The 115,377-nt window shown below is 41.7% G+C and overlaps 1 protein-coding gene across 5 annotated transcripts; it reads right to left on the bottom strand.

Annotated features, from left to right (window-relative positions):
- Positions 1-22,675: 22,675 nt before the first annotated feature.
- Positions 22,676-112,687, bottom strand: MPPED1 (metallophosphoesterase domain containing 1). 5 transcript variants are annotated; one of them, XM_075899516.1, is made up of 8 exons: positions 112,414-112,687; positions 100,120-100,238; positions 92,030-92,056; positions 85,930-86,111; positions 67,188-67,413; positions 37,782-37,897; positions 30,731-30,844; positions 22,676-25,758 (listed from the first exon to the last, which is right to left on the bottom strand). In XM_075899516.1, the coding sequence occupies exons 2-8, from the start codon at positions 100,161-100,163 to the stop codon at positions 25,640-25,642; spliced, it is 828 nt and encodes a 275-aa protein (XP_075755631.1). In that variant the 5' UTR covers positions 100,164-100,238; positions 112,414-112,687; the 3' UTR covers positions 22,676-25,639. The 5 variants fall into 5 exon arrangements, with proteins under 5 accessions (XP_075755631.1, XP_075755636.1, XP_075755643.1 ...); XM_075899521.1 differs by lacking the exon at positions 92,030-92,056 and having other exon boundaries at positions 112,414-112,686; XM_075899528.1 differs by lacking the exon at positions 100,120-100,238 and having other exon boundaries at positions 112,414-112,686.
- Between the last annotated feature and the right edge of the window lie 2,690 nt (positions 112,688-115,377).

Genomic DNA, 115,377 nt, shown 5'->3' with positions numbered 1-115,377 from the left:
CTTTGAAGCTAAAAATAACTTTTCCAGGAGAATTGCTCCCCCCCCCCATTAACAAAAACATTACCTTCTTATTTTTGACTGTGTGTGGGCTGTGATTTCTCTGAACTGAGTCAGACAATTTTAGAGGCTAACACCACACAATTATAGCACACAACCACTGTTAATAATGTGGATGTGGTGACTATCAAGACAACCATGCACTTAAAAAAACCACTATTGTTTTTAGCTTAGAAGCAGAAATGGAACCAAGAAGCAAAAAAAATCCAACGTAACAGCCACTTTTATCAAATCGTTTGCATTATATACTTTTAGTCCTGAATTTGGGATTTTTAAAATTATTAATATTACAATGAAAGCTCTGTTGTTTGACATATTGGGGGAATGGGGATGCAAATTAATCAAAAACTGAGAGTTATACTTAGCAATGGAATACTAATAATTGGAATAGAATAAAATAAAGTATTAAATAGTAAACAGGTCATCATCAGTCCAGTAGTTGTACTTCACTGTGGAGCAGTTGCTTTCTTGAAGCACTGAGATGTAGATAGGTAAAGTTTTCTGTACAGTAGATTATCTGATGACACTACATTTCACTTTGTGCCACTCATGGCATGCACCCAGATTACTAAGAATACACTTAACACTAAATCAGATTAAATTATGTTCAATATAATCTTTGATTGAGAATACGTTCCAGGATCTTGCAGTGCTTTGGGGTCATCATTATCAACATCAATTGCTATTGCAAATGTAGAAGGCCTAGAGCTGGGGCTGAATCTGTAATGACGCTGACACATCCTGAGAGCTCTTTCTTGAATAAATCCTTGATACCAACTTGCTTAGTTGTCCTCTGCCTCTTTTCCATAAATGTAGAGTGTAGAAGGTGCAATTGCATAACTTTGGGGGCAGCATACTGTTTCCGATTACTAGACTGAAGATTTGTATTGGTAGATATCAGAAGTGCCAGCTGAGAGCGCTTTCTAGTGGGTAAAGTGAAAGATAGTACAGTAAAAACTGTGCTATCATATGAAACCCAAGTTTGGAAGAAAGTTTCTTTTGCTTATAACCAGTTTTAACAATTTTTTTGTTTAGCAAACGTTGACTTTGAGCAGGATTTAATATGGCTGCTTTGATGTCACAAAACTTTCTGTAGGCTTTAGCTCTAGCACAATCTGCTTGCTGTCATCACTGGAGCAGTGACTCACATCAGCGCTATGGTGGGAATAGAAACATTACCTTTTGCTGCTGGTCACACTTTTGAAAGCTGAGGTTCTCCCTGCCCCCATCTAAAACTATGAAACCAATTGCACAATCCCTGCAATCCCTTTCATTAAAAGTCTACCCAGCCTTCAGAGTCATAAGGAAATGTGACCTTCACTGTCTGAGTTAAGAAATGTTTGAGACACACTATGTCATTATTTAGAACTGAATCTAAACATTGTTTTACAAATTTACAATAGTTGTACAGAACACGGATTTGTTGTAATGCCAAATGGCCATGCTAGCCTGACCCGAAGTCTGTCAGAGGGCTGGATGACAGTGTTGCAGAAGGTCCAGAGTAGTTCTTGATAATATGACACTTCCTCTCCATTCTTATGTGCTGCTGAGCAGTGAAATCATTCACAATACTCATGTTTTTTTCACGGCAGCGACAATCTACTAGGTTTGTACAATGAATAATACAATGGCGTCTTGGAGCATGGTTAGTCCATCGGCCGATTGTTACACATAGGATGAATTGATAGCAGTGTCTGAGTTAGCATGAGTTGAAATGAACGGAACAGTTCACACCTTGGAGATACTGGTCCAGGCTTGTTGCAAACTCAGGTACACAGTGCTACATTGACTGCACTGATCTTGAGGGTTTAGTTTGCAACCACAACAATTTGTGATTTTAATTTTAAAAAAATGAAAAAAGCAAACCAAGATTCCGGAGGAAAATTGAAAGGTCTCATCCACGTCCCTTTGCTCCTGCCCTAGTCCTTTGCACTTTCCCCGAGTAGGCATACCTTATATATTGGGACAGCAGAAGGAGAACAAAAGGATAGTGACTAATAGTGGAGCGAGTACGTTTAATCTCATCCATAAAGACCCCCAAAGTGTCTTTTAAATAATTACGCATAAATTGTACTGAGCAAACATGGCTTAATAGAGACAGCCTTGTGCTGGCTCTGAAGAGGTATAAATTGCACTCCAAAGCAATCTTACATCCTGCTCCCTTGTTTAGGTTTACTTCTTAGCCAGGTTTTCACAGGATCATCCTTTTTTGAGGGAGTTTTCCCAGGAAATCTGTAGGGATATGCAGCACCCATTGCCAGCTGTCCAGTTTTATGGAGAGTAGCAGGCAGCCCTCTGACGCCAGGGGATCCCTGTGTGATAATGGAAGACGAGAATCTGTATCACTTTGTGCTACCTCCTTCCATTCCAGCGGTGGGAGATCTTTCTGGATGGGCTAGTGACATGACTAGGGGATGGAGGAGCGGAAGCACAGCTCTCCTGGGAACTCCAGTCTGTTTTTGCAGTCACTAGCAGTCAGTGTTTTACGGCCAGTACAACTCCCATGCCTTCTAGACACCCCACTCCCTATTTAAACATCCAGTAACCTTTGTAGAAGGCAGGTATTGTCAAATCTCTTTGGAACCATATGCGAGCATAGTATAGTAACAATGTTCCTGTTTTAGCTGAAGACCGAGAGGTTTTCAACTGGATTGCCGAAGAAGTAAATTGGAATTTTTAAACACTCAGTAACTTTAAGAATAAGCATGTGACATGAACTATTGTTATTCATCCCCACTGTGCCATTTTCACAAACCATTACCCCTGATCTTAGTCACAGCCCTCCGCTAGCTAGTGCTTTCGGTGTAATTTGATCCTAAACACATTTCACAGAACAGGGCACCTGTAGCTGTGCAGTCAGAAATAACCCACAACAAATCCCTGTTTCTTTTCATATGTGAAGCCTGAAGTAAATTCTGACATTTTGAAATGAATGAGATGTAGGAATACAATAGGGTTGAAATAATTACACTTAATATGTCCAGTGTCGTTAAAATAAGTATGTATTCTTCCAAGAAAGCCAGACAAGGGGAAATCACACAGGGGGGTAACCAGGCCAGTGGACCATCTCAGGTCAAAAGGTGATGTCATAGCAACAGGGATGACATGGGGGGGCCTCACTTGGTGCTGCTCCAGCTGTACTAAGGAGTTGGGAGCTGCCCTCATTGCTGTGCAAGCCGCAAATTCAGATGCCAGGTTGAGCAATGTGTTCAGGGTATGTTGGGGCTGCCTGACACATGGAGGAGGGAGGGGCTCCTGAGTAAGCTGGTTGTGAAACTTCATGAGACATGTGAGAGGTTTGGCAAGAGAAGCTTTGTCAGCATAAATGTAAGATTCTCTTTCCCAGTGTTGCTTTGGCCATGGGCCTCGAGCCAAAGTTCCCTTTAAATGTTTTCTATCCATGTGCAGAATAAATTTTATTGTGTGCACTGAGGTATGCAGATGTGCACCACCAACAAAAACATGCTGGCGGCTGTGAGTAGCTCTGGGAGCTCTGCCAATCAGCTGGGCAGTCTGAATCTCTCCTGGGTGGCCGCCCAAGTGCTGAGCTTGCAGGAAACACTGCCGAGGGTTTGTGTGGGGAGAGCCACTGGTGAACAAGCGGATGATCCTGCAGGTTGTGATTTCATTCATTCATCTTTGTGGCCTTTGCTTTGTAAATTGCCCATCGCCTCGAAGAGGTGCTTTGTGGTGCTAGCTCAATGAGAGATTTTAGGAAACCTGTAGCATGTGCTCCCTGCACTAACGGTACCATGCTCAGAAGCAAGGGGCTGAATTCCTGAGTGGTGTGACATCAGTGGGGATACACCAGGGCTGAGCGTGAGCCATGAGTTGTGAAGTAGTCCGGTTCTATTGCTCAAAGATGCTGACCGTCTGATACTGGGGAGGGCAGATCAGTGAATTATTGTGCTCTCTGCAAGCGTGTGGCAAGCAAGTGTGAGTCTCAGTGGTGGCTGCACAAGGGGATGGTGACGCAAAAGATGGGGATGAGCAGAGAAGTCTGTGACACAAGGAAAACAGGCAGCCTCTCACACAGCCTTTCAAAGTAGCTGCTCATTTGGTTTAAAAAATCAGGCAGCAGATGTCCGACACAGTGAAAACAAAACAATACATAAAAATACGGGGGTGATTCCCTCCTGCAGTTGAGCTGTGTTATGCTGGCTAACTTCACTGGTTCTAAGGTGTCAGGCCCAAAATGTTTTGGTGGGAGATTGTTTGCAAAGCTTACAAAACCCTGAGGTACAACAGCATCAACCTATGGTGGTGGCACATGACGTGCTGTACATTAGAATATTCTATTAAACTAACTTTTCACTTGGCACCTAACAGGCAGGACCTAAGTCTGTGTGTCTGGAAAGCAAAGCTGGAATGTAACCCATTGGCACACGTTCATTGCTTAGATCTGTGCGACCCTGGGCCATGCAGCTGAAGTGGAAAATGGAAGTGACGTAATAATTTATCTGCTTGGTCATACGCTGTTTATTACTGCAATCACTGGGCCCAACAGCATGCTCAGGTGCACAGCTATAAACCTAAGCCCAATGGCTTGATCCCACATTTACCTCCATGCATCTGAGCGCAAAATCTAACCTCCAGCATAGTCACACAGGCCTGCCTATGCATTCCCATTGGCACCTAAAAAGATATATTTACATTTCCTAATGGCTAGACCCTAATAACCACTGTGTCTCAACTACACTGCTTTAGCAGCTCTGTTACAGTGCTTCACTCTCTCCATTCACAGCTGTTGGTGTAGGAGGCATGTGGGGGGGAGGGGTGTGGCCACAAGCAAGAGGATTGCCAGACTGCTGTTGCTCTACGGCTGATCCCTACTTGGCCAGACATCTCTTTGAGCGTCATTACCAACCCATCAGAGCAGCCCTGAGCCATATTTGGTTCTCTCCACTTTGCTCCTGCACTGACTGGCACTTGGCGGTGCCTGAGAATCAGAGCTTTGCCATATGAACCCTTAAGTCACCAGCTTAATGTTAATATAAGTTTGATGCAGCATTTTTATATTATCCAGGGTTTTCCCATAAGTGAGCTCACCTTTCCTGAGCTTCATATTCATACCAACAAAGCAGAAAGCCTTCTGTAAGGCTAGTAAGTGAAATAGCCCTCATGACCTGCCAATGTCGTTATTTCCCATCATTGTGCTACATAAATACAATTAGCCTGGAAATAAAACCTGGAAATAAAAGCCATTGCATCACCATATGCAATAACTGACCCTCAGTTCTCTGTGAGCAAGAAATCTGTTATTTTCAGCTGACAGGAAGCAGCTTGTCAGTTAACGTTAAGCAGGCACGATTGTATTGGATCAGTGCAAAATGGCGTGGTGCATGGAAACAGCATTCCATTAGCTTAGCTGATTTTAAGTGGGGTTCACTACCATGTGCACAATTTTTAACCCTCCCAGGGCTGCAAGCTGACTATGGTTTCAGGAAAGGAGAATCCTGCCTTTTTAATCTACCCAAATTCTTTGAGCAGGTCAGCAAAGTAGTGGGTAAAGGAGGACTGGTTTGTATACTTTATGTGGACGTTTGCAAAGGTTTTGACTAGGGATGTGAATAAGTAACCAGTTAACTGGTTACCCAGGAAGCATTACTCTTACCAGGTGATGCTTATCGGGTACCAGTTAACTGGAACCCAGGAGCAGCCTCCTACCAGTGGAGGCAGCAGCCCAAGCCCTGTGACTGGGAGCTTCCTGCCTCCTGGGGCCAGGATCCTGCTTAGTTGGTTAACTGGTTAAACATTAGATTATCCTGAATTTTATATCCTTGTGTTGACAAGGGCAGTTCAGGAGGTGAGAGGCAAAATACCATCATCACTTAGGCTGTGTCTAGACTGCAGGTTTTTTTTGAAAAAAGTAGCCTTTTTTCTAAAAAACTTCACCTGTGTCTAGACTACAGCTGCGTTCTTTCGAAATTAAATCGAAAGAACGCGGCTTTTCTTTTGATGGCGGTACTCCTCATCTCACGAGGAAGAACACCTTTTTTCAAAAGTGCTCTTTCGAAAAAAGGCGTTCTTGAATGCAAACAGGACTTTTTCGAAAAAGAGCATCCAGGCTGCCTGGGTGCTAATAATAACTAAATTAATTAATGACTGGAGATTGCCTATCTCCTAGAACTGGAAGGGACCTTAAAAGGTCATCAAGTCTAGTCCCCTGCCTTTACAGAAGGACCAAATACCATCCCTGACAAATGTTTGCCCCAAATCCCTAAATGGCCTCTGCAAGGATTGAACTCACAACCCTGGGTTTAGCAGACTAATGCTCAAACCACTGAGCTATCCCTCCCCCTAAAAAAAAAAAAAAAAAAAAAAAAAAAAAAGCGGTTTGCTTTTTCGGAAGTACTGGTTGTAGTCTAGATGCTCTTTTTCGAAAGAGGCTTGCAGTCTAGATGTAGCCTTAGAAAATGGTTAAGATATAATAGGGTAGAAGTAAATGGTCAACTTGCAAGACAACAAAAAGGCTAAAGTTTGGTGCCTTCCAACTTTGTATACTGGACTCAGGAGTAATATAGGTATCAAAGGAGATGAATGGATGGGCGGCTACACCAGCAAGTGACATAAAATGTTTGAGGTTAGTGAAGACTCCAGAGAGTCCAAAGAAAACTAGCTGAATGAGCAGTGTGCCAACCACCGTGGAATTTGAAGGGAGGAGCACAGGCTGCAGGAGGGAAGAGATTGGAGGAGGCACTAGGAAGCCAGTGCACATGACTAGAGTGCTAACTTCAGATACAACATCTCTGAAAATAGATCGCTTAATAAAGCCCTGTTTTACAAACATGGAGTCACCCAGCATACAGCACCATGAAACATACTGGTGGCAGTCAATCTACTGAAATATACAGTAAGGCAGTATGGTAACAGGCAAACAATCTGCACCTAGAAACAGAACAAAAAGTGGCATACAGAGACTCAGTCACTGGGAATGATAGACAAAAAAAAAAACCTTGCACGTTCATGCAAGCAAGAACTGAGTCTACATACAGAGCTGACCAAGGGAGATAAGAGAAAATTAAGTTAAATCTATTTTTTTTACCATTTCATTGGCAAAAAGGGACAAATAAGTGAGACTTTTGCCAGGATTAAAGCCCAAAAAGCTAGCAGAGCTGATAAAAGTATTTCATGAGTTCTTTGTCCCCAGGCAGCAGGAGACTGTAAGCAGGAATTGCTATTTTAACCCAAAACAAAAAGCAGAAGGGTTACTTCAGTTACAGAGCTGAGGACTCTTCCAGCCACATGTAAGTTTGGGAACATACAATTTCCCTAATTAGAGAGAGGATTGTTTATGGGCTACATAATTTTTTTTCCTGCAGTTTGAGAGGAAAAGAACTTACCCTAGAGAAATGCTTCCAAATGGTAAGGTCAGCTTATCTGTATCAAAATCATAACAGCTGATAACGCAGAACAAGAACACAGGCTCAGGCTAAAAGAATCCAAGCAGTTGAGCTGAAACTGATTAAAAATAGAGGCATTATGGTACTGTGTATACACTGTGAAAAGCAACACAAAAGGCAGACAGAGAAATACCCATCTTATAGGTAGTAGTATTTTATGTTCCAATATTACAACTGCCCTCAAAGAAACAAGCAGAAGTTCATACAGTGACTGAGGATGTAAAGATTTCCTATGAAGACCAGGATATCTGCAGTGAGATGTGAGATCCAGAGAAGCTTAGTTTACATGAACTGCTAAAGGAGGCTGCCAGCCATTCAAATAGCATATTTACAACTATGCTATTAGATCAACAGCCAGTTCAGTCCCAGATGGATTGTGGCATCAGCTGCAGAGTACTCCCAGCAAACATTGAGAATTTGCAATATTAGACTAGAGAAATATGACCAGGTGCTGGTGATGTATAATAAAACCATTCTGAAGCTAGTGGGCAAATGCAAGCTGTCCATGAGAAACCTATGCAACAAGAGACATTATCAGCTGGAGACTGCGGCAGGGCAGGGCAAATTATGCATTTGCTAGCAGTACGGTACCACAATATCCCGAATGTGAGAGAAGAGAGAACAGTTACCGTGGGCCCTGTCTAGAACATAAGGACATATTTTGAAGTGATGGACACCTCCAGGGCAAGTGAAGTTAGAAACAGGTCCCCAAACGTACCAAAATGTAGAGTTCTATTAGCCCTGTTGAAGAAAGAACTGGCAAGTCTACAAAGAAGAGACATCATTACTGTGGGGGGTGGGTGAATCTGCTGGTTGGGGAGGCAAGCTACCCAGCCTGTGGCTCTACCCCTGCTCCATTGAAACCCTACTCTTTCCCCACTGTCTCTCCTCATCCCTCCCCCTCTGTGCTCACACATTCCAGCCAAATCCTGAACCCAAATATAGCAAATGACATTTCGGGGGAAACCCCCCGTTCTTATAAAATGTGTTTCTAAAGAAAGCAGAGCTTGTTTTCCACTGCATGTTAGATTGTGAAGGCTGGACATGCTGAAGGTACCTAATTAAAAGCATTACATTTGGGAAAATGTCAGTCACAGGTATTTTGATCTACCCTGAAGTTTGTCAGAGATTTATTTGCTAAAACGCTGTAATATGGGTAAGTCAGTTGTCCTGCCAAATACACCATTAAATATTATGGAATATGTGATGCAGGCCTGCTCTGTTTTACATTTTCTTCCTCAATATTTCTAATCTGATTTTATATTTTAAATATACTCTTAAGCCTTCGTAAAGTAATCATTCCAGATTGTTACGTATTTCACTGAAACAAAGACATTATTTTACATTAATCCGTCAGAGCGGTTTAGTGTGTTCATAACAAAGTTCATTGCTTTTAGAAAAATGGAACGTTAATTTATTTTGTGTGATCTCCATAACAATAGACCTGTTTATGAAATTTCACCATATGTTTATGTTAAAAATATGTTTCCAAAGATTTTAGACATAACAAAGGGTTTTATATCTGACTAAGGTACTGACTTAGAGGGAAAATAATTCATTTAATAGTCAGAAGTAATGAAAGCTGGACAAATGAGTTTCCCTATTTGGAAGAAAAGGGATGTTTGTCCCTTTAAGGGCCCTCTTCTACAGGGGGTTAAAGGAATGGACAGAAAGGACAGGAAGACTTTGGAAGCAAATATGTTTATTTTAGATAAGGCTGATCTTTGGAAGAATTTGTTTTAAAAACTATATGTCTGAGCCTGGTCTTCGCTAGGGCTTTAATTCAAAATAACCCCCCTTCGGCTGAATTTATAAGCAGAGTTTCCCCACTGCCTAGCCAGTTATTTCGAAATAAGGGGCTGCTTATTTCAAAATCCGTACTTCTACTTTTCTTGGAGAATAACACTATTTTTTAAATAGTTATTTCGAAATCGCGTTAGTGTGGACACTCCAGTGCTGCTATTTCGAAATGACTACTCCCCAGAGTAATTCAAACGAATTACTCCCCAGTGATTCCTGGGGCTCTATGTCGAGGTAGCACATCCACATTAACAGAGTCTACCTCGGACTAATTTTGAGGCTTCTCCATAGTGGGGACATGCAAATTTCAATGGTATAAACTCAGGAGTTTTTAAATTGAATTTAGTTATTTTGCAATAGTTTCCTACTGTAGACATGGCCTGAAGATCCAAGCATTTAAGGCTAAAGCTGAATACTCAGATTGTGCCTCTAAAAATCTATGCAAGGAGTTTTTAGAGATGTGATTTTATAATCTTCAGCAACAAACAAATGAAATGTTTAAATCACTTTAAACTAAGGCCCTGGAGACACATTACAGTTCACACAGCTTTTTCTGCCAGTAAATTCAGATTCTGACAGTAGATACATTCAGGTTGGCTCATGCCTGTTAAATGGTTTCATTACCACTCAATGGCTCTTTCACAGGTTCAATGTTATGCTAATAGGTGTCTCACAAGCTGGAAAGCTTTTCACTTTTAAAATAGATCCACTCCCTGAGAAGACTCACCCACTGTGAGAGCATGTGGGGTAAGAATAGGGATAGGAACTGGGGATTGGTTGAGCACTAAGACCCAGAGGAGGCATTGCCTCCTCTTGCTTCTTATATGCGTGGCCCATGATCGTTGCAACCATAGAAACAAGTGTAGAATGGGTCAAAAGTCTAATAGAGCTGGGAAAACCTTCAGGTGATCCTGAACAAGCCTCATAGACCAAAACCCATTGAACAGAGCATTGAAAGGAAGTCATTGCCCATTTCCAATAATTTAAGAACATAATACTCCGTTTATCCAGGACAATGACCACTGTGATGTGAAGAACGGACTCTGACATATTGAGCAAGATGAGCCATCCAGCCATTTGACAATTTTTGCCACATCTTTTGGCAGAACAAGTGTCTATGAATGCCTCTGAGCACCAGCCCAGCCCTGGAGGTGTTCCACGAGGCATAAGAGAGATTCCCAGGCATCAGGCAGCTGAGGACATACATATGGTAAGAAAAAGAGATGTCAAAAAGAAGCCATGGAGGGACCATGGTACCAAGCTTTGGCAACTCCTAAATGAGAGCTGTGAGTAGAATATTAGGCTGAATATAGACAAGCTGATACAGACGTGAACTGATGTCTCCCTACATTAGACTTCTGAACTGGACTTCAGCTGGACTCAGACAGCTTGAGAATCTGTAGGGAAATGCCGAGAACAAAGGATATGAAGGGAGTTCAGCAATTGATAACGATGGCCAACTCTCTTTGCAGATGCTGCACACTCTAATCAGATACCTGTGAACCCTTGACCCAGTTAGCACCCAGTAACACTGATTAGGAATAGTCAGACACCCAAGAAGAGGCATTTGAAGGAGTACAGAAGATTACAAGGGCCGCACTGGTCCTAAAGTTTTACAACCCTGGGGTGCAACTACAGAATGATGCCTCGGAAGGAGCAGCACTGATGCCAAGCCAGCAGTCCATACTATGTGCTACTAGATCCCTGACAGACACAGGAACGTGAGGGTTTAGATGGAAGCAGACTAGTAACGGCTGTGCTCTTCAGAAAGAAATAATTCTATCAGTTGACCCTTGGGCACAAGATGGACGTGACTATGTTGTTCTCATCATTACAAGCAAAAAAAGACCTTTTCTCAAGGGTTGGCTGGGGTTTCATGAGATTGTACAGTTTCTCTCTGTTGCTGGGCACTGCACTCTTGGCTCACCTCATGCTATATCGTATCTGCACTCAACTGGGCATTCATACCCGGCCAGAAGGTTCACTCCCTGGCTCATCTCAGCCATAATTCTAAACCCAGGCAGGAAGTGTGTATCCATCTCATGATGTCAGATCTGTAATCTGCTGGGATTGCAAGCTGGTCTCTCTTAAACATCCCATCTTGTGCACACAGGACATCCTCCCTAGACAGTAGAGCAAGGGAGGCCAACCCATGGCTCACAAGCCGCTTGTGGCTCTTCAAAGAAAAAATTGTGTCTCTTGCACCCGTGACTCGCAGCTCTGAAAGGGGAAGCATGTTTCTGTCTGACACACAGAGCCGGAGTTGCAGCATCCCGTGCACAGTTCAAAATGGCTGCCTTAAAAGGGCAATGCTTGCTCTGCTCTTAAAAGGATGTTTTGTTTTGTTTTATTTTGCTCAACTTTTTTCCCTCAGCTCTTTGCACTGTGTCCACCACTATTTTGACTCTTCCTCTGTAACAGGTTGGCCACCCCTGCAGTAGAATGTAACCTTCTGTGACTTGCTCCTTGTCATCTGGCCAAACCTGGAGGATGAACTGTTTTGAGATCTGCTCGGAGCTGGCTTCCCTAGAGCCTCTCGTAAGAGATTCAGAGCTATTACGAAAATGTTGATAGACTCCATTGCTTGGTCTACAGAGCCACCAGGGTTGTAGTCGGGAAGGAAGGCCCTGCTCTAGTGCACCTGCCAGCAGTAGTAATTATCTTTGGCAGGAGCTTATCCTTACACCTGAAGGCTCAATAACATGTTTTGTAGTGTCTTCATGTTGCTTCAAAATGGCTTGTGCTCAGCAGCATTCTCTTCCAGTTTCTGGGGAGCTGGGTCACCTGGATGGCACTCAAGCAAGAATTATGTTCAGGAAAGTGAAGAAAAATGTTGCTCCCTAAGACATATCCAACAGGCTATTCTTGGCCAATGGTCCACTACAGCAGGATGCAAATAATTCTGCACCAAATGGGAATCTGAGAACAAGGCCACTTCCTCTGAGTACCCACAAAGCAACAGGAAGGCGGAGTTGGCAGTAAAGACAGCCAAGAGACTAACACTGTATTCCTGTCTGTTTTATTTTTGCTGTATCTCGATGCATCCCAGCACAGGGAAAGACTGGCAAGAGACTTGAAACTCTGCTTCCATGGGAGGTACTGTCTTCTGCAGCCCAGGTAGAGGAATGATGGACAAACAACAGAGTTAAGAGAACACGATGTTAAAGGAGCCAAAGACCTAAATCCACTGCACAAGGGAGCAGGTCTGTGTCTCGCCATCAGGTAACCATACAAACCCATGGCAAAAGGCAACAATCTAAGCTGCAGTGGGCCACTGTCCATGTGAGGCAGTTAGACTCAGGCTGGTGCTAGAGATAAAACTGAAGAAAATCTCATTGTACTTGAAGACAGTTGACATACCCGGAGAGCCAGGCCAAAGGCCAACTCCAGAAAGCCATAGCAAAAGCCTCAGCCATCAGATGGCCTGGTGTAGGATAGTAAGAAGAAACAAGATATGTGACAGGTGGGCAAAATAAGGCTTATGGGCCAGATCTGGCCCATGCAACATTTTTGGCTGGCCCACCATGGCTCTCTGGGCTGTTAAAACTCCTGTGGCACAGTGGGGTGCTCAGGCAGGCTGCCTGCCTGCCATGGCCCCATGCTGTTACCCAAAGTAGGTGGCTGCTGTCAGTATGTCTCTGTACACCCCTTGTGGGGGAAAGGTGGCTTTCTGTGCTGCCCCTTCCCACAGCACCATATTCTCAGCTCCCATTGGCCAGAAACCAGCCAATGGGAGCTGAGGGGTGATTCTGGTGGGCATGGACAGTGTACAGAAGCTTGCTCTCCCTCTCCCCACATGGAGGCCTGCAGAGACATGTAAGCAGCAGCTGGCTGCTTCCGGGAACAACATGGGGCCACGGCAGGCAGGCAGCCTTTCTGAGTGTCCCACTGTCCTGCCAGCCAGGAATTGCTCATTCATAGATTCATAGACTTTAAGGTCAGAAGGGACCATTATGATCATCTAGTCCGACCCCCTGCACAGTGCAGGCCACAGAATCTCACCCACCCCTCTTAGAATAATCCTCTCACCTATATCTCCGATATTGAAGCCTTCAAATACTTTGAAGGTCCCAAGATGCAGAGAGTCCTCCAGCTGTGATCTGCGCCCCATGCTACAGAGGAAGGCGAAAAACCTCCAGGGTCTCTGCCAATCTACCCTGGAGGAAAATTCCTTCCCGACCCCAAATATGGCGATCAGCTAAACCCTGAGCATGTGGGCAAGACTCACCAGCCAGACACCCAGAAATTCTCTATAGTAACTCCTATCATCCCTCCATTGACATATTTCCCACTGAAAATGAATGGTCAATTAGTTACCAAGATCATGTTATCTCATCAAACCATCCCCTTATCATAGAATCATAGAACTGGAAGAGATCTCAGAAGGTCATCAAGTCCAGCCCCCTGCTCTAGGCAGGACCAATCCCAACTAAATCAACCCGGCCAGGGCTTTGTCAAGCCGAGACTTAAACACCTCTAGGGATGGAGACTCCACTACTTCCCTAGGTAACCCATTCCAGTGCTTCACCACCCTCCTAGTGAAATAGTTTTTCCTAATATCCAACCTGGACCTCTCCCACCACAACTTGAGACCATTGCTCCTTGTTCTACATCTGTCACTACTGAGAACAGCCTTTCTCCATCCTCTTTGGAACCTCCCTTCAGGAAGTTGAAGGTTGCTATCAAATCCCCCCTCACTCTTCGCTTCTGCAGACTAAACAGACCCAACTCCCTCAGCCTCTCCTCATAAGTCATACGCTCCAGCCCCCTAATCATTTTGGTTGCCCTCCGCTGGACCCTCTCCAATGCGTCCGCATCTTTTTTGTAGTGGGGGGCCCAGAACTGGACACAATACTCCAGATGTGGCCTTACCAACGCCGAATAAAGGGGAATAATGACATCTCTGGATCTGCTGGCAATGCTCATGCTTGCCAGAGACTACACTTCACACCCAGTGTTCCCTCTAAACTGCAGGGCAGCACAGTTTCATGGGTGATTAATCAGCCCCGCCCATTCTGAGCCATGACTGGGTAGGGATAATTCATTACCTGTGAAGATTTGCTGCCACACCTTAGAGGGAACACTGCAATCCACTCCACTGTAATCTTCTACACTCCGATCCCTACTCCAGAGCAGAACCCCCCCCATACCTCATTTCCAGACTCCTCACCCTTCACCCTCTCCTGTACCCCAACACTGCCCCAGCCTGGAGTTCCCTCCTTCATCCAAACTCCATCCCACAGCCCACACCCTTCATCTCCTTCTGCACCCCAATCTTCTGTATTGGGCCAGAGCCCCCTCCTTCATGCAAACACCCTGCCAGATCCCACACTCCCACCTTCAGTATAATAGAAATGTGCAGCCCATGATAACTTACCAACACTTATGCAGTGGGTCCCTGGAAAACATTAGTACTTAACCCTGGGCTATGAACCACAGATGCCACCCAGCAACAGGGTGGAGGTAAGTCCTGTGCCAACAGCACCACAAACAAGAAATAGGCAATTGTGTCAAAGACCAGCACACTTGAAGGCATATGAGGCCAACAGGCTGCAAGAGGCTGGTGTAAAGGCCATGTTCCTCTAGCAGGCGCTGCACCAGTAATCTTCAGTTTCACAACGACTGCAAGTGCTAGTACAAAAAACCCCATAACAGCTAAAAATGTTAGAAGGAAAGACAGAGTAAGCATGGAACTTGCAGGTGAGAAGGGTTTGGAGGCGGTGCTAGGAAGTCAGTATGTGTGCACATGGCTAGAATGCCACCTATAGTTGCAGCATCTCTGTCAATAGCTTTTTTTAATAAAAGAGCCAGATTAATAGTATAAGCATGGAATCCTTTCCGGTAGGGCTGCCTTATAGCAAATACTGCCCCCACTTTTTACATTTTTGGAGACCTTATTTATTGCATTTGTAGCCCATTTTATGACTTTGATTCCTGATTTGCATGCAGGATTTATCCCTGTCATATAAAATGGTATATTTGCATGCTAGTCTCCGTAATTCTGTAGTCATTCAATGCCATCGCCAAGCAAATAGAAATGTTAGTTTTTTTCTAAGCTTATAAGAATGTTAATTTGAAGAGTAACTGAAATGTACCAACATAAAGAAACTGTGCACCAACGTTGGGTGGACCATTATTAAATAGTGTTAAGGTAGGTGACAGCCTTTGTGAACTGAAGGCAGGGCTGAGGCCCTAAGCCAGGGGTGGGAAACCTAAGGCCTGGGGATCCGGACCCTGAGGCTCAAGGGCCCCTCCCAGCATAGAGGAGCTAATGCTGGCACTCTAGACCCTTTGCTGTCCTACCACAGGGCTGGAGCACACAAAATCGATGAGGTGGGCCCCCCTAGGCTCTGGTGTGATGTGGAAGGTGGGGAGTGTCTTTCTCCTCAGTTGGGGGCCACATCAGTGAGGGTTTTGTTGTTGTTGTTTTTTGCTTCTAACTTGTGTGCAGCCCCTGACTGATTTTTTTCTGTGCATCGGTGGCCTCCGACCCCCAAAAAGGGGTTTCCCACCTTTCCCCTAAGCCAGTGGTTCCCAACTGCTGGACCGGTGCCAACACAAATTTGTTCTCCTTGAGAGCCATGCAACCCAATAACAGGATCACCTGCAAACCCATATGACACATGGATAGTACATGAAGCAGAAAGTGGCGTATACGCTAAAATACCCAATGGTATGTACGTATAGCTCAAAATCTGAAAGAACATACTAATACTTAAGAAAATGAAGAAAAATAGGAGCAAAGGCACTATACAACTGAGCGTGATGGATCATAAACCAAAGATGGCAGCCTTCTGGCTATTTCCAGCCAAGGGGGATGCTGTACATGACATCACTCCTAAAAGAAGTCCAATATGACTATTAGCTTGGCAGGATTGCTTCACGACACTGCCGTCTCCAATCACACCTTTTCCCAGTTTTGTCAGCAATGGGATTATTTATGTATTTATTTATCTAGTTAAATAAGTTATGATGGCAGGGTTAGAATTTTACCAGTAAAATGTGGCCAGCAGCAGGTTGCCTTAAGAGACTGCTAGCAGACTTACTCATATAAATACTCATTTTACAAGTGCAATTATCATTTATTTCCTCAGTCCTGGCCTTGTGCCTGTCAATAATGAGCAATTGGTGAAGGTTAAGTGTAGGGTAAGGGTATTTGTGTAGCCGGATGTGAATATTTGTGTCATATTCAAATGGAAATGACTATATTCATAGTGAAACTTTTTTTCCCCCACATCTCCTTTATTTATCAACCAATTTTGATAACATTTGAAATGGAGCCAGTGTTTTCTTTTTTTAGAAGCCCCTCATATTGCAAGGCCCTAAATTGTTGCTTAGTTAGTTTATGCCTTAATTCAACACTTACTGAAGCACAGCATCAGTAATATCCAAAGACTGGCCAATGCCATCTTCAGGTGATAAAATAGCAAACAATGTCACTCTCTCGTTAGCCATTTTCAATCAAAGATTTTTTTCTAACAAGCCTGTGCTTTGAAAATCTGCGCTCACCAATCATGACTGTGACCAGCAGCGTGGGGAGGTGCATCAAAGTTATTTGCTCATTAGGCAAAAAGTCCTTCAGCTCTGCATCATGAATTAATTTCAGAATTTGATGCTGCCTATGTGACAAGATGTGACGGCTTTCGTTCAATTCACCGTAGAAGTCATTGTCCTTGATGTCTGAACATTCCCCATATGCCAGAGTGTTATGTAACTGTGAGGGCATGACTGAAAACATTTTAGGAGGTGAGAGGAAAATGTAGTTCTCAGAAAGTCAGGAAGGTACCGCAAGATTCTACCAAGTTCCAGAACATTCTAGGAGGTTGGTGAAAAATGAATCCGCATATGGAATACTTGAAATGTTGCATCATACAGTCTATTTTTCCTTTTACTGCTTAAAAAAACCCCCAGCACCCCAAATCCAGTGCCTCTCTAAGCCCAGCACACCACATCCCCTAAATCCAGCCCTTCTTTCAAGTGATCACCTACCACATGGTACAAGAAATAGGCAGCATGATGGCAAAGGGTGTTTCACGTTGACAAATGCTAAGGAATGCCCACTGAAAGAAATAATTTTAAATACTTGTGCACTTTGCTGGATTCTAGATTAAATGTCACCTCTCAAACAAAAAGACCTGGAAATCATTATAGACAGTTAAATTGAAACCCTCTGCTCAGTGAGCAGCAGCAGTTAAAAATATCAAACAAAATGTTAAAGTGCAGAAAAACAGGATAGAAAATAATATGGAAAATATTATAATGTCATGCTATAAATGAATGGTACACCCTCATCTGAAATACAGGAATCTGCCTACATACTTCACTCTCAGGAAATACCAGGAATAGAGGGGTTCAGAGAGAGACAACAAAAATGTTTACTTAGAGGGGGGGGAGGGGGCGGGAGAGAGAGAGAGAGAGAGAGAGACTCTTCCTTCCTTATGGGAAGGATTGAATAGATTGTAACTGTATCTATTTATACATTGATTGTGTCATCTCCTATTTATCTAGGCATATGAAATAATGAATACATAAAAAAGGTAAAGAAGTACTCTCCATTATCTTCACTTTTCATATAAGAACTTTAAGGCATCTGAGGGGCAGAAAATTTAAATGAACACAAGATAATACTCTTTTTTTAAGTGTATAACTGGCCTGTAGAAAGTGGGAATGTTCTTAATGTTTTCTCTGACTAATGTATGTGCCTCAGTTTCTCCTACGTGTTAATCAAGTATCTAGGTCAGGGATGGGCAATACTTTTTAATGGGGGGCCACTCTAAGATCTGGCACATGGTCAAGGGCCTCACTTCTATGGAGGGGGTGTGGGGTCGGATGGAGGTTGGGTGCAGAAGAAAGCTTGGGGTGGGGGAGTGGGGTGCAGGAAGGGGTGTGGGATCTGAGAGGGAGTTTGGATGGAGGAGGGAGCCTTGATCAGGAGCAGGGGTTTGGGGTGCATGGTCCAGGAGGGGGTAAGGATGCAGGAGAGGATTCTGGCCTGGGAGAGGGGCTTTAGGAAGGGGTACAAGGTCTGGGAGGGTGTTGTGACCTGGGTGAAGGGGGTGCAGAGGGTTTGGGTGGTAGCCTGGGGCAGGCAGTCAGAGGGGTGAGAGGGGATGGGATGTCAGAGGCAGACTCTGGCTGGGAGGCGCTTACATAGGTGGCTCCTAGCTAGCTGCCCTGCAAAAACCTGAGGCAGGCTGTCTGCTGCAGGCTGAGGCTGAGGCTGCTGGCTGCTCCATATGACTCCACTCTGGGCATGGTGGGGAGAAAGGGAAGGAAGCTTCCTACACACATTTCCCCTGTCCTCCAGCAAAATTTCTCATCTCCTATTGACCGGAAACTGGCCAATAGTCTGGGAGTTCAGTTTGGGGGTGGGGAGCAGCGTGCGGAGACTCCCTCCTCCCTCCCCATCTGTCCAGAGCATAGAGCAGCTGGCCGTTTACAGCATGAGCTGTTCTCTGCCTAAGGGTTCCCACTGGCAGCCTCTTGCCCTTGCCAATCTAGGTGGTGGGATGAGGATGTGTGATCATTACAGAAGACCCCTAACCAGCAGGTGTGACTGCTGACTGGATGCCCGGGCACAGAGCATGGCTGGCAACTGATGGGCAGAGCCCATCCTACACAAGGAGCCAGCTGAAGCTGTTGGAGAACAAAGAGAGGGGGACGCCAGGTGACCGGTTTGCCTGGGAAGGTGACAAAGCACAAGGGAGGGATGGCTTGAGTGAGCAAGTCAGTATCCTAGTTTGGGACTGGGACTTGGAGGGGGAGCCCTCGGCTCTGGATTCCCCCAAGATGGACGTGGCTGAATGTTCCTAATATGTGCGCTAAGAAGCTCTGTCCTACTCTGTGTTCCGATGACTCATAAACCCTTCTGTGCGCCAAGCTGGCTAAAAACCTCTGCTGACTGTGGAAAAGGGGTACAGGCCAGGGCTTCTTTGAGCTTCCCCACAGGTGTCCCATATAGGTGGCTTCACTGCAGGGAGCTCACAGGGTGAACGGGGGGCTGAATGCTCCAAGGTGCTGGTGCCAAGGCAGCTGGTCCTGCTGTGAGTGTGCCCTGCCAGAGGAGACACTGTGCAGGAATCCTGCCTGGCTTCCTTCAGCGTGGTTCCAGGGCACGTTACTCTGGTGACTCACTGCTCCAAAATACCATTGAATCTAGGAACTGAATAGGTTTCAGGAATGGGCGAGGTATTTCTGAGGCTAGGTGGTAAGAACAGGCACAGTTACCTAACGCTGAACATAAAGTTACGTATTTCAGGAGGAATACTAAACCCTCGTGCCAACCCCTAACTGATGAGGATAAGGAAGAAACTTCCCCATCAACAGGTGATTCCAGAATTGCTCACTGTAGGATTTCTGGCATGCACATCTTCTGATGCATTTGGTATTGGCTATTGCCAGAGAAAAGATTCTGGAAGGTGGATCTTTGTTCTGCACAATTCTGATGCTTCTTCACCTTCTATAGCACTGCCTCCTTCCTTTTCCCTTGAGCCCAAACAAGCCTATACTAGCTAGCTAGCCCTTCCTGTTTGCCTGCCCATTCCAGAGCCTGCCAACATTGTATGACACTGTCAGGGCCCAACCCAGCCAGTGCAGAGTATCACTTCCCCAGAGTTGTTTTGGGGACTGTAACATTATCTCTGGTTCTCCAGTTTCAGTTCCTGTTGGGAACTGTCTTCCATCTAGCTCCCAGGGTTGATACATGTCCGGAAATAGCATCAAGGGTAAGTGGGTGACAGAGTCACAGCTGACTTTCTTTCCTGATGGCTGAATCCTTCCTGTGCTCCCAAGTCATTAGTCACTCATCCCCAGGAGCACGTGTAGCCAGACAGAGTTGTCCTCTTCCCCGCTTTCCCCCCGCCACATCCATCTTGCTGGCCTCTCTGAGGTGCCTGGAGCACACAGGACACAGAGAGCAATAAAATCATCATAGTCTTTGATGCCTTGACAGAAGGCCCGGATATGCTGGCTCATCGTGACCCTGGACAACTGTAAACATAAATAAGAGGGTGATCAAGCCAGTCATTCACCAAGAGGGAGCAGAAACTGCCCTTGGCTAGCACCTATGTTGATACAATCACACAACCGTCCCGGGAGAGGAATCTCCCACCCAGTAAAGAATGTCCAGTACTCCCAATTTAGTTATCTTTCTTACAAGTGTAAATTACATTCACAACTCCCTTGTAAGAACTGGCATCATAAAGACGAACCAGCACAATTTGGCATCATAGATAAAAGAATACGTGACCCCATGGGTATAAAGATGGGCCCAGCAGCACACTCATTTTGAGAATCAATCTACCATCTACCTGCTGGTCAGGTTGTGTGATTGACTCCCGAGGTCCACACGGACATGCCCAGCCTTGTATTCGTCTTTCCGAGGAATTGAGTGACCGATCCTGGCCTGACACACTGGACTCGAGAGACCCAGAAGGGGGTAAAAATTGTATCTGTATGTGTCCTTTTGCCTTAGTGCATGCATAGAATTAGAGCTCTATAAAGATTAAGCTGTCACTTGGTACCATTATTTTCTTTTCTTTCCTTTGTAACCTCTTTAAAGATCTGTATTTGCTAGGAGTTAAGAAATAGAGCAATAGCCATTGTAACCGTATGGTTTATAAGTTTCTTTAATAAACCTGTAACTGTTTAAGCTTTAACCTGACTCCTTCAGTTGCTGTAACAGAACCAGACACAATTAAAAGAACTATAGCCAGTCAGGGGTAGATGCAGTAAGAGCTGGGCGTTGGGCTCTGCTGCTTCCACGGGGCAGACCCTTGGGGCACCTGTCAGCCTTCCTGGCTGCCTGCTGCGAAGGGACTCTGTCCTAGCAGTTGAAGACTCGGGTGTTTAATAGGGCTCACAGACCACTCACTGCCCCAGCCACTGGCTGACAGCATGAGAGTGTTTAAATCACTTTGGTCCTTAGCCGTTAGTCTGAAATGATATTTTCCTCCATTCCTTTTTCATGTTTGGAAAGGAACTGAAATTAGCCACAGTGTTTAACAACGCTACTGTAACAACTTATAGCAAAGCATGCTTTCCATCACAAAGTATGGCGAGTCATCAACACAGCTCTGGGAGTGATGTTACCTGATTAACTACAAAAGGGAGCACAAATTATTACCTTGATGCAGGTGCTAAACTTTCTTAACTTTAAAAAAAATACATCTATTCCCAAAACTCAGCCTATGTAGAATCTTTCCTAAGAAACTAGTTGTTTGGAATGGAGTTGTTGTTTTAAAAAAGAGAGACCCTTTCTTAATCTCCTCTGTGAGGTCTATATGGATGGTGCACAGAAATATCTCAAGCACTCATACATTCCTCAAAGGATTTTAAATGCATCCTAGTTATGGGCCCCAAAATCAAAATTTTCCATAGCTACGTTAGCTAAATTAGTTACACTAGTTTTTCCTATGACACAATATTGTGTCATAGAAGCAACTTATATATGTCTCTAATGAGGATTTTTGAGGACAAGAATGTTTTATTTTTTTCTTTCTACAGGTTTAACCTCTCTAGTCCAGCACATTCTTGTCCCACATGGTCCGGCATGATTTTAGTAGCCCAGTGTCCACTCATCATGGGTGTGGCCAAGTTTCCTGTGGTCCCATAAAGCAGTGGAAGTGTTGGTAATGCTGCTAGACAAAATTGACCTCCTGTGGTTCAGCAAATTCTCTGGTTTGACACTGAAGGGCTATGTCTACACTGGCCACAAATTCCGGAAAAGGGATGCAAATCAGGTAAGTCAGGATAGGGAAATCCGCGGGGGATTTAAATATCCCCCGCGGATTTAAATAAACATGTCCGCCGCTTTTTTTCCGGCTTGGGGAAAAGCCGGAAAAAAAGCGTCTAGACTGGCGCGATCCTCCGGAATAAAGCCCTTTTCCGGAGGATCTCTTATTCCTACTTTCTCCAAGCCGGGAAAAAAGCGGCGGACATGTTTATTTAAATCCACGGGGGATATTTAAATCCCCCGCGGATTTCCCTATCCTGACTTACCTGATTTGCATCGCTTTTCCGGAAATTGTGGCCAGTGTAGACATAGCCAAGGTGATGGACTAGAGAGATTCAACTTGTACAGCCATTGGTTCCAAGTCTTCTTTATTTTTATCAAGGTAAGGAAGTCTCTATTAAACTAAAGGAGGAATTAAAGAGTTCATCTTCTGCTAAATCAGTAGGTACAGCCATCCTTGCCATGGCAGATATTACAAGATTGTTTGTTACACAATCCTACAGAAGGCTTAACACCTTCAAGTCCAGCTGACCTCCCACCAGTTGTTTTTAGGTTTGTATGGTACCTGATGCACAGTACAAAGTGCTTTACCCCCTAAAATAAAGGGCAGCTGTGCTGTCTTTTACACCAAATATTTTACCACCATGCCAAATTGAATGTTTCACACAGATGTAAACAGAACTTGTTTTTTAAAGATTTTATTTGCCTAACATGCGTGACAAAAAAAGTACAACATCAAGTTATGCCAAAATGATTAAATAACCTTTGTTTTCATACTGCACGTACTTTTAATGATAACTTTTAAAGTAATAGCTGCTTTCAAATATTTCTTTTGACATAAAATACACAGTATTTTGAAGATACCTTAGGAAAATTTTGTTTTTAAGAGCATGTTTTATGGTTGACATAGAAATTATGTTGCAGCTAATAAACGCCACCCCCCTTAACATTTTAGTAACAAGTGCTGAGCGTGAATGTAAACATTTCAGACTCCTTTAACATACAGCCAGTTTCCTGCCACACTCGTTTCTTAAAACACTTGAATTGTGAGTGGTTAAGACACTTTTAGTCTAACTACACAGTATCATTTTTCTTCCCAATGATCGTGGAAATCAGTAATAGGCTATTAAGTTCCATCCTCCCTAATGTTGGCTGATCTTACACTTACACAAATAGCTCTTGCAAAAACAGTCCTATGTAAATTGATGGCAGACTGCTCATGTGCATATACATCATTCACATAAAAAGGGGTTACAGTATGGGGCACACGGCTTGGTCCTAATTCACCAAGCAGCTTATAAGAAATGAGAGATTTGTGGCATGTCATTTTTTGGGGTAAACCAGTTTGGATGAAGTTACTAGGCTCAAACAACTGCTTCCCAGCATCAACAGGGGGAAAGAGTTTGGACATACGTGAAGCATTGGGAATGAACCTAGTGTCCCTCCTAGATTTTGCTTTGAGGTGCAAGCTTTCAGAAATAGGTGCCCAAGTTGTGCATGGCAATAATGTACATACAGCGGTTCCATGCAAAGCTCACATTTATGTCTGCATATTGAGCAAGGGTGTGTGTGTGCACGCAAAAGGGCATTAACATGCACAAATACATAATTGGTGTGTGCAAATGAGGGCTCCGCACATACACTGGATACATGCACGGGGTGTCTGAATGCCTCGTGTATGAGCTTTGCCTAATGTGTGTGAAGGTTAACACACATCTCCTTTTTTAATATCAACATTCAAAAAAAGATATCCAAAATATAATTCCCAAATAATCCCAGTAAAGGCAAGAGGTCTCCTTTTGATTTAAGAAATTGGGTAAGGTAAGGAGTGAGGCCTCTTTTCCTTTTAGGGCATGTTTTGGTGTTAAAGTACTTTTTAAAGTGATTTTTCAGGCTAGTGTGAAATGCTGGAATGGAAACTGCAAACACAACTCCTCTGTGAACCTATGGAAGTGGAGAATGAACAGTGCGGCTACGTCTACACTGGCATGATTTTCCGAAAATGCTTTTAACAGAAAACTTTTCCGTTAAAAGCATTTTCGGAAAAGTGCATCTAGATTGGCAAGATGCTTTTCTGCGAAAGCACTTTTTGCGGAAAAGCGTCCGTGCCAATCTAGACGCGCTTTTCCGCAAAAAAGCCCCGATCGCCATTTTCGCGATCGGGGCTTTTTTGCAGAAAACAGTACTGTGCTGTCTACACTGGCCCTTTTGCGCAAAAGTCTTTTGGAAAAAGACTTTTGCCTGAACGGGAGCAGCATAGTATTTCTGGAAAAGCACTGACGATCTTACATGAGATCATCAGTGCTTTTCCGGAAATTCAAGCAGCCAGTGTAGACAGCTGGCAAGTTTTTCCGGAAAAGCGGCTGATTTTCCGGAAAAACTTGGCAGTCTAGACACAGCCTGCTTGTATCAGCTTCCCTGCCCACCCCTGCCAATGCACGGTAGCCCTTCCATCAGAATGGACTGTAGAGAGGGATTAGAAATGATTTCAAGCTCCAGGGTTCATTTAGTCCTTGATCTCTACTACCACGGCTCACAAGGAGGCAAACAGCAATGGAGGGGTTTGTGAGGCTAATACCAGTGCCGGATAAACTGCAGTGAGCGTGCCTCTCATTTTCACTCATGCTGCTGAACAGCTATTAGAAGATACAGGGCAAAACTCTTTGGTAACTCCATTGAAGTCAGGAGTGTTAATCCAGGGATGAATTACCTCAGCCTTTTAATCATTCCCATCATGGATCAGATTCAAACCATTGGCCTTCTGACAGGCCGCACATCCCTTTACTGGTTCTTTAAGCCAAAGAGCCACCTGGTAGCCTACTTTTTAAAACTACTACTGGCTGTCACAGGGCTTCCTTTTGTTTTAAATCCAATCACAGATCAACTCTCATGTTCCACAAGGAACTTTTTTCAGAGTTTACAAATGCCTGAGTTTGTACTACGTTTAACAAGATCTCCCTTCTAGAACATTGAGCTGATTACCACACACTGGCAGTATGCACCATTTCCCCTTCCATCTGTAATGCCAGCTGTGATGCAACTGAATTACAGAGCAGCAATTAGGATCTTCTCCTGCACTGGCTTTGAAAGCATGCAAGGGCACAGACTTCAGAAGGATTTGCAGTAATAACTCTGCTTTTTTTTAAAACTGGCTCAATACAGTACTTCTGTAGACTTTTTTCATATTTGTCATATTATTCAGCAAAAATATCAACATCATTTTATTTTACCAAGTACGCACTGGAAAATGTTTTAAACGGTTACATTCTAGTCTAAACATTCATGTTTAAACTGTAAACATTCTTTAAGAAACACGCCTTTGAAAAGACTTGATACTTTTAATAAGTTCAATATATGGTGGATACAAAACCCCCCAACTCCCTAATATATGTGGAATGCATTCACTTTTGTGTATTCACAATAATTTTAATGCTGAAATTTTACAGTCCTTAATCAGCTTCTGGAAAATATTGGTACTAAAATGTCTTTGCTTCCCATTTATTTTCATCACTCGAATATAGTTGTGAAGAATTAAAAGAAAAAAAAAAAGGTCTTCATTTGTTCATTGAATGGTTTTGTATCATATTTCTTAGCCAGCAATAGAAAATTGCTGTGTGATGGGTACATCATGAAATCCCTGTAACAATCATGTGTTTCTTGGAGTAGGTAAGTCAATAACTATAGGTGGATTGAGAGGCTGGTAATTCACAGTGCACACCGAGGCATTCACATAGGTAGTGGTTCCATCAGCCATTACTCCATAACCTACAAAAGAAAACATGTTCTAGTTACTGCTGTTATTCATGTATATGGAACTGGCATTGAATAGTGATACATCCATAGTCCCAAAGAGTAAACAGGACCATATTCTGCTCTCTTTCATACTAGTGAAGCTTCCATGAGAGGAGTAATAATACTGGAGTGACAGAAGAATTTGTGCTGTCTTGTAGATTATAAAAAGGAAACCAATGAGAACTCTCCAAAGTGAACACCTAGCATGATTTAGCCACTGACGTGTGAAGTTTTCATAAAAAAGTTTAGTAACTTTAATCTTTCTCTTTGCAAAGAAGTATAAAAAATATATAAACTCTCCAGTTATGGAAGAGGGTGGGAGTTTGACTGAAAAATCTTATATTCAGAACTTTTCAGAACTAGCAGCTTTTGGGGTGATATTTCCCAGGTGTGGTTTCGTCTCAAAGATTTTTTTTAAGAAACATTGAGTGAAATCCCTTCAAACATTTTTGGACTCATGGAAAAATATTTTTTCCATTGTAAAAATTCTAATGGTCTAGGAAAAGAAAGAAAAATCAACTGAGCTTCAGCAAAACAAGCAGAAGAATGAAATCCTCAATTTGGTATGGATATAGGCATGCCATTGTACTAAAAATCCTTTTTTAAAAACTTTTAGTAATATTTTAAGCATGTTTATAGTTATTTTTATTATTTATTATAAATAATACATAATTTTATACTTTAAAATTGTTATAAAATTTAAATTTGCATAGTTATTTTGTTTTTAGCTTTAAAGTAAATATAATTAAAATGTAATAATTTGCTTTTTCTTAAAATTTTGCTTGTAACCCTTGTTTTTATGTGTACAAATAAAAAATATGTACAAAAATATAAATAAAAACCACTATTAAATCAGAAATACTAAACAACAACAACAAACTAAAAGGCATAACAAAAAAAGCAAATTAGCAACCCAAAACACTAAAGAAAAAGTGAGTATTTATCAATGGGAACAAAATATTCATAATCGAAACCAGTGTAGCATGGCAGGAAAAAAAAGGAGCAAAAACAGTTGGGGTAACAGACATCCGTCAGAAAAAACAGCATGCAATGTAAAATCCGCTGATCGTGATGGAGAAGGACCATTATAAAAGGAGGACTACTTTCCCATAAGAGTTGGGGTCATCCTGCCATTATCAGACTGAAACCTCAGTCTGGGCTGACGCAAACCTGGTTCCGCCCTCACACTTAGTCTACTTGACCACCAGGCTAATGTGAGCAACAAACTGGTAGTTATACCATCAGTGGCAGCGGTGCATGTCTGTATGGCTGTGTCTACATTGGCACCCTTTTCCGGAAAAGGGATGCTAATGAGACCAGTCGGAATTGCAAATGCCGCGGGGGATTTAAATATCCCCCACGGCATTTGCATGAACATGGCTGCCGCTTTTTTCCGGCTCGGGGCTTTGCCGGAGAAAAGCGCCAGTCTAGACAGGATCTTTTGGAAAATAAAGTCTTTTCTGGAAGATCCCTTATTTCTGATTTTAAGAGGAATAAGGGATCTTCCGGAAAAGGCTTTATTTTCCAAAAGATCCCGTCTAAACTGGCTCTTTTCTCCGGCAAAGCCCCGAGATGGAAAAAAGCGGCAGCCATGTTCATGCAAATGCTGCGGGGCATATTTAAATCCCCCGCGGCATTTGCAATTCCTACTGGTCTCATTAGCATCCCTTTTCCGGGAAAGGGTTCCAATGTAGACACAGCCCGGCTACGTCTACACTGGCACCCTTTTCCGGAAATGCTTAAAACGGAACAGTTTTCCGTTATAAGTATTTCCGGAAAAAGCACGTCTACATTGGCAGGATGCTTTTCCGGAAAAGCACTTTTTCCGGAAAAGCGTCCATGGCCAATGTAGACGCACTTTTCCGGAAAAAAGCTCCAATCGTCATTTTCGCGATCGGGGCTTTTTTGCGGAAAAGACTACTGTGCTGTCTACACTGGCCCTTTTCTGGAACAGTTTTTCTGGAAAAGGACTTTTGCCCGAACGGGAGCAGCATAGTTTTTCCGGAAAAACACTGACAATTTTACAGTAGATTGTCATTGCTTTTCTGGAAAAGCAAGCGGCCAGTGTAGACAGCTGGCAAGTTATTCCAGAAAAGCAGCTGCTTTTCTGGAATAAGTGGCCCAGTGTAGATACAGCCCCCATGTGTATGTCTATGTAAGCATATGTTAACTGCTTTGTCATTGTAAGATCAATAAATACGGTGTATTGCCTTTTCCCCCTATAAAGATCCTGCGTGCTTCTTATAAACATACACCATGGCTCAACATGAAAAAACTGGGTTTTATTTAAAGATATGAATGTCTGAAAACTGTGTATACACTAGAAATTATCTTTAATGGGTTCTATCCTACTGCCACTGAAGTTAGTGGTGACAGTCCAAATAATATCACTGTGTACTTGAGTGGATCCAGTATGTGTTGGTGTTCACTTAAACATACTAGAGGTGGTCTGGGAATGTATATGTAGTTACCTAAGTGCTTGCCTGAGTTCCCACTGAAGTCAATGGTCTTTTTGTTGCATTTTATTTGTTTTAAAGAGGAAAAAGTGTAGCTAAGTACACCGCTCCCAGAAACCCTTTCAAAAAGAGGACCATGGCAAGGAGGAAAACAATGAGATTCCTGCCAGAGAGATTTCTCGCTGTCATTTGTAGTTTGCCACAGAACAATAATTTGTCATGAAACATGAGCCATCAGACACAAACATGGATTTTGCAGTTAACACTGCTGGGGGAAATTTCAGAATGGGGTTTCTCTCTCTCTGGTAAAGCATCCAATCACCATGGCACCCAGTTGTTAAAATGCTATCTTTTCTACACGATTTATACTGTTGCAATTTTTACTCTTCCCACCTTAACATGGGGAGACTTCTGTATCATCACCCCTCCTTAGCTCTGGCAGAAGCACAGGAAGTAGAGTTTTAGATGGCATTACTATTGGGCTGCCTGTGGAGTAGCAGCAAGTATAGGCATAGATAGAGCATATTTGGCAGTAGCTGCAGTTCAGAGGAAGAAGTGGGGAGGAAACGGTCAGTTCTTTATTCCCCCTGGATACTTAGGAGATGGCTGCTGTAGATGTAGCTGTGTTTAGTCATGGGAGGATATCATCTGTTCATACCATGCACTCACTTTGCAAAGAGCACATTTATTTGCAGAGGCTGTCTGTGAGAACTTACTTGGGAATTCTTCTCTGAGGAGTTTTACTAACTCATTGCAAAACAAGCTTTGCAATTTCCCATTTGTTTTCTCGAATTATGATAGTTTACAACACAAACTCCCTGTCTCTTAACTCTGCTACTTACTGTGACTGCAATGGTAATTGAAATAATTTATCATTCTGTGAGAGTCAACATTTGTTTTTCCTTTGGTGAGCCAAATTCAGACATGGGGTAAGCAGATGCAACTCTATTTACCTGATGGTGAATACTCTATTTACCAACAGGTCACTTATACCAAGTTTAAACTTACTTGGCTTATAATTAATTAAAGGGATAATGTCAATTTAAAAACTGATTTTGTCTTAAATGGTTCACGCACTGTCTTATGAGTAACCTCTAAGACTGCTGTGCCTGAAACAGATAAATACTTAGTCTCTCTGGGCATTCAGTTGGTTTACTTTCTGCATTTGGCAGCACCTAGTCAGAGCCTTATTATTGCAAGGAATAGGCAGCGACTGTACTTCCAGGCTGTACATCTTGCAAGGTATGAGTAAACCCCAAAAGATGTATTCTTTCTCCTTTTCTTTGATTGTAAATATGATCCCACTGTCACTGGCTTCAATGGGAGCAACACTGATCTTATTTAATGTTCTGTAAGAAGTGAATTCATTTTCCCTATTAAAAGCCAAATGGTTGAGAGAACACCTTTGGTGGGTCTATGTACTGAACATTTAACCTGTAAAAAACAAAAACAAAAACCTTACCCTCAGAGAGCCAGTGATGACTCCCTATTCCTCTGAGACATGTCACACTGAAGAATCTACAGTGTCTCAGGTTGCTAGAGAATTCTGCACCACTACTAACTGATGAAGAGAGAAATTGTGCACGTACCATATAATAGGATGAAGTGTGGGAGGACACTCTAGAGTTTTATGGAGCCTCATTTTAACTTTGTATTGATTTAGACTCTTTTAACCCAGGACCTCAGTATTTAAGCCAAAGGAATCCCTAAGGATTTTACAGAGACACAATGTGAGACGCAGCCAGATTATTTGGTTTCCCCAAAGTCACACATTGATTCATTAAGGAGTCACAAATAGAATCCTGCAGTACTAACTTGTAGTCGCATCCTGTAACTACAGGTTCAACCTCTCTAGTCTGACACTCTCTGGTCTGGATTAAAGAGGTTCAACCTGTACTAAACTTCTACCCTTGTTTTAAAACAACTGGATCAGTAGTTCCTATGGCACAATAGGTATAATGCCCATTTCATAGATATGGAAACTGAAACAAATGGTGAGACCCAAATACTCATATTTGGATGTTAGACACTTAAATGCATCAGAGGGGTAGCTGAGTTATTCTGTAACAGGAAAAACTTAAAAAACAACAAATAGTCTGGTAGCACCTTAAAGACTAACAAAACATGTAGATGGTACCATGAGCTTTCGGGGGCACAACCCACTTCTTCAGATAACCGGAGTATAATAAGTCCACATCCAAGATCCTTCTCCCGCCCACCCTTCCCTTATTTATTTTTGGATCTGGACTTATTATACTCCAGTCATCTGAAGAAGTGGGTTGTGCCCACGAAAGCTCATGATACTATCTACATGTTCTGTTAGTCTTTAAGGTGCTACTAGACTACTTATATGCATATTATTCACCTTAAGAAGTGGCCTGACTTTCTGAGTATCCATTAACTTAGGTGCTTATCTTTAGCAACCCAAGTTTGAAAATGTTGGCCATAATGTGCAGTTGGTTTTAAGAATCAGAGAAAAGCTTGTTGACCTTCATGGATGTGTCCAAAAACATGAAGTCTTGGCTGTATTCGTCTCTGGACTGTGTTCAGCAGCTCCACACATCCTACTCTCTGCATTTTCTTAGGGACCCAGTCTAGAAAACCTTTGAAGAAGAAAGATTAGTAAACATAGATTTAAAAGGAGTGAGAAAGGAGTCACATTATCTGTGAAACTTTATACATGGAATACTCAAAATCATTCCTGTATTTTAATATTTCTCTTGGTTTCCTAAGAAGTGGCCACAAGAATAATCTATTCAAATGAACATCTTCATTGCTCAGTGGAGGGAAAATGAAAAATATTTGAGGAATGGAAAAATAGTTAATCCAAAGGGATGGGAGTAGTTATTCTTGCCAACATTTTATTTATAAGAGAAAAATCCTTTCAAGAGATTTAAATTTAAGCTAATTAAACCATATTCTATATAAGACAAAAACCTCTATTTTTTAAATCCATCCCTGCTACATTTTTAAAAAGCTTAGAGCAAAAATGTTCAAAATTAAATACCTCTAAACCAGGGGTGGGCAAATACTGGCCTGCGGGCTCCCACCGCTATATTTACCTGCATGGCCACAGGTACCAGCGATCACAGCTCTTGTTGGCCGCGGATCACTGTTCCTGGCCAATGGGAGCTGCAGGAAGAGGTGCACCAGTCTGCGCTGCTTCCTGCCACTCCCACTGGCCAGGAACAGCGATCCATGACCAACGGAAGCTGCGCTTGCCAATACCTGTGGCCATGAAGGTAATTATAGCAGCTGCGGCCAACCAGGGGATAAGTGTGGTGAACTGCCACCATGTTATTGTTCTCTAAACCCACATGAAGGCTTTTAAATCTGGATTCAGGGCCTAATTTTAAGCACGAAGTATTCTGATCTTGACTTAAGTGAAGTCTTTGGCATTGCTAATTATTAAACCAAAACATACTGGTGTTGAGGGTTATATATTTCCATTTTCAAACATTAAAATGATTGCCTACTACAGAAGCTAGCAAAAATAATTTTCTCTCTCCATAGAAAATGTGGACTTTTTAAACTTAAAACATTGTTTTGTTTTAGCCTCTGTGGAAAAAAAATCAAAAAGTACTTCAAGTTATTTAGCTACCCAATTTTCCATTTTAAAAAACGACAATTTTTTTTACCGGTTCTATCCATTACTTCAGAAAGCAGAAATAACAGCAAATCTGAACAGATTACTGAAATACTCTATTATTAATGGCACCAAGCACCAATGGAAAAGCATATGCAAATGAAGCACAGTGCGGAATATTGCCACGCTTCATTTGCATAAGTAATGAGCAGCTGTTTTAGTGCAAGAGGCTTTTGTGCAAAAAAAAAGCCGTGTAGACCGCTCCTTTTTGCGCAAAAACCCTCTCTTGTGCAAGAGCTGGTCTTCCTCAAAAAATGACGTATAGACGTAGCCCAAGTGTGAAAATGCTACTAAAAGTTGTATCCACATCTGCCACTATCAGGAGACAAATCTAATTCTTAGTTAAGTCATCAGGACTTTTCATTGATCTGAATGAAGAAGTATCTGGCTCTATGGTCTTAGTTGGGCTGTCGGCTGCAAATCTGATTAAAGGTATCTTCTTTTTAAATATACAGGACTAAATGGCAACTTTGAACATGGGCCAACCTTAGGTGCAGGTGAGTAGAGGCTACAGTGCAGCAGGAATCCCTGGAGGCATTATGGCTGAGTTGGTGTGAATTCTGGAAGGGCATGTGTAAGGGCAGAAACTCCAGCATTTAGCAACGGAGTTCTAGTGGCCAACACAAAAGGAAACTAGGAACAGAATCCAGCTCTCCCCTGTTGCTTTTGAGAAGTTTCATGTAACTGCAAGGTTCATTGTTTCTCCTTGCTAGTGTCTGCTGGGTCATTTGCAGAGGTGTGCATTTGTGATTGGCATATTTACCTGTATGGGATACAGCATTTTTGTTGAAGTTCTTTCATAATAAAAACTAAATGCTCATGCTAACTCCAGGCTGGACATGAAATTGTATTTATAAACTAATGTAATTTCAGAAGGTTTGCTAATTGTTGACTAAATCCTGGTATTTCCTTCAAAGTGGTAGGGTAGCCAAAATGTGACACTTTATATGTGACTGTTTGCAAGTGCAAACATAATCTCCTGTAAATCTATGTAAAAGACGGAAGACCAAAGAGTCCAGAGATGTACACAGAAACACTATTCAGAAGTGCAAATTGGAATAATTTGGTTAATTTCTGTTGGTTTGGAATAATTTAATTGTTTTGTGCTGCCACATCTCTGCCACTATCATAAAAAGTTGCCACTCCAATTTGGAGGACCTAAAATAGATTATATAATTTATATGCCTCTAGATTTATTTATCCTCCTGCTTGCAGTATATGCCAATTGCACATCTCTGAAGGTACATATGAAGGGAGTGATACATTACATTTGTAGTGGGGTGAGAGGATAGGGATGAGCTAGAGACTTTTCTGCATTGGATTCAGTTTTCAAATAGTGGAACGGGGGCCGGATACGATATGGCTAACAAGGAGTTAAGCCATTTATGTCAATGAAATAAAAAATGGAGCACTCAATTAGAAGAGTGCATTGAAGGCAAAACTGATATATACCACCGTAAGGGTATATTTGACACCCACATGTTTGCATTATAGTGCCTATTTTGAATGGTTGGACTTGACATATGTTAAGGTATTGTGACTAAGGGTAAACATTTCTAAAATATGTAAGTGATTTAGATTTATAAATCCCATTTTTAGGCACTCAGAATTTTTGTCTCCTTGAAAGTCAATGAAACCTACACCACTAAATGCCTAAGTCCTGTTTGAGAATATGTACTATGGAAAATGTTATCCCAAATGTTTTGGTCTATATATCCTCACAAAAAATCCAGTTAAATGATACCACAGATGATCCCCATTAAACTCTGATATTTGACTCTGGTCACTTTTGTTCTCTATGGCAGTTTAAAATTCATTCCCTGAAATAACAGCAATTCTTTAATATGTCAAAGTAGTTGAGAAATTGTACCTTCCAGAATCTAGTTCAAACCCTTTTTCATACCAAACAGATTTTTAAGACAAGCTCTTGTTATTTCAGTGACTTGAAACAGTTAATTGTCAAAATGTCTGTGGTGAATATGAAGGCAAAGGTATTTCCACTTCAAAAACTTTATAAACAAAAATTCATGAAATTAACTTCTCTATTAAATTAAGCATTATTTATGTTGAACATGTTTTTGTTTACATGCATTATCACCCTTCTGAATCCTTCCCATATGTTTGCTGCTTATTATATACACCTGACTACACAAACTAAGAATAATTGATTACATCTAGCTAACAATTAGAGTTCATCTGAAGAATTTCTTATGTTTGGTTACTTGAAACAGGTTTTTGTAACTGTCAGGAAAGTATAAATCTTTGTCAGACATCCATGCAGACAGCAACAGATAAAGACTTAAAGGTGAAATAAAATCCATTTATAAAAAAGAAAAAAGAACGGAAGAAAAGGAAAGAATTCTTGAATAGAAGACAAAGAATCCTGAACTTAGTTCTTTACATAGTAGGAAATTGACTTTTTCTTTAAAAAAAAGCATGAAATTAATACATATTCAAAAGAAACAATAAAATACTACAGCAAAAATCAGTATTTCCAATATGCTCTAACCAAAGGTAAGAGTCTCTCACACTTTTAGATATTATGACCCAAGAAGATATGGTATATCCTCAATAACAGATGGCTGAGTACAATGACATCAGATAATTGTAAAATCTTGGGGAACTGTCTTCCCCTTGCATGTGTCCACTTCCTGGCACAAGAGCGAGCACAATTCCTGACTGTGGCATCTACGCGCTACTGCCATAGAAATAATGAAGAACAATGATTCTGAGTAGGATTTTCAGAAGTGCCTATGTGACACAGGAGCACCAATTCTGTTCAATATCAATGGCACTTTTAAAATCTCACTCAATTCATCAGTGTAGTTCTGTAACATCAATTGATGACAAGGGTATTTGTTTTGCTGCAGGAAAGGGAGAAGAGAAAAGTGGACAGTGGGTAGATTTAAGACATCTATGTAAGAGAAAAAGAAAGGGGGAAGAGGGACATGATTTCATAAGGCACCATCTCAAAAGAGGGATATTATAATCAGTAACGGGATACAACCCAACAGGGCCCCATTGTAGCTCCCTCTCTTGGACCACATGCAGAAGAGGGTGGCTATCCTCTGAGTCATTTAGGAGACACCACCTATTACTGGAGTCTCTAAACCTAATGTAGCAATAAGAATCCCTGCTGGCATTGCAGGTATGGCAGTAACAGCATTTGCTGGGTCACTTGTGGATACCCCATGCAACCATTTAAACCAATAAAAGGAAATGTTTCTTTTTGAAGCATTATAACCTTACTATTTAAGACATTCTCTACATTGTGTGACTGAATTTGCAAGCATACTGAATGCTTTTATGATCATTGATAGCATCTGTAATTATTCAGACTAAGACCAGGATAATAGTAATCTACTTCCAGGCTAAAATAATTGCCTGTGAAGGACAGAATTCTGTTCCCAACCCATCCATGCACAGCCTACGACATAGCTAGATGTAATAGGGTGAGGAGGCTGTCATTTTCCTTTTGAGTGCCACATAGTGGCTATTGCAGAAAAGTAAATAACATGTTAGGTGGAGCAATATTTTGATCCATCTCACAAAAGGGTTGCAGGCCATTCAGCGGTGAACATGAGCTGTCCATAGAAACTTTAATACAGACAAGCCATAAGGGAAAAAAAGCAACAAAACAGTCAACATTTCAAAGAACAACTGTGGAGGATAGTTGAAGATAACAAAAATAGGATAAATACTCAGGCTAGTCAATAAGAGAATTATGAACACTAGATACATGGATATTCTTTGAAACTGACAAAGGAGAGATTTTTTTTTCCATGACTAATCAGATGGAAGTTTGGGACTTTAAGAATAAAAGTTAAGATATTTCAAATGGACTACAATTGTTTTATTTTGACTTATAAATAGCTACACTACAAAGATCCAATACTAACCTTTAGGGCACCAATCCATTTGTGATTTTGAATGATCTCCTATGCTAAATATTTAGGGCTGACAGCTCCAGATCTGCAAATGCTGAGGGATGAATGGCTGTTACCAATCAAGATCCAAATTCATAGACAAAATAAATCTGATGGCTGGAAGTGGGTTATGCAATGGATTAAACATGCATTCTTATTGGGAGCACATAGGTTTACAAAGAAGAAACCCCTTTCCCTCAAGCTTTCGTGCAGGGGGAGGAAGGAATCTCCAGTGCACCCGCTGTATATGGTTCATCAGGGTTAGTTGCTGGTGGGCCACCAGGTATATTCTTTATCTGAGCATCCACAGGTATGGCTGTTCACAGCTCCCAGGGGGTGCGGTTCACCGTTCCCAGCCAATGGGAGCCATGGGAGGCAATGGTTCAGCTCGTGTCACTTTCCACAGCTTCCAGTGGCCAGGAACAATGTACCGCAGCAATTGGGAGCTGCAGGGCTCCATACCTATGGATACTCAGGTAAACAAACCATTTGGAAGCCTATCAGTGGCTAACCCTGATTAAATTGTGTGCGGGCTGAGGGTTGGAGATTCCCCACCCCTGCTTTAGTGAAACACTTAAAACGTATTGACAAACAATTTTGTTTAAGTACCTGTTCACAATTAAGCATGCACTGAAAAGCTTTTCTGTAAAAGGGCTAAAATGTTAATATTTTATTTCTATAATCAAGGTCATATAATTATTATGAGAGAACATAATAAGCCCTGTACCTGTATAAAGATATGCTTTCTCTCATATTTATAATTTAAAGATGCAAATATAAGAACGGTTCTTGTTGGTCTGTACATGCTGTTTGCTGTATCATTAGCATGTCCTCGCTAAAAAATGGACACCACAAGTGTCACTATTTTGGTTCATGAGAAGGAAGCACAGGTGGTAACTCATGATGAACAGAGGGGCTGCATCTAGACTGGCAAGTTTTTCCACAAAAGCAGCTGCTTTTGCGGAAAAACTTGCCAGCTGTCTACACTGGCCACTTGAATTTCTGCAAGAACACTGACTTCCTACTGTCTGATATCAGTGCTTCTTGCAGAAATACTATGCTGCTCTCGTTCGGGCAAAAGTCCTTTTGCACAAAGCTTTTGCACAAAAGGGCCAGTGTAGACAGCTCAGATTTGTTTTGCGCAAAAAAGCCCCAATCGCAAAAATGGCGATCGGGGCTTTTTTGTGGAAAAGAGCATCTAGATTGGCCCGGACGCTTTTCCGCAAAAAGTGCTTTTGTGGAAAAGTGTCCATGCCAATCTAGATGCTCTTTTCCGCAAATGCTTTTAACGGAAAACTTTTCCATTAAAAGCATTTGCGGAAAATCATGCCAGTCTAGACGCAGCCAGGGAGAAGTCAATGCAGGATATTTGACAGAAGGGAATGCTACCATAAAAAGTTGGATGGGAATCTACATTAGAATTCTGCAATTTTACTATAGTTCCAAATGCAACAGTTGCAGAATTCCTCCAGGACTATGGTGTCCATTCTTTAGAAAAGACATGCCAATAATAAGGAACCTAGAGTCTGATCCTCAATTCCCTTTCCAGTCTACTCTGTTATTTCAATGGAATGTTGCATGGGCAAAGAATGCAGGATCAGACTCTAAATTGTGTAAGTATACTAGACCTGATTCATCACCGTGTCACTCCAGTTTTGCTATTGGTGTAGCTTTACCTATTTCAGTGGAGTTACATGATCATAAAACTAGAGTGTGAGATGCATCAGTGAATCAGGGCCTTTTTTTTTTATAACGTACATTAAGGCAAATTATTTCACATCTCTATAACTGAGTTTAGGTAATAGTGATCCGAAATCCTGGGATGAAATCCTGACCCCAATTAAATTCAGAGGAGCTTTGCTTTCCACTTCCCTTGGGTCCAGAATATCATCCCTGTGTCTGAAAAGAGCACACAGTTATAGTATCATTATTTGAAATATGTAACTAAAAGTGCTAATGTTTTCTTACCAAGAGGTGGTCCATGTGTTATAAGAATATCTATTCCATCTGGAATAAGGTTCCATTTTTCTAATAGTGCTTGGCCTCGTGGAAGATTAAAGCCCCAGCCATAAAACCAAGGTTGCCTGCCAAAAAGAGGAGGAGAATGTCTTCAATGCTACTCATATGCATTGGTCATCTAATTAAAAAATGGAGACTGATTCTCTATGGTTATTGAATTTGGGGACACAAATAGCATTACTTTCCTTTCCTCTGCATTCAGTGACACCATATCTGCATACAATAATCACTATTTAATGTGTGGGAAAGCAACAAGCTTATCAGCTTAGCCTGACAATATATTGCAACATACTTATTGCATTCTTCTAATCATACTGAGAGGCAATAGCTGTAGGAGTTGAAATGTCCTACGTAGTACTATACCTGGAGTTCCATTATATCTATTGGACCACCACTCTGAAGGGTGTGTGTGTATTGGATCATATCATGGCTTTCTTCCCAGTTTGGCCCTGATCCTACAATTGAATTGGCATGGGCAGATCCCTGCACTCATAAATATCTAATTACAGGGTTGGGGCAATGATCTATATTGCGTTTGGCTAATATTGGAAGCATTGCACCAGAACAAAAACATTTAATAAATGTATATGTACAATTTTCCTCTGTCATCCACCACATTAGTTCCTTTTAAAATAAGATTTTACATATTCAAGATTTAGTATATCTTGATGAGAGTTTATTTGAGGGTTGTTGGATATTTAAACACATTATTTATGGAACATCTTACTATTAAATGGTGGGATTATAACAGAGCCAGTTAGAATATAATTCATTAGTTTATGAAGTCCTATTGATTAAAAAGCTGTATTTCATAGCAATATTACCATGGCAAATTATGATGCCGGTGAAGCCTAAAAATAACGAAATGTGGGGCTAGTTTTGGGGGGTTTTTTTTGACTGACTGGTGTTCTGGCCAAATGTCCATATATGGAGAATAAGAAATGCGCTGCTCTGATTTAATAAGGTTTATGATAATTGCAGCCTTAGTGTTTATAAATATGTACACATCAACCAGTGTTCTTCTTCAGATCTCACTTTGTGGAAGAAAGCATTCCACTCACTCACTGCATCAAAACAAAAAAGCAAGATTACTTTTAAACAAATTCTCTGAACTATTGTTTGCATCATGTATAGCAAAGACAAAAGAAAATGCCCACAAAGCTATTCTTCCTTTTCCATTACTCCTGCTTGACTACCACTTCAGAAAGTAACACGTTGCCTGCAATCTTCATGATCATATACTTTTCACGTATCCTTTTGGAATGCTGTTAAACACGTGCATATTGAAAACAACTGAGAAATACTGCATATTAGGAGAAACAAAGGGACACAGGCTATCCTAGAAGGGGAAGCAAGCACCAATCTACTCATAGTTGGAGGAATTATACAGACTGGTTGCCAGGCAAGAGAGAGAGGGAGAGTGTGACTTAACATAAGACAACCAAATAGATACTTATCTGTAAATAAGGCTGCAGAGATACTGCTAACTTATTGCAGGATAGCCCCCTAAAAAAAACAGAGCTTCTGTGAGAACTTGCCCCTCCTTCCACAGCTCAGAGACTTAATTTCTGTAGAGCCAAAGATTTGGGGCTATGCGGCATTTTTGGTGTCAAGCTAAGAGTCATAGGGACTATCATGGTTCTGCATGGCCCATCTGCCTGGCTCACAGTTAGGAATCTGGGTGAAAACCTAACTAGAAGTTACTGCTGTTGCAGTAGTGACCACCACCATCATCTCTGTTGGATCATTCCAGTACCTGTGGTGAGAAATGAAGGTGAGCGCAGGAAAGAAAATGAATGGCAGCAAAGATTCATTAAGAGACCTGCTGACCAGGGCAGAAGTTGGTTGGGCAGCTCTACCTACCAAAGGGAGAATCAGGCATAGAACAGTGAGTTTCAGATCAGAGGTTTCTGATGGGCTTTTACCTCTCAGTGGTTTTTCCCCTGTGGGCCGCTTTCCTCCCGGGAAGAGCAGCATGTGGCTGAGGTACATAGTTCCTCACCTTCCCACAGCAGGGGTGGTAATGCTGCATCTGTTCATTGGCTTATCCTGAAATAAGCTAGCAGTCTGTCTGCAGCCGTATTTACAGATAAATATCTATTTGGTTGTCTTATGTTAAGTTGCTCTCCTCTTCTCTCTCTCGCCTTGCAATCAATCTGTATAGTTCCTCCAACTGTGAGAGGACTGGAGTCAACTACCTTTATAAATAAAGGAGCATTGTTTATCTAGAGAGAAAAAGGATGTGCCAGTGATTAAGGTACTCACTGGAAGCCCAGGTTCAATTCCCTGCTCTGCCACAAAGCTCCTGTGAGAACTTAGTCACTTAGATACTCTGTACCTCAGTTTCCCATCTGTAGAATGAAAATAATAGTTCCCTGTCTCACAGAAGTGTTGTGAGAATAAATGAGAATTGTGAGCTACTCAGGTATTACAATAATAGAGACCACATTAGTACCATACAGCAATTACAGAGCTTTAGTCTGTTTCTTTGAAAAAAAACACAAGGCTGAAGTCCACACCACAAATGCCAATGGCCCTCCATCAGTAGTGTCACCAATGAAATCCTAAAATGGCTAGTACTCTGGTCCTGTACTCAACATAATTCATTTAGGCTTTGTTTACACTGCCAACCGAACAACACAACTTTTGTTGTTCACAGGTGTGTAACCCCTGCACTCGAAAGGAAAAAAAACCTTTTTTTTCACAGCACGTGACAGTAGAAACAGCACAACAGCAGCAGGAGCACTTTCCTGTCAACAACGTGAACTCCACTCATAGGGGGTGGAAGTATTTTGCCAACAAACAGGGTGTACACTGCCTGACTTTAGCAACGTGGCCATTCCATGTTGCTCAAAGGCATGTAGTGCAGACAGAGCCTAATGCTGATTGGCTGCAGACCCAAACCTAGTTTTTCACAAGTCTTCACATGAACAAATCTCCCTTGCAAAAAAGGAAATATTTAAAAAGCGCAAATGAGGCAATTCACACTTTGGTTTCTAATTCACCTGAACTATTCATGAGACAATTTTCTCCCATTCTTCCTCACCCGTGTCCTAATCAATACCCTTTGGAGTTAGTGGGAGTCTATCCACTGTCTTCATGGGGCACTATATGAGGCCTTCTACTCCCATGCTCTACAGACCCCCTGAGAAACAAATGGAGAGAAAAACACCAATATTTTCCAAAGAGAAAAGGTAAGAAATCAGTAAAGAAAAAAGTTATTTTAAAGATGTACTGAAGTGTGTATGGTTTTTTTTTTAAGAAATAATCTCAACCATTAAAGAACGTGACAGTGTCTAGTTAACCCCATTGAAATTCGTAAGTTTATGGATCACATATATACATATAATATCCCAGTGGTTTGCCTGCCTCATTACTACCTTCATCTACCCTTACTAGCTAAACATAAAAATCATGATCACTGCAGGTCAAGGCCCAACACTTATATACTTACTTTTTTTTAATGTGTTTTCCTGTTCTGAATAGGCACAATCTGCAGCTTATTTAGACAAGGAATACTGTCCCTCTTTCCTCTCTCTCTTTGTGCATGCAGTGCATATTTGCTTGAGTTAAGATTTGGTGAGTTATGCATGCTGGAGTTGTTCTTTTATGAATAGGAAATGTTAGAACTTGTGTGATTTGCCATTATGCTGTCTTTTATGACAATCCCAAGAATGACAGAAATGCCTGGAATATTTCTAGCTAAAATCTGAAGCCCTAGAAAGGATTCAGTGCATAATGTTAGTATTCTATACATTAAATAAATTCATACACTTCAATGCCCAAACCACACAAAAGTAAAATCATTTGTATGTGCAGAGGGATTTTATAAATCCTCAAGTCTCTGTGAAATGTTATTACAAAACAACCATCAAAGTTTGTGCGCCGAAGAAAAAAAATCTTATTGTATACACACTAACAACTCTGTGACTTGGAAATCATGCAAAGACAACTTTGTCTAATATTTCCATCCCTCATAGAATGTGGAAACAAAGTTACAGAGTTATGATCTGATGCTCTTTTGGATTGCTTTTCTTGGTGTTTACTTAGTGAAAGTACAATTTCTTTATAAACTAGTTCACATGACTATCCTTTTTACAATAATATAGTTGGGGACAAAAATCTTCTGGTTCTAGGAAAGAAAAGTGCAAAAATGTATCTGGAAATTAAATACACATACCTTTAATGTATTTCAACATTAGGAGCCAAGTTTCCCTGATTAACAGTGTACTCTGATTTAAGTTTTGCCTTCTTTTAGCAAACAGTGTATATCTCTCAATATCTTATTGAAATTCAGTGCTTTTATTATTATGACAGAATAATGATTAACTACCTATAAGACTATAGGGAAAAATATATTTCAAGAGAATCTGTTTACTGAACAACTAACCTTTCTTAAAAACATAAGAACAAATTTTGCAGGTCAATTCATCTTACATATAAAAATGCCTGGATTCTCAAAATTTGTAGTAGCAATCGTATGGTGCTTTCAATACTGAATTTCTGCCTTTCTGTTCTAAAGTAACCATTGGAATAATTTTCTTACAGAATGATGGTTGCTATGACAACCATAGCAAATTTTCCTTTTCTGAAACAGATGTCTCATTTAGTTGAAAATTAGAATGTGAAAAACCCATGGGAAAAATTAATTCAAACTTTAACAGAACACTGACTACAATGTAATCTCTTATAGGTTAACCCCTTAACATCTTTCTGCACTCATATAGTAACCTTCAAATAAACTCCAATTAAACTATTTTAACCTCCTATAAATGACCTTCTTAGTTATTATTGGCACTTGAGTTTTCTTTCAAGTGTGCATTTGTTACCATAATAACAGAAAAAATAACATTAAAAAGTGGTCAAACACATTACTGCCTTAATTATTTAGCACAGTTTGTTCTTTTATTCAACCACCGTTGGAGAGAGAAACAGTGCAGTTTGAGTGTTCTATTCTTCTGTCACTTAAATAGGGATAACTGAGTTTTACATGTAATTTACTGTATAGGGCTGTGGCGCATTACATAGATCTGACCTGCAATTTAAATGAGAATTGGGGGTTTGTGTTCTTATACTGCTATACATCTCAACTTTGTAAGCAGATGTATCAATGGGCATACACAAAAAGAATACCAGGCTGGCCTAACCAAGCAATATACATGTAGTCTCCTATCAGAGGAAGTGAGAGACAGAAATGTGGTTCTTTGTGGCTTTAACTTAGTTTCTTAACAAGAAAGACCCATTACTAACTTCATCCATCCTTGCTAGTTCAACATAAACGCCATGATCACAGCAGGTCCTTTATATATGCACATCTCCAGAATTTGTAGGCACTTAAAAAACAACAAGCTAATTTATTGCATAAACCCCTAATTCCTGGTATGCTAGTACGCTGTAAGAACTTGAGGGTTGCAAATTATATTGCAGTAACTTAATCAAGAATGTGCCCAATTTGCCAACTGTTAGTTACACAACTAGTCTCAATTACTTCAATGGGACTACTCACACAAGTTAGAGTTGTAGGATCAGACCCTATATCTGCAAAGATATATGGGTGACACTTGTCTTTTCTACCATTGCAGAATATTATTCATCATATCAAAGGGATGAATGAGTAGTGTCCTGAGTACACTGTACAAGCGACAAGAAAATGTGCTAAAGTTTCCACTATAATGTTATTTCTTCTTGACTGACCAGGCGTTTCTGTGTCCTATTCAAGCAAGAGATAACTCTAGTTTAGTCATTGTTTATCCACTATGTATTACAGAGAGATTGTCTGTGCATCTGTCTGTCTGTTCAAGAAATCCTCTTATACGGGTAAGAGTGAGGACCACCAAATTTGGTATACAGCTTCCTCTTATCATAACTTAAAGCAACACATGGGTTTGGCTGTGTCAGGACAATGGGATGTGCCTGGAATGGGATTGCTTCTCATAAAACCAATCAGAAGAGCGACGGAATCACCAAATCAAGTATGGTCCTCAGGACTGACATGACAGAGGAAATGTTGAAAGAGGCCACAGGGAGGGCAGGGGCTCAGGACTGGCATACAGAATGCTCCTCCCCCATCCCCCATCCGCTGCTGGCCCCAGCACATATCTACTGCAGCAACTCCATTCTGTGCTTCCCTGGAGCTGCAGCAGCCAGGGAGAGGTGCTTCTCACCTGACTCCAAGCTGCTGGGGTGAGAGAGGGCCTGGATTGTCCTCTCCCCGCGGCAGCCTGCATACTGAACCCCTCATCCCCAGCCCCACTCCAGAGTAATGATTTAAATGAAGAAAAAGAAAAATTCATTAAGGATCTAAGCAACACAGTGAAACCTGCCATTGATCCCCTGAGCAGAATTGGTATTTCTCTATTGTAAGCTAGTAGGTATTTGTCCAACCTCATATAGAAACCTGTTAGGAAAACACTGGTCAAATTTAATCCACTCGATTTTACTCCTATATAAAATTCTACAGCTGCATCTGTTGAACAATAAAATATTGGCCCCTGCATGCCTCAAGCCATACTAGCCAAAATTACATGTCAAGGAACACGGGCCTATGATGTATATTTCACATCCTTGTTGGCAGGATGGCAGCGAGCAGGCCAAGGACTAAATCACAGAAGATAGGACTGGAAAAGACTGCTTCAGGTCATTCAGTCCCTCCCCCAGAAATGCATGCAGAATTTCCCCCACTTGGCCATTTTTTAGTATTTTCTCTGGGCTCACTGTAAATATGCCAAGCAATGAGGCTTCCATTACTTCCCAGGGAAGCTGTTCTATAGCCCAATATATCTTACTGTTTGGAAATTATGATTGATATTCAGCCTCAATTTTACCTTTTCAGGGCAGGGCTACACTTACTACAGTGACACTGCTGCACTCTGAAAGTGTAGTACTTCACTGAAGATGTTGATGGAAGAACTTCTCCCATCTGTGTAGTTAATACACTTCTGAGAGAGGTGGTAGCTTTACTTATGGGAGAAATCTTCCTGTCAACCAGGGGCTGGGTCAGTGTAACTTCATTGCTCAAACCCAGCCCCTGGGTGATGTAGTTATATGGATGTACATTCATAATGTAAACCTGGCCTCGGTTTCACTTCCTTTTACTTTTCCTAATTGTACCCCACATTAAATATTGTCCACATTTGCTGGGAGTTTATGCCCTTCAAATGTTCGTAGTCTTATGTCCCGTATGACTGCACTAGTTGTCTTTTAGCAAAACTATATGTTTAACTGTTTAATCTTGCCTCAAAAGTCCCTTCAGTCCACTAATCATTTTATTGTTCTCAGAACTACCATCTTCAATTCTATTCCCAGGTTCTCAAAGTGCCTTCATGATCCTGTTATATCTTCTTTTGCTGAGGTTGGTTGTTCCCACGGGAACTGTAAATGGGAAATCCAAAATGCTCTTTCTGTTCTATCATTTGACTTTGTACCCAGAGGATAGAAAACTATCATGTGGGGGCATGGTGCTAGTCATCACTATTAATAAAGTAGCTACTTAGAGATAAGAAACTTAGACAGGCCACTGTTTGTTTATAGGATTTTCTATGGCATGCATCATCTTAGTACATGAAAACCTCACAACATTTATAGAAATGTAGGGCAGGAAGGGATCTTGAGAAATCATCAAGTCCAGACTCTTGCACTGAGGCAGAACCAAGTAACCTCCGACCTCCTTGACAGATGTTTGTCCTACCTTTTTAAAAAAACCTCCAGTGATGAGGATTCCAGTGATGGGGCTTCCATAACCTGCCTTAGTCCTTAACTACCCTTATATTTAGAAAGCATTTCATAGAATCATAAAATACTGAACAGAAAGGGATCTCAAGAGGTCATCGTGTCCAGTCCCCCTCACTCATGGCAGGGCCAACTATTATCTAGATCATCCCTGACAGATGCTTTTCAATAGGTCCAAGGATGAAGATTCTACAGCCTTCCCAAGTGATTAATTCTAGTGCTTAACCAGCCTGACAGGAACTTTTTCCTAATGTCCAACCTAAACTTCTCTTGCTGCAATTTCAGCCCATTGCTTCTTGTCCTATCATAAGGCTTGTCAGGCTGAGGGTTCAATAGGTCTGCTTAATGGAGAAGCCCCAGATTCTGCCAATGGGATGCCACATGCTGGGCTCTTACTTCTTTCTGCTGGAAGCCAAATGGACATCTCCCAGCTGATATTTAAAAAAATCACTCAAACTTTAATGATAAACTGGACTAAGAAGCTAAGAAATTCAACGCTAAAGCACTTGCAAGTTACCATCTTGTTTTAAATTGAGAGCTCCTCAGAAACGAACCAATCATCAAAGGAAGACAAAATCAAAATTCATTCATGCATGGACCCTTTTAAATTTTTCTGTTCTCTGCCAAAAGACATGGTCTCCTTCTACCTTTGGAGGTCTTATGGAGTAGGGTTGGGGCTTCCTTAAAGAAGTCCACATTAGTTCTATCTGATCTTATTCTCAAAGACGTCTTTTGCCCTACCTATGGCAATCTGCTGAATCCGAGAGTCTTCTCTGGAGAAGGGTGAAGACACTGGGATTGGGAGAATGCTTCATGAGACCTGCTCTACACTTGGAGTTTAGTCAAGCATAGCCACATTGGGTTGATTTTTCTAAATGAGTCCATACCACCAATAAGCCTGTTCCATCTACTTAAAGGGGTATTACAGTCTATTTCTGTACTCCTGCTTTCACAAGGTGTAACCACTAAATTAGATCTTGCATGGTCAAATTTACAGGAGTGCAGAAGCAGTGCTGTGAAAGTTAATGTGTTTGGTCTCCAAGCCACGTGCGAGAGGCATGTACAGAATGCAAGCACTTTCCCCTCACTCCCTTAGTGTCTGGGGAAGAGGATGAAAAGCTAGCCACGTACCAGAGTGCACGGCTGCTGCCTCCCCCAGTCTCCTGAAATTCCACCCTTGTAGTCAGCATCTGCTCCCTATCACTCTGTATGATTCGGAGAAGATTGATAGCTCATATGGCAGCCTGGATAAAGCAGAGGAAGCTATTAGCGGCTGGCTCTGCAGTAAACCTTCCATTTGCTCATCTCCAGTGAGGCATGGCTTGAGCCCCTGTCCTTCCTCTACACTTAGACTCTCTCCCTCCCACTCCTGCAGGAAGGGAAAGTTGCACTCTCTCGGCAAATGGGGTGTGTGCGCCAAACACACGGGTACTGCATAAACTCCTTCCCTACTCTGCCACCATGCCCAGGACCCCTGCTTTCTCCTGCCCACGGGCTCATGCCTCAGCCTGAACCTTCCCATGCCTGCCACCAAACCAAGTTCAGCTACTCCTCTAAGAACTCTGAGGTGTACCTGCTGAAAAGAGGCAGCTTAAAAGCAGAATGGTGGCCTAGTACATAACACATCCCTATTATCTTGAGACAGACCCTCATATTATTCTAACAGATAAGGTTTTATACTCTACCATGTATCTCCTGAAAAGTCTACTTTCCACTTTTCGTTACAGTGGGAACAGCCGTCAGCCTGCTGTGCACTGCCTCGGCCTTGCTAGCTGACCACCTGGCACAAATCCACAGGTGAAAACAGACTAGGGAAGAGATGTCCAAGGTACAAATGCAAACTGCTCACTTGGCCAGGGAGCATGTAAGGGAGTGGAGGAATACGCTGCTGGGAGAGGTGTGAACGGAGCATGGGGAAAGGAGAGCGTGCAGGGAATGGGAAGCAAAGCACCAGGAGAGCATGTTGTCGTCCAAGGCAGCTGTGCAGGACCACAAGGCAGCTTTCCGGGATGCCTACCTGAACAAGTACCCCCGCCAGCTCCTGTGGACCATTGTTCCCTCCTCATTGAATTCCACAGGCTCCTCTCCCAAGGGCCCTTGAATGCAGGGGTGGAGGGCAAGTCATTGTGGTAGCAGCCTCACACTCTCAGCCCCCAGGGATGCACTGTGAAGCAAAAGGCTGTTCTTCTCAAAACCGTTATCACCCCTCTTCCCCACAAAGCTCCTGCCTCAACTCCTTTTCTGTCCCTGCTGTGTTCTCTAAATAAACACACATGGTTTCTGAACAACAATCTCTTTGGGTATGTCTACACTACCCCGCTAGTTCGAACTAGCGGGGTAATGTAGGCATACCGCACTTGCAAATGAAGCCCGGGATTTGAATTTCCCGGGCTTCATTTGCATAAGCGGGGAGCCGCCATTTTTAAATCCCCGCTGGTTCGAACCCCGTGCAGCGCGGCTACACGGGGCTCGAACTAGGTAGTTCGGACTAGGATGCCTATTCGAGGTGTACCGGTAGTTCGGAATAGGCATCTTAGTCCGAACTACCTAGTTCGAGCCCCGTGTAGCCGCGCTGCACGGGGTTCGAACCAGCGGGGATTTAAAAATGGCGGCTCCCCGCTTATGCAAATGAAGCCCGGGAAATTCAAATCCCAGGCTTCATTTGCAAGTGCGGTATGCCTACATTACCCTCCTAGTTCGAACTAGGAGGGTAGTGTAGACATACCCTTTATTACTTGTGTTGATGGGGCAGGAGGGAGGAGTTATAGGCAAGCATGCTGAATGCAGGGACATCTTGTTGAGAGCAACATGCATCAGGTCACTCGAAGAATTGGGCTGGGCCCACGAAAGCTCATGCTACCATCTACATGTTTGGTTAGTCTATAAAGTGCTACCAGACCATTTGTTGATTATGTTTATCCTGTTACAGACTAACTCGGCTACCCCCTAAAGCTTCTAAATATTATTGAGTGCACAGCAGGCTACCACCACAATGGGAATGTTGCATACTCTTAGGTCTAACCTAGTCAGTAGACTGTGGAACCTTCACTTGAAACATCCAAAAGCACATTTTATCACCATTCTGCACTTGCTCAGCCTGTAGTTGAACTGCTCCTGACTGTGGTCCAAGCAGCTTGTGTGTGGCTTCATGAGCCATGAGAGCAAAGGGTAGGCTTGGTGTCAAGGATCATTATTGGCACTTCAATGTTTCCAATGGTAATATTCTGGTTTGGGAAGAAAGGTCCAGCTTGCTGCTTTCTGAAGAAAGAAGAGTTCCTAAAGATGTGTGCATAATGCACCTTTCCTGATCATCCCATGTTGATGTTGGTGAAATGGCCCTTGTGATCCACCAGCCCTTGCAGCACAATCAAAAAGTACCCTTTGCACTTTATGTACTCCTTTGCAAGGTGGCTGGATGCCAAGATGGGGATATGTGCTCCGTCTATCGCTCCAACCACAGTCAGGGAGCCTCATCGTGGCAAAGCCCTCCATTATGTTCACCATGTTGCCCGGAGTCACTACTCTCCGTTGCAGAAGGGTATTAATGATTTTGGCTATTTGTATAACAACAGCCTGCACTCTAGATTTCCCCACCTCGAATTGATTCCCAGCTGACTGGTAGCTGTCTGGCATCGCAATCTTCCACAGGGTTATTGCCACTCACTTCTCCACTCTCAGAGGGGGTCTAATTCTGGTATTGCACTTCAGGGCAGGGGAAAGCAATTCAGAAATTTCCATGGAAGTTGCCCTATGTATGCAAAAGTTTTGCAGTCACTGCTGATCATTCCAAACCTGCATAGCAATGTGGTCCCACCAGTCTGTGCTTGTCTGATGGCACCAGAATCGCTGTTCCATTGTGTCCAGAGGATTGAATGTCAGTGGCATGTGCAATTCATTCAAGTGCTCTGCAGAAGAGTATGCTCATGGCCTCCTTGGATTCGTCCTCAGACAGACAGACTCTGGATACACTGGACATATTCCAGCTTTATCACACCAAGTTTAACATCATCATAATAATGTTTTGATGCTCAATAGTATTCACAATGGGTTCCATGCTTATGCTGCTATGGTGTCCGAGCGAATGTCCAACAAGAGAAAAAAGGGCACAAAAAGACTGTTTGCTGTTGGCCTTAAGCAGGGAGGGGGAGGAAGGAAGCGAGTGCATTATGGGACGCTCATGACTTTTACCCAGAACCACCTGCTACACAGTTTTGATCCCAGCATGCACTCAGAGCATAACCCAGAATGCAATGGGGCACAGGTGCTGTGGGATAGCTACCCACAGTGCATTGCTCTCAAAGTCGATGGTAGGCACCATCCTGGGGACGTGCTACTTCCAATTACATTGAATTCTTGTGCACAGTGGGGATATGCACCTTTGACTTTACAAAACTGGGTGCAAAAAATCAGCCATAATAAATTAGACTTTATCTCTCAGTGTAGACATGGCCCGAGAGACATTGTGCATCTGCTATCACACAGTGAAACTCGCCCTTGTGCAGAGGGACAGAAAAAGACTACTTAAGTTGCATTTACTTAAGCAATGTCTTGGCCTTGTGTTGGCCCTGGGCACAAGGGTGAATTTTATTCAGGGGAAGGAAATATTACCCCAAATAAAGTTTAACTTCTGACAATAAAAGCACAAAGTACGTGCGAAACTTCCATGGATCAGCCACTGCTGGGCTATTTGAGATGGAATAAGACAAAACAAGATTAAATGCATTCAAAATCCGTATTAAAGGCCTGAACAGGAGCCACTCTTCAGTTTAGAAAGAATGTAAATCTCACCAGATTTGCATTTTTCTTTCAAAATTCCAGGAGTAATTAGACCATATGGACCTGCTCTCTGCCAATTTTTTTTTTTTTTTTTTTTAGAAAAATCAAACCCATTTTGAGTTAAATGAGCATAAAAATGCATCCAAAACCAATAAATAACAAATGCATATATATGTATAAAGTATATTTGTAACACTCATAATTTAGCAACAGCTGAACTTATTTCTTGTTAAAAAAAGTCCCTATGCAGACACCTTGTGTGCCAAGTTTCCACCTGAATTGAACTAAAACCAGCTCTGTTAATCATTTTCCTGGAATCTGAAATTCACCCTTAACTATGGCAGTGCAAACTCATTGTTACAATAATTGTCTATACCTACATGAGTTGAGCTAGTCAGTCTTATTATAAAGTACACAAGGATGTTCAGCTCAGCTGTCTGAGAATTCTGACATACCCCTTTGGAAAAGAAACATATGTGCAAGACTTTCACCTGGTGTAAATCACACAGGTCTATTGACTTTGACAGAGCTATGTGAAACTAACCAGTGGAGGTTCTGGCACATAATGCTTTGTAATAGAAGTTCTGATAGACTAGTGTCAGTGCTGGGAAAGGAGGTGTTAACAATGATGGATTTAAATTTTATCAGCAGAATGCTTTATGAAATTGTTGTATCTTTCTTGGGTGTTAGCACAAGCAGGCTGAGTCCATAGAACAATGACCCAGGCATGAGCTCAGTAATAGTAGAACATATAATTGTTACTGTTCCCCTCCAGGGGAACTGTTACTGACTCCAAAACCTTTAGTCGTCCCCCAAGAACAGGGGGCACTCCTCTTCCACCCTTCTTCTTAGGGTTATTTGCAGGGTCCGGAACCCCTTCTTGGAGGAGCCACACCCTTTATGGACTGTCTGTGGATGTGCCCCACATAAGCAAACCCAGCCAGCATATGACAAAACTGATGCTCTATGTACTGGCTCTATGGGAAGGGGTTGAGCAACATTTCTCTCCTTTGAAGAAAGGAAAGAATTATAAAATGGTGCATCAGAATCTGTTGCTTGCTGGTTTCAAGGGGTGGTGCAGCTCAGCTCTGCCTTTACTCAGGGCGGACTATAAAATTACCATTTAGTCATCTGTGCACGCATTTATTGTGCCTGAATCTAAGGAGATGTGTACAAGCTGTTGGGAACAAGGGGGTGGTGGGGAAATGGAAGCAATCCTCAGCTAGGGTAAATCTTTATAGCTCCATCAAAGTCAATGGAGCTAAGACAATTTACACCAGCTGAGGATCTGCTCCCAGGAGTGGCGTGTCTGCAATCCACTTATCTGTTTGCATTTTCCGTACTTGGAATACTGCCAAGGGGCTCATCACCATTCCCAACTAAAGACAAAGCACAGTAGATAATGGTTGGCATTATGTGGGGGTTTACATCTTCCTCCAAAACATCCTTCGGTAGCTGCTGCAGGAGATGGCAGAGCCAACTGCAGATGGGCCATTGGTAGCTGGAAGTTCTTTTGTTAATGCAAAAATATAAACACTTAAAATCAGCTCTTGCTCACAAAATTAAACTTTTAAATGAAAAATAAAAGAGAAAATTGCTCTGGGGTATTGCTGTTTCACTCTTGTGGTTTATGAACTGCATGAAAGGGAAGCATTCCCTGTAGTGAAATTACAGGTCTCTTTTTCTATAGGTCTTACATTAAAAACTAGCTGAATCCAAAGTGGACTAGTTTACTGGATCTGAAGAGCCAATTATTTCTGTTAAGTATCTGAAATTGAACTACTCTACTCAAATACAATATACAAATAATAATTACTCTCCAGAAAAGGATTTTTTCCTCAAAACTAATTACATCAGGGTAGTATATATTATTTTACTACTATCAAATGTAACTAAAACTAAAGATATTTATACTGAAGTAAGCAAATGCAACTTCATAGAAAAATCTTACAAAATATTAAATGTTACCCAGTGAGGGTTACAATAAGCAAAGTAATTTTAGCACCCACAAAAACTTTATAGCAATAACTATAAATGATATTAGTATAAAGAAATGCAGAGTTTACACACACAATAATTCTCCACTGACTTGCACTTTATGCAATCATTTGTAGCCGTGAAAGTGGGTATAAAATGCTACCATTCAGACTTGGTAACAATGTAAACTCATTTTGCCCACATGTAAATGACTCCACAATGTACAGCAGAATGAAGCATCAATCCCATCTATAATACACAAATACTTGTGGGTATGTAATCAGCAAGGTGGTTTAACTCATTGTTTTCATGGTTCTAGTACTGTTACCTGTTCTTGCCCTTGGGCTAATGTAATCTTGGAGAGAAATCTCACTTGGGAGGAAATATTTTGTGGCAGGTTGATTAAAAAATAAATAGGAAGTATCTGAAGCTTCTCAGAGTCTTGAACTGTTATAATAAATCCGGAGGGAAATATAATAGTGGGAAGAGTGCAGCTAAAGTGCAGAAGAGTATATGATAAAAATGATTGATCATATGTTTCTGCAATTTATCTTCATTACACATGTGCGATATGATATGTATGGTATTACACATACACAATCACTCATAGTGTATACAAAAACTACATACTAATTCCTCACTATGTTCATTTAACATGTAATGAAATATTAATCTTGAGTAACAGAAGTTCAGATTTTTGTTTTATGTTCTCCCCCACACAATTTTTCTAGCACCATAAATGCAATATTTCTCACTGTATGTCAGTCACTTGATTGAATATCACAATACAAATTAGGGATCTTATCCTGAGTTTGGAGGAACTATTCATATCAGTTAAGAAAATCATGTGTATAGTGTTTGTAGGATGGGTCCTGTATTTCCATGTAATATGAAAATGTTTCCCAAAAAGTTTTACAGCTCAAAATGCATTCATTTTAAGCAATATGTCATTAGCCAAAGAAATGGATTCAGGCAAAAACTTGTTTGTTAGTTTATGGAGATATCAGTACAGGCTATATGCACTTCTCAAGTCTTGCTTTCTGCCATTTGAGAATCTTTTACATTTCAAGTGTTATTCAATATGAAAAAAATCTGAACATCTGAATTTAATAGCTCTCATCAAAACCATTTTTGCAGGAAGTACCATTCGTATGATCTTCCAGATGCTGCAAATTAAACTATAGTGTTATGGTTTTAAGCATTTTAAGAACAGCACTTTCCAAAAATGGAATATAGTTTCTGATAAGTATAGAATAGGAAAAAAAGTCACTCCAGCATTCTATTAAGATATAATTAAACTGAGCTTTATTTGCCCCTGACTGTAATTAATATAGCTTAATGGGATAATAAATTTTGTTTTCTCTTTTCTAAAAATGTTCCTATTCCTTTTACATCTGTCACATATTTCATTTACTGAACATCTGAAATAAAACATCTTCTGCGTTCTCACCATAATGCTTCAGCCGTGTCAGGCTTAAGATGTCAAACCTTTCCCCAAAACACCAGTATATATGATATGCCTCAATTTTCAGTAACTAGGGGAGTCTATTATTCACACTCATGATTTTCATTTTCCTCAAGAAGCATGTCAGTCTGCCTAAATTGCTCATTATTTTGCATACCTCAAATGTATTGGTTAAGAAACAGCTCCAATCCCATGGTTTTTAACAACATAGAACATCTATCTTTTAAAACAAAATATTTCTATCAAAACCCAGCATCCTGTAACAGGCTCTGCCAGGACTAGACATTAAAACACGCAACTAGCTTAAAAATCTAATTAAACTGAAATCTGCAGGAATTTTAAATTGCAATTTGCTTTTTGCTTAAGGTAACAGTACAGAGGTAATTCTACTTTGATTACCCCTCTTCTAAACTGCCGAAGTACTGAAGGTAGGGAAGGGGAATGTAACAGAAGATGAAAATCTTCTTTTTTGTACAGCAGCCTCTGTGCCATTGTGCCCCAGAGCACAGGATGGAGAACCCGTGTGTGTGTGTGTATGTGTAAGAAGTTTTCACAAAAAACTAAAAATAGCAGAGTGGATGGGTGGGCTAGCAATGTGGACGGTGGTGGCACAGGCTAGCCCTCCTCCCAGCTGAAGTCATGTGGGCTTGTACTCACATGGCTACCTCTGTGCTTCAAAATCCATACTGTTATTTTTAGGCCACTAGCTCAAGCAAAGCTTGCGTGCATCCATCTGACTAGGCTTGCAGGCATGCCTCCCAAAAATTTGAACGTTTCGTTTGAATTTCAGAAATAGAAGTCTGAAATCCATACAAAATACAAAATGAAGGCATCTAGGAAGGAGTACTGCAGAACGGGATCTAGGGGTCATAGTGAATCTCAAGTTAAATGAGAGTCAACGGTGTGACACTGTTGCAAAAAAAACAACCAAACAAAAAAACCCAAACATGATTCACAGGAGTGTTGTAAACAAGACACGAGAAGTCATTCTTCCACTCTATTCTGTGCTGATTAGGCCTCACCTGGAGTATTGTGTCTAGTTTTGGGTACCACATTTCAGGAAAGATGTGGAGAAACTGGAGAAGGCCCACAGAAGACCAACAAAGATGATTAAAGGTTTAGAAAACATGACCTATGAGGGAAGTCTGATATAACTGGGTTTATTTTGTTTGGAAAAGAGAAAACAGAGGGGATATTATAGCAGTTTTCCAGTATCTAAAAGGGTGTTACAAGGAGGAAGGAGAAAAATTATTTTCCCTAGTCTCTGATGATAGGATAGGAAGCAATAGGCTTAAATTGCAGCAAGGGAGGTTTAGGTTGGACAATAGGAAAAGCTTCCTAACTTTCAGGGTGGTTAAGCATTGGAATAAATTGCTTAGTGGGGTTGTAGAATCTTCATCATTGGAGCTATTTAAGCGCAGGCTAAATAAATGTCTGTCAGGGATGATCTAGATGGCGGTTGGTCCTGCATGAAGGCAGAGGATTGGATTTGATGATCTCTCGAGGTCCTTTTCAGTTCTAGAACTCTATGGACTCGTCTACACTGGCCCCTTTTCCGGAAGGGGCATGTTAATTTCAACTATCGTAGTAGGGAAATCCGCGGGGGATTTAAATATCCCCTGCGGCATTTAAATAAAAATGTCCGCCGCTTTATTCCGGCTTTTAGAAAAGCCAGAAAAGAGCGTCTACACTGGCCCCGATCCTCCGGAAAAAGCGCCCTTTTCCGGAGGCTCTTATTCCTACTTTGAAGTGTAGACGCTCTTTTCCGGCTTTTCTAAAAGCCGGAAAAAAGCGGCGGACATTTTTATTTAAATGCCGCGGGGGATATTTAAATCCCCCGCGGATTTCCCTACTACGATAGTTGAAATTAACATGCCCCTTCCGGAAAAGGGGCCAGTGTAGACGTAGCCTATGATTCTATGATTCACCATCTAACATTGCTGCTGCTATACTGTACCTGTGAGCCACACTGCCAACCGTGTGATGGAGGGGGACAACTAATAATTAACATGGTATGTTAAATGGAGTAAATCTTTGATTTTAAATCAATTTCACTTTAATTGATGTGCACCTCAATGTCTGTAAAGACTTGTTCAAGGCCTGGGAAAACAAACATTAGATGATTCATCACTGGCAAAATGAAAGCACGTCCCTCTCATGAAATGAACCTATAAATCTTTGTTACATTATTTTACTGATGGAGAGCGAGTTCAGTGAGGAATGAAAGACTATGATAACTGTGCTTGGTAAGGTGTAGAGGAAAGAGAGAAGATGACTCAGATTGAGGAAGAGTGTGAAGCAGTGTACAGGAAAAGCAAGCCAAACTAATTTTTCATGTTACCATTTTATCTAATTGATTACTAACTGCATCGCTAGTTCCCATTGCCCTCCCTGAATGGATGTAGCAGAGTCCTACACAACAATCAGGGCTACAAAGTCAGGATAAAAGTGAAATAAATAGTTAGCCTGAATGAGCCAATGAGGACTTGGCTCTCACTATTACATCATAGGAAAACTGAGTCAAGAGGAACAGTAACAGCTACAATCAGAAGAGCAAATTCAACATTACAAATACTGACGCTTAATCGGGATTTTGATCATTAGTGGCCAGATTTCCCCTTGTGTTAAGGTTCCTTTGTGTCCTTCTGACAGCTGATGTAAAGTAAACCAGCCTAACGATTGCTCTATTTTATGGCAGGGCTCAGTCACATCACCCTCCTGGGCTTCACCACGCACAACAGATGATCTTGACCTAGAATTTGTGTGCCACTAGATACCTATTATCAGAACAAAAACACATTCTATGAACTGGTGGGAAATTGTACAAGAGCTGTGTTGCTTCCTAAAAATAATTGTTGCCCTTATCCAGTCAATGTGCATTAAAATTTGGGAGAGCGACAACAAAAAATATAATTCCAAAATGGACAGGCATCACTCGTTGAAGATCAAATACTTGTAAGCAGGTGAAATTAATCTTTGCCTGCCACCCTCCCCCATTAAAGTTTCTGAAGTTCCAGGTGACCTAGAACAAAAGGATACAGAAGGGGATGGGAACAATCATACTAAAACAATGAAAATGCCGTCAAAAGGAAAATAGGGAATCATTTCACAGGTATAGCCCCCTCCAACCAGTTCCTGTGCAATAATCCAGCCTTCAGGTAACAAACGTTACAGAGAATCCCAGACTGCACAGTCCCATTCTATCGGGAATGTGTGTCCTGACTCAACATACAGAACTCTTTTCTGCCACGCTGTATGTCTGGGTCAGGACAAAGAAGTTCCTTTCTGAGTCATCTACAGCATTGTGCAACTGGCTAGGGGAATTACAAGGTTTTAGTGATCATGGTTTTGGTGGTTGGTACTTTATGGGCTCTTCCCCCCATTTCTCCTCCTCTGATGAATCAAGTATTGTCAAAGGTGGGACGTCTGCGATGACTGGTCTAATAAGTATGTCAACTCCTCTGTTCCTAAGAGAAGGAAACTTGTTCATAGGTTACACACAGATCACAGCTGTATTGCTTTTATCTAGGGAAGCTTTATACCAGAGTTTTGTGGCAAAGGTAATGGAAATAGCAAGGGTAAAGGCATACCACTTTGCCACCTACAAATGGCTTCTGATTTGAAAGAAAGAGAGAGAGAGATGTAGGTCTGGAAGGGACTTCAAGAGATCCTCTAGTCCATCTCCTCCTGCTGACACAGGATTAAGAATATTTACAATTATATACTTAGATTTATATACAATTATATATAAATCTAAGTATACTTAATCCACCATCAGCATAGGGTGGGAGGCAGGAGGAGGGATAGATTATCATTACAGAACCTGAGATTTCTTCTAGCCCTATGAGTCTTTGATTCTATAATAAGTAATTCAGAGAATCTCCAACCTGCTGCTACCTACCCACTAATTCACACAATAAATGGAACAGATAATAATGTGATCATCCATTTTGTTATCAAGGAAAAACCACAAAAGCACCTTTAACTCAGATACAAGTATTCTGCAAGGGATGGGCACATTTTTAAGGAAAGGGAGGGCACCGGGAGAGAGGGAACTTCTTTTAAAAACAGAAAACTTTATTTATAGCTTATTTAGCTCAGGACATATTTCATTCTGGAATCCTGCACAGCCGAGAAGCAGCTACAACAACACTCAAGATCACACATGGAAGTAGGATTTGTTCATGTTGATATGAAACCTACGGGCGCCAGTAAGGCTGCTTATTTCCACATGTGCTTCTGTCTCAGAGGCAAGGCAATTCATCCAAATAAACATGGGAAGGGGAACACTTTCCTGATGTAAGACCCAATGTAAGGCACTCATCATTTAACATCCATACTGGGGAATAGGATGATGCTGGCAAAGTGACCATGCAGGTGCAGGACTCTGCTATTCCTTATGCCATCTTAGAACAACCAGTTTCCCTGCCTCTAGAAGGGGCATAATACATTCACACACATCTCTGAGGAATATTGGGAGAATTAATGAATGTCCGTAAAATAGGTGTTCGGAACCATCAGACTCTTTCAAATTGGGTGCCCAATCACTGAGGCACCAGAAAGTTGTGGAGATTTTTGAAAAAATTGGTCTTAATTTCTCTTAGATTCCCACATCTAAAAATGGGGATAATATACTCCTATCTCATAAAGCATTGTGAAGAAAAATTCATTAACATTTGTGAAACACTCAGGTGCTATGGCGACAAATGCCATAGAAACACCCATGAGGTAATTAATTCTGTATTCAGTAATGAGTTTGGTTGGTGTGTGGTAAATAAGGAAGGGGCCACACAACTCAGGCTATAAAGAAATTGTCAACAGCTACTTCAGTCAGTCAGGATATCATCTATCCTGTATACTGAATGACACTGGGGTTCTCTAGGAAAAAAAATTGTATGCGAGCATGTAATTAAAAGGTATCATTAGTCTGGAGGGAATTCTTCGCCAAATAATTACAATTTCTGTACACAACATTTTAAAATTCTCCAAAGTTGTGCATATTTTGTCAAAACTACACAGTATAATCATGCCTGTTTCAATTATTGTGGTAATGCATTTCAAAATACCTGTCAGCAAGCATGCCTATAACAATATAGACAAACAAAAAAGATTCAGGAAATGTTTTTTGACAAAGAGGCATATTAATACAGATTTCTGAGTAATAATTCATTGAAACTACAGTACCAGAAACATACTTCCCACCCCTCTCTGAAGCAGTACAAAAGGCTTGGAGGAGTCAGAGATAAGGGAGAGGCTGAGGGAGAGGGAAGTAACTGCTAGGCAGGAATCTGGATGTGAATCCAGAGGGTTGCTGAGTATGGATGGGAGAAGTATAGAAGAGGGTTTTGTTTTGGATGGGAGGGATTGTTAGGGAGTTTGGAAGCCTCCCTCATGAAGACCCTAGCCTCTCCTGTTCAGGCATATCTGCCCCCATCCCTGTTCCCCTCTGTATCCTTTCCCCATGTATACTTGCACCACCGCTCTGTGACCCCTGCCTCCTTCTCAAGTAGCCCCGCACTCCCTTCTCCCCATTCCCCTGTGACCCTGCACCTCCAGTCACACATCTCCACTCTTCTTCCCCACGTGGCCCTTTCCTCCTCCCCGTTTCCATGTGTTCCTATATCCCCACTCAGGTATGCCTACCAGCCTTCCCTATGTGGCCCTGCACCTTCTCCCCCTCATCCCCACGTGTCTCTGCATCCCCACTCAGACATCCCACCCCTTTCCCCATATAGCCCTTCACCCCCTTCACTGTTTCCATGTATTCCTGCACCCCATTTCAGCCACTCCTGCCCCCATCCCCATATGTCCTTGCATCCCCCTCCCCCCAGCCATCCCCATCCTCCTGTGGCCCTGCACCTCCATCCCCATTTCCCCAAGAACTTCAGCTGCACCTCCTGCCCCACTCTGCCCCTCCAAATTGCAGTTTACATGAATCTTTCAGCAGTCCCATGTGCCTGACTGTCTGTTCTCCTATACCAGTGTTTCTCAACCAGTAGTATGAGAACCCTTAGGGATACTCAAGAGAGGTCTGGGGCGTATGTCAACACAACTGAAAATTAGAGAAAACACAATTTTTGTTTTAAGCACTTTTGTTTTACAGCACTTTATTATTTTTGTACTTTTTACACACACAAATGTCATCGCTCGCCCGGCTATGATGAAGTTGTTTCAACAAATGTGTTGCAATGGTAGAAAAAAATTGTGCCTGAAAACTGTAGATACTGTGGGTACTTATAATGGTTTTTTAAAAAAAAGGGGTATTTTATTAAAAAAAAAGGTTTAGAAACACTGTCCTATACCATGCTTCCTCACTTGGCCCTGTAGTCAGGATGCCATGAAGAACACAGCTAACCACCTGCTGCTACTGCCACTGAGCTGGCTGCTCTCTGTTCTAGTGCCAGAGCAGCCACTAGTGGGCAAAAGGTTTAGCTGCAGCATCTCTCTGGCAAGGGCACCATTTCAGAAGGGAGAGAGGCTACGGCCTCATGTATTGGGGTGCTGCTTGCTCTTTTCCCTCTTCTCACTACCAGAGAGCGAGGGGAAAGTACAACGCTTGCATCACTTACTCCTCCGTTCCCTCCCCTCACTAGCTGGGAGTGAGTGGGATGCAAACAAGTTATGAACTCTCTCCTCATTCCCTTACAGTGAGAGGAAGGGAGAGAAGAATAAGCAGTGTCCTGGTACATGCCTTCTCTCTCCTTTCCCCACCCCGCCTCGCCCCGCCCCATAATGGTGCGCTTGTTCTCTGGCAGAAAGCATTTTCTGCAGAGAAAAAAATCTGCAGGAGAGGAAGTTGCACTGGCCCTTTAAAAGAGAAGAGACCAGTGAATTTAGGACTAGTCAGCTGACCCCCATGTATAAGAGAAGGCATCTAGGCCCAGGGCAGGAGGAGCATGGTGAGTCAGGCTTGAGATGCAGCCAGGAAAGGGGCAGAGAGGTATGACCTGCAGTTCTTGCTGTCTGCTCCCTATGAAGATATAGGCCAGAAGGCTGGGGTAACAGCATGAAATACCCTAAGTGGATGATAATATCACCTGGGAGAAGAGGCAGTAAGAACCTGCCAGAAGGAAAAAAGGATCCAGGGACAAAGTCCTGGATGGTGAGGCTCAATTAACAGAGCATGGGAGAATTCTATCATGGGCCCTGAAACATGAGAAACTGAGAAGTAAAAAGAAAAATTATCAGGGAGCTACAACTCACATGGGAAGAGGAATGTTGTTAGGTTTTTTGCCTATGTTTGAGAACTGTCTTCAGAAGAGCTTCTAGGTATGGCAGAGGGTCCCTTACAGTACTCTTTTTTTTTTTTTTTTTTTTTGCTCTAATCTATAATCATCCCTCCACACACACTTCTTTTTCTAAGGTAGCTTTTCATACCTTCCATTGTTTCAGATTACACATTCAGCAACTGGCTCTGTTGTATGTTTCAGTGGACAATGCCCTTCTAGTAGTAAACCCAATTTCCCCAACCTATTTATCCATGTGGTTCACCTGTCTGACACAAAATTACAAGATCTCTGGGGCAGGGAATTTTTTGGAGGGGTGGAGGGAGGAGGTAAAGATTGGATAGTTCCTAGCACAATGAGGTTTAGATCTGTAATTGGGATCTTATGTGGTCCTGAAATAAAAACAATACAAATAAATCTTTGAAAAAACTGCTTCATCCTTTGAAGTTTTAAATTGTAACTTATCAGAAAGGTTATATGCTTAAACAAAATTAGATTAATTTATCAATTAGTTTGCATTTTCTCAGGATAGCCAGAAATAGTACACATTCCATGCTTTGTCTTATAACGCTGACATTTACTGATTACTTTCTAATATGGAAGCAGCCTTTTTTTTCAACAACTCTTATGCTAGTTTTTTAAAAGTCAATAATATCTAGTGATATTATTAGACTTATTACCTATTCTAAAATTATCAGCCTGTGATAAATGTTGACTCTTTAATGGGTAACTATTGTACTTTACATAATGATCTGTTTCAAGAAGACTGCTTCCTGTTTGATAATCCATTATTGTGAACTGTACTTAAGGTTGTTAAAATTTGGGGTTAATGATTAAGGACCCAATCTTACACCTTGAAATCAATGGGTCCTTTTGCCACTAATTTTGTGATGAGCAGGATAGCTTTTTATTTTCTTTCTAATTAGACAAAGTGATTGTCTTTTGGATTACAGGCAGTCCCCGGGTTACGTACAAGATAGGGACTGTAGGTTTGTTCTTAAGTTGAATCTGTATGTAAGTCGGAACTGGCGTCCAGATTCAGCCGCTGCTGAAACTGACCGCCAGTTCTGACTTACATACAGAATCAACTTAAGAACCCCAAGCGTCCCCAAGTCAGCTGCTGCTGAAACTGATCAGCAGCTGATTCCAGGAAGCCAGAGGCAGAGCAACTCTGCCTCGGGCTTCCTGTAGTCAGCGCTGGTCAGTTTCAGCAGCAGCTAAATCAGGACGCCTGGGGCAGAGCAGCTGGGGTGCTGCTGGGTTGCTCCAGTAGCACCGCTCCTCGGCGCTACTGGAGCAACCCAGCAGCACCCCATCTGCTCTGCCCTAGGCGTTCTGATTCAGCCGCTGCTGAAACTGACCAGCAGCGGCTGAATCAGGACCAGAGCAGCTGGGGTGCTGCTGGGTTGGTCCAGTAGCGCCCAGAGCGGCGCTGCGGGACCAACCGGCAGCGCCCCAGCTGCTCTGCCACAGGCGTCCAGAGAAAAGCCTGGTCTGCTGGGGGGCGGGAGGGCGTACTAGCTGCGCGCCCCCTCCCCCATCCCAGCAGACCAGGAAGATGCGGGCGGCGGACCGAGACGCACCGCGGTCCCGCCGCCTGGGTCCTCCGCGGCTTTGCTCCCAGTCTCCCTGGTCTGCTGGAGACCAGCAGACCAGGGAGACTGGGAGCAAAGCCTCTGAGGACACCGGCAGCGGGACAGCCGCGGGGCGTCTGGGCTATCCCGCTGCCGGCTTTCCCCGCGGCTTTGCAAAGCCTCGGGGAAGCCGGCAGCGGAGCAGGCCAGGCGGCCTGGGCTGCCTCGCTGCCCGAGCCCCTCCGCGGCTTTGCAAAGCCTCGGGGAAGCCGGCAGCGGAGCAGCCTAGGCGCGCCTGGGTTGCCCCGCTGCCCGAGCCCCCCCGCGGCTTTGCAAAGTCTCGGGGAAGCTGGCAGCGGAGCAGCCCAGGCGCGCCTGGGTTGTCCCGCTGCCCTAGCCCACCCCACCCCCCCGCGGCTTTGCAAAGCCTGGGGAAGCCGGCAGCGATGCAGCCCAGGCACAGCTTTGCAAAGCCAGGGAGACCAGGGAGACGCGGAGCAGCTTTTCTCGTCCAGAGTACACGGGCGGCGGGACCGCGAGGTCCCGCAGTCCGTGTACTCCGGGGCAGCCCCGTTCGTAACTGCGGATCCGACATAAGTCGGATCCGCGTAAGTCGGGGACTGCCTGTATATTAGAGGTCAGATGATGTTAGTATACAAGTTCAAATACAAATATTAACCGCAGACAAGTGGTATAGCTTGAAAGACTGGGAGACTGGCAAGACATACAAATCAATTCAGCTTTCATGGTTCCCTTTGTCACTAAAATAACTTCAACTTCAATTCGTAAGGTTGAGGATATGTATAATGTAAACAATAAAAAAAATTGCATTTCTCTAGCACCATTCATCTGAGGTTCTCAAAGTACTATGCAAACACAAATTAACCCCAGCTACCTCACAGATGTATGGTAACTGATTTGTACTCATATTTAAAATAGCACTAATGGAGGTACAGGGTCAGTGACACAGCGATGAACAGAAATCCAGAAAAATATACTGACACTCAGCACTGTCCTCACCACTAGGCAAGTCTCCTTCAATCAAATTAAGTAGACTGAAAAATGAGTAATTTAGTCCATATATATTTTCAGAACAATAATTGATAAAGATTCCTTGTAAGGGTTTTTTTTTAAATTAAAAGGACTCAGAACTAGAACATTAATTGGGGGAAAATTTAACCAAACTATTTTTAAAAGTGCGTGCGTGTGTGTGTGTGTGTGTGTGTGTGTGTGTGTGTGTGTGTGTGCGCGCGCACGCGTGAGAGAGAGAGAAAGAGACTTAGCAAGAATATACAAGAAACTCAGCTTTCTTGCTGAGCTCTGCAGGAAAGTTTTAAGAACTATTTTGAGGGATCAACAAGGTCTTTGGGGATTATCAGGAATGTAGAATTGCATGATGCAAGACAAGAACAAAATCCAAGGAAAGTTTTCACTAGCCTCTTATAATTCATTTGAAATTATCATTACTATTATGTAAAAAGGGAGTGAGATTAATTTCCCAAAAAGGCTGTAATAAAGGTTCCATATCAGGATGCATAAAGATTAGAAATAGAAATAAACTTTAGTTAAGATTTAGTTAACATTTTTATTAATATTCATTATTCTGAAAATTATATTTTTACACATGGTTTTCTCCTTATGCTTTTTGTTGGTTTGGTTTAGTTTAGTTTCTACCAAATGTGTCATTCTGGTTGTGTAATCAAGAGTGATTTTTCCTGGATGTTTCACATATTAGCATGGAAACTGTGATTAGCATTCCATAAAAAAAAATGCTCACCTGAAAGAACATGAGCAAAGCATTGGGTTTAATTCACCAGAGTTAATGCAGTGAGGCTTATACTGCATCAAAAGAAGAACCTTGCCACCAGCAAAGCTCCCTGATCCCCAGAGGTAAGTCACACATATAGGAGGAACAAAGCAGTGTGGGAGAGCAGATTTAATTCCCATCATAGTTCCAGCACAAACCCTTTTCCAGTGGGAAAGTCTTTAGACAGGTATTGAATCAGAGGACTCCTAAGCATATGGGCTAAGCTTTTTTGATGCTCTGCTGTGCTGATTTTTTGTCATGTCCCTAAAAATGAGGTTGTGGTCACTTTGCTTCCCTGTAATCCAGCCTCCATAAGGAAACTCTGACCTCTTGTATAAGGCAGCACAGACCCTTCAATGAAATTTTACCAGCATATCTTTTCGTCCCGTAATAGACTGATCCAACTCCTTGGATCTCAACACTGTCAAACAACGAGGAAGTTTTGATTAAGTTCTAAACACTACATCGTAAAGCTATCTGTATCTTAATCAGTACATAAGCACTTAGAAGAATGTACAGGTTGTAACTCCCTTAACTAGGACCTTCTGGTCGGCAACATCTGTGGTCCAGCAGAACCTCGGATGTTCCTGGACCACAGAGCCCAGGTATAGGGAGGTTAGGCTGGGGGACAGGAGCAACGGAGTGGAAGGGGACAGTGACTCAGCCAGGAGCTGGGGGAGAGCACAGAAGGGCAGGCAATGCAGGAAGGAATTCTGGCCCCTGCAGCTGGGCAGTAGCAGGGGGCCTGTAGCAGCCATGGAGTTCTGGCCCTGGCCACTGAGTTTGGGGCCAGCAGCAGCACCTGAGGAGCTCCAGCCCTGGCTGCGGAACTCAGGGGCCAACAGCAGCAGCTGCAGAGTTCCGCCCTGGTGAAAGCCACAGAGCTGCAGCCTGGGGAGCCACGGATGGGCAGGCAGCAGCAGGCTGGGCTGGAGCCCTAGCCAGGGGCAGCAGGGCTGCATAGGCCATGTTAGGAGAGACCTCCCCTGGTCCGGCAAATCCCCTCGTTCAGGTCCTGAGGGTGCCGGATGAGGGAGGTCCAATCTGTAATGGGAGGAACGACAAGCACCTTAGATACATAAAAAACAGGTCAAGCCAGACAAACCTGATAACACACAGAACCTGAGCAAAATTAGAGGGTGAGTGGACAAGTGAAAATAATAACTTAATATAACTGTAAGATTACATAGACAAGGCAAACATGTCCCCAGGAGATTTCACATATCTGCAAGCATAGGTACAGGAAGTTCAAACACTTTCCTTGGACTTCTACTTAATTATTTCATAGATACATATTTTTTAAATGTATGGTATCTTGTCTTTTTAGTGAGACTGTTGGTACATTATTGCTGAAAAATAAATACTAACATTGGAAATATGGTGACTAATTAAGATTACTGTAGGAAGAGATTAAGTTGTCAGACTCACTGAAAATGGAGCATAGTTACTTTACTTAAATTTAAATATCAAACTGGGAAGCGGTACCAAGTGGCATTCTCTAAAAGTTTATATTTGGGGCTGAGGCTATATAACATCATCCTGAATAATTTGGAAAATTGTACATTGATTAAATGTACAGGAGACACAAGATAAAGTTAAGCTTCAACATAGCAGGTGGGTAGACTGAAAATAAAGAGCTAGAAAGCTGAGAGAGATGGGCGTATTTAAGTGGGATGAGATTTTAATATAGATAAATGTAGAATAATAAGCTTGGGGAAAATTAACACCCAGCTCAAGCAACCAAATGGGAAAATGCCAATTTTCATTAAAAAAAAGTTTCCAATAGATTTCACAGTTTATTCACACTATGAGAATTCACACTGGGTATATGCATCAGGTCTGACAACTTGTTTGCTACATTCCAGCCTGACGTGATTTCAAAAGGAAGAAAAACAGATTCCCTGAAAGCCTACCTTTTAAAATAGAATATTAATGTCCTTTAAATATGTATATAGTGCTCATGAAATGTACCAGATTTAGAACTTCATTAACAGAAGTGCAAACTTCCATTTTATTTATCCACCAATGAGACACACAGGGACCTCAGTAGGGGGAGAGTTCAGTCTGCAACCCAATTCCTACGTTAGCAGATCTATTCAGCCATTAAGGGTACCAACAACTACCAGAATTTCTTGTTTATATGTAATGGTAAGGCCCAATCCTTTGGAAGCCATTGGACAAGAGTTTCCTCCTTGCTATCACAAAAGAGATCAAAGTGGCCTCAGAATACAGCAAAAGGAAAACTGTGATGTATTGATTGGTTACTATAAATGTCAATATTAGTCCAAAAACTAAACTGCATCTTGATGAAGAGTATTAATAATATATAAAAGACAACAAAATTCTGAGGGATAAGAACTCATGCTACACACAGATAGAGAAAAATATATATTTTCACTGAAGGATAAGATATCTAAAATTGTGAGCTTTCAATGTAAAAAGACAAACTCAAAAGATATATTTACAATAGACTCAAATTAAACAGTAATAATATAAAATTGTTAAATTGTACATTCTTTCCACATACCAAGTTAGCTACATGGAATATTTAAATAGCTCACTCTTGAATGAGTGTCTAAAGGATACATTATTTTATCTTTGTTTCATTGATTTAATGATCCATACTGTTATACTCAGATACTTTGCCAGAGGACAAATGAGCAACAAAAATTAAGTTTATAAAACTGAATATTATTTTTTTTATTCTCACACTAATCCAAATATGACTGCAGGGTATGAAATGGCTGGTGTGCTAGTAATCAACGCAATAATTTTATTTATTTATATTAAAGAGATGCTTACCAAGGAGAGCCATATATTCTGAACCCCCTCACTGTAACTTCAGAGTCTTGAAGATAGATGCAATTTGTTAGAAGAGACTGCACATTTTCATAGCTCTCTGGTTTCAGCTTAGACACAGAGGGGAAATAGTAAAAGTCCTGCTTGATTAAGTCTGCCATGAACTCTTGGTCAAAGGTCAATTCATGATTTCCTGCTATCACAATCTTGTATTCGTATGGCAGGCTACCTAAAATAGCATAAAACAACAAACCTCAGTTACCTTTTCAGGTTCTGAAAACTGAATAGAAGAAACAAACAAACACATAACACTGCCACACATTCTTACACATTTGTAACAACCAGATTCTGGCATGAGATGTCTGAACATAACTACCCCTGACTTCAATGGGGGTAACATACACTTCTCCAATAGCAAAATTTGACTCAATCTACATGGAAGTAGTGTGGTGACTCTGTCTTAACTACTAATTTAAAAAAAATATATATGTGTAGTAAGATAAGATGAAGGACTGAAACAAAAACCCATGCAACACAGGCCTGGTTGAAGACCTGAGGCCTACCTAACAATAGTTAAAACTTTACTAATATAAAGCAGAGCTAAGCTGCAAGAAGCAGGCTCCTACTCACAATGAGGGATAAGAGTATTAAACACTAATTGGTAATAGGCACAGGTGTAAAATAGTAATTGGTACTAGGTACCAGCTGTAAAACTGTAATTGGTACTGGGCACAAGTTAAAAGCACATTGCAAAAGCATGATAACACTAGATCGTTAAAAAAAACATTGGTACCCACCTTCCCCATAAATACTGACCTAGGTTCAGGAAATGGTCTAAAATAACAGCATAATAAATAAAAATGTTCTAATCAAACCACAGGATGCAGGGTAATGGTTGGTATCTAAGCAACACCAAAGGGTGGCCAGCCTAACATGTCAGAAGTAATGTGTAACTTGTTTGTACCTATATATAAAGTGATATTTTAAAGGAGCTGTCTTTGTTCGGCCTAGGGGGCAGTAATAAATCCCATGTCACTAATTAAGCTGTGTCCATTGTCAGGGGGTACATATGCTTAGTGGTTTGATAAAGACTACTAACAACTACTACTGTACTTCGTTTAACAATAAACTTGGCTGTGTGCTTTAGATCCTTATCTAATTTTGTGGTCTTTGGGGGCTCCCTCAAAGTCTGCTATGTTGAATACTTGCGTAAGTCATCATGGGACACATAAATAGGCACACACGCACATAGCCAAATGGTTATCATCATTAACAAAGCAAAAAACCTGTCAAAACAGCACACCAGTAAATCCTAACTATTACAATATGCACACCTCTGTTGGTCACAGTTGCCACTTGTAATGATAACAAAAAAACTCTCAGACAAGCGCTTGGGTTTTAGAGCCACTGACCATAGCCCTTATTAAAATAAACACCATCTCTAAATTTCTTGCAACCTGCTAGTGCTTAAATGTAACTTCATAGTAAAGAGGCCCTACTGGTCCAAAGCTTGTGTCAGAATAAGAGACCACCTTCGACATAATTCAAAAACCCAAACCTTCAATCAAAAGAGGACTCAGGATTATCTATTGGTACTGGGATCCTTTGAATCTGTGCCTAATTTGCCCTTCCCCTATTCCTTTAACTCATATTTTGGGGAAGAGGTTAAGACAACCACAGATGGGAGGTGGCACCACTTGCCCTCAAAGCTGCAACAGTAACATTTCAAAAATCTAAGATCAACGTAGCCTAGAGAACTTCTGCCTACTAAGAAAACTGTGTGAGCACTTCCAATGAGGAATTCTGACAAGATAACAGTCAAATCGGTGAACTCATGACATACAGGGAAGAGTGTTCAATATAATACTTGGCAACTAGTTCTGAGTGCTGATCCTCTCTGCATACACCACAGGAATGTAAGAATGCCTGAGTTTACGGCCTACAAACTCTCTCACGCACTCCCTAATAGTAGCACTACAACAGAAAAATTCCTACCCAACTCCACATGTGGTTATCAGTTGGACCCTGAATTTGAAAGCAGGGATCACTAGCAATGTTCCCTCTAATTTTTTCCACCCATATGCAGAATACATTTTGTTATGTGCACCAAGGTATCTATGAATGTGCACCACCAATAGAAACACATTCTGCCGGCCGTGGGAACTCTACTAATCAGGTGGGCGGCACATGAATCTCTCCTGGGCAACTGCCCAAATGCTCAGCTTACAGAGAACACTGATCACTAGTCTCAAACATACCTGAGGGATCCTAACACGAACTTTCTGAATGTGCTTAAAGAGGACAGAGAGAAGACTAAAAGATAAAGGAAGAGTAAAACACTTTGAATAAGGCTGCCTCAAGCCAGAATATGCTAACATTACTTTTTGTGCTTGTGACGGTGGTTTCTGTGGAAATAAATGACTTTCATGGCAAATACATAGTAGATAACTATGTGTTGTAGTTAACCAAACCCACAGAGACCTAGCAGTTTTTAATTTACAAAAAAAGTGACAAGGTAACATTATATAAAACTTCACTGATGACTCTGAGCCCAATTCACAGCAAGAATAACTGATGATACCAATCACCACGTGCACATAAATCGCAATAAAATTTGTCATGGGTGGGATGAGGAATAAAATCCACCCACATAGCATTGATAGGTAATAAAATAGCAGTTAGACAAAGCTGGTGATTGTATGCAGATTGTATAGGAATGGGGGGAAAGAGGTGTGGCTTACCAAAGCTCAATATGTAGAGTCCAACAGCTGTCACAAAAGCAAATTACCCTAGTCTGATGTTCCATAGGTAGAGATCATACCAAACATCATCCATATTCTTAGCACAAACTGCAAGGTTACCACATTTCCTCTCCAAGACAATGTCCCAGAGGGCATTTAAGGGTGAGTCTACACGACACACGTAGGTCGAAATAAGATACGCAATTTGAGCTAAGCAAATTGCTTATCTTATTTAGAAACAGCTTATTTATAGTGTCTACACAGCACTTATTTCAAAATAAAGCACTATACCTAAATGTTCCTTACTTCTCATGGGATGAGGTTTACAGGGACATTGGAATAGCGAGCCTGTTATATTTCAGAATAATGGGTGTTCTCAAAAGACATAGAATAGCAAGTGCTGAAGTACAGAAATAGCCTAAGAGAACAATAACTCTTAAGGCACAGACAGTGGAAATTAACCCAGCAAAGGAATAGGAGAGGCCTCCAGAAAGGCAAGTTTGAAACCCCTAATTCCCGAGGTTCCACATCCTAGCACTTGTCTAGAAGTTTCACAAGCAACTCCTAGAAATGAATTTAGGTCATACACAATTCATGTCAAGCCCTATGACCATTTATCAGCATAGAATAATAAGAGCTGTAATGCTTTCTTGGTGTTAGAACATAGTGACATAGGGGAGTCTTATGTTAGAGATCCATGAGCTACAGCATCAACTTCTCACAAGATATCACAAGATTGCATTTGACACCTGCAAAATGAGGAGGACTGGGGTGAAAAGTTATCAGAGTGGCATAGATGACCCATAACTCGTGATGGTGGTGGTCACAAAGACTTGGGAGAGGGGGACATGTGACTGTGCCACACTGTTCCTCTAGACTAGGGCTGTCAATTAACGCACGTTAATGCATGCAATTAATGCAGAGCACAATTGACACATTAATTTTTTAATGCGTTAATCACAGGTGCTAGGGCATTTCAAAGAGGCAGTACAATGAGAGCCTGGGATTAGCTGGAGTCCCTAGCTGACCCTGGGCTCTGGGTAGCGCTGCCCCTTTGAAATACTGCTGATGCATTTCAAAGGGGCAGCGCCAGGAGTCAGCTGTGCGGTGCTGCCCCTTTGAAGCACTGCCCTGGTGTTTCCAAGGGGCAACGCTGCATAGAGCCAGAGTCAGCTAGGGACTCCAGCTGATCCTGGGCTCTGCAGAGATGCCGCTGACCCTTTGAAAGGCTGCCCCAGTGTTTCAAAGAGGCATCACCGCGCGAGCCCGGGATCAGCTGGAGTCCCTAGCTGACCCTGGCTCCATGCAGTGTAGCCCCTTGGAATTGCTGCCACCACCGCTGCATTTCAAAGGGGCAGTGGCAGCACTATGGGAGCCCAGGATCAGCTGGAGTCCCTAGCCGTGGCATTTCTAAGGGGCAGCTGCAGTGCCATGGGAGCCTGGGATCAGCTGGCCGGGGTGGCCTTTCAAAGCGGCAGCACTGCACAGAGCCAGGATCAGCTGGGGATTCCAGCTGATCCTAGGCTCCTGTGGTGCTGTCTCTTTGAAATGCTGCTGCTGTGTTTCAAAGGGGCAGCTGCACTGAGCCTGGGGACTGCTGAGGTCTGCTTGACAGCCCTACTCTAGACCCTTTCCCCCCTACCTTTGAGCCGTCTGCAGTGGTTCCAAGTCAGCAGCACCTTCCCAGTGGGTTCTGGATATCTACTGCCAAGCAGGCAACTGTGGGTGTGAATGAGGAAAGGGCTGGCCTCAAAGGGCTTCCCCACACACCCTCTGGCAGAGCTGTACTGCCAGCTCCATTTCTCTTCTCTGTTCTGGGCAGGGCCCTATGGACAGCTATAAACTGGTCCCTCTCCCAGGCACATTCCCCTCAGCTACATTCAACCTGATTTCCATGATGGCAGAAATCGGTGAGAGGGGGAAAAAGGGGAGAGAGGAAAGCACATGGTTTCCCCTCCCATGCCTCACATCACCTCTGCAGGTTCAGATGTCAGTGTTGTTGGCCAGCAATACAAAAACACACACACACACACACACACACCCAACAACAACAAAAACCCTAGAAAAAAAGCTATTCTGAGAGTGTCATAGCATATAAATACCAACAGAATATACCCCATATACTTGCCCTATCTATACAGGCACTGATGTGGGGGGAACATAGTGGTTGAAATCAAGCACTTAGCTACAAGTCCACTCCTGAACACAAAGCATCTCCTCAGATAATAGGGACAGAAAGATTTTTCCCCTCCAGATCCTGGGCTGACAGTGAAGCTGTTCCATGGCTGGAATGCCAGTATCTGATCCACATACGTGGAGGGTGATGGAGAGCAGGAAAATGACCAGAGATGGTGCACTACCTGATGACCAATGGAAGATCCATCATCCCCTCATTTATGCAATGCTATATCCCTACTTCATAGTGATATGTTGGGTGTCCCACAGAGCTAGGTTTCATGGTGCTCCTGGCATGAACACTTTTATGTGCTGACTCTTGAAGCCTGCTTAAAAGAGCTTGATCCAGCTCTGCAGCATAGCATTCCATAACAGTAGTACTGGGAGCAGGATTTGCCCCTCAGTGCAGGAAATAGCAGTGAAAACATATGGAAGAGGCTCATTACCTTCAAACACCCAGGGTATGTCTAGACTACATGGCTCCGTTCACGAGGCATAAGGGAGCGGTCAACAAAGGCTTCCCTTGTCGACCGATCCATGTCTAGACTGCAGCGCTGTGTCGTATCAGCTGATTGTTGGCACAGCGCGGTGGCCATTTTTATTTTAATGAAGCAGGGATTATTTAAATTCCCGCTTCGTTGACTGTCAGGTAAACTAGTTTACATGGCTCCGTCGACGGAGCCATGTAGTCTAGACAAACCCCCATAGCCAACACAGCTACACATCATATACTGATGACCTGCTCCTATTAAACCTCTGCTCTGAGCCAAGAGCTTTTACTATTTTGACCCTGAATAGAAAGCAAGCTGATACCATAAAAGCACTCTTTGGTGAAATGATCCCCCTCCCCCCCCCACACACACACACTTCTCAGAGCAGATGTATTTTTAATCCTGGCTAAACTTCATATATTCTTCTGGTTTTTCTTTAAAAGAAATCTTATTCTTACTATTTAGACTTAGTATTACCTCTGGTTTTGGGAGGGAAAGGGAAACTTAAAAAATAGAATACCATGATATTGGGTTTTAGTAAATTTTGGAATGCTGAGCTACTATTAAAACTAAGTTCTGTACTCTGTTTTTCTGCCTATATTACATTAATATTCAATTCTTTCCTGTGGACCATAAATGCAATTCCTCATGGCAGAGTCCTGAGCAGAAACACTTTTCTGATTTATGATTTTCTGGTACATTTAGATGATGAATGCCTGAGAGTCAATTAGTTATTTTAAGCATTTTTTTTAAATTAAAATATTTTTATTTCCAATTCTGAAGTGCTTAACATTCTGCAGAATGACTAACACATGTCCATACATCACACACATACACAGAGGATGATAATGTAACATAAGTACTACAGCATGTCTAGGCATTCACAAGTACAATACAGCACTACCATTGCCTTTGACAAATACTGAAGAAAATTGCATGACATAGTTTTGTTAACAATTCCATTTCTATTCTGTTTTCTAACTCTTTTCCAGCTCATCTGATCCATCCATCTACTAGCCAAGAACCTGTATGAGCTGGTTATAGTTGTTGCTTCCGTTAATGTATTTATGTCATGTTGCTGTCTGTGGGTGTTACTTAGGCAAATTAGCAAATTACTCTAAACGTACAGTTACATTTATTATAGTGGCGGCCAGAATCTCTGCTGTAGTTACAGGTCTGTCAGCTTTTCAATTAACAGCTCTGTTTTTGATGAGTTTGCAGCTCAGCTTTTTCTTTCTTTCATTATATACCAAGCTGGAACTTGCTACATCTATTTCCCCTGCTTATCTATAGCCTTACTCTTCAAACCATCTTTTCACTTAAATTAGGAAGGCCATTGTTTACAAAAAGACAAAAAGCTGTTTTTTTCACATTTTTATTGCCTTCTAACAAAATCTTTAAACCCAAATCCTGCAAAGATTTATCAATGTACTTAATCTGTCATGCTGATTACTCACGGGGTGTAAATTAAAGTGCACGTGTCTTTGAAAAATCAGGATCTTCATTTATATCTGATTGACTAGGGTTGAATCCATAGGAGTGTGGTTACATTCTATGACAGACAGAAGCACTGGATGATTCTCAGGGCTACAGAATATGGTATTCTATTACTATGGTTCGTTTCTGCCTTGATCTTATCCTACTCACTGCATAACAGTGCTCAGTTTACTGCAGATACAGAGATTTTCTCACAGCAGTACACTGTACAGATTTCTTTGCTCTGTGGGCCTGATGCTCCTACCTTTGAAGTCAATAGCAAAACTCCCATTGATTTTTAGCAGGAACAGAATCAGGCAATGTAAGCTTAGCCCTATACTGAATGCCTCTTGAATGCCCTATACTGCAGGACTGAGTCCTCGTCAGCCATCAAAGATCGCTATTGTGCAACATATTCGCACATTAACCATTATGTTAAATCAGCAACTTTCTTGCCTGCATATGTTTAATACGTAAATTATCCTGAAGCAAGTCCCTAAAATTGTTGGCTGGATTATCTTGTTACAAGGTTCTTTTCTTTTCCTTGACTGGTATTATTTTTATGTAGTTAGATATTATATATGAGGATTATCTAAAAAACAATAAAAATAATCTTTAAAAAATGAAATGCTGATAATTAGAAAAATTCTCATTTAAAGTTATGAGTACAACAGATTAATTGACAATTAAACTTTATCTTAAATGTATTGAAAATTTTGCATGCCATTTTCTCAATTGTGAAAAGCTTTAATGGATTGTAGCAATGCAGGAGTGGAAGGGACTTCAGGAGGTCATCCAGTCCATCCATCCCCATGATGGGGTAGAACCTGATTCATTATGCCATTACACAACCTTTTCACTATTTCCAACAATAACTGATGTAAATGAGTTTGTCATAATCAGAGACACAACCTTTGAGAGAAACAAGAAGTTATTATCATTGAATGCATTATTTCTTTAAAAAATAACTGCACTGCAGAGAAGAAATGAAATAGGAAGAAATTATACGTTCTACTTAGTGCAATAAATGTTTTTCATATAACCCAGCTGTTTTTAAACATGTGGGTGTCAGTGTTTGGCTCTGCTAACAGGGACACAGCAGACCTGGGATGGAAAGGAACCAGTTGTGTGTGTGCAAACAAATCTGAGACCATATACTGCTCTTACGGGAATTCTGCACATGGATTCAATACAAAATATAGCTCCCATTGAGAGTATAAGGCATATGAGAGCACATAAGAAACAGATATGCCATTCAGGTATGCCATAACCTAACATATACATGTTTGGTGCGCCTTACAGATGTATTTAATGCTAAAGGAAAAGAAAGAAGTCTGGAACTTGAGGAAATCATATATTCGTATGACTACTTATTGTGGTTTATAAAACTCTCAGACTTCTCCTAAGATGTACATGTGAAGCTGCCCCCCTGTTGGAAGACACAATAGACCATGCAGGGAAAATTCTAGCTAGAGCTGGTAGCAAAATTTTAGGCTATGTCTACACTACAGCATACACTGGCATACTTTATGTTCTGATGGGTGTGAATAAATCACCAGCTCCCCCTCATCCCTGAGCTACATAACTTCTGCCAGCATAAGTACTTGTGCACACAGCACCATGTCAGCAGAAGATCTTCTCCTGCCAACCCAGCTTCTGCCACTCACAGAGGTGGGGTTTTTTTTTGCCAATGAGAAGGACTCTCCTATTGGCATTGAATGTCTTAGTCGCATGTGATGTATTGGTTCAGCTACATCACTACAGCACTCTATGTATAGACACTGCCTTTTTCAAAATGGTTTTCCAATCTGAAAATACTCTTTCAATTACACCATTTTTGTATGAAATCATATTAACTTTTGACACATTTCCCATCAGGAAAATTTTTTAGGAAAAAATCAAAATTTCATTTTTTCTTAAATGAAAATTTAAGAAAAAACCCCACCCAGACTTTTCTGTTCACTATATATATCCATAATATTTAGTTTTAATCCAATTTGGAATAATTTTTTTAAATGTTGAAATGTCATGAAAAATGGAAAATTTTATTTTCAAACCATTCAAATTCTAGCTATAGGGCTCTGGCGCTATGTCTACACTACAGGGTTTTTCCGGGGTATCTCCAGAGATTGCGTCTGCTCTTCTGCTTTTTTTTTTTTGCAGAAGGATGGACGCGCTTTTTTGGAAGCCCTGTCTTCCTCCTCCCACGAGGAAGAAGGGCTCTTCCAAAAGAGAAGGCTTTTCTGAAATTTGGCCCAGTGTAGACGGGTCAAATTTTGGAAAAGCCTCTTCCAAAAAAATAATCGGAAAATGGTACGCAAATTGTGGAGTGCAATTTGAGTACCTTTTCTGATAGATCAGTTTAATGTAGACACAGCCTGGACCATCTTCTTCTAAAGTCACTACCAGTGCCATAGCCCTGGAAAATGGGACCCAATGCTTCCCTTTCCCCCAGCCACATGCAATGTCATTAGTTGATGGTGAAGATGAGAGATCAAGTGTCTTCCCCCCCCCCCCCATTTTTCTCATTTCTTTTCCTTCACACAAAAAAATAGATATCACTACAAATCCTCCCATTTACTAGACTATGGGGATCTTGTTACCTAAAAATCTGGATGAGCATATTTGATTTATGTGTAGCTGATAAAACTTTGTCACGTTCCCTTACCACACGAATGACCTCTAGACATTTTGAGATAAAAAATTGTAAACAGTCTTGGTAATATAACAGAGTAGAACTTTAGAATTACAAATATCTCAGGAGTGGAGGTTGTCCATAACTCTGAAATGTTATGGTGTTCTTTCAAAAATTTACTGCTGAACACCGATTTGAAACTTTATTATGCAGAAGAAAAATGCTGCTTTTAACTATCTTAACATTTTTCAACTTCCACCATTATCTTTTCACTAGGTTGCATTTAACAGAGTACTGTATTATGCTCATCTGATGAAATGGGTTTTATCCATGAAACCTCATGATACTATATATTTTTGTTAGTCTCTATGGGTATGCCTACATTAGGAAATTATTTCAAAATAACTTATTTCAAAATAATAACTCCTGAAAGAACTATTTCAAAATAGCGTGTCCAGGCCACAGGGAAGCCTAGAAATTAGTCCGAGGCAGGCTCCCTTTACGTGGATGCGCTACCTCGACTTAGAGCTCCTGGAAGCCCTGGGAGTAATTACTTTGAATTACTCTGGCGAGTACTGTAGTTATTTTGAAATAATAGCAGTGGAACATCCACACTAGCACTAATTTGAAATAACTATTTTGAAATAAGCGTTATTCCTCATGGAAAGTAAGAGTTATTATTTCTAAATAACCAACCCGTTATTTCAAAATAACAGGCTTGGGAGTGTGGATGCTCTGCTTGTTATTTCAAAATAAATAACTCCCTAGAGTAGACCAGGGCTAAGGTACCATAGGACTACTCATTTTGTTTTGTTTTTTTCAGGATTGTACTGTAAAAGATTTTTTTCTTTATTTCGGATACTGCCTGTTTGTGTACTTCTGGCTCCAAATGAGGTGTGTAGTGCCTGGTCAGTTCATAACGCTGGTTATGAGTCACGCTCTCTCTCACTCTCTGTGTATATGTATTTCATTAACTAATAACACTTTTTGTTTATTTCTTTCATTATAGTAGATTACTAATTAAGGAAATCAACTGAACATCTAATTTTTATGTGCCAATTACAAAATTATTATAGCAATTCCCAATTTTCAAACCACAGTGGGCCCCTTTTATAGGGAAGATAATTTTTAAAGAATAACTTGAAATGCTGCTTCACTGTCACATGAAATGCAGACTGCATATTAGAAGATACTAAAAAAACTCCTATTACTTTCAGTCTATTTCACTGTTTCAGAGTTATCTGTAAAGGAACTTTGTATGTATTTAAAGGTGAATCAACCTTTGGCAATGCTCTTTTTTCCTTACATTAGATAAAACAGTGCAAATAATCCAAAAGCAAATGCATAGCTTTTACATTCTAGACTTTTCTTGTTAGGAGTCTTTAGCATTTACCCACTTCATTTAACTAAACACAGAGACTTACAATTGCATCCCCATACAGCTTCAACAAGATATATGCAAACTCCTAACAGCAGCTGTGCTTTGCTTGTGTCTCGGTATTGTGCTAAGCAGAATTTTTAGTATTCTCTAAAAGCGGTGACAATCATATAAATGCCCACTTAATGCTTTCCCCACTCTCATTTCAACCTTTTAGAATACAGCAGTGAGTGATATAGTAAAAAGACTGTATAACAGTCTCAGATTGCTTTTTTAGCATCTCTTTGACAGTTCTGTGTTTAAACACTTGGCTGATGTCTGGAAAATTTACATTAACATACTTTTTTGCATGGTGTATAATCTTGAATAACATTGTAAATCAACACTCCTCCTTAAGTCATTTGTAAACTGTTAGATCTAGCCATTTCTGCAACATAAAAGTCAGCAATTAAATCAAACACTAAAATAACAAATAAATATACTATTTTTCACCGCTACATTTGCAAAATGGGAACCCTTTAAATACATAGATATAGCTAAATAAAACTAGGAACATATGTTAGAAAAAAAAATCTGCTAATATTCAAGTATATATTCCAGGATACTCTGTTACATGTATAGTAACTGAACAAATTTATATCTAAAGGAAAATGGACCTCTTTTCAGCCTTGTGCCTTCACTTGCAGCTCCTTGGTTCCTGCTTTAAACCACTTCCACCTATGCAGAACCAATGCACAGGACTTTGTGCTGCACAGTTCAGCCCCTAAGCCACTGGATGAATTTTAACCTTTAAGAGGAATCTCTGTATATTTAAGATATAGTATGAAATTCTATTCCCGTTTCCACCTTTAAAAAAAAAAACCTTAACAAGTCTTAATAGGGATTAAAAAATTCTTCTGTAACTTATATATCTTAGGGATGTGATAGTGTACAGGTTTGTAGGGTTAATCAATGAGCCTGGGCTCATCAGTTAACCTTCATGGTTACATGCAACCATGGGGGGGAGCAGGCGGGAGTCGGTGCTCACGGGGAGCCAGCTTTTAAGCTGGCTCCCCATGCCCCGGCTCCTGCGGAGCTGTCCCCCCCTCCCCTCAAGCTGCCTCTTCCCCATGCTGCTGCCCCTGATACAGAGACAATGGTGGAGGGAAAGAGGTGGGAGCTGGTATGCATGGGGAGCCCATGCTGCTGCCTCTGGCTCTGCCTAAAAGCCAGCTCCCCACGAGCACTGGCTTCCCCTGACCACGTTGCTGCCTCTGATACAGTAAAAATCACTTCACACTTACTACAAGGATTTCATCACAATTTGATACTGACTCCAATTCAGATCCTGCAAAGTAATCCCTCAGTGTTTCCAAGTGTTCATCTTCTCGGTGAGAAGACTTAAAAAGGCAGGTACTAGGTCAGTATATGCACATCACTAATAATAATGTTTTAGGTTTACGTATAATGCTTTATGGTACATGTTCAAAGCACTGTACAGATAGTCACTAATTAACATTTCTGTGTGGCATATGGTTTTATCTAGGGATGTAAGAGTACAGTCGTGTAAACAAGTGCCCAATAAGTATGAGCTTACCAATTACGCAAACTGCTACATGATTACATGTGGCTCCTGGTCTGACTCCTGCGGAGCTGCCTGCCACCCTATGCTGCTGCCTCTAATAAAGAGGAAACAGAGCAGGGTGGCTGGCAGGAGCCAGTATGTGCTTAAAAGCCAGCTCCCTGTGTGCACCAGCTCCAGGGAGCCACCTGCCACCCCGTGCAGCTGCCTCTGTATCAAAGGCAGCAGCGTGGGGTAGCAGCTGGCTCCTTGGGAGCGAGGCGGCAGGTGGGAGACAGTGCTTGTTGGGAGCCAGCTCCTGGTACACACCAGTTCCCAAGGAATTGGCTGCCGCCCCATGTATAATTTTCAGCGGTTACATGGTTAATCATTTACATGCATTTTAACATTCCTTGTATTATCCCTCTGAAACAAGAGAGAGGCTGTGACTTTTAAAGGTGTCTAATAGATTTAGATGCTCAGTTCCTACAGGATGGGATTTGCGTGCTTAACTCCCTTCATGAAAAATCTTGCCAAAAGCCAAAGGCACATCAGAATTTGACTCTGGACCTCTTGTCTTCCAATCCTGCCTTTGTATCTCCAGACCCCAGTGCCTTCAAGAGAAACTCCACTGAAGCCAAGAGAGCTAAGTACTGGGTTAAAACTCATGAGTCCAGATTCAGATGATCAAACCCATTTTTAGACAAAAGGACAGGGAGAAAATGGAAACAGGAGTCATTCCGCAGTTCCTACAACAGGACTAACCATAATTTTGACTTTAGCATTACCCAGGCTGACGAATGCACAGACCTGAATTTCAAGCTGCAATGGTACAAAATGGCCCTAACGCCGGTGCAGCCAACCTTGGGAGGATGACTAGCTGTAGCAGAGGAGATCCTCTACCATAGCAACACCTACATCATACGTTCCCTGTCACCAGCACAGGAGGTGTGGCTGGTGGAAAGGTGATATAGCTCAGCTTCCATACACTTAGGTGATCCCCAGATGCCTCATTGGCCCCTGAGGTTACTGGCAGCTAGTGTAATTTACAGAAGTCCTCCGGCTGCCCTAAATTAAGCCGGAGGACTGGCATAATCCCAGGACTGTGAGAGCTCTATACATTCATCTTTGCATGCTTTTTCTTCTGCTCTCTGCTGTGTGATCCACAGCTGTAGCCAAGAATTTGGGACACTATATTAAATAAGTGTGATGAAAACCAACTTTTTATTTTTTTGGAATGCCCAGTCCTTTAAAAATGACATCTGTTCTAAATCCCTATACAGCTCAGGGTTTCTCGCTGCATTTCCAAAGCCATTCTTTTGTAAATAGATAATTAGTACTTAAACACCCCTTTCAAGGGGTTTCTACATTAACATAAAAATAGTATAATTACTGATGGTCAAAATGGCAAGACTACACTTTGTAAATTCTAATTTTTTTTTTGCTGCTCAGAAGAATGAATTTCTTTCTAGCTTGCTACCATTCTAAACTGTCTTAAATATGAAGATTATTGCACTCTAAAATATACAGTACCTGTTAAAACAAGAATGAAAACAATATTTATCATCACTGCATAAGTCTCCATGTTAGAAAGGACCTAAAACTAAGATTGTTTTCTTTGATGGAGATTTGTGTCTTATAAAAACAAAGAAACTGACTGATTTTAATGAATTTAGCTGATTTTTATATAAACATCAATGCTATAACAATCATAAACAGTGTGTGATTATATCTGGGAAGAATATTGGTATATTTCTATTCAAATAGGCATTTCTATTTGAAAACTGTTTTTAGGTGATTTCAATTTTCTGGGGGGGAAATTTGACACTTTGTGGTGAAATTTCATATGGCAAATCATAACGCTGAAGAGAATTTGTGTTGAGAAGTTTGATAAAATTCTGCTTCGCCATTTTTGCAATTTGAAAATAATGAAAACCACCATTTTATTCCTGACAGAATGTTCCACATGTCTCATTTTTGCACTGTAACTCTACGCTGGCTTTGCTTCACATTTGACATGAACTGATTCCTCAAAAAAAGAAGAATCACTTTGACACAATTGAGGAAATACCATTCAGAAATAATGAAGTTAGGAACATTAGAAAATGTGTAGCATAATAAAGTAATCTAAGTCTACATACAAGATTATATTGCTCCACATAGATATTCAGAAAAGAGGATGTAGAACTGGAGCGTCAGATTGAGTATTTAGCACAAATTCCATTTGTGTAACTCAGAGCCATGGTGTGCACTAGGGCCTTGGAGTATATAACATTTAGAAACATTCCTTCAGGTTGGAGCAAAGCAAGCCACAAAGGCTGCTGAACCACACAGACTATTTCCAGTGCTATCATTAAAGAATGTATGGGGCGGGGAGTTGCATGCATAATTTGATGACAGCGTAGGGCCAAGACAATGTTCTTGTATTTGTTCTACTAAGTACCTTGTGCGTTTTTGGTTATCAGATACAAAAGTAATAAAATAACTGTAGTGAGAGGATTGAGTGTACAGAGTGTCCATAGTATTCAGGCATAAAATCCAACTTAACCATCCTGCATTTTATATTGATAAATGTCTTGGGAAAACAGTTTTGGGTTATTTTCAAATGCTTCAAGTGATATCAGTATGTGGGGCCTACTGAAAATCTAGCATATACTCAAGTTAACTCCCAACCCATTCCATATGATGGCATCTGAAGACTCCATGGTCTTGGGACCCAACAACATAATCTGTTCCAAATGCACTTTGGGCACAATGTTTCAAAAAACAGGAGTTCATGGAAGAAATTGGGACAAAGAGGAAACTAACAGCAGTAACTGTATGAGAGGACAAATCAGAAAAAAAAAGCCAGGTTTGAAATAAAACAGGGAGGCTGCATCTAGACTGGCAAGTTTTTCCGCAAAAGCACTTGCTTTTGCGGAAAAACTTGCCAGCTGTCTACACTGGCCGCTTGAATTTGCGCAAGAACACTGACGATCTCATGTAAGATTGTCAGTGTTCTTGAGCAAATGCTATGCTGCTCCAGCTCGGGAAAAAGCCCTCTTGCACAAATGCTTTTGCGCAAGAGGGCCAGTGTAGACAGGTAAAAACTGTTCTGCGCAAAAAAGCCCCGATGGCAAAAATGGCGATTGGGGCTTTCTTGCGCAAAACTGCGTCTAGATTGGCACGGACACTTTTCCGCAAAAAGTGCTTTTGCACAAAAGCATCCGTGCCAATCTAGACGCTCTTTTCCGCAAATGCTTTTACCGGAAAAACTTTTCCGTTAAAAGCATTTGTGGAACATCATGCTAGTCTAGACGCAGCCAAAGAGTGTTAGGTTTGCCCTATTTTGCATGGCACTTAAGCACATGTTCAACCTTAAGCATTCACTTAAGTTCTATTGAAGACAGTGCTTTTAAAGTAAAATATACTTGACTTCAAAGACAGGGAGACTTAGGGTATGTCTACAGTGCAGTTTTTTCAGAAAAATGGCTATTTTTCCGAAAAAACTTTACTTTGGTCCACACTGCAATCACGTTCTTTTGAAAAAAATCAAAAGAACAGAGAGGGTTTTCTGACATTGATAAACCTCTTTCTACGAGGAAAAACCCTTTTTCCAAAAGAGTTCTTTCGGAAAAAGGTGTGTGTGGACAGGGAAGAGGGAGTTCTTTCAAAAGAAGAGGAAAGAGGAAAAAGCACAGGTGTCCTGGTGGTCACTCTGTCCACTGTAATCACAGCTGAAATGTGAGATAGCGTCCATTCAGTGTAGATGCTATCTTTCAAAAAAGCAGATGCGCTTGGGCAGTGTAGACGCTCTCTTTCGGAAGAAGTTTTTTCAGAAGCTCTCTCCTGGAAAAGCTTCTTCCGAAAGAAGCCTGTAATCTAGACATAGCCTTAATTTAACATGGAGAAGGAAAATGGACAAGAAGCCACAGAATCTGTCCAGGTGACCTCGGAAAGGTCCATTAGGTTGAGAGGAAGATATAGCAGAAACTGGAATGCTGGAGAGCCAAGCGAGTATGAGAGAAGAAATTGACGAAGGCCGGCAGTCAGCATTGCACCCAAGAAATCTGGACATGAAGAGGAGGAGGGACACTGAGCAGTAGTTTAAAAGGAAGGTGAACACAGGAAGGGTTTCTAACGGTTGAGGAAACCACTGTTTGTTTGAAGGCTGAAGGGATGGAGCCAAAACAGATACAAAATTAAGATAAGGAAGAGGAAAGGGAGAGCTGAGACTAGGATGAAGGAGAGAATGCAGTCTGGGAGGAAGCAAAAAAGGATGTAAACAGAGGGTGAAAGCTTTTGCCAGATGGTGTCAATTTTTTTGAAGAAATTAGCAAGATCCCAGGCAAAGAGCGAAAAGGAAGAGAAGGAGGTGGTTGGGGAAGGAAGAGGCTCTAATGATTCTAGATATTTTAGTCAATAAGAAAGGCAAAGTGCAGTAGATTTTCAAAGAAAATGAACTTTTTTTTACTTTGTTTAAACAAAAACACATAAAACCCCACCTATTAAAACTCTCTAGATACCTGGACAGAGATTTAGAATATAAACCCAGAAAACAAAACCAGTCCCTTCAGCAACAAAACCATCATCATAAGCATAAAAAGCTAAACATTCTCATTCCAGACCCCCTAATCCTGCAAAAAACAAACACCCCCCAACTCCTACAGCTGAAATCCCATGTTCCACATACCTCCATCTTCCCCCAAATGACAATTCAGAGAAATTGATTTAGCAGCAAGCCCTAAGGATCAACAAATTCTCAGAGTATTTTGGAGCAAAGAGAAAAACAATTCCATTCACGAGCCCAGCTTGAAAAAAAGGCTCTGCCAGCACCTCCCACACCCATAACCTATAACTGAGTGGATTTCAGCTTGAGGACTTCTGCTGTTCACAGCTGGGACAATAGCATGTAGGAAGCCAAGCCGTCTGTAAGGTATACAGGAGCTCAGCAGCAACCAAGACTTGAAGCCCATTTCCCTGCTGACTAACAATGCTCTAATATCGCTTCCCTTCCACACTACTGGATAAATATTGATTTTGTGAAAAGAAGATAACCATGGTGTTTGGAATAGTTTTTGTGCTCTAATATTTGTACAATATTGCAATACAGTGTAAAGACTTAGAGTAGAATTGAAGATTGCTTAGTATTGTCAGAGGGTCCTATTGTCCTATAATGACAGGGCACAAAAAGATTGAGTAGAATGTACTGTTACAGATTTCACTGAAAATGTTTTTGTGTGTATGTTTCTACATTAAAGCATCATAACTTTCCCCCCTTATTTTATGTGAGGCATAATATTGGGCTTCCAAAGTCAAAATAATATTTATTGACAGAAGCCTGCCAAAATTAGAGCAAAGGCTTGCTTGCAATTTTTTTTTTAAATTGGAAAGGCCTGACATTTTTCACATTGCATATCAGTCTCTGTGCTTCTGTCAGCTTTGTGCTGCTCCTAGCCAATTCCACATCAGGAAATTCCATAGCATGTAGCTAAAAAGAAAGGAAAACACAGGAATATATAAATTAATGAAAAAAGCTCCACCCTTTAAATGTGTACTTCTTGCAGAAGTTTTTTTTTTAACCCTACTTACAGGTATCTGATAAACCAATACCAGAAACAGGAATTTGTGTTTATGCTAAAGCAGGTATCAGTATTGCAGGGACATAGACCATGATTTTTTTCTGGAAGCAGCATTCTCTTTCCAATTTCAACTGCAATTGTTTAAAGCACATACATAACATGGTAAAAGTGCATGCAAATCACCACTTGCCTGCCCAGTGGAACAGAATTTCTGCTATCAATGCCAACAGTTGCCCACAGAAGGCACCTACATCTGGTCTGCCACATCCAAGACAACAACCACAGACAGGCGTTTTGCTTTGTTTGGAATTCATCGCTCCGGTGCAGCTGAGCCTCAGACAGCAAAACTATCAGCCTCCAGTATTAAACAGACAAATGCTTTTCTCGCCACAACTTTTTACGGGGAAGGAAAGCCATAACACAATGTACACAATAATTCTTATGCAAATCATAAAAGGCCCACTGACTTAAATTGCAGCTAATGTTCAAAGCCGCTTATTGTACATTCCCCACCCCACTTAAGTGTGAAAAGGCAGAATGGATGAATGGTCACACAAATCTCATTTGCTCAGCTGAAAAGAACACAAATATTTTTAAAAATTCAAATTCTAAATGTTACCTTTCAAACACAAAGCTAAATTAATATTCATCATGCCTAAGTGCATAATGTTTTACTAGGAAGCAGAGAGGGTTAACACATTCATTATGTCACGTTTACTTCCAAAATGACATGTAACCTGATACTTACCTAACCATTCATTGAATTTTTTAACTTCGCTAGGAAGTCCCAGTTCAGTGAAGTCACCAGCATGTATTAAAACATCTCCATAGGGCATTTGGATTGGATCAGTTCTTGAGTGAGTATCAGAAATACAGACAAACCGGGTATATCCTGGAGGTTTGGGAGCATCATGGGGCACAGGATCCACCCTATGGGAAAAGCATCATGAGAAGGTTATTAAATAGAGTTGACTACATAACCTTTTTAGTATATACTTCGCAATTCATACAATTTTCACTCTTAGTAAAGATGATACTATTCTGGATTTGTATAATGAAAGTCACTTCTTAGAAGAAACTCACAGAATTAACAACAGAGATGTAGCCGTGTTAGTCTGGTCTTGCTGAAACAAAAGACAGGAAGATGCAGCACTTTAAAGACTAACAAGATGGTTTATTAGGTGATGAGCTTTTGTGGGCCAGACCCACTTCCTCAGATCAAATTGTGGAAGAAAATTGTATCCCTTTGGTGTATATGGTCATGCCAATTTTCTTCCACAATTTGATCTGAGGAAGTGGGTCTGGCCTATGAAAGCTCATCACCTAATAAACCATCTTGTTAGTCTTTAAAGTGCTGTATCATCCTGTCTTTTGTTACAGAATTAACTGGCAGTGTAAGAATTTTGGAGTTCATATAATAGTGCCTTCAATATTGCCTGGATAGATGTATTATTTTAAAGACATAATGGAAAAGGTATTGTTTCAGAGTTATTTTCATATTTCAGATACTTACAAATAAAACAAAGGCATTTCCAATTTCAAAATAAGAATACCATTCTATGTTCATTGTTAAAGATTGCACATGAAAAAAGCGAGAAAAGATTGCTTGAGAAAAGCAAGTTATCACATATATAAATACATTTAAATGCATTTTTCTAATCATTTTTTTCCAACAAATTTAATTAACACATTTTTGGAGATACAGCACAGTGTGTTAATGCACCAGTAGATAAGAACTCTATTGACGCCTGCTGCAAATGCATATTATAACCTTACTATTGTCAGGACAATTGTGGCAAATTTGGGGGCTTAATTATACTAAGTAAAATCAGATGCAGTAAGGGGAGGTGCTGCATTGAATAGTGCCCAATTTCAAGACTCAAACCTGAAGAAAATAAATTATCTGACCCACTTTTGTGAAGCTTCCTCGTGATTTAGGTAAGGAAGACAGAGAACACAAATCTGCGGTATGAAATAAACTTATTTGCAACTCATTAAATGCCTTCACCCTAAACACATTTCATTACAATATATAGAAGCATGTACGTGTAACTGTACCACAGCTGCAATGGCAATGTATGCAGTACACAATGCACATGCTTTTCCTTGTGCAGAATTCAGAACTTTATTTTATGAAGCATTTTTCTGATTCACACAGCTCTGCAAGGAATGTATTTATTTGAAACATTGTACAAAGCACCAAAAAATTATTGGGTATAAATAAATATGATAAATAAATGAACTGCAGACCACAATGTCACAGAAACAATGCACACATTAAAGATGGGTGGACCTCATTTCCAGTACAGTAGTGCAGGCCTGGCCAAAGAGTTTGTGGGGCCAGAGGCGTACGTTGAAAGTGGGGCCCAGACTGTGGACGCCATGGTGCAGGCAGAGCCCCAGAGAGTGGGTCGGGAAGGAACTGCCCCCACCCTGCTGCAGGGGCCAGAGCAGGAAGCTCCCCTCCCAGGACCACCTGCCCTCAAGCCCCAGGTAAGTTTTGCTCAGTCATAGGAGCCAGCCCAGCTTAGCCCAGCCCCACTCACCTGGGCTGGGTAGCAAGCAGCAGCAGCCGGAGGCGAGGGCCAGGAGCAGCAGGTGGAGGGAGGCATGCCCCAGGCTGCGGGAGCAGACAGAAGGGAGTGTGGGCTCCAGCAGGGCTTTAAACCTAAGCCTGGGCCCCCATTGGGTAGTGCAGGAGCTGTCGGGCCAATCACCACCGCTAGTGTTGCAGCTAGTGTTCCAGAGCCAGGCATCCCTCAACAGGAATCGGGCTCTTTCACTGTCTAAGGCATTTCTTCTGAGGCTGAATTAGCCCCCTGACTCACACTGAAACAGCTGTCAATTGCAGCGCAGGGCCCTGAAGCCATGACACTCAAGGTAACCGCTTTGCTCGCCTTGCCCTAAGGTCAGGCCTGCAGTAGTGTACATGTATGTCCGGTGTCACAAACACATTTAATTATACTGTAGAACACAGTTTCCTAAGGCCTGAATGGGATGTCCTTGAGTAGCCCCCACTGAGGTACAATGAACTGTCTGCACTGTGAATAATGCAAAAAAAAATGGAATCCTTATAGTCTATGCCACCTTTTAAAAATAACATATAAACCTACATATAAATTGGAGAGCAAAGCTACAATTTCAGGACAACAATTGTTGCTGGAGGTTGGTTCATACGCAGAGCTTCCATGGGGTTTCAAATAGGAGCAGAAGTTTGCCTACATACAGTCAGGATCAAGACCTTAAATCTTCAGGGCATAACTGTCATGATGGCTACATCTAGACTGGCCCCTTCTTCGGAAGAGGCATGCTAATTTCTAACTTTGGAATAGGGAAATGCGTGGGGGATTTAAATATCCCCCGTGGGATTTAAATAAACATGGCCGCCGCTTTTTTTCCGGCTTGGGGAAAAGCCGGAAAAGAGCGTCCAGACTGGCGCGATCCTCCGGAATAAAGCCCTTTTCCGGAGGATCTCTTATTCCTACTTGCAAGTAGGACCAGGATTTCATCCTGTTTGTGAATTATATGCTTGCAAAATCCCAAATTTAGTGATGTTACAAATGATCATGAATAAACCCCATATAAAACTTACTCTCCCCCCCAAAAAAATTTGGCCTAAACTCCTTTCTCCTCCATGCTTTTATCCATTTTTCAAAGGCCTTTCTGACATCAGCCTCACAGCTAGTACATGTTTTTTCTGGTCCTCAGTACTGTTTTGCACTCCTTGTCCTGCTTTAACCTGCACCTACATCCAAAAGTATTCCTTGCAAGTAGGAATAAGAGATCCTCCGGAAAAGGGCTTTATTCCGGAGGATCGCGCCAGTCTAAACGCTCTTTTCCGCCTTTTCCCCAAGCCGGAAAAAAAGCGGCGGCCATGTTTATTTAAATCCCGCGGGGGATATTTAAATCCCCCGCGCATTTCCCTATTCCAAAGTTAGAAATTAGCATGCCTCTTCCGAAGAAGGGGCCAGTCTAGATGTAGCCCAGGTGTGTCTTCTACAGCTCTGATTATATTATCAGTGCTTAACAAACAGTAGGTGATAATTATCATAAAAGTGTGGTATCCCAAAGCACCTCAGCAACAGAGAAACAAGAAAGACAAAAATGGAGCCAGGAAAATGCTGTGAGAGGTTGGGAATACTTTTGGATGTAGGTGCAAGTTAAAGCAGGACAAGGAGTGCAAAACAGTACTGAGGACCAGAAAAAAACATGTACTAGCTGTGAGGCTGATGTCAGAAAGGCCTTTGGAAAATGGATAAAAGCATGGAGGAGAAAGGAGTTTAGGCCAAATTTTTTTGGGGGGGAGAGTAAGTTTTATATGGGGTTTATTCATGATCATTTGTAACATCACTAAATTTGGGATTTTGCAAGCATATAATTCACAAACAGGATGAAATCCTGGTCCTACTGAAATCTATACAACAGCTACCATTGACTTAAATGGGACCAGGATTTCATTCATAATATTTATAGGAATAAAGGAGATGCAAGATTACGGCTATGTCTACACTGTAGTTCTTTTTTGGAAAAAGGTACGCAAATTGTGAACCGCAAGTTGCGTACCTTTTTCCAATTCTTTTTTCAGAAGAGGCTCTTCTGACATTCGGCCCATCTGCATGGGGCCAAATGTGGGGAAAAACCTCCTCTTTCAGAAAAGCCCTTATTCCTCATAAAATGAGGAATAGAGGGCTTCCAAAAGAATGCATCCGCTTTTTTGGAAACTGATCTGAAAAAGCAGACACATTCCCTGGACGTGGCAGTGTTTTTCTGGGGTACCTCCGGTATCCTGGAAAAAACTCTGTAGTATAGACAGCCTACATTTCTTCTTTCTTTGCAACCATTCTGTTAATTTATAAAAACCAAGAGCAATATAAATACCGTGGGTATTCACAAAAATGCTTCAATATTTCTACTGTCTAGACAAATAGAGTTGGTCAAACTACTGTTACAAATATTATTTGTTACAGCTTAGCCCATTTTCTGGTGTTCATTAATTTTTTTCAAGTGCATTTATTATTCATGAATGATGAACAGTTTTGGGGAACAATTTTCAGAGAATGGCATGTTTGTGAACGGCTCCCTTTAGAGCATTCTCTGTGTTGTGTGGTGGATCAGCAAAGTCACATGCTATTGTATTCACTCATTGGCAGGGTGATGGCAATATTAAACAAGAGAATAATGTGTAGCAAATGGCTAATAATGAATAACTAATTTCCACCCCAAATTCTGTGATGAAAACTCATTCATGCAACTTTGGGGATTGCCAAACATATACTTGAATACCCAGGGGATGTCTGAATACTCACAAATAATGAATAACATGCCCCACAAATCTCAGAGATCTGAACTTGGCACTTCTGTTTGCCAAAATATTTGTGAATCAATATTTTATTTGTTTGTTTTCTGTTACCATTTGCTAGCTCTGCAAACAAAAGATGTTCCCTAATGCAGATACTATATTTGTTCTATTTATTATGTGTATTGGATTATCACCTAAAAGCCCCAACAAGGGGTCAGAACCCTATTGTGATTGGCATATATAATAAAAACCTCTTCCTGAGAGTGGTTGTTTACATATTCTAACTCCACCCACATGCAGGCATGAGTCCACATTAGCCTTTCGATTTCCTTTCCACTGTGTAAAATTTGTACCACAATATGTTTGTAAAGTATTACTGAAAAGATATATATCATACACTCTGTTGTTTTTTAAATGATTCATTCCCTGTGATTAGAAATTAACAAAATGTATTAAAAGTAGTGAATGAAAGTAAGCCAATTTATTCGGTCCTGCTAAAATGCAAAGTTTTTTTAATGAAAATCAGTTCTCTGATCAAAATGCAAGATTAATTCTCTTTTTAAAGAATAGAGTAAAATATGTTACATTTTGATTTTCTATAAAATATTGTGTAATGGATTAATACACTTAATTTACTTGTAATGGCTTAACAGCTTTGCTCTTCCTTCTAGCAGGCTTCAATTTGTAATTATGATCCTACACTCTACTTTAGAAGTAAATCACCAAATAGAGCAGTTAACTTTACCGAAGTCGTCATTATGTATAAAAAGTAAAAAATAAGCACTTTATTTTAATTACTCCTCAAATACTCCATATTTTCCTTACACTGTTATTAAAGTAAGCTCTTGGATGGGTACCCACTATTTTATTTGTTGCCGTCTTTTTTATAATACATAACTGCAGTATAGCTAACCAAACAACAGGATAATGTTTATTCTGAAAACTGCTGAATACTTTTTCAACAGCTATTTACATGTGATGAGAATGCCAGTTCACAATGCTGATGAACGGTACTAAGATTGTGGAAAATATTATCTATATGAAACCTCTTAGATTAATTACATTGCTTGTTCTTGGTTTCTTTTTTTATAAATATCAAATAGTGCTAGCATAGTGATTTCTCTCCTACCTTGAAAAGAGTACCTATGCTTCCCCAGTGGACTGAACTGTATCATCATAGTAATTATTATTAGATAGACAAGCAAAACATTCTTTGAACTCTTTCTGACTGGTCCATCAAATATCCCACTGAAAAGTTAATAACAATTCAGAAGGCTGTGTTAGAACAATAACAAAACTATAATACTTACATTTGCACATGTGGGGGCTGAAAACGTCCCTGGTTAATGTTGTAGAACGTGAAAGCCTGTGTGGGGTTTGAGCTGTACTCATCCACTTCAATTATGAGTCTACTGTGTTGATGCCTTCTAGCGGCCATAATGTGCGACTGGGCGAAAGCCATGCTTGCACGGTGTAGAATTGGCTTTTTCAGACAATCGTCTGTGCTATCTTTCTACATCGACGGAAGAAGACCATGTCATCTCCTTACCTCATCAACGTGTTCCTCTTCTGAAATCTAAAATCACATTGAAGAGATGGAGCATCACTGTTTGACAATTAATCTGTTTTGGACTTGCTTTATTTAATGTCAGATAAAGATTTAAAGGGAGCGGGGGAACACTTGCTGCCCAAAGAATTTATTACAAACCTTTCCAACTCAGTAATTTGATAAATATATTTTAGTCTGAGTGTAGAGGAGTGGGACACTTGCAAAAGAAAACATGGTACCACATGTTCAAATAGCTAAGACTTTTAAACACAAATTTAGCAGCACTCAGTGTTGCTGGGGAATGGTATAACAAATGTTAAGGTTTTGTTAACACAATTATTTACACCCCCCCCCCATGTTGTATTAGTGGATATTTATATCCTTGCCCCCTTTAAAAATGTTCAGTTGACTGAGCATGAGTAAAGAACATTAAAAAGCACTAGTTTAAGGCCTGTTATTCAGTAGTACTGTGGAATTCCTGAAAGGGATTTGTTGTCAAGTGAATGCTCCCTCAAGACTAAGAAATGGGTATCAAAATAGGTTTCCCTTTCACATGTTATTATAGAATCATAGAATCATAGAATAATAGGACTGTAAGGGACCTCAACAGGTCATGGAGTCCAGCCCCCTGCCCTCAAGGCAGGACCAAGCTCCGTCTACACCATCCCTGACAGATGTCTATCTAACCTGTTCTTAAATATCTCCAGAGAGGGAGATTCCACCACCTCCCTTGGCAATTTATTCCAATATTTGACCACCCTGACAGTTAGGAATTTTTTCCTAATGTCCAATCTAAACCTCCCTTGCTGCACTTTAAGCCCATTACTCCTTGTCCTGTCCTCAGAAACCAAGAGGAACAAATTTTCTCCTTCCTCCTTGTGACACCCTTTTAGATATTTGAAAACCGCTATCATGTCCCCCCTTTAATCTTCTTTTTTCCAAACTAAACAAGCCCAGTTCATGAAGCCTGGCTTCATAGGTCATGTTCTCTAAACCTTTAATCATTCTTGTCGCTCTTCTCTGTACCCTTTCCAAGTTCTCCACATCTTTCTTGAAATGTGGCACCCAGAACTGGACACAGTACTCCAGCTGAGGCCTAACTAGTGCAAAGTAGAGCGGCAGAATGACTTCACGAGTTTTGCTTACAACGCACCTGTTGATACAACCTAGAATCATATTTGCTTTTTTTGCAACAGCATCCCACTGTTGACTCATATTCAACTTGTGGTCCACTATGACCCCTAGATCCCTTTCCGCCATGCTCCTTCCTAGACAGTCGCTTCCCATCTTGTATGTATGGAACTGATTGTTCCTTCCTAAGTGGAGCACTTTGCATTTCTCTTTATTAAACCTCATCCTGTTTACCTCTGACCATTTCTCTAACTTGCTAAGGTCATTTTGAATTATGTCCCTATCCTCCAAAGACGTTGCAACCCCACCTAGTTTGGTATCATCTGCAAACTTAATAAGCGTACTCTCTATCCCAATATCTACATCATTGATGAAGATATTGAACAGTACGGGTCCCAAAACAGACCCTTGAGGAACTCCACTTGTTATCCCTTTCCAGCAGGATTTAGAACAGTTAACAACAACTCTCTGACTACGGTTATCCAACCAATTATGCACCCACCTTATCGTGGCCCTATCTAAGTTATATTTGCCTAGTTTATCAATAAGAATATCGTGCGAGACCGTATCAAATGCCTTACTAAAGTCTAGGTATATGACATCCACCGCTTCTCCCTTATCCACAAGGCTCGTTAATCTATCAAAGAAAGCTATCAGATTAGTTTGGCATGACTTGTTCTTCACAAACCCATGCTGGCTATTCCCTATCACTTTATTACCTTCCAAGTGTTTGCATATGATTTCCTTAATTACCTGCTCCATTATCTTCCCTGGGACAGACGTTAAACTGACCGGTCTGTAGTTTCCTGGGTTGTTCTTATTCCCCTTTTTATAGATGGGCACAATATTTGCCCTTTTCCAGTCTTCTGGAATCTCTCCTGTCTGCCATGATTTTTCAAAAATCATAGCTAAAGGCTCAGATACCTCCTCTATCAGCTCCTTGAGTATCCTGGGATGCATTTCATCAGGACCTGGTGACTTGCTGACATCTAACTTTCCTAAGTGATTTTTAACTTGTTCTTTGTGTATCCTATCTTCTAAACTTACCCTCTCTCTGCTTGTATTCACTACGTTAGGCACACCTCCAGACTTCTCGGTGAAGACCGAAACAAAGAAGTCATTGAGCATCTCTGCCATTTCCAAGTTTCCTGTTACTGCTTCTCCCTCCTCACTAAGCAGTGGGCCTACCCTGTCCTTGGTCTTCCCCTTGCTTTTAATGTATTTATAAAAGGTCTTCTTGTTTCCCTTTATGCCTGTAGCTAGTTTGATCTCATTTTGTGCCTTTGCCTTTCTAATCTTGCCCCTGCATTCCCGTGTTGCTTGCCTATATTCATCCTTTGTTATTTGTCCTAGTTTCCATTTTTTATATGACTCCTTTTTTATTTTGAGATCATGCAAGATCTCCTTGTTAAGCCAAGCTGGTCTTTTGCCATATTTTCTATCTTTCCTACACAGCGGAATTGTTTGCTTTTGGGCCCTTAACAACGTCCCTTTGAAATACTTCCAACTCTCCTCAGTTGTTTTTCCCTTCAGTCTTGCTTCCCATGGGACCTTACCTACAAGTTCTCTGAGCTTATCAAAATCTGCCTTCCTGAAATCCATTACCTCAATTGTGCTGGTCTCCCTTCTACCTTTCCTTAAGATCATGAACTCTATTATTTCATGATCACTGTCCCCCATACTGTCTTCCACTTTCAAGTTCTCAACTGCAGTCCAGAAACTTATTGGATAGCCTGTGCCCCACTGTGTTAGTTTCCCAACATATGTCTGGATAGTTGAAGTCCCCCATCACCACCAAATCTTGGGCTTTGGATAGTTTTGTTAATTGTTTAAAAAAGGCCTCATCCACCATTATATTATGCCTGGCTTTGTAATAATTTATAATGGGTCTACTAGCGTAGTATGAAAGCTCAAAGTGCTACTGCTCCACCTAACATACCTCATATATCCTATTGTGAGGATGTTAAGGCCCAAATTATAGGATTCATTAGAAAACCGGGTGTTCCACGCCTTATACCAACATAAATGTTTTCATTAAGTTTTACTAGGGGGCTGTGCCCCCTGCTCACTATGCTAGCCAACTCCCCTCTTGGCCAGGGAGTGCCTCGGACTGAGACCACCCCAACTCCTGCTCTTCCCTGCTGCCAGGAAGGAGCCAAGGCAGCCCCATCCCTGGCTCTGCCCGTCCCCCCGCTCCCCACACCCAGCCACTGGAGAGTGCACAGGGCTGAGGCCAACCTGGCCCTGGATCTTCCCCCACCAGCCCCCAGGAAAGGTCCAAGGCTGCCCTGACCCCAGCTCTCTCTCCTTCACCCCCCACCCCTGCCTGAGAGGCTGAGTTCACCCCAGCCCGTGTCCCTCCCCTCCCCGCCAGCACCAGCTCTTGGGTCCCCTTGGTTGCCGAGGATGGGGCCAAGGCAGTCGCACCCGGCTTTCCCCCCAGCCACTGGTGAGGGCCTGGCTCTTCCCCCCGGCCACCATGGAAGGATTGGGGTGAAACCGTGCTGGCCCAAAGCAGTGCTGGGCCCAGCTCTCTCCCTGGCTGCCGAGCCGGTGGGGGCATGGGCCAAGGCCAAGCCAGGCCAGCCCAGCCCTGGCTCCCCTCCCCGCAGCTGCTGGGAAAGTCCAAGCACAGGGGAAAGGCATGCGGGGAAGCCACATAGTTTGTGGCTCCCCAGAGCACAGGGGGGGGGGGGAGGCCATGCGGTTGAGGGTGGAGGGAGGGGCTGTAGGACGCAGAGTGATGCATGATGTCACTCTGTGGTCCCATAGGAAAAGTTTTTATAGAGAGAGAGAGAAAAAAAGAAAATAAATTGAAACAGTTTGGGATTCTCCTTGCAATGTATCCAACCCAAACCCAACAGCAATAATTGATTGGAAAATGAAATTGATTGAAATGCTAACAAACTACTGAAAATAGCAGAAAGTAAATTAGATTAGATTAGATCTCCCCTTCCCAGTTTTAATAAACTATTTCATTATTGGCAATAAATGTAAGGCTCATTTATAAGAATATAATATTTGAAAGTGTCCCTTTAAAATAACAAAATATAGGACTATGTAGCACTTTAAAGACTAACAAGATGGTTTATTAGATGATGAGTTTTCGTGGGCCAGACCCACGAAAGCTCATCATCTAATAAATCATCTTGTTAGTCTTTAAAGTGCTACATAGTCCTGTATTTTGTTTCAGCTACACCAGACTAACACGGCTACATTTCTATCACCTTTAAAATAACAATATTTAAAAGTTCTGTTTAATGCCAGTTTGATAGTTTTTGTTTACTTATTGAAAAGATTACTTCGCTTCAAAGAAACTAATGTTACTAATATTCACATTGAAATACAGTTATTCGCTGGATCCATATTGCCTATTGGGGTATGTCTAGACTACATGGCTCCATCGACGGAGCCATGTAAACTAGTTTATCCGGGATAGGCAAAGACATGGGCAGCGAGTTGTATGGGCTCATGGTGCCCATGCTCCACCAATATTTGGAGCTGGGTCTCTCCAGCTCTGCTTGGAGCGGGCTCCGGACCACCATGCATCCTCCCACCCCAGCTCCAGAGACTCTCTCCCCCAGCCCCGGCCCCGGCCCCGCCGTGTGCAACCTTCACTGAGCTCCCCCTTGCCGGCTGCTGCTGCCATGTGCAGCATGCTGAAACCGGTGGGCGGGGAGACGCCCGGGCATGATGTAACGTCACGGCCTGGGATTTTAAAATTGCTGGGTGCTGCATTGTGCTGCGCCGCACGGTTGAGTTGTGGGTTCGGAGTCCGGGGATAGAGAGCAGACTCCGGCCCCGCAAAGTGGAAAGCAGAAGGTAGAGGAGGGGAAGGGAAGAAGAAGGGCTGGGAGAGGAAGGGGCTTGTGCGAAGGGGGAGGGGGAGGGGGAGGGCTGGGAGAGGAAGGGGCTTGTGCAGAGAAGGAGGGGGAGGGTTGGGAGAGGGAGGGACTTGTGCGGAGGGGGAAGGGGAGGGGGAGGGTTGAGAGAGGGAGGGGCTTATGCAGAGGGGGAGGGGAAGGGGCTTGTGCAGAGGGGGAGAGCTGGGAGAGGAAGGGCTTATGCAGAGGGGGAGGGGAAGGGTTAGAAGAGGAAGGGGCTTGTGCGGAGGGGGAGTGGGAGGGGAAGGGGAAGGAGAAGGGCTGGGAGAGGAAGGGGCTTGTGCAGAGGGGGAGGGGAAGGGAGAAAACTAGGGGAAGGGCTGGGAGAAGAAGGGGCTTGTGTGGAGGGGGAGGGAAGGGGGGAAGAAAGGGGAAGGCACTAAAGGGACAGGGTAGAGGAGAGACAAATGCCAGGGGGCCAAGTGCAGACAATGAGGAAAAAAGCAGGAGGGGAGGTGTAAGTGGGAGGGGGGACAGGGTGATGCTGGGAGGGGAGAGGGTAAGGGCATAGGGGGCTGGAGGAGGAGGTGCCCTGAGACAGCTTGAAAGAAGGGGTGGGCATAAGGAAGGCGGGGATGGAGCAAGGCATGTGTGAGGGCACAGAGGGGCAGGAGGGGAACAGGGGAGAGAGTGGTGAGGGGGTGGGTATCAGGGGAAAAGAGGGCAAAGGGGGGAGGAGCAGTGAGGGAAGGGGAAGGCACCAGGAGGGTGCAGGAGTAAGAGAAGGTGCAGGTGCCAAGGGATTCTGGGGGTGGAGCAGAAGGGCAGACACCTGCAGGGGAGGGACCAGCACCAGAGGAGAGAGGCAGGGCAGGTGTGTAGAGAGAGGTATTAGAAGAGGAGATGAGGAGCGGTAGCTCACATGATCAGAGTGGGGCTACTGGAGGAGTCGGCATAGGGGGGAAAGAAGGGCTGGTGGAGGGGTGCAGGTTGCATTAGGGCTGAGGGCAGTGAGAAGGGCAGGAGTCAGGACAGCAGAGGGGGGTGAGAAGTTGGGGGGGCAGCAGGCACCAGGGGAGCTGATGGAACAAGGACAGGAGACATGGCAGCAGAGAGAAAAGGTAAAGGTTTATAAAATATTTATTAATAACTTGGGTGCCACAGTGGCACATCCAAACAAGCCACATGAACTCAGTACTGGTGCACAACACAAAATTCATTTGCTCATGAGAGGAAACTCTTAGGCTACGTCTACACTGGCGGTTTCTTGCGCAAGATGATCTTGCGCAAGAGTTCTTATGCAAGAAGTCTTGAACAAGAACACGTCCACACTGCCATATGAGAGATGTGCTTTTGCACAAGAGCATCTATGGCAGTGTGGACGCCCTCTTGGCCAAGAAAGCTCTGATGGCCATTTTAGCTATAGGGGTTTCTTGTGCAAGAAATCCCTGCCTAGCATCCACACTGCCCTCTTGTGCAAGAGAGCTTACACCTGTTAGAAAAGAGCGCAGCTCTTGTGCAAGACACCCTCTCTTACCACGCCGTACTGTAAATTTCCTTTCACAAGGGCAGGCGGGCAGTGTGGATGCTCTGTGGGTTCTTGCACAAGAACGGCTGTACTTGTGCAAAAAGGCACGAGTGTAGACATAGCCTTAGAGGGAACACTTCCCTCAGCTCTCTGCTCCCGAGTTAATGTCATACACATTGGGTTAATGCAACTGCAGGATAGTTGCATGAGGGGGTTTTGGTGGGGACCAAACTAATACCTGTTGGTAGGAGAATGGTAGGAAAAGCCCTTCAACAGGGGTGACATGACACCTTTTACTTCTAGTCGTGTGTCCATTTTGCTTGGCGCGTGTTACCTCCAGAGGCGTGGCTAATGGGGGGGGACAGGGAGTGTGGTTAACTGGGACCAGGGGGCGTGGCTAATGGGGCACCACCAAAAATTAAACAAACCTGCCTCCTATGGGCAAAGAAGCGGGGATTTAAATAATCCCCGCTTCATTAACATAAACATGGCCACCACGCTGTGCCGATGATCAGCTGATCTGGCACAGCGCGGCAGTCTAGACGCGGACTTGTCAGTTGGGGAAGCCTTTGCCAACGGATCCCTTATGCCCCTTATGCTTAAAAAAGGAGCATGTATCTCCTTGACTCCACTAGAAATGAGTGGTAAGGAAACAGCAGCAAAGTAACTAAGGACATTTCGGATTTTAAACACTCTCAGGTACGTCCTAGACTACAGAGCTTTTCCGGGATATGGGAGGTATGTCCAAGGAAAAAAAGTCCACTTTTCTGAAAAAAATGTCAGAAAAGTGGACAAGGCGTTTTGTCGGTATCCCTGTAAACCTCGTTTTACGAGTAAGAAGGGATGTTCTGGAAGAGAGTTTTTTCCAACATTTGGCCCCGTGTAGACAGGCCAAATGTCAGAAAAGCCTTTTTTGGAAGTATCTTTTTCTGACTTTTCTTTGTAGTATAGACACAGCATCAAATGCTATGTTCATGCTATGAAGCAGGCAGTAGAATAAAAATGGTTGAAAGCAAGAGAGAGGGAAGAGAAGAAATATTCTTCTAAAATTAAGAGCACACAAATTTTTGCACTTAAGAAATAAGGCCTGATCTGCACTTAAAAAGGTTGACATAACTATGTTGCCTAAGAAAAGGGAAAATCCACATTCCAGAGCCCCATAGCTATGCCAACCTAAATCCCAGTGTAGATGCAACTAGATCAATGAAAGAATACTACATGTCACTGTACACTATGTCTATGAAGCTATGACATCATAGCTATGCCAATATAGTCTCAGTAGCATAGACTTGCCCTAAAAGATTAAAATGGCAGATATGAGGTCTTCTCCTAGAAGCACTGTGTGCAAAATTGTACACTTTCATATGCGCTATGTTTGTCAATGTCAAAACAAAACAAAACAAAACAACAACAACAAAAACCTGCTGTTTTTCCGGAAAAACTCTGCAGTGTAGACATACCCTAAGTGAGATGTTCTAACAACTTCCTTCTAGGACAAGATGGAAAGTAGCAATTGCTACCTCCACTAGTATTAGCTGTTTTGGGTCCAATTCATTACACTTTGTTCCCAAACACCAAGAAAAGTGTATTGCTCTGATAGCACTTACTGTAGAAGAGTTTTCAGAAGAGAGAATCCAATGTCCTCACACATGAGAGAGCCTGTGAATCACAGCACTAAGCCAGCCTGCATGGATGCTAGCCAGAGACACTCAGCATGATGGTCACCCTGTAAACAGGCAGAGAATGAGAAGCCAGCATGTCTCACTTGAGAGGGGGAAAAATGTATTATCATAGCTTTACTGATCTCCCTACCAAGTGACAGCCATTCTGTGTCCACCCTGGAGACATATACAAATTGTGCAGGATAGGAAAGAAAACCAAAAAGCCCGGATCTTACTGTAAAAACAAAATAGCTAGCAATCACATGAACAACTAATACTAACAGAAATCAGAATAGTATAACCACAGTACATGACTTACAATATTAATTCAGTAGATGAAGCAACTGTCAGCAACACACACAAACATCTTTGATCCTTACCTTTCACTTTCTTGATCCCTTGCTGAATAAGTGGCTGGCTGGCTGGCTGCTAACATTCTTGGTGACTGATAGAACAAGCTGTCTCTCTCCAGCCTGACTGCTATCCAAATCTGACATTAGTCACTCCCCTTAATTTTCTTTTACAACACTCCTTAAGATTTTTTTTTAATTATTTCCCCCATAACTAAAAACAGGGTGTGATATACAGTAGGAAAATAATTACCTGCAGCTGTACCACGTAAGTTTTAAAATCACATGCTCCACACTACCAACATACAGCAATAAGACTCGAATCCCCACAGCAACAAAATGCTAACTACTCTCTTCCCCCAGACTTATGGAGCTATGGGATGGCTGCCAGGGAGATACAGATAAATGTAAAAAAGGTTTCAGGAATATGAATATTAAAATAAAAGTCACAATTCTGGATGTTAGTTTTTTTTCAATCTCCAACATTTATGATTCTACTAAATGATCTATCTTCTCACTAGTGTAGGAATGTTCTCTGCACAAATTATTTTTCTAGGACTTTGTCCAGTTACTTCTAAATGTCCCCAAAGGTCTGATCCAAAACCACTGTACTAAGTGGATGTCTTCCCAGTATCTTCAACAGGAATTCCACTACTTCTACTGGGAGATTGTTTTGCAAAAGTACTACTCATTTACTTGAAATTTGGTATATTCTTAAGTCCCCTGCTAATCGGGGCCTTACATAACTCATTTTATCAACAAGTAGTCATCTAGCACCCGTAACCAAAATTTATAGAATCATGCGCTTTTGTGAGGAAAACCCACTTTGTCAGATGAATTGGAGTGGAAATATCAGAAACCAAGAGATATATGGAGTTCTCCTGAATTTTTTTATCTTAATGTTTTCCTTTTTTAATTTCATGCCAATATCTCTTGTATAAGTACCAAACAAAATAATTCCAGTCCATATTTTGTAAGAATTATCTTGTCACTGCAAACTAACATTTCACTTTAATCTCTCTTCTCCTCACTCCACACTGAGGCTACGGCTACACTGCTGCTTTTTTGCGGAAGAGGATATGCAAATCGCGCTCACGTTTGCCTATCTTCTTCCAATTATTTTTGCAGAAGAGGTTTTGCCAATAAAAAGCCCTGTGTAGATGGGGCCATTTGTCAGGGGAAAAAACCCTGTAAACCTTGATTTTTGAGGAATAAGGGATCTTGTGAAAGAGGGATTTTTCTGACAAATGACCCCATCTACACAGGGCTTTTTATCAGCAAAACCTCTTCTGCAAAAAGAATCGGAAGAAGATATGCAAATACGAGTGCAATTTGCATATCCTCTTCCACAAAAAAGCGGCAGTGGAGCTGTAGCTTGATTCTGCCTTTTGTTCTTCCTCCAGTTCATATCTTTCCCCACCCACCATTCCTCAACTAACTTACTCCATTTTCTGTGTTACAGCCCCACTACCACACACTTTTGGTCAGTCCCATGGCAAACACTTTTGTTTTGAGTCTTTCTTGTAACCTTCCCAGCTATTGAACAAGAGCCTGGATACAAAATTGCCATGGCTCAAGTACAGTAGTTTTCATCTTAAATAATATTTAGGTTGTTAAAATAAAATAATAATGTAAGTAGAGAATAGAAATTAAGAAGTAAAAGTGTGAAGAGGAGATGTACTGTGAAATGAAAATATATGAAAAGTCAAGGAGGCAGAGAAACATAGAATGGTTATTCAAGATCATCAGAGTTGCAGAGAAGCACTCCAACTCTTACACCAACAGTAATGCAATAATGTGAAGAGCAAGACAGTGGGAGACAAGTAGGAACAGTGTAGACAGAGAGAAGATATGTGAAGAGGGCTAGCGTTTGTTCATAAAGAGTCTGAAGTACTGGGATTCGGGGATTCAATTGAGAACACAGTGAGAAGACATGAAGGCATTTACATGAAGCTTTAAAATAGAAAAGCCCAATTTTTCAGGGAAAGAGGTGTTTATAAACACAATAAATTCCCGTAAAGAAATGTATGAGAGTTTGTGAAGCCATACAGTATGGCTACTTAAGATGCAAACACATTTGCGTTTATTTTACTCCATCAGCATAGTGCCTGATGGAGAATTCAAATCTTTCTCTACAATGAAGGAAACATTGCTCTTATTGAGTTACTGTCTCAGAAACAGAAGCAAGTTACGTTAGACAAGGAAGCAGAAATCTTATTTTTTTTAAATCCAGTGCCTGAAAGTGCTTTCTACACTAAGGGTGCTAACTATCACAGTAACATGACTATAAAAAGCAGTATTTGGATCCATTATCACAAAATACTCAAATATGTTTTTGTTTTAAACAAGGGATGGATTGACAGAAGTAGCTCAGTATTAAAGGATCCTAGTGCTATCAGTAAAGACCTTACTCTTTGTCCATCCTGTGCTTTTCAGCACATTGGGCTACCCACATTCTCCATACTTGCGTATCATCTGACATGTAATCCTAAATCCTCAAAGAATTGGATTTGTTTAGTTTGGAAATAAGAAGACTGAGAGGGGATTAGATAGCAGCTTTTAAGTACATACAGGGCGTTATAAGGGAGAGGGAGAAAAAATAGTCCACTTTAACGTCTGAGGATAGGACAAGAAGCAATGGGTTTAATTTGCAGCAAGGGCGGTTTAGGTAGAACATTAAGAAAAACTTCTTAACTGTCAGGCTAAACACCGGAATAAATTGTTTAGGGAATAAATTCCATCATTGTGAAATCCCCATCATTGGAGATATTTAAGAGCAGGTTAGATACACATCTGTCAGGAATGATCTAGGTGATGCTTAGTCTTGCCATGAGGGGAGGGGACTGGACTTGATCATTTCACAAGATCCCTTCCAGTTCTAGTGTTCTATGATTCTATAACTTCAAATTACATTTTTCTATGGCATTGATGATCATATGCTTTCAAGTCATCCTAGTTCTATCCCTCTTTCTTTTTGCATTTTCTGGTTTCCAACTGAGAGTCACAATCCATAGTCAGTAAAGAAGCAATTATATAATTTAATGTAGGAAATGAACTGGCTGTTCTAATAGGTTTTCCTTCTATAACTTATAATATTTACATAATCCTGACATAAATTGGTAAATAGGATCATTTTTCTGCTCTTAGTTCTGCCACCAGGAACTGGATACACTTTCTTCCATAGGAAAGTTTGCAATTAAAAACTGTTTCAAAGGAATATGTTCTTTTTTTATTGTTGGTTTGCTGAGACAAATTATAGTGCAATTGCTGGGAAATCAAAACTAGTGGACAGTCTCTTCTGGCTGGTTTGACTTTACCTTAAAATGAGAGATCAAATGTTCTTAGTTCATTTAAAATAAAGAGAGCAGTATTAAATGGCAACTGGTAGCTGCTGAGGCTCATCATGTACAAATGTACTCATGGAACCATTAGGCCTCAAGTGCTTTCTATACATCAGTAGTTTGTTGTATAAATGCATGTTTAGGGAACTTTTAAAATGTACATTTTCTGAACTCAGTCTAGCACTGAAATATGCACTTAAAACTCTACGCTTCCCAATAAGAATATGTTATGTACCTGCCATTAGTGTCAATGACAGTTAAGAAAGCATGCTGAAAGGAGAATAAATTCCTTGGGGATATTTAAGTTATAATCTGTAGTGTCATTTGAGGTGTTTTCCTCCCATTACAAGCTCCCCAAAGACTTTGATGTTATGAATTAGTGATCTAAAAGTTCTATTTTGAAGTGTAACCCCATTTTAGGTACAGAAACACTACATCAAATAGAACTATTAACTTTTTAAGATGCCAGTTTAGTGCTGCTGAAAGGTGCCAGGATGACAGCCTTGCAGACTGAAGTCCTCTGCAAGCATCCCTGAACTGCCTTTGTGTCTCAAACCTTCGTGGAGAGACCAATTCTGAAGGGTAAGAAGGGTAGTTCAGATGCCATCCCCTTGAATTCTATGATCTCTTTGTTGTAACTACCAACAAGGGTAATAATTATGGTGAATTTTGTAACATGCATCTCTCTCCACTAGGAATTCTTCCAAACAGTCATGAGATGGCACAAAAGTTATAGTGTAAACATTTAGAAATTGCTCTTATCACAGGTTTCACAGTTCTCAACTCTCAAACATACCTATATGCTCTGATCCTGCTTTGAATATGCCTGAGGACTATATGGGCAAAGCTATATAAATGTAGCTATGTTGGCTTAACTCTGTGGTGTAGATGTATGTACACCAAGAGAGAGGATGTAGGTACCCTACCCCGGCTCCCCAGCCTATGGTAGCTAAATTGACAAGCATTCTGCCATAGACGTAACTCAATCTGCAGTGGGGGCAAGGTTGGCATAGCTACATTATTCAGGGAGTATCAATTTTTTTATTTCCCTCCCGCCCCCTCGCCAAGCAACATAGTTATGTCAACCTAAATTCCTAAATTTTAAGTGTAAATCAGGCCTGAGGCCATGTCTACACTAAAAAGAAAATCTCTGCTGCTGCAATTGATCTTCTGGGGTTTGATTTAGCCAGTTTAGTTGTGATTCTTGCTTCAACGTTCCTTATAAGTGTGGACCTGGCCTGAGATTCAAACTTCTTTGTTTCAGGAGCATGGCTACCTTACACAGATCTCCAGCATCTCTCTTTTTAAACTTTACTTCTCAATGGTGGATGTTGATTGATCATAAGGATGCATTACACCAATAAACTAAAAGGACTTACCATCTCATCAAGTCCATCATTTGTTTCCACAGATCTGAACAGCTCTGAGTAATGTCTGACTTGTAATGTGGAAAAATGTGCTTTGGTGAATCAATGAGACCTCTTATTTTGCTTTAACTGAAACTACCTCAGCCTTTTTTTTTATTAAAATTATTTTATCCTAATTTAAAACAAAATAAAGCCCCCACAGTATTACATCTTGCTACTTATAACTACCTGTCATATATTGGTAAAAAAAATCCTTTACTGAAATTAATTAGTTTTCCTCCACTGATCACACTTACAAGTAAGTTACTGCACATGTTACTGTCATTATTTTAGATTTAAAGAACACTGTTACATAAAGATTATATAGATATTGTAAAAAGATATAAATGGCGGAAATAAGATACATTAAAGTCTGTCTCCTTGCCCATATCTGTGGAGTTTCATCAATGGAAATGTTTTACTTACAGTATGCCACAATACTGGACAGTCCTGTGGACGGACAGGCAGAGAAGGAAGGAAGATGAAGGCAGTCAGAATACACTGAATATTACAATATTTCACCTAAGTAATCTAATAGTTACGAAGATTTAATTTGTTTACCACTCAGAAAACTTTTAGAAAGTATTATTTTGAATTATGACTACACGGTTATTCTTTTTATTTTCTTATTCCAACACCTGCAAAACTAGAGTTGCTTATTCTTCATTTTATAAAGATTTAAGTTTCATTTTTAAATGATTAGCTGTACCACTTACTGGATCATATCCTGGGGAATGAAAATACTTTCTCTCTTATTATTTTAATTCTAAAATACAAATGCAGCACAATAATACTTCTGTTTTCACTTCAAACCCTGGAGAGGCTCTATTTTATAATATATCATGAACACCTAGTATATTTTGGAGATAAGAATATTAGTGTTTACATTCACAAATGTACTGAACAAAGAGAAGACATTTGTTGAGACTAAATAAATTATAATCCTACACTAGATTTTTACTAAATATATTCAGCATATCGTTCTTGAGTAAAGTATTAAATTGGCCACATTTTCTTACAGTCTAAACTAAGTCCTCTTTAAGAAAAATAAACCATTTTGGTTTAAGGTTATATATATATTCATCTCAAAATAAATTAGAGGTAGCTAATCTATTTAAATTAAGTAAATCTAGTCAAGAAAATTTTATATACGTACATAAAAGCTGCAAAGCTCTTCCATTACTCTTAAGAATCTTTTTCCTTTCCAAATGCTCATCAAACTTCATGATATTATTACTGGAACTTAAGGATAGGCATTAAAGAAAAATAATAAACCCCCAAAAGCCAATATTGAGTTTAAGGAAAAAATAACTGTAAATGTATAAATGCCATGAAAGCATCAGCAAGTTAGTGACATGATTATTTATTTCTACACTTCAAATTTGAGTTTGTCATTTTATTCAGCAATTGAGATATGTTTAAAAAAACAAAGCATTTTATATTTGAGAAATTTTCAAGTCTGCTTTAAATCACAGCTGCAACAAACTAGTATTTGGAGTGTCTGGTTTAAACTCACAATTGAAAAGCTCTCTCTCAGCTATCCTTTGATACTCTTCATCCAGACTCAGCAACATGTGGGTTATGTTGTGCACAATGGCAAACCCTGGCCTCTGGACATACATCTATGCAATTCGCAATGGGACAAACCCCATTTGCTTTATTCACACAAGTAACACAACTGACTTCAGTGGGACTACTTACAAGATTAAAGCAAGCAGAACTCGGTGCACTAAATTGTGCACACATATCTGAGGGAAGAATATGGCATTCATTAGCCACTGAAGAGAGACATTGTAGTAACATCTATCTCCCTCTTTCCAAAATTAAAGTGGTAGGGTTACAAAGCCTAATATAAATTATATAATTTTGAGTATTCAGTTAAATGTGTTTGTATTTAAGCATTCCAATTCAGTTTTGACAATCCAAACACTGCAGCACTGTGTTAGCGCATGCCTATTTCTGTTGCTCCAAGAGAGTATAATTTTTAAAAAAAGGAAGGAAGAATAGAATTTAAATCGGAAAAAGTAAAGTAGAATTTAAAAATTCTTAGGTTAACAACCTAAGGTGCTGGCAATTATTTTTTAAATGATCTAAAATGAATCAACAATGCTTTTTTAAATATAGCATTTCTCTGCACTCATAAGTAAAATATAAGACCTGTAAGAGAAATCGTACTTCCTTATCAACTATTGAACTGGATCATCCCCTTTAGTGGTAAAAACGTTGAAAGGAGGAAATCTCCCGAGATCCCCTCATATCATCTCATTAGGGGTGAAAGGAATGAGGCAGCAGGATTTCCCTGCAGACAAAAGGCACAAGATGGACACCAAACCTGCCAGATCCCCAGGGATTTTCTGGAAGCTACAGTCACTTTTACTAACACCCTGTATTTACATGGGGGGTACGTCTACACTACAGGAAAAAGTTGAATTAAGATATCCAACTTCAGCTACATTAATTGCGTAGCTGAAGTCAAAATAACTTAACTGGGCTTTTGGCACTGTCTACACTGCAGGAAGTAGAAGGAAGAGCACTTTTTTTCTACTTCCCTTACTCTTCGTGAAAGCAGGGTTACTGGCATTGATTGGAGTGCCACTCTCAATTTGAATTAGCTGTCTTAACTAGACCCGTTAATTTGAACCCTAGAACATCGTCAGCAGCAGCTTCAATCTTCCTCCGTTATGTAGACGTACCTGGGAACTGCACTATAGGACTTCTACCCGGGAAAAAACATCAGGCTTACTCCATGCTATCTTCTCCAGGTAGTCTCCTTGGGCTGGACAAATGTGTATCAGCTTCCAGGCTTCCCTCAATTCTCCGCCTGCCTCTCTGAACAAATTCTAGACTCAAAGGGCATCCTACATAAGACCCACAGGAGAGGGGGAAGATGTAGAGGCAGTGGAGCCCTCCTGTCTTCCATGTCAGAGAGCGGGGAGAGCTATACAAGGAGGATGAGCTGCGGCACTGATTTCTATTTCAAATATTTCAAATATACAAATGTTATAAAATCAAGCTGAATGGTATGTGTTCATTTTGTATATTCCTTATGTGTACCAGTGTGGCTGAGCAGGGATCCAATCCCGCACTCCACGCCTCATGTGAGGAATGATACATCCCATTGAAGTGTATGTGGCTGCTCATGTAAGAAAGGACTCCCAAGATCAGGTGCTATATATAATTCTGAGAAAGTATTTTTTAGTTTATGACTATAGAAACAGTAAAGTAGAACCTGTGTGACATCAATTAAAATCACTGGTATTATTTTATTATTAATAATAATAAATAGTAATTGTTTATTACAGCAGTATGTAGGAAGCAACTGAGATCAGGGACTCAGTGTGGTAGGCACTGTTCAAACATAGAGCCATAAACAGTCCCTTCTCCAAAAAGCTAAGTTGGCAACGCCACATTAGTTCTTTTACATGGTTGGGAGGGTGGGAAAAGCAGAGTGGTTCAGAAGTAATTACTTATTACACAGAGAACATGGGAAGAGAGAGAAGTTATGGGAATAGAAGAAGGGAGAGATAGAAGGTAAGATGGGCAGGAATGGAGTAACACTGAGGTGAAGAAACTGGAGGGAGCTGGAGCAAACAACTATTGACCCCTGCTTAAGCTGTTTCTGCAGCTGCTCTACTGGATTCAGTCTCTGGCTGAATAGTAAGGTCAATGATAGTCTTAAGAGGAATTGGACTAGGTCTATAGAGAAGGAACTGGGGTAAGGAGGAAACATTCTGCAGGAAAAAGTGTCTTTAAAATATATTTATGCCATTGACAATACCCTCATTATTAACAATTAATTCACATGATAAAAAAACTACAAGACAACCTTCCATCAGAGCAATATTTAAGCTGAAATGTACAGACCCATACCCCTGAAAACAGGCATTTGTAACAGGAATCCTGACCTGTCCTCATTATTCTATGTAATTAAATGCAATATACTGTAGAGTATGTTGAAAGAACATTACAGGCACAATCCTGCTCCCAGTGAAGTCATTTAATTCAGTGACTGAATGGGGAAATTAAGCATTTTACATGTAGTCAGTGTAATGAATCCTTTCCAAATTGTTACATAGCAATCGGTTAGTTGGTAGTTACTCCTGGTAACACATCACATCTGCCACACTTGTTGGCAACTCAACAAGAAGGTCATGGAATGAACAGACATAGAGGGTGAGCTATTTTACACCTATAGACGTGGTCCCTGCAGTATCAGTAGGCTATTAATTAGCAGAATAGTTTTGCTGCTGTCCACACAGTATCTGTTCTACAGAGAAACAGTTGCAGGATTCCATTTCTACTCTATCACCATTCACCTTTCACAAGCAGCAAATTGACATATAGTTTACCTGGGAAGAATATTAGATCCAAAGCATGAGATTTTGATGGGGAATAAAGAGGAGAAAATGAACTTAGAGAACTCTCTCTCCTACATGCACAAAAAACGTTTAACATTTCTCATAGACATAACCCAGAATATTATCACAAAATCTCCGTATCAAATTTAGAGATAATGTGTAGATCACCTTGAACTCAAACCCCCTCACACTCAACTTTACCCATGTGTGCACTCCATTCAGCGTCTAACAGCGTAACATCCAGAATAAACCTCACCCTTCTTTAACATAATCACGTTCCGTCTCTTTCAGTTCAGATTCCTTTATGTCAATACAGTGTGTAAGGGAGTCTCGCTTATGCTATCTTATATATTGCCTCTGAATTTGGCCCTTCTTCTTTGCTTCTGTTAAAGCAAGGTCTAGAAAATGGCTTTTATGGATTTCTTTTTTATTATTATCACTAATCATTTGAATGAAAATTGTTATTAATATTCTGAGTATTAATATTCATACTATACACTATTTTCTTTGTTCACTATTATTGTTTTCTGCATCTGGAAACAGAACCTGTTTTGATAAATGGACTAAATAGTTTATGTTTACTATTTATTATTGATTCATCTGTCTGGAAACAGGAACAGTTTTGAAAAATGGATTAAATAGCAATCTGGTATCACAGAGCTTAATCCTTAATCATAGGGCTTAATTACCATACAATTCAATGGCTAAACTCCTATTGACTTCAGCATTGCAGAACTGTGTCCATAGTGACTTCTTCACATAACTCTTTTACTGAAATACCAGGGCCAAATCCTGTGAAACTACTCAGGTGAGTCTGCTTTGGAACACAGAGCCTCATTCTGTTCCCAATTACTTCCACAGGAGTAGGAGTAGACAATTATTGTAACTGAGAGAAACTTCTCAGTGAATCACAACAGATATTCCTATATTCCACACTGTTAGGGGAACTATTTCTCTCAAGAAGTTGAAGCATTAGTGTAAAAAAAGTATGTGCTTTATCAGACCTGTAGCCCTCTTCACACTGATACCAATATCTCCCACATTGAACATAAAGCTAAATAAACAGCATAACCTGTGTGAATAATAGTGTCAGCTTTATATTTGCTTCTTCATATGTTTACTGCTTTGGATCACAAGCTAATACCATTTCAAATATTTTTTTTTAAATCCCAGCTACATGGAAGATTCTAAAACACGTATTATGCATTTGCATATCTTGAAAATGGGCATTTTTTATATGGGAATACATGTAGGCATTTAAAAAATGGTTATTCTACTTCTAACTAAATAAAATGAGGGAATAGTGTATATAATGTATATATATAAAGTACAGTAACAGGAAGATAAAAATTATAAGGGTGCTCAATCAAAATTTTCTATACTCTGAGATAAATTAAATAAATCACAACAGTAAAGCCAGGTCATGCTCAACAAATCCATGGCTGAATTACAGCCTAAGCAATGTATATCCATAAATTAATACATTTATAATATATAGTGTTTCTCCAAAATAAAAGAATGCCAAGAAAATCCATATGTAATGTAACACTTCAAAAAGTATTATGCATGCAACACACTGCCAGTGTGTCTGGCACCATGAAACACAGTTTATTATTCATGGGTCCTATTACAAGATACTGTTCCACTGCAGGATATAATGGTTCCTTAAATACTTTTCTCAAAAGATATATTCTTCTCATAGAGGCCTAAAGCCTAGTTTGGGTGCATACATTTAGGATACAAAGCAGTATTTAAAATACAAAGAAAAATCCTTTGGAAGTATTATTAATACATGTCAGCAGTAGCCACTTTCATAGTTTAATAATCCTGGTTAGCTATTCATTTAACCAGAATAGCAAAAACAGTAGATCATAGTATAAATTATCACTTGTTACATTTATTTAACTTTTACTGAAGTTAGAAAAGAATATTAATAGTACAGCAAACCCTTTTTAACTTATGACATTGTGAAGATAGGGATTGTGTATAGTGCAACTATTGATCTTCTTCCCAAACCGGGATGGAATGTTTTAAACCCTAGGAGATAGTCCAATTTTCTTGGATTTAATGGCTATATAGTGTACATATGCACCTTGTTCTTTATTGACTATGCTATACTCAGTAAATAAAAGTTATTTACAACGGCAACATATAAAATAATGATTAATAAAGCCACAAGTTAAAAGTGGCTAAACAACATCTAAATCTCCAAATGTCCATTTTTCCTGCCCCCCTCCTCCCCCGCCCCGCACAATAATGTGCTATATAAGGCTGTCTACTAAATCACAACTGTATAACATAATAGATACCAGAAACAGCCTCACTTCTGGACAACTTATAGAACGGTTTTCTGCTGGAACAAAACTTTGGAAGGTCATTAAAGCCTCTCCCACCAGAAAGGAAACAATTCAACCCTCCGCCCTCATTTTGCCACGCAGGGATGAGGGCGCAACCCAAGTGAGCAGTGGCAGGAAAGCTCGGGCGCTCCACCGAGGGAGGCTGGGGGCAGAGAGAGCTGAACACGGGATGATGAAAATGACACGGGAGGGTGCCCTAAGGCTCCACTCCACGGCCAGGTCCAGCCCCACCCCCCCCGTGTCTCCGGCCCCAGGGAGGCGCGCGCTGCCCAGGCTGCCCTCAGAAGCCTCCACCAGGGGAACTCCGCAAACAAAGTAACTTCCAAGGTGACATTAGGAGCCCGGAGCCCAGGCGGGAAGGGCTCCCCTCCTGCGCTGGGCACAGAGAAACCCGGCGAGCCCTGCTCAGCGCGCAGCCCGGTCCTTACCTTCCGCCAGCCCAGCACAAGCCAAGCGGCAGCCGCAGCCGCAGCAGCAGCAGCAGCGGAGCCGCGCCGAGGCAGGGGAAGGGGAGCCGGGAGGATTGCAGCCTCCTTCCCTCTGCCGCCTCCTCCTCTCCGCCTCCTCCTCCTCCCTCTCTCCCGGGCCGTGCCGCCCGCGCCGCAGCTCTGGGGCAATGGGTTGTTGGTGGGCTTCTTTGGAAGGAGCCGAGCGCAGCCCACGGGGCAGCCTGGCTGGGAGCCGCCAGCCCCTGACACGCTTGGGGGGCGGGGAGGGGTTTGCGGGGGGCGCGCGGGGGGTTCCAGACCCGCGCGCGGCGGCGGCGCACCGAGCCCACCCCGCAGAAGGGGAGACGGAGCCTGGGCGCCCGGCTGCCCATTGCCGCCCGTCTTGCACCAGGGCGCTGCGGCGGAGCCCCCACCCCCCCCCCTCCGGCCCGGCCACACGCGGAGCGGGGGCTGCAAGGATCCGCCCCCCCCCCACCAGTCCCTGGCGGGGGGAGCCCCCCGAGACTTACCCTCCCCGCCAGGGCTGCTGTGAAGACGCAGCATTTTGTACCTAGTATTATTATTATTTGCAAGCCACCGTCTCCTTCTGCGGCAGCCCAGCCTCCCCTCCCCCGCCTCCTTTGGGGGCCCGGGGAGCCCCCCTCTCTTCCCGCGCCGCCTCCCCGCTGCAGAGCCGGGCGCCAAGGGGGGCCACCGGGCACCGGGACTGCTCGGGCCCTGCGCGCTGGACAGAGGGCGAGCCCCGTGCGCTGCGGCGGACAGATCTCCCTCCCTTCCCACTTTGTGTAGAGGGGGACGACACTGGGCTGGGATGGTTTGGGGCGTTCAGGGCGCTGGCTGCTGCCCCGGAGCCGGCTGCTGCAGATGGTAGGAGTGCCCTGTATTAGGGGCGCGGGCCCCCACCCTTGGGCTGCTGTCGGTGGTCACAGGAAGAGGGGAAAACCCTACCCCCCTTGTCTGAGGGTTGGGGGTGCCCATGCGCTGGCTCTATTGGTGGGGGGGGGGGCACAGATTGGAAAGGGAAGCCCCCAGTGCCCCAGCAATCCCTCTCTCGGGCTGATTTAAGGGCTTAAGGGGTGGCAATTTGCTGACCCCCACTATGTTGTTGGGGACTTTCTCAGAAGTCCTTTCCCAGGCTGGGATTGTTTGAGCCCTGCTCTTTCCTGCCAGGTAATTGACTAGGGTTAGGATCCCCATCCCATCCCATAAGTATGACCATAAGGGTGGGACCAATGGTCCATCCAGCCCAGTATCCTGTTTTTCTACAGTGACCAGTGCCAGGTGCTTCACAGAGGATTAATAGAACTGCTCCCCCCCCCCCATAAGCCCTTAGTGCAGATTTATGCTGACGATGTGACTCTTAGTAAAGGCTATAAGATATTTGTTATCAGCTCTGGCAAGTATAAAAATATCCAGTGCTCCTGGATTTTAAAAAACACAAGAGACATGAACATTGGGGTTTCCCCTGGTACCAGTGGCAAAAATTTCCCTTCTCTACAATGGTGAGTCAAGGAGAATAGTGGCAATCTTGCCACTAGGAGTGACTGTGTTTGAGTGGTGCTGCCTAAGAGGCACTTAGTGGTCCTTTGGGAGGAAATGTTATTCAAAATGTAAAATATTTATACTGCACCACTGAATAAGATGAGACAAGGTCTCTGCCCCAAACTGCTTGTGACATGGCTTTCAAAGGCACTGAGCATGCACAGCTCCTGCTAATTTCAAAATCAGGTCAGGAACACAATATGATATATTAATGATCCTATCATATGATATTATACCTAGAGATCATGAAAATTAAATGAACACATAGAGGAAAGACTAATTATAAACATATGAAGGTCTGTGCTAGACAATCTTCTAGTACAATAGAATCTCAGAGTTACCAGGTGACCAGTCAACCACACACCTCATTTGGAACTAGAAGTTTGCAATCAGGCAGCAGCAGAGACAAACAAATACAGTATACTTCTGTGTTAAATGTAAACTACTAAAAAAAGGAAGGGAACATTTAAAAAGATTTGACAAGGTAAGGAAATTGCATATGTTCTTGTTTCAGAATAATTAAGATGATTAAAAGCAGTATTTTTCTTTTACATAGTAAAGTTTCAAAGTTATAATAAGCCATTAGTTGTAAGCTTTTTACTCCTGGGGAAATTATGCATCACTGCCTATGTGCAGTATTCACGATCCTTGCAGATATGTTTGCTTCTGTGCAGCAAAAGGACTTCTGATTGGGCAGCAAAGGGAAGCCACAGGAGCAGTCATGTAGCCCACCCCCAACAATGTAGGCAAATTGGTTTGGCTGCTCAGAGCAGCAGGTAGAGACAGAGACATAAATCACAGCAGGGGGAGGGTAGGCTCGACAGTCACATGGTGAGCAAGAGAGGCTACATCTACACTACAAAGTTACACTACACTACTGCTGCATCCCGGAAACACGTCTGCTTTTTCAGATCAGTTTCTGAAAAAGTGGGCGTGCTCTCTGGGAAGCCCTGTATTCCTCGTTTTATGAAGAATAAGGGCTCTTCTGAAAGAGGAGGCTTTTCCCACATTTGGCCCCGTGTAGACAGGCCAAATGTCGGAAAAGTCTCTTCTGAAAAAAGAATTGGGATTTTTTTTTCTGAAAAATAACTGCAGTGTAGACATAGCCAGAGATGCTCTGTCCCTCAATGTCACTATTGTAACATGCTTGATGTGGAGGGGCAAGACTTTGTGGTGTTTCTGAGGAGGTAAGTGTGGGAGCAGGTTCTGTCCTTCAGGCAAAGCATAATATAGCACCCTGCCTGCTTAGTGAATTGTTTCCATGCTGATTAATATATCCCCCCAGGAGTATAAAGCAGGTGTTACAATGTCAAGGCTCTTTTACATAGCCAGAGCGGTCTAAAGGATACATATTGTAAAGGACAGTAGGGCCTTAGAAATGCTTATAGTGCTTTAGTGAAT

Source organism: Pelodiscus sinensis, chromosome 1, assembly GCF_049634645.1.
Source record: "Pelodiscus sinensis isolate JC-2024 chromosome 1, ASM4963464v1, whole genome shotgun sequence".
Taxonomy (NCBI): domain Eukaryota; kingdom Metazoa; phylum Chordata; order Testudines; family Trionychidae; genus Pelodiscus; species Pelodiscus sinensis.
The sequence above is the reverse complement of the archived record's forward strand: the minus strand, read 5'-3'. Positions and strand labels throughout refer to the sequence as shown.

Excerpts from the sequence above, each read along its gene's own strand:
- MPPED1 (XM_075899509.1), bottom strand. The coding sequence starts at position 91,942 with ATGGCTTTCGCCCAGTCGCACATTATGGCCGCTAGAAGGCATCAACAC. Across the intron at positions 86,112-91,790 it reads CAGCCCCCACATGTGCAAAT|GGTGGATCCTGTGCCCCATG; the intron begins GTAAGTATTATA and ends CTTTTCCCATAG. Across the intron at positions 30,845-37,781 it reads AACACATGGACCACCTCTTG|GTTTTCTAGACTGGGTCCCT; the intron begins GTAAGAAAACAT and ends TCTTCTTCAAAG.